Source organism: Meriones unguiculatus, chromosome 2, assembly GCF_030254825.1.
Source record: "Meriones unguiculatus strain TT.TT164.6M chromosome 2, Bangor_MerUng_6.1, whole genome shotgun sequence".
NCBI lineage: Eukaryota > Metazoa > Chordata > Mammalia > Rodentia > Muridae > Meriones > Meriones unguiculatus.
Genome location: NC_083350.1, coordinates 27,257,617 through 27,390,764, shown reverse-complemented (window position 1 = coordinate 27,390,764; position 133,148 = coordinate 27,257,617). Strand labels below are relative to the sequence as shown.

The window sequence follows — 133,148 nt, the reverse complement described above, 5'->3', positions numbered from 1 at the left end:
ACTTTCTAAGTTCCTAATGTACTAAAATGTGAAGAGATACCAAAACAGAGGGATAAACACGGTGGAATATTTTAGCACCAAAAATACAGTGCTGTGCACGCCTCTGATGAGAATTATGGTATGTAGAAAGTGTATTGCTACAGCTCAGCCAAAAGATTTAGTTTTAAATTATAGGTGTCAACTTTCTTTCTTTCTTTCTTTCTTTCTTTCTTTCTTTCTTTCTTTCTCTCTCTCTCTCTCTCTCTTTCCCTTCCTTCCTTCCTTCCTTCCTTCCTTCCTTCCTTCCTTCCTTCCTTCCTTCCTTCCTTCCTTATTTTTCTTTTTTAATTACTGTTAGGGTATGGCTGTGGGCCGTATCAAAGGCCTGAATTTGAGTAAGTGCCGTTCAAGCCCAATGCTTAGACACACTTCCCAGTTGTGAGCCTTGCCCTGATTTCCGAAGTTTGTAATACTTCCATAAAGGCACGGGGTCAAGAATGACCCTCTCCTATTTTCTTCAACTCCAACTATTTCCTCGTCGTTGTTTTTACCTGCAGGTTGAAATTAACATTACCTTTGCAAAATGACCTCAATAGTTTGCTTAGTACATTTGCATGTAGCATTCTCAGAGTGAACATGGTGTGATTAAAAAGAAATTAAAATGTGTTCTGAGTTTTTTCTATCCTTTCCATGCAGTAGGTACTGCATGTAATGTCCCAATCTAAAGACCTGCCTGCTCATCTTTGCTGCAAGAGACCTCTTACTGACCTCACAGAGCTGTTGGCAGGGCAAATGAAATGATGATACAGACCCACTTTACAAACCATAAATAGCTATGAAAATGTGAGCCACTGTTAGTTTCCAAGTTCCTCTTTGTTCCTGCCCACTTTTCCAATTTGAAAAGGTCATTTTCAATTCTAAATTGGCTAACCAACAATTGCAAGTGGATTTAACTTCCTAAGTCCACTGCTTGAACTCTGGAACTTGGAAGCCATCAGCACATTCTAAGTTCCCAGGCTAGCTTACTAATTCAACATTTTACCCAGAATATTTTGCAGCATTGGCATTGAATTCAGGGTCTTCCTCATGCAAGTCAAGCACTTTACTACAGAACATCACTCCAAGTTTTTTTCTCCTTCCTTCCTTCCTTCCTTCCTTCCTTCCTTCCCTTTCTTTTTGAGACAGGTTTCTTCCTAAGTAGTTTTTTTTTTTTAAAGATTTATTTATTTATTACTTATGCAATGTGTGTTAGCATGTACACCTGCACTCCAGAAGAGGGAACCAGATTTCATGTTTAGATGGTTGTGAGCCACCATGTGATTGCTGGGAATTGAACTCAGGACCTTTGGGAAGAGCAATCAGTGCTCTTATCCTCTGAGCCATCTCTCCAGCCCCCCTTCCTAAGTAGTTTGTAGAGGAATTTAAATTCAGAACATGGCAGTTTTGGCAAGAGATCACATCCAAAGACTTTTTAGGTCTGTGTGATTGGGGTGGAATACAAACACACTAATCCAGGAGACAAAGGCATGAAGATCTGAGTTCAAGGCCAGCCTGGTTTAGAGCAAGTTTCAGGCAAAGAAAAGCTTAGGTCCTGGTGTAGTATTACACACCTTCAGTTCCAAACAATGAAGGTAGAGCTAGTTTATAGAAGGAAGCACCCATGTTTGAAAACAATGTCTAATTGAGTGACAGAAAAAGTGACAAATCAGAAAGATTTGACAGAATACTATACGCCCAACTTTCATGAGAACACGGAGGAAAGGGAAGCTACTTAAGGGGGCAACACAGAGAAAGAGAGAGAGAGAGAGAGAGAGAGAGAGAGAGAGAGAGAGAGAGAGAGAAGGCAGTTTCACCAGGAGATTTTATAGAAAGAAAGAGGTTGAATGAGAGAACAAGCTAGACACAAGGGAAGGCAAGATGAGCCAGAGAATGAGAAGGAACCAGATTGGAAAAGATTGCTGGAGTTAGTTTGAGGCCAAGCTGAGCAATTCAGAGGCCAAGAGAAAAGCCAGATTGAATAAGTTAGCTGGGAGAGGAGGTTGAGCCAGAACAGCTGAGTTGAACCAGCCAGCCCAGAGCTCAGTAACAAGAAAGGGCGAGCTTACTAAGGCCTAAGTCTCAGAGGCTGAAAACATTCCAGGCCTAGGTTAGATTGTGTGGAGGCTAGAAGCTTCCAGAACTAGGCCCAGGTTAGCAGGTAGAGGCAGTAATCCTCTGAGACAACAGTTGAAAAAGGCTAATAAAAGTTCCTTTTACAATTGCTCAGGCTGGCCTCCAATGCTGGCCTCCAATTCACTTGCCTCTTGTCTCATGCTCCAGAGGCTGGGAGTGCAGTGGCAAGCTACCATGTTCTCTGATAAAATAAATTTCAAATGACAGTATAAAATATTTCCATTGCCAAACATATGGAGGCTTTTGTAGATATTTTTTAAAAATAGAATTTTCCAAAAATGTAAAGGATCTTGAAGTTTTCATTCACATCATTGGAGCAAAGCTCTGACGAGAATTTGCATATTTATATGGGGTGACTGGTGCAGTAGTATTAACTGAATAGCAGCCTAGGAAATGTATAAAAATGAGAGTGAACATAATCTACACACAGCACTGAGGACTAATAAAGTTTGTGGCTCTGGCTTAGCCAGCAACTTCCAGCAGGTAGAAATGTTGGCCAAGTTGACTATAGCTTGGTGGCTATCAGGGAGACAGCAATGAGATCTGTGTGCTAATACAAAAGAATCATCATATGTTTTTTATGCTTTTCCTTTAAGAAGGAATCATAAACCGATCTCCACTGTCCATCAGTTCCCTTAGGCAACATTGATTGGGATCTGTGAAAGTTGGTGTTGAGAGGACAGATGCTAAGTAGGAGTGATGATAATCACTCCTACCATCATCAAGGAATGAAGGAATGAACACTCCTCTGCAGTCTAGAAGAGGAGGTAATTTTAACACAGATTATTATGTAAAAACTACATAAGAGAGATCAAGTGCTTTGGAGTCCATGAAGACAAAGCAATGGTTTCTTATTGACCATGGAGGCACTACTGGAGGACAAGCACTTGTTCAGGAGCCAGTTGATCTGAATGTGTAATGAGGAGTTAGCATAACAGGCAAAGAAAACAGTGAGAGCCAAGACCCTGAGATAGAACACGGCAGGACTGTCTGCAAAGCGGTTTGGATTGGCCAGATCACGGGGTATCAGGTGCTAGGTATGAGGACAAGGATGGGAAGTGGACTGTTGATAGCTAGTTTTTAATTCCCTTTTCTGTTTCTCCATATGTAACTCTGACAAAGATAATGAAGACTTGCCCCAGATCTTCTTGCTCACTGCTGAGTTTTCCAGGTTTGCCTGCTGCTTGCCTAGAGAACTCCACACAGAGAGGTCCAACTCTGTAAAAAGATATCAAATTTGGTCCCAGGGAACAATACCAGGAAGAAAACTTTCAGCTCTGTCCTGCTTCTGGTCTTGTGAAAACAAATGATAGTCCCAGACTCCCTCTTAGCTTATCAGGTAGAACCAGGAAACCCTGGGAAAGAAAAAGCTGGAGTCTGAAGGGCTCTTGTCTCAGGGAGAGAAAAACTGTCACCTTCTATCCTGTCACCTTCAACCAGGGTCAGCTTGGCCTATGGTTGTCGGAGTGACCTTTTCATGACCCTAATGAGACTATGTAACTCCCACCTTAAATATATTCCACCGTCTCCTTTGCCCCCGGTGGAGTGTTTGATTTCTTTTTTTTTTTTTTTTTTTAAGTTTCTTTATTTACTGCATTGACATTTTGCCTGCATGTATGTCTGTGAGGGTATCAGATCTTGGAGTTACAGACAGTTGTGAATTACCATGTGGATGCTGGGAATTGAACCTAGGTCCTCTGGAAGAGCAGACAGGTGCTCCAGACCACTGAGCCGTCTCTCCAGCCCTTCAACCTCTTTATTATGGCATGTAGATGCTTTCTTTGCTGACCTTGTAGCACCGCAGGAGTTTCCAGGAAGTATATGGAAATGAAGCAGGATCAGATCTGGGGCCTTGAGGTGAGACTGCTGCTGTGTGAATCTCAGTTTTTCCGCACAGTTTTCTACCTTAGTTACCTTTTCTTGGCTCTGGGTCATCCATGGACAGTTTTCTACTCACTGACCATTTCTCGGCTCCAGATCACTGTTCAGGTGGGTGCTATGCCTCACATCCCTACATCCCAGCTCAACATCCTGCATCTAGTAAGCCGTAAGAAAGATTCATGACACGTGTCAGTCAGTAAACTCACAGGACCCGCAAGGCCCACCATTACTGGCCTTGCAGGCCTGTTATTCCTCTGGGAATATCTTCTTGGTATCTATTTTCAGAAGGAGACAAAGTGTTGTGTAGACATGCTCTGCGCTCTCCAGGCTCCTGTGTGCACCGGCTTCTCGTTGGTCCAGGGTCCTCTCCCATGTTCTTTGTTCAGGGTGAGCCCCGAGCCCTTTGCTCAAGTGTCTGCTTGATGCTGGCTGCTGGATGAAAACCTCTCTTGTTCCACACAGTACAATGTTGGCATTATAGCCCGGGTCCAGGGAAGTGACACATGCTGCTGGTCCACCCTGGGCCCCAGCAAGCAGACAGCAATCTGGTGACAGCTGCTGGGAGGAGAGAGGGTGAGCAAAATCGAGCACTCCTCTCTCCTGAGACACTTGGCATTTCTGCTTCAGGGTTTGTGGTCTGTGTGCAGCCTGGCTAGGGGGCTCCTGCTGAACTCAGGGCTCAGGCTCACACAGGCGCATGCTGTGAGGCCAGGGGAAATGTTTGAAGGAGCTTTTGTCACCATGGCCAAGTCCCTCATGTAGCCTGGCCCTGCACTAGGTTCTGCCCCAAGGCCAGAGCACCAAGGCTCCTCAAGAGCGAGCATACACTGAAGTCTCTGGGGGGTGGGGGGTGGGCAGAAAGGGTGTTTGCAGTGCTGGAGGCTGTGGTAAAGCAGAGTTCTTCTGTTCCCTTTTGGGGTGGTGGAGCCAGTCAGCTCAGACCTGGAGTGGCTAGACTTGCAATTAAATTTCTTTTTATAACTTTTCTTTTATTCAGCCAGGTGCAGTGGCACATGCCTATAATCCCAGCACTCAGGGAGGCAGAGGCATGCGGATCTCTGTGAGTTTGAAGCCAGCCTGGTTGACAAAGCAAGCCCAGGACAGCCAAGGCTACACAGAGAAACCCTGTCTTGGGGAAAAAAAAATTAATTCTTCTGACATATATTACATCCTGACCATAGTTTCGCCTTCCTCCCCCTCCTCTCAGCCTCTTTTCCACTTCCCTTCTTCTCCAGTCTGTGTCCCTTCAGAAAAGAGCAGGTCTCCCAGGGACGTCAATCAAACATGGCTTAACAAGCTACAATAAGACCATGTGTATATCGTCACATCAAGGATGGACAAGTAGGAGGAAAAGGGTCCCACAGGTAGGCAAAAAAGTCAGGGACATTCACTGTTAGGATTCCCATAAGAACCCCAAGCTGCTCAGCCATAACAGATATGCAGAAGACTTAAATCAGACCCCTGCAGGCTCCCTGATCTCAGTGAGCCTCCGGGAGTCCTAGGTCAGTTGATTCTGTGGGTGGATTCTTGTGCTGTCCGGGTCCGCTCTGGCTCCTCAAATCCTTACTCCCCCTCCTCTGAACTCTGAGCTCTGCTTAATGTTTGGCTGTGGGACCCTGCATCAGCTGGATGGAGTCTCTCGGTTCTCTTTGATGACGATTCTGCTCGGCTCAGGTCCCACACTCTGCAGGGAGGACGAACCGCATGTAGATCAAAGGTTTTGTGGCTGGGTTGGTGTCCCAATCCCTCCACTTGAGGAGGCTTTGCCTGGTTACAGAAGGTTACAGGAGGTTCACGTTCCGTGCTCCCCATCGCTAGGGGTCTTTGCTAGTGTTACTCTTAGAGGTTCCGTGGAGTTTCCATTGTGCCAGGTTTCCACCTTGCCCTCAAAATTCGGGCCCCTCCATTCCAGACATTCCTTCAGATTTTCACATCACCATAAAAACAAAACAAGATATTGCGCATGCGTGAACTTATGTGTGCCTCAGGCATGTGTGGTGGTCAGAGAACAACTTAAGGAAATGGGTTCTCTTCTTCATCAGATTCAGGTCATTTGGCTTGGTGGCAAGCACCTTCCCCTACTGAATCAATTCAATAGCCCATGAGATCTATTTTTGACATAAGAACACTGGTCACAGCCTGGGGATATTGCTCAACGTGTGCCTAGCGCGCATGAGAGCCACATAAACCGAGTGTGGAGGACCATGAGTATAATTATAGCACTAGAGATGTGGAGGAGGGAGAATGAATATTTCATCGTCACTCTTGAATGTATAACAAGTTTGAGATCAGCCTGAGATACATAGAGACCCTGTCTCAAAAAAAAAAAATCAATTAAATTCTCTTGTTTTAGAACAGTGGTTCTCAACCTTTCTAATGCTGGGACCCTTTAAGACAGCTCCTCATGTTGTGATGGCCCTCATAAATTATCTTCATTGCTACTTTATAACTGTAATTTTGCTACTGTTATGCATTGCAATGTAAGTATCTGTGTTTTCTGATGGTCTTGGGCGACCACTGTGAGAGGGTTGTTAGACAGCACCAGAGGGATTGCAACCCACAGGATGAGAACCGCTGTTCTTGAGAACCAGCTAGGCTGTGCCTATGGGGTATGTCTGGCAATGGACCCTTCCCTATGGAGACTTCTAGAGCTCCTGTCCGCCTGGAAGCCACCTCCCAGAATGCTGCAGCAGAAGCTAGCTCCTCTGAGAAGCTCACCATTTTATTTTGAGGCTCAAGGCAAATCCCGGGCTTTGACATCCAGAGTGGGTGAACCTGGAGTTAGAAAAATCCCAGAGCTGAGAGGAGCCTAAGACACCGGCCAGTTTGGTCCTGTCCTTTGTCACATGGAAAACTGGAGGCCAAGGGCAGGTAAAAACTTTCAGTGAAACTACACAGGGCTTTAGCAGCAGAATGGGGGGCAGTGGGCATAGGGATCCAACAACCAAATGGCTGTGTAATTTCAACAGAAGGACGAGTTTCTTGGGTTGTGTAGAGTTTGTTCTGATCCAGGTGGCCCAGTGTGTTACAGATTGGGAGGAAGGCACACTTATGTTACAAGCAACTGTGGCACTGGGATCCAGAGATTCCAGAAGGCTCCAGAAGGCCTTTTCCAAAGCTGAAAAGGCAAACTCCTAGTCCTTCACTGTGGAGGAATTTTAATTCAGAATATGGCTTCTCTGGCAAGAGAGCACATCAAAGACCTTTTAGGTCTGTGATCTGGCTGGAATTACAAACATGCCTTTAATCCAGGAGACAGAAGCAAGCAGATCTGAGTTCAGAGCCAGCTCGATATAGAGAAAATATCAGGTAAAGAAAAGCTTAGGTCCAGGCATGGTGGAAGCACTCATGCGTGAAAGTTATGTGTAATTGAGTGGCAGAAAAGGTGACAAATCAGAAATGATTTGACAGAATAGGATATGCCCTAAACCTAACCCTAACCCTAGACCTAACCCTAACCACAACCCTAACCATAACCCTAATCCTTAAAGAAAGGAAAGCTACTTAAGGGGCAATGCAGAGAGAGACAGGAGGCAGTTTTACCAGGACAGTAACAGAGAGATAGGTTGCAGAGAGAGAGAGAACTCAAGAGAAGACTGAATGAGCCAGAGAATGAGAAGGAGCCAGGATATTAGAGCAGATTAATTGACTTAGTTTGAGGCCAAACAGAGTAATTCAGAGGCCAAGAGAAAAGCCAGGCTGAGTAAGTCAGCTGAGAGTGGAGTTTGAGCCAGAACAGCTGAGTTGATCAGACCAGCTGAGAGCTCAGTAAGAACAAGAAAGGGTGACTTATTAAGCTATAAGTCTCAGAAAACGTTCTAGGCCTAGGTTAGATCGTACAGCGGTTAGAAGCTTCCAGAACCAGGCGGAGGTTAACAGATGGAGGCAGTAATCCTCTGAGACAATTCAAACAGGCGAATAAAGGTTCCTTTTACACTCACACAGCTTTTCCATTTCCCTAGTGATTCCCACGTCCTGCCACCTCCCCCACAGCGCCTGGCCTGTCACTCCACCCTATGGAGCACAGTGGTGAAGAGCTAACCTCTGGAAGGAGGCAGACCTGAGCCAGATACCTCGACCTGTCCCTGCAGTCCAGGGCATGAGCTGCAACCTTTCTGAACCTCAGCTTCCTCATCAGGCTATTCAGACTTCCTAGCACAGTGGCAGGAAGGTTTAAGCACAGCTATGTGCCAGGCAGTGGTGGCCCATGACTTTAATCGCAGCACTTGAGATCAGATAGATCTCTGAGTTCAAGGACAGCCTGGTCTACAAAAAAGTGAGTTCCAGGATAGCCAGGACTACACAGAAAAACCCTGTTATATATATATAAACCCAAAACAAAACTCAAAAGTATGACTATGACTATGTTGAATTCTTGGTGTTTATGGGACATGTGACATATAGCAAGGATTCTTTCAATGCCGCTTGCCACTCTATTTAGGGAGGTGTTATTTAGTGGTTAAGTACATGAACATGAGGCAAGAGAGCCTCAAGTTCAAGTCCAGACTTTGCCATGTAGAGCTGTGAAAAACTGGATGGATTACTTACCAAAGGCTTAATATGTTCATCTGCAAACTGAGGATAAAAGCTGTACAGATGAGCCCAGAGCTCTGAAAACACATCTCATCTGCTGTTGGAAGCCTTGTCCTCTTGTCGTCAGTGTGGGTCCCTTTGAAGAAGTTGCCAGAAGTTTATGGAAATAGTAAGGAAATCTTGACTGCATATACCCAGGCTGCCCCCTGCAGGGAGTTTCATATGTCACAGCACTGACTGTGGAACCAATCTGACCAGGCTCTTAATCACCCTGCAGGAGCATTGGGATGGGAGGAATGCCAGGCTTCCAGCACTTGCTGCCACAGAGGCTGATGAGGAGTGGCATTTTGTACAGACATAAAAAACAAAAACAAACAAACAAAAAAACAAAAAACAAAAACAAATGGTGGGCTGATGGTGATGACACACACCTTTACTCCCAGCACTGGGGAGACAGAGGCAGGTGCATCTCTGAGTTCAAGGCCAGCTTGGTTTACAGAGCTAGTTTCAGGACAGCCAGGTTTACACAGAGAAACCATCTCAGTAAAAGAAACCAAATGGCTATGTTATTTCATCAGAAAGACAAGCTCCTTGGGTCTTGTGACATTTGTTCTGCTCCAGGTGGCCTAGTGTGTTAGGGATTGAAAGGAAGGCACACACTCCTGTGCCACAATCGGGGGTGGCACTGGGAACCAGAGCTTGCATAAGGCTCTCGAAGTCTTTTTTCAGGGTTGAAAAGGACTCCTAGTCCTTCACTTGACTTTTCCATTTCCCTAGCAATTCCATATCCTGTCATGAGCAGGGACAGAGATATGCACCATTAAGTTGTGGCCACCCCTCACATGGATGGCTCCTGAGACCTCACTGCCAGCATTAATTCAGTGTATTTGCCATAACTCCTTTGGTGGAACTCAAAGCAGCTTAAACCCAAAGGCAGATAGACGTAGGAAAAAGCTGCCTTTAAAGTGAGCACAGATCTAGTTATGCAAACAGAGCAGTCTCTGCTTTCTCATTCCTCCCCTGGCTCTTTCTTGTTTTCATAGTCTCCAGTTTCGGGTGATTTCTCTCTCTCTGTCTCTCTCTTACTTGTTAAGATGTTTATTATTATTATTGTTATTATTATTTCATATCCCGATCATAGCCCCCTTCCTTCTCTCCTCCCAGTCCCACTCTCCCTCCACCTTCCCCCTATTCCCCTCCCCTCTCCTCTTCAGAAAAGAGGAACTCCCCTCCCCCACTACATCCTACCCCAGTACATCAAGTAGCATCAGGACTGAGCAAATCTTCTTTCACTGAGGTGGGGCAAGGCAAAGGCAGCCCCACCAGAGGGAAGTGACTGAAAAGCAGGCAACAGAGTCCATGTTAGACAGCCCCTGCTCCCCTGCTCTCCAGTCCATGTATGGTCCTTGTTTGGTGCTTCAGTCTTTGTATGCCAGCCAGGTTAGTTGACTCTGTTGGTCTTCTTGTGGAGTTCTCGTCCCCTCTGGGTCCTTCTGCCCTTCCCCCTCACTCTTCTACAAGGCTCCCTGCTCTCTGCCTGATGTTTGGCTGTAAGTCTCAATAGCTGTTTTGATCCACTGCTGGGTAGAGCGTCTCAGAGGACGCTATGTTAGGCTCTCATCTGCAAGCACAGCAGAGTATTGTTAATAGTGTCAGGGGTTGGTTCTCTCCCAAGGAATGGGTCTTATCAATTCGGGGTGATCTCTCTAAAATCTGTGGCAAAAGAGGCTAGCAAGCTTCCCTCATAGCGGGACACACATGCATATCTCCCTGCAGTTCCAGAAGTGGCCAAGAGGGGGCACTCATAATCTGGATAAACAATGATTTGGCCTGCTAGAGATGCAGGAGATGATGAGCGCAATGTTTAGCTCATTTAAACTTAGGACAGCCATTGGTCACAGGTTTAGCTGACACCTTATTTTTTAACTTATGTGCACACTTGTCTCTCCTGGCCTTTGGTGTCTCTCAGGTATAGCGGCAGGAGGGGTCAGTACATGGCTATGCACTCTTGCATCCTCACAGATTGGCAACAGCTCATAATGGTGTACGTAAGTGGGTGTTTGTCATTGCGTAGTTAGAAGTTTTAGGGTTGTGAAATACTTAGATCCTCATTACACAAAGGGCTTTAATGGAGTGAGCATAGTTCTGGGATGTCAATTGCTATTAATTAAAAAAAAGATTTAAAAAAATGTATGTATATAGGTATTTTGTCTGCACATATCCACGTGTGCCTGATGCCCAGGGAGGCCTGAGGAAAGTATTGGCTCTCCTGGAACTTGAATGATAGCTGCTTGTGAGCTACCGTGTGAATGCTGGGAACTGAACATGGCTCAGCTGCAGGAGAAGCAAGCGCTCTCAACTGTTGAATCATTTCTCCAGCCCTCGACTGCTATTAATTTAAGCAATGCTTTGCTTTCCCATTAACTTTTCTAGCTGTGTGAATCGCAGCACTTCTAGCCCACGGGAAACCCTCGGAGGCCAGCCGCAGCCACTGACACCTTCCATAGCAGGTGTCTGTATCTCCGTGACTGGGTTCTGCCATGGGCAAACGCAGCTGACCAGGCTCCCTGTCTCAATGAATCTGGTCAAGACTCAGCTGGGCTATTAGTAGCTACAAAGTGGGGCCATTGCAATGGCTTTAATCATAACCGGTTAGGTTGGCAGCTCCTGGCATTATGTTATGTTATGTTCTGGCTTGTTATTGTGATGCTGCCTTCTAGTATTCAAAGAGGTTACCCCTCACCAAGAACCTCAGGAAGTCTGACAGAGAAGGCTGAGCCTGTCCACAGAAGGCGGATGGCTCAGAGCAGAGCGTCTCACCTTTACTGCTGTACATCCCTGGGGAGGCCAGGGCAGGGCCTGTGATTCTGCATTTCTCATCAACATTCCTGACTGGAGATGGCACTATCGGTGGGAATGATTAGAGAAATTCTTCCTCGAGATCTCTGTTAATGAGCACAGAGCAAGGCAGATTATCTGTACAAAGCGTGGAAGAAAAGGAGGTCACCTGCCAGGCCTTCTGCAGGTCTACCTTACCACCAAAGGCCCCTGCCTACCTGGCTACCTCTAATCTTGTTTTCCTTCCTTCCTTCCTTCCTTCCTTCCTTCCTTCCTTCCTTCCTTCCTTCCTTCCTTCCCTCCCTCCCTCCCTCCCTCCCTCCCTCCCTCCCTCCCTCCTTCCTTCCTTCTTTCATCCCACTCCATCCTCTCTTGCAATTCCTCAAGAAGACAAGCTCTTGCCCACCCGATTCCTTTGCACATGTTATTCTCCTGTGCCTAGAATGCTCCTTTTCTGCTTTCTCTGCCGACCTTTCCTGTGGCTCCCTGTCGATTGTTTCTGTAGCAGCTGTCTCCATGCACTCTCTCCGTCTGTTTACTTGTTTGGGGCCCATTTCTTTCCTAGACCTGCCTGCAGGAGGTACAGCTTCCATACTGTTTATCTGGCAGCAGATGCTCCTGAAGTATAAACATTTGTTGGGTGCATATGCAGGCAAGAACAAAGACATTCTTGGCATCATTTTGCGTACTGGAGCCACTTGTCTGGAAGGAAAAGGAAGAAAAGCAGGAGCCTGTTTCCTACTTTTTTATTTTTAAAATGAAATTTTAAAAATTTGTGTGTGTGTGTGAGTGTGTGTGAGTGTGTGTGAGTGCATGTGTGTGCATAGTGCATATGTGGAGACCAGAGGACAACTTATGAAAGTCAATTCTTTACTTCCACCATACGGTCCCAGACATCGAACTCAGGTTCTGGAAGCCAGAGGAGAATGTCAGGTGTCTCCCTCTATCACTCTCTGCCTGTTCTTTCAAGTCAAGGTCTCTTTCTGAATCAGAGCTTGTGTTTTCTTAGCTGGGCTGGAAGCCAGCAAGCTCCAGAGATGCTCCCGTCCGTGCACCTCCTGGAGTTGCAGATGTGTTTGGGATGCTCATCTTGTTACCTGGGGGCCTGGGACCTGAACTCTGGTCCTCGTGATTGCTCAGCAGCTTCTCTAACCCCAACATCTCTTTTCCAGAGATGTCAAAATTTGAGCACGAAGGGGGCAGCTTAAAACAGATGAAGTGCAGTAAGTCTCCATTTCTTAAAGCTTGTTTATGCTTGGTTATGAAATTATCAGAGGCCACCTCAGGGCTCTTGGCCTTAATGGCACAGCGTGATGAAGACTCCAATACTCCCTCATAGGTCACCTTCCAGTTCAGTAGGACCTGCCCCTCACTGTGGTGGCTAAAAAGGCAAACCTAAGTGTCCCTGCGTCCCCTGTCGTAAGCACGAGGATGTACTCACTAATTTCAACTGGCAAGGCATGAGCAGAAACAGATTCAGGGGCTCTGGGAAAGTTTTCCCTGTTAAACTAGACAGGCAAAGTGCGGTTACGTGAGGGGATGCCTGGGATCACAGGGGCCTCTTGTAAATGGGGGGGGGGCATGCTTGCAGAGGATAAAAGACAGCATATAAAGGACAATGGAGTTGAAGGGGCACACACACACAAAACCCCCGATTCTCGATGATGTCGCTGGGCTACCGAATTCAGAAGCCTTGGGCTTCTGGTTGCTCTTATGGTTCAAGCCACTTTCAACAGGGCAGTTTGGACTCGAAGGTAAAAGGGAGTGGCCTGCTGAGATCTGGGAGCTGGTCTTTCTGCTTAGACCAGCTGGAAGGACTCCTGGCCCTACAGTGGTCATGATGTATCTTCTTCAAAGTTGTTCCACCTGTGGGTTGGGGGTGGTAACCATGGATACCTGTTGGGTTGCTAAGAAGCCTCATTGAGATACTATGTCCAAAGTCCTCCCCAGAGAACTTGGCACATTGATGGTGTTTAATACAATTTTTGCTTGTAGAGTCTTATTTGTGATCAGGACAACCTCTACTATCTCGGGGTACACTGCTTTTGGCAGAGAGCAAGGTGGATGGGGTCAACCTGGTGTGTTTGTAACTCCCATGCAGGTACATGGAGGACAGGGGACAGACAGCCTTGGTGCTGTCCCTCAGAGGCTGCCTGCTTTGTTTTTTGAGGCAGAGTCTCTCACTAGAACTCAGGGCTTGCCACTTAGGCTAGGTTGGCTAGCACAAGAGCCACAGGTATCTACCTGTCCCCATCTTCCCAGCCCTGAGATGGAAAGTGCACTGCCATTCCCATTTTTTTTTTTCTGGCTAGAACTAAGGCAGTGGTTCTCAACCTAAGGGTCATGACCCCTTTTGGGGGAGTCGAATGACCCTTTCATGGGGGCTGCATATCAGATAGCCTGCATACCAGATATTTACATTCCAATTCATAACAGTAACAAAATTAAAGTTATGAAGTAGCAACAAAAAAATAATCTTACCATTGGGGGTCACCACAACAGGAGGAACTGTATTAAAGGGTAGCAGCATTAGGAAGGTTGAGAACCACTGAACTAATGTCTTTGTGCCTTAACAATTTTAGTGACCAAGCTATACCCCAGTCCTGGTCTTTAGTTGCTTTTGTGCCTGGTCAGTCTGTTCCGATATTAACTATCTCCTCCCCCCCCACCCCTACCTTCACACAAGAAACAAGAGGAGGACATGGGTTTGGGTTGAAATGATGTGCTTTTATGGGAAACAAAAATATCCAACAACAATAACAAAAGCCCTTCAATCTCACAAGTTGTTAACCAGTGACAATGAGGCAGTTTCAATGATTGCATCTGGCTGGGGACATTTCTAAATGGGTCAGGAAAGTTGAAAGACATTGGCCAAAAAAGAGAAGTTGCAGGGAGGTGACATTTTAAATGATTAGACTTCCCTTCTGATCCTTCCACCCCGTCGCCCTTCCAGCTTGCAGATTCCTCAGAGCCTTCCTGATTCCATTGCAGGCAACCTCTTCCAGAAGCTTCCTTGGTCTGCCCCAGCTGCACACGCCTTCAGCAACGTCTCGCACACTTTCTCAGGCCTCCGTCCATCACTTTCTGCCTTGCATCCGTTATGTCTGGTTCAGCGTCTTACCAGGTCTCCTGTTACTTGTTGTGACCCTAGGGCCCTCTTTGATTTATTCCCAGTGCCCCTCCCCCTCCCCCCCACTCAGTGCTCAGCATTCAGCAGGTGCTCAGGAAGGGTTTGCTGAAGTCAGTTCTACACTTGCCACGTCGCATCACCCGCCCCTTGAGCATCATAATTGTCCTTTTAAACTTCTCCATCTTTCCTCTGAGGGCCACCCCAACCCCCAATAGAGTGATACAGGCATCTCCAAGAAGGAAGAGCTGCCACCAACCAACAACTCAGAATTGTGGTTGGGGTGAGGGAAGGCTCTGTCTGTTTCACCTGTTGCAAGAAGCAGGACAGTCAGTCCCCGAGGCCACCGGGGCAGAGCGTGAGCAGTGTTGGTCAATGCCTCATTCTAGAATCCCCCCAACAGCCACGCTCCTGAAAGCTTCTGAGACCCAGCCAACGTTGTAGCAGGACCTGGGGGTGGGGGTGGGTCCAATCTGAATGCATTGTCATCTAGGGACCAGTGGCATAGACCAAAGAGCTTTCTTTGGGATGGGTTCTAGTCTCCCTGCACAGGGTGGTGAGTGTGTTTGGATGCTCGATGGAGCTACGATGGAAACGTTAGCCCTGTGGTGTGTAGAAGATCATCAGGCACATAGATTGTAATAAGGCTGAAGAGTACAGGCTGCAATAATGGCCTCTCATAGAAAGGGGGAAGGGTGTGGGGGGGTGCTAGGGCCACTGAGGTGTGGACAGGAGCCAGTTGGGGGTGGCAGAAGGGAAGGGAAGTGCCTTTTCCTTCTCCTACCAAGAATTCTAGATTTGCACGAGGGAGTGGTCAGGACTGAGGGTAGAAGAAGGGGTGCTGCGCCGAGGAGAGGCCAGGGCCCATCCACTCTGTACTAATGTAAGGAATGAGGCCCACACATCTAACTACATCACCCCAAAGAGCCCTTAGCTCCTATTTGGAAGTGTAGAGAAAATTCTTCACGTGGCCTCAAATCAGACCTCACTGATTTGGGTGGATCATTGTGGACCTTCCACCGGAGGGCCCATCTGTGACCACAGTGTGTGAAAACTGCATGGCCAGCATCAGCCCAGGAGACTGGGGAAAGGTCCTGAAACAGGGAGTAGAGGCTCCTCCAGGCACCTTTTAAAAGTAGAGTTAGACCTTGGGGACTCAAGGTGGGACAGATGTTTCAGTATAAAAAGGATCCCCAGTGAAAGGATGGAGTCCCTTCAAATCCCTTCCCAGATCCCACAGCACTTAGAAAAGAGAAGCAAGGAGCATAAAAATACCTCGATGATGTGGGCTCGCCTGACAGTACAGAAAAGCAAGTCTCATGGCAGGCAGCATGTTAGGTCCCATTATACAAGAGGATTATACTGCGTGTGGGGATAGAGATTTACATACATCTTTATATAAATGCATCTATATGTATAGAGCCTCCGCCTAGAACAGCCGGGCTTGCTTCTTCAGTTCGTTCCTCTTCCAGAGGGCTAGCCTCTCGAACTCTGAGATGGTCATGCCGAAGACTTGGTAGAACTCCTCCTGGGACAGGTGGCGCTGTGTGATGGGGAGGGGACACAGACAGCGTGAGGATGTGAGGTGTGGGGACAGCAGCGGTCGACGCACCTTCTCCTGGGGGGCCTCTGGGGGTGCTCTGGTTTCCTTTGCCTCCATCTCAGGTGGGTGTTGAGTTTGCCCAAGCACCGTTTGTGTACCCTGGCTGACCTCACCTTTACGAATCTGTGCTCCACGCATCTGCACCCGCTACATGTGTGCACGTCGTTAGTGCTACCCAATTCCCCTTGGGAAAGAGCGAGGTACACCTAAGGATTTGGGGTGTACTGCCTCTTATCGACGTTGTTACAAATGACCTAACAGAAGTGTGAACGACCAGTGCCGGCCAGGCATGGTGGTGCACGCCTGTAATCCTAGCATTCTGAGAGGCAGAGGCAGGTGGATTGCTGTCAGTTCAAGGCCAGCCTGGTCTACAACAAACTGAGACCAGGACAGCCAAGGCTACACAGAGAAACATTGTCTTCAACCCCCACCCCCACCAAAAAAAAAAAAAAAAAAAAAAAAAAAAAAAAAGAAAAAGAAAAAGAAAAGAAATCACTGCTGTTATTTTTCTGTCCACTGGAATGTCCTTTCTTTTCCTTCTTGAATGGAAACAAGTGTGTCATAGGATCAAAAATCATTCTGTATTTCATGGCAGGTTCCCCTCCTTCCCTTGTATTTCCCCTTCCTCTCTTTTCTCGGCATTCTTGAAGGTTCATGTCAAAAGCCTTTAGACTTAGAGGTGTATGACATTTAAAATAGAGCAAAATATTAGGAATTGATAGATTTAGGTGATGGGTAGGTGGGTGTTCATTTTACTATTCATACAGCATCAAGTTTAAAAAAAAAGAATTAAGTACATTCAAAGTGTGAAATCCAACAAGGATCTGTACAGCTTTGGAATGGCTGTTCTAACTGTACCGAAATCCATTGAGATGCACATACTCGATCTGATCAATTTCTGTGTACTTTTTATAACAAAGTTTATTTGAAAAGGAAATGTATGGCCTATCTTTTTCCTGCAAGCTTTCTGGATTCTCTGAGGATTTTGTATCTCTGGTTGGGTATTGAAGGACACTCAGTGAGAACTTTGCATACAGCTACATAACAATTAGCCAGCCTGTTGGCTTATTTACGCTGTGAGTGAATATTTTGACAGTTTTTAGAGTTAGCTAGGCAAGGATGTATGATTTTGGACAAATAAGTAATCCTTCGAAGCCTCAGTTTCCCCTTCCTGAAAAAAAAAAAAAGGACCTTCCTAGTACCTGCCTCATTGGTATGGCAAGAGTGAACCAAATCACAGGGTGCCTGGACATGCCTGATTTGTGTGGTCTCATCTCTCTGTGCGTGTGAGCTTTTTGAGGACTGGTCAAACAGATGATCTGATCCCCATTTCCTGTGATGTCCATCCTCCTCTTCCTCTCTGCTGTGCTCTTGTGGTCCCAGCCACACTTATCTCTTGATATCTTCCCTCACACAGGCTCACTTCTACACTCAAGCCTCACTTCTGCATGTTCCCTCTGCCCAGAAAGTACTTACAACAGCATGGCTAACTTGCTCAGATGTCATACGGTGGTTGAGACCTCATCCATTTATCTGCAACCACAGCTTGCTCCTCCTAACTCCCAGGCCCAGGCTCAGCCCCCCTGTGGCTCTTTACCCTTCCCTGTGTCACCTGCTAGCACAGTGTAGCACTTGTTTTTCATTTGTGTCCTTTAGTGTCTGTCTTCTCCGGTAAGAATGCAAACTCTGAGAGATCAGAGTCTCCATTTTGTTCACAGACATGGCTAAATGCAGAGAACAATACTTAGCACTTATAATGGATTTTTAAAGTAAAAGCTTAATTTGCTATTATTTTATGTACATGTGGATGATGATGATGATGATGATGTATGTGTGTTGCACATGTCACAGAGCATGTGTAGAGGGCAGGACAACTTTGTGAACTCCATTCTCTCCTTCCACCTTTTACATGGTTTCTAGGATTGAACTCAGGTTGTCTGGCTTGCATGGTCAGCAGTTTTACCTGCTAAGCTCTCCTGCCAGCCCTATAATAGAGTCGTGATAAATATTTGCTGGATAAATGAATGTCTGTACTCTGAACTTCCTGAGGATACATCAGGGTTCAGAGCTGGGGTAGAAGCTGGGCCAGTGTTTCTAACTCAGTGCTACAATGTAGACGTTCCTGGGTGACTTAACCTGGATGAAATGGATTGACCTGTGCTTTTTCCCCAGGTTGTGATTTAGCTGGTCGGCAATGAAAGTTCTCTGAAGTGGTTCTGATGCCTGGAAAACTGGAGCTCATCAGGCCCCAGTTTTGGGGACCTGGGAAGCTTACATGCCTTAGAGCCGTCTCTTTTGAGATGGCTGGGAGCTGTCCCCTTCAGCACCAGCAGACACCTGAAGCTTCTTGTTACGAAGATGAAAAATGTCCATGTTCTTTGAGCTGCTAACCCAGAACAGTAGACCTGGGGACACTTACAGAGCTGCTTTCCCACTTGCAGTCCCCACCCTTCGCCTCTACCCCTGGGTGGATTCCTCAGTGTCAGAGCAAGGCTTGTTCCTGCGCTCTTCCTGCATTCAAGTCTACCAGTGCGTTCTGACATCTCTCCTGAGCAGGTCCTATGGTGTCCGGAAGTTCAGGGTCAGCAGAGGAAATGGTATAAATGAGAGTGTGTGGGGCATGAACTGCAGTCGGATGCAGGCAAGGGGAGGTGGCAGGACCAGACATGTGACCCATACCAGGGGAGGACTTGAGAAGGATTTGGGTACTGTGATCCCTAGATCGGGGCCCTAAGAAAGGATACAGCCATAGCATGGGAAGGAGAGTTAAAGGCATAGAAGGCCAGGAAGGACACATCCTAGGACAGGGTAACACATGCTCCAGATCGGAGGTAACTCGGGGTGGGTACTCTATGCTAAATAAATGATACTACCCAGCGCCATGCCCGGAGCCCCTCTGCACGTCTATCTATACTGTTTCAGCTGCGCATGGTGCTTTTCTCTATGTGCATCCAAACCCGACCTACCTCTTCCTGTAAGTCTGTGTCAACCAAGCTGGTCTTAGTGACATTCTTTGGATAGCAGCCTATAACATTGAGCCAGTACTTAACCCATGGCTCACTGCCAAACTCTGCCTAGAGCTTGATGTATATCCTCATCCACCTGTCGTGGACCCTTGAGGGACGCACTAGAGGGAAGGGCTCATCAAGGAAGTTAACAGCTTCAGTGCGGTTATTGCTTGGCTGAAGCACCCACCCAGTGATGGCAGAAGCAGAATGGAGACTTGGGACTTGGGACTTATTGATGCTTTTGCCCTCCAAGCAGAGCCATCTGCCTCATTCCTCATACCCATCATAAGACCCTGATTTACTACAGCCCTGAGTACGCAGCGACCAAAGGCAGTTGTTGTTCTGCAGACAAAGCATCAGCCCCAGATGAGGAAACAGGCAGCTGTGCATCCCAGACACCGACTAGGCTGAAGATGGGAGAGCTCGGAAGCAGCACAGCCATTGGGTTGTGCAAACTTACTCACGTCTCTGCTTTCGCATCAAGCTTCAACGGATACTTAAATTATTCATTCGGCCCTGAGCCGAGTCGGCTCTGACAAATGTGTGATCTCTTTAATACCAAAGGTCTTAGTAATGTACAGCATCAGCCATGTCCTATGTGTGCCCTGAAATGGCGACGAATGCAGCCTGATGCAAAACCATAAATTTACTTAAATCACTGGGAGATTATCTTGTGGTTTTTAAAAAGAGGTTCTTGAGCGTGAACTTTAGAGATGACAATGTCAAGTTGCGATGCCAAGAAGTTGGACATGCCTGTACATACCTCTAAGCGGGTCCGGTCCACGTCCTTTGGCAGTCGGTTTCTCCCTCTTGTGGTCACCAGCAGCAGCTCATATGGGTAGATCTAAGGAAAAAGGGGTGGGGCATGTCTAGCTTGGGTTAGGGGGGTGAGTTTGTCATTTCTAGCTGCAGTTTGAGCCTGGGATGCTGCTTCTATCCACCAAGGCCAGACATTTAGTCAGGAGGAAAGACTGGGTCCGCCCCCCTTGGGTGGGCATGGTCCCCAGAGTGCCGTATCATTGCTAAAAATAAGCTTGGTGGTGGCAATTGACATGAATGTGGGCCCAAGGATTTATGTATCTAAGTATCTAATAGTTGGTGGCTGTTAACCTGCCCAATTGGCACCTGTGGTGTCCCAGAATTCTTAGGGACAGGAAAAGGGTTAAAAGAGACTCAGGGAGGACTTGGGGATGAAGGGCCAAGGAGAGACAATGTTAGCCCTGAAAGGTTCTTCATCTATGCTTCTTCTCTGCATAGATGATGCTGCCATCCTCTTGCTGCTCCCCAAGGTAGTGGTTCCCAGAATCTGGAGACCCCCAGGGTCTACGTGTTCTTTACCTTGTACTCTGCAAAAAGAAAAGAGACACGCACCAACTAGGACCCACCTCTGGGCTAGACGTCACTACACTGGCCTCTGCCTCAGGTTCCCAGGGGTCTAGTCTCCACACAGTGGTTGCGCTAAGCTATGGGAATCCCTGTCTTCCCGGGTTTCACCATGGATGGGCATCCAGGCTTGTGTGAGCACGAGGTGGGGGCTGGCTGCCCTGAGATGGCTTTATGAGAAAAGTAGCTTTTGAGCTACGTACAATAGGGAGAAAAAGAATCCGAGACAATGGATGGAGCCTGGGGACATGATCTCCAGCATCTAGGGGTTCCTTAGAGGCTGTGGTATGATCACACAAGCCAGGCTCCAGCCAGCCAGTGGATCCTGGCAGGGGAGCTTTCCTGACAGAGAGCATGGATCTCATGGAGACTTTTCTGGGAACAATGTGCAGTTGGCTCTGATTGTCTCCCTCCACCATGTCTGACTGGAAGCTTTAGCTCATCAGTTCAGGGTAATCAGCACTCTCAGAAAGCTCTGAGAGCCCGGATGGGACAGATGGTCTGGAAGGCACCCAAGGCTGGGGACGAGAGAGGATGAGGGAAGAGGAGAGAAAGGGGAGAGTGGAAGCATCAGGGAGGGGAAACTTGGGGTTTGGACAGAGCCCATCCTGGAGAAAGAACCGGTAGCAGTGGTTCACAGGTCAAGCAGCAGTTCTGAGCACTCCATCCGGAGTCTCCAGGAAGTCTCAGGAGGGCCCGCCCCTGCAGCTCCAGCCTGCCGTGCTCACCTCGCATGCCCCAGTTGACTGCGTTCATGCTGTCATAGTGGAAGAGGTCTGCGCTGGGTGTCTGTAGGGAACATAGAGTCAGGCTGGCCTGAGAAGCTCACATCTGCTTCCCAGAAGCACTCGCCTACCTCCAGAATGCGGAGCAGGGCAGAGGCAGGGGATTGTCAATAGCATCAGTCTCAACTCAGGAAAACATGTTCTTCCTGCAATTTAGTCCCAGCACTCAGCAGGCAACCAGTATGGATCCACTCATTCAGTGGAATGGTCAATTCAGTGGAAGATCTTCTACAAGAGCTCCCCTGACAGGTAGTCCTATTGATAACAGCAAGGCACCCCTTCATAAACTCTTAATTTTCTTTATCCTGATCAACCTTTTTCATAACACTGTCTTCCAACATTGTATATATATATACACAATATATGTATATTGGTGGCTGTTAACCTGCCCAATTGGCACCTGTGGTGTCATATATGTATATATGTATATATATATATATATGAATGAATGAATCTAAACTCCAAAGAGAAGAAATTTAAAGAAATGTGTACAAGTATTTGGCCTATATGTATGTATGTGCACCATATGTGTGTGGACCTGGTGCCTTTGCATGCTAGAAGGTGTCATTGGATGCCCTAGAACTGGAGTTATAGACAGTTGTGAGCTACCATGTAGGTGCCGGGAACCAAACTTGGGTCCTTTGCAAGAGCAGCCAATGCTCTTAACCACTGAGCCATCTCTCCAAACCCTGGACAGGGATCTTTTATTTTGGGCACTTGCAGGTTCTAAGCGCTCGGAGCAGAACCCGGCATGTGGAGGAGGCTCTCAGCAAATCTGCTGAGTGAATGAGAGGATGGACGGGTGGCCTGAATGCCCTGAACGCAGGCTTCTCCACAGGCCAGGGCCACAAATACCAAACATTCTCTCTAGCGGTGCCTCACTGCTTGTGTGTCCCACACTTAGATCTTCCAATAGAGCTATGGCTTCCACTCCTGGCCCACTTGCAGTGTGTACTCTATACAACAGACAGAAGGATCCCACCAAAAATCCAAGTTGGGTTCACAGGGCACATCTATGGGCACCCTCTGAAGTTCCTTCCTGGGGTGTATGGCTTCTAATGATATTCCCATCTGGCTTCACGCCCCCACTCTTTCCATTCTGGCCACGTGCCTTGGCGCTTCTGGCCACCTGGCCATTCCATTTTCTTACTTATTGTTCATCTTCTAACTGGGACTGTGAATGCCGCAGGAAAGCTGACTTCATTCACTGTAAGATCCTCAAAACCTGGAACAGTGCCCGGCACTTAGTAGGTGCTCAAAACCCAATACTTGTCACAGGGTCCCTGCCCTCATCATTCGTTCAGGTTCACAGCAATATTTTTCCTCCCTTTCCAGCCACTAGACCAGATCACTGATTCTACGGAGGTTGTGTGAGCTGCTCAAGAGCTCAGGAGGCTTGAATCCCAGCTCCCCCTCCATGACAGCCTGGGCACGCACTTCCCGTCATTTTGCCCTCATTCGCTCCACCCACAAACAGGTTTCCTGTTGGCGACCACCTTGTCTGAGGTGTGAAGTTAGTTGGTGCTGGTAAAGCCCAGTGGGTGCCATAGAATTCTTTCCTAGCTGCTCCCTGGGGTCTCTTCCTACCCAGCAACCAAAGGGGAGGAGGAAGTTGCCACCATCTTCAGCAGCCCCACCTCTACTCCAAGGCCTTTCTTCAGTTCTACCCAGGTCGTCTCTAGGGTTAGAGTGTTAGCATCTGGGGGAAGAGCCCAGCACAGCCCCCTTACCCTGTGCAGCCCATTTCTTCTGTAGGCAGGCAGGGAGGCAGATTTGGAGATGAGGGGATCTGAAAAAGAACCAGAACGACTGTCGGGATCCCTGAGCCAAGGTTCTTCTCTCTGGGTTCATCTGGCCAATACTACCCTCAACCTAGTGGGAAGTGGGATGGGATCCAGGGGATAGCAAGTTCTCCTGAAGTTTTCCAGACCACCTTGGGGAACCCTGCTCCAGCAGAATTCTAGGCCCACCAGAAGCAGCTACTTACACACTCTGGCCTTGATTTATACACAACCATTCTCTTAGGACAGATTCCCGTGTTTTGGCCACAGGCCTTGGAACTGGAGTTAAGCTCAGAACCAGGCAGGCAGGCTCTCAGGTGGGTGCAAGAGGCATGTTCTTATTCCTTCTCTTTGAAGAGAACCCCAAGTGGAGACCCACAGTCCAGCTATGACGATGGTGGACTAACTTATGCTCAGACTCTGTCAGTCAAGCCATGGGGGGCTGTGTGTTATCGCCTTGACTCTGTCCTTACAAGACACAGGGGCTTATGGTGGGGCAGGCAGAACATACCACTGTCGGCCAGGTAGTGTGAACGAGGGGCTGCAAGAGAGAAAAGTCCAGATCAGTGCTCACGGGTATAGATGGGCATGGTGGAGACATTCATCTCTTACAAAGAAACATGGCTGCATGCTCAAGGACTCTGGCTGACAGGAAGGTGGGGCCTCAATCATCATTAGTTCCAATTAGTCAGTTTCTTTCTATTGAATCTAAATACCGCCTTCCCTCTCCCTCCCGGTTCTTTGCACCTGGCAGGGAACACATGCTCTGGGATATTTGTCGCATTGATGTAGCTGGGACATAAATGTATGCATGTATGCGTATATGCCTTTCTATATGAATTTATGTATTGTGCTGTTGATGGAGGACAGGGCCTTACACATGCTAGGCACATTCTTTCTCAGTTACACCCCTAGTCAACAGGTGAATTTGGAGCAGTCTCGGGTGCCCTGCGGAGATCCAGAGCCAGAGATGGAAAACAGTGCCCCAAATGGTTAGACAGGGAAACAGTCTCATCAGTTCATCCAGCATCTCTGCTCTTGGTATATTCTGATGTCAGACAAAATTACCTCATCACCGTTCAGTTTTATCGTTTGTGGAATGGGAGTAACAGAGTCTCCTTTGTAGGAGTAGTATGATGAACACGTATGTGCTGGATAGTTTTATTTCAATTGGACACAAGCTAGAGTCATCTGAGAGAAGGGAAGCTCAGCTGAGAAAATGCCTCCATGAGAGAGGGCTGTAGGCACACCTATAGGGCAGTGGTTCTCAATCTGTGCATCATCACCCCTTTCACATCAAAGGACCCTTTCACAAGGGCTTTTTGGCCTGGTGTTTCATGACAGCAATAGTAACCTGAACTAAGACAGTATGACATAATACAGTAGGATTCTTGGCACAGTGGCAAGAGAGGTGTCTCCGTGGCTAAGAGTATGTACTGCTGCTATTGTAGAGGACCCAGGTTCAGGTCCCGGCACCCACATCAGGGGTCTCATAAGAAGTAACTTTAATTGCAGATCCAGGGCATCCAATGCCTCGGGCCTCCACAAGCACCTGCACTCATGTGCACGTGTGTACACACACACAGACACACAGAAAAATAAATCTTTAAAAGGATATTTAGGACTGGTGGTGGTGCACACCTTTAATCTCAGCACTTGGGAGGCAGAGGCAGACGGATCTCTGTGAGTTCGAGGCCAGCCTGGTCTACAGAGTGAATTCCAGGACAGCCAAGGCTATCACAGAGAAACCCTGTCTCAAAAAACCAACATATGTATATTTCACATATATAGATATCTATATCTTTATATCTATATCTCATAGTCCCTAACCCATACATGATACTCCATAAGACTGGCTTTATCACCATCCCACTCCATCATCAGTCTCACCAAAATCGGGATTTAGCAAGGTGAAGAGGGGAAAGCCTACAGCCTTAGGTTCCCTCCAACTCAGATCTGACCCTAGTTTAGTCACTGACTTGGCTTTCTGGTCATGGGCAAGTGGCTTAACATTCCTCTTCTCATCTGTAAAGTGAGGGATAATAACTTTTCTACATTGTGTGGGTTGTAAGGACCAGTAGTGATGTCTGCAAAGGCCTGGGGCAGAGGAGTATGATCAGCAATGCCTTCTATCACCCAGAAAGCAGGGACTGGAGGTAAGATTTCCTAGCAGCACTGAACTCCACAGGGGTGAGAAAGGAAGGAGGCAGAGGGAGCAGGTGTGCCTCTCCGGGAACAGGAAGGAGCTCCACGAGAGCCTCAAGTTGGAGCGCTTAACACTCTGCTTCCTTACTTCTAAATGATGAGAGGCTCAGCACTTCAGAAAAGGGACCCTGTATTTTTAAGCCACTCAGATGACAACATTATATATATATATATATATATATATATATATACATATATATTTAGATATACATATATATGGATATGTATGTATATATGTATGTGTATGTATGTATATATATATGCATATATATATTGAATTTAATTAGAAGTCACGGCTCCAGAGAGCTCCCAAGAGGTGGTGTGACTACTCAGTAAAGCATGGTGGTTCCATTTTGGTACTCCATCTGACCTTCTGCCCTGTCTATGTTCCACACCCACGGGAGGCCCAGAAGGATGGCCAGAGAGTCAGAAAATGGGAGAGCCTGGGGCTGCCTTCACAGCCAGTGCTTCCTGATCCTTTCATTAGCTCAAAAGGTTGGATCTGGAAGCTGGCTGAGCTCCAACACAGTTCTAGCGAGAGGCCCAAGAGGGAGATCCATTTCTATGAGTTCAGGGTCTTTGGGCATCTGTACCTCAGTTCCCTATGTGTAAGATGTGAGGCTCCTACTGCTTTGGGCAAGAAAAGGCTGTGATTGTGTCTCACAGGGTGCCTGGCCCAAAGCAAGCAGCCAAGAGACCCAGGACAGGGCAGTGCTTACAGCCATTGAGGGACATGTCGTAGCCGGCGGTGTGTAGGGCCTCCCGGCTGCTGGTGGAGCTCCGTGGAGGGGTCCAGGGATCCGCATAGGAGCTTGATCGTGCCTTCATCTCTTCCTTCAGAATCAGCCGGCCAATCCCACTCTGGAGCTGGGGGGTGGGGGAGGGAGGAGCATGAAGTTAGGAGGAGGCACTGGGGCAGGATCAGGAATGACCGAACCACTGTACTTGACAGGAGCCTCTGCTGACCCTTCTAGAGCTCTCCCTCCCGACAGCCGCCATGTTCTTCTCTGTGAGTACCTCTCTGTTCCCCAGGTAGTCCTGAGGGCTGGGCGAAGTTCTGAAGTGGGTCCCCGAAAAGGTCTAACTAGTGACAGAATCACATTGCCTTGCCTACGGTCACTGGTTCAATGATGAACAGCCATCCCTCTATTTTACTTGAAATGAAAAATCATACAATCCAGAAATTAATGATTCTGAAGCCGGGTCATCACCTAGTAGCCATAGGGCATTGCATTTGTTTTAGGAACCCTCCCTGACTCGGGGTCTATGAAGATCCTTAGACCCTTTGCTCGTCTCTTAAAAAGGCAGTGTGGCACTTGTACATAACCTATGCAATTGTTCACACAAACTTACGTAGGCTTTCACGCCTTATTTCTTTCATCATGCTTTCAAGGCTCACTCATGCAGAGGTGTTCATGACTTCATTTCTTTTTGTCCGTGTGAATACATGCTCATGCATGTGTGCACATGAGCACCTATGTGTGTGTGTGTGTGTGTGCATGTGTGCATGTGTAGAGGTCAGAGTTCAACATTGGGTTTCTTCCTCAGTCCCTCTCTACCTTATCTATTTTTTTATTTCTTGAAACAGGGTCTTTCACTGAAAATTACTGGTTCAGCTCAACTGGATGGCCAGAGGACTCCAGGGACCTGCCTGTTTTTGTCCCCTCTGTCACCAGCACTGGAGTTATAGATGTGTACTTTTATGTTGGCTTTTGTATGAGTCCTGGGATCTGAACTTGGGTCCTCATGATAAACTTTAGCAGCTGAGAATTCTCTTTCATGCCTCCTTTCCCTTTAATGCCTAATTAATAGTGGATAGTATAGATACACCACTTTGTATTCATCCATTTGTGGACTGATGGTCATTGTGTTGTTCTTACTGTAGGCTATTGTGAAAATCACTGCTATGAACACATATTTGCTTGGCTGCTTGTTTCTGTATTTTTATATTTAGAAATGGGACTGCTGCGTGGGTCCTATGATAATTTTTATGTTTAGCTCTTTAAGGAACCATTAATCTGTTTTCTACAGGGCCTGGGCCACTTTGTGTTCTCACTAGCAAACAACCATTTTGAACATGAAGCCAATGCAGAGAGGCAAACATCTTAAATCAAAAGAGGCTTTCTTTTTGAGCAGCTGGAGGGTAGTCACTGAAGCTAGTCTTGCTATCTGACTCTTCTGTTAGGTACAATTACGCATTTCTTCTGAGATGATGAGTTTGAAGTTGGTTTCTGTCACTTGCCAATGAAAAAAGAAAGAATCTAAGTATTTTATTCAGGGAGGTAGCCCTCTCACCTTGTGCATGCTTCGGTCAAAATCTTCTTCCTCTCCTCCAGATGAGAACCTTCTGGCGCGGGGCACTGTGGGAGGGCAGGTGAGATTAACTTCAGTGTGTGCTTTCTGCTCAGCCTCCTCCCTCCCTCCCTCCCTCCCTCCCTCCCTCCCTCCCTCCCTCCCTCCCTCCCTCCCTCCCTCCCTCCCTCCCTCCCTTTCCCAGTTTCTAGTGGGCGTCCCCACTGCTGCTCTCCCAGCCACTGATCCCTGTTTATTTAGGTTACGGTTGCTTCTGTGTCATACTCTTTCTATAAATGTAGGCTTCTTAGAAGGTAATGAAGTCACCCCTGAGCTTCTGTAAAGCCTTGTTTAGAAAGGAGGTTCTATTAATAAAGCCAAATGTTGAAGTAAAGTGGACACTGATGGAAACTTCTCCACACGATAGGAAGAAACAGCTTGGGCTGTGCGATGAGTGTCATGGTATCTGGAGGACTTTGCCTCCCATCTTTTTTTAATTTAGTGATTTATTTTTATTTTATTATTTTATGTGCATTGGTGTCTTGCATATCTATATGTCTACATATCTGTGTGAAGGTGTCAGAGCCCCTGGAACTGGAGTTACAGACAGCTGTGAGCTGCCATGTGGGTGCTGGGAATTGAACCCGTGTCCTCTGAAAGAGCAAGCAGTGTTCTTAACTGCTGGGCCATCTCTCCAGCCCCTCCACCTTCCATCTTTAAACCCTTGGTCTGCTTCCCGAGAGCAGGAGCCTGGTATTTTGCTCCCCAGTGTTTCCTTAGAGTATGGGGCTGGCAGCTAACACGTGAGGTGGAAGGAGTAAGGCTCTCAGTTACATCAGGGAAATGATTCTGTGAAGGAGAGGGTGACTGTCCCTGATACAGACGGCAAGCCTCTGGCCTTGGACTCTATAGTTAATACTACCTTTAGGGGACCCGTGGTAGGTCCAATACTCGGACTCTGAAGCATAGTAGGGGTCTGGCGAGTAGGCGGGGCTATACTTGGAGGCCTGGCTGATGTCTTCACTTGTTTTGCTCTTGGTTGCCGTGGACAAATCACCTGCAGAGGACCCAAGGACAGCACTTCAAGAGAGCGGAGTGTTTCAGCTCGGAATATGCATTCTGTGTCTGTCACACTCCAGCTTAAGACTACTTAAGGTTAGAGGTGTCTGGTGGGAGAGCCTGGGACATGAAACACCAGAGCCGCAGAAGCCCTGGGTTAACCCTCCATTTTACATTTGAGGCAAGAGAAGGGAAACAGCTTGATCAAGACCACCCAACTCATTGGTACCAGAACGGACTAGACTAGGGCTTTTTCCAGCACATTTCATGGACTCTCACAGTATACATGAAAAACAAACAAGCAAACATATTATCCCCAACCCCTGAATTTTCTGGGTGGGTCTAGCCCTTTCCTTCCTGACATCCTTGAACCTGCTTTGTCATGGCTTGGAACCACATCAAGGAAGGAATTGCCAGGCAGGGCCAAGATGTTTGCTGATTTAGGTCAGCTGTCTCTATGTCCTATTTGAGGAGGCTGCATGTCTTGAAGGAAGGGGCCCTGGACAGGGAGTAAGGAGTGCGGGGCTCTGGTTGCAGCTCTGCCGCCTGACTTGAGCTCAATTCTAGGCAAATCCTACCTTTGCCTGCCTCAGTTTCCTCATCTTTAAGTACTAGGATTGTGCGATAGCTCAGGTTCTACCTGGCTTCATGCTTCCACCTGAAGGAATCCTCTCACAGAGGTGAAATACTCACTACAGACACAAACGTTTACAGGACAATGACTTTACAGTGGCATAGCCTGGTGATATGCTGACAGGACAGAGGCAGGGCTGGAGAACCCAGCATGGCTCCCCAACCACTTCTGAGGGAGAACGAGAGGGAGGCTGTAGGGACAGAATCTATGTTCCAAGGACCAGAGCAGAAGGTTCTAGCATCATGGGCTTTCATTCTGCCCAGGACTGTGCGTCACTCACTTCCTTGCTGCTGCATCTGCTCCCTTGACTTGAGCCCTGGATGCTTTTCTCTTGGCTGATGGCTACCTTCTCCCTGGACTTCCCCTGAACCTGCTCTGTTGCTATCTCCTGCAACCCTCTTGGAAAACCTGATGAGCCCTAAGAAACATGGCTCTCAGGGGCAAATTATCTTTGTGGGGGGGCAGCACCTTTTTTACCTGGCCACCTGCACAGATACAACAGGCTTACAACTCACTGTGGGGCCCTTGCTCCACCACCTCTGAAAACCAAAGATGTCTGTTTAATGTAGGATCTCAGCCAGGGGTGGTGGTGCACATCTGTCAAGAGGCTTAGAGGGAACAACCAGGAGTTCAAGGCTGTACAGAGTTTAAGGCAAGCCTTTTTTTTTTTTTCCTCTTCTCTGAGACAGGGTTTCTCTGTGTAGCCTTAGATGTCCTTCTACTCTGTAGATCAGGCTGGCCTTAAATTCACAGAGATCTACCTGTTTCTGCTGGGATTAAAGGTATGCACCACCACTGTCCAGCCTAAGGCAAGCCTCTTAGTAAGACTATGGTCACCCCCAACCCTAAAAAAGTATTCAGGGTCTTTGTGCCCAGAGCCATTACTTGCACAGCCCCTTTCATCATCTGATTAGCTGGGTCCACAGTACAGGATTGCTTCTGCTATCTCCAAGCTCGAATATGAGCCTGTGCTTTCCTCTGTTATCTAACTAGAACAGTGAGCAAATGAGGGCAGCCAGGGTAGCAGCTGCCATCTGCCTCCTCAAAGGGAAAGGTGTGCTTATTCACCTGAGGCTTAACGAGAGCATTTTGTAGTAAGGAACAGGAGGTCCCAGCATGTACCACTTTGGTACTGGAATGCAGGCAGAAATCTCTGGTAAAACAGCTAAGAGAAGATTTCTGGGCTGTGAACTCGGCATTTCCACATTTCTAATTTTAAGGGGTCTGGGTCATGGAGGAAGCCATCGAATCTGCCCTTTGAAAATTAGTTTCCAAGGGATGGATGTTCCACAGACTATTGTTTAAGAAATGCCAAATAAATGAATTAAGGAGGGGCCAGGGAAGAAGGGTGCTTGTGTAGCATGCGCAAGGTCTCTGGGTTTGATCTCCAGCACCAGGGAAACAAAATATGAAAGGAGGAAATGGTTTCCTGCTCCTTTCTCATCTATGAGCAGCCACCTGCACTCAGAAAAGCAGGAAAAAAAAAAAAAAAAACCCTTAAGGCAGAGGTTTAAGTTGAATCCCGATCCCCGAATTCAGTACAGGGATCTAATGCGTCTCACACAGCTCTAATGAACAACTTGGATTATCGGCATTCTGAGTGCAGCTCTCATAGGGGGTTCAGGCATTTTCCAGGATTGCTCTGATCATGGTATTTAGAGCAGCAAAGAGCAGGCGAGGTAGGTTGGGGAGGTGGCAAGGAAGGATTTCCGGGGCGTGGATAATTTCTTGCTCTTCCAAAATGACCTTGACACCCAAAGTCACCACGAGTGATGGGGGGTTAGCAAGAAGGACGATGCCGTGGCCTTGCATCGCCTTGTTCCTGGGCACCAGTGCAGGGCCATCTGCATTGTTGGTTAGTACCCCCCTCTTGTTTGGCCAAGCTCTAGCTGCCTCTGACCATACCATGCCGTTTGTAGATCGGGGGTTTTCGGTAGATGTTACTTTCTCCAGCTGCCAGAGACCAGGAAGGGACAGTGGGGAGGAGGGAGAGAAAGAGAAGGGGTGAGGGGGGGGTGAGAGGAGACAGCACTTGGTCAGTTGATCTGAGAAGAGAGAGCCGGTCAGCAACTTTTCCCAAGGGGCCACCATCTTTCTCCTGGCAGGCTTCCTATTCCAGAGTTGAGCCTCTGCTCTCACCCAACAGGTTCCAGATAAAGCGGGGAAGAGGGCAGATGCATATAGATGGTACCAGGGAAGGGGGTGCAGACTAAGTGATAGGCGTGCAGGAGGTGGGGGGTGCTAAGCAGGGCCTGGTGCAGGAAGTGTTCGCTGCTTTTGCCCGTCGTGGCCACACCTCACTCCATGCAAAAGTCCTCAGGAATATGCAGGGTTTCAGCCTTGCCCATAAAGCCCTTTCCCCAGAGACATGCTGGGCTCCTCAAGAGCCATGGGGAATGGTGTAGGTGAAGCAGCCGGATCAGCAATTGAGGGTTGAGTGAGTGGGGGTTGCAAAGTTGGGAGGCAGGGTCTAGACCCAGCCCAGTAACCCAGTGTGCTGGTTAGTTTTATGTCAACTTGATGCAAGATATTATCATCTGGGAAGAGGGGAACTCGGTTGACACTGTTTCGGTCAGCCTGGCAATAATGATTGATGTTGGAGGACCCAGTCCACCCCTGGGAAAGTGATACTGTGGTATATATATATATATATATATATATATATATATATATATATATATATATATATATATACCAAGTTCAAAGCTTGGTGAGCTATCAGAGCAGGCTCGTAAGGAGCATTCTTCCGTGGTCTCTGCTTCAGAAACCTCTAAGTTTCTGCCCTGAATTCCTGCCTGGTTTTCCTCAATGACTGACTATAACATGTAAGTCAAATTAACCTTTTCTCTCCCTAGTTCTGGTTGTGGTCTTTATCACAGCAATAGAAAGCAAATTAGAACATCCATGGTGGGGTCTCCTACAAGGCCACGCCTATAAGGCCATGCAGCCTCTGGTTTCCTCTCACCTTCTCTAGACACAATGACTTTATCCTTGATGCTCCCACTGCCTGGCATGTTTTTTCTAGGACTGTCACAGCACTAACTTTAATGTCACCTCCTCTAAGAAGTCGTTTCCTGCCCAGCTCCCGCAGCACAACCTCCCCTACGGTAGTCACTCTTGCACGATGCTTTGAACGCCCTCCCTTGTTTGTAGTATCTATTATCGCCTTTAATTACCCCTTTACTTTTTAAAAATTCATGTACCATCTCTATACACACGTTATGAGTATCACATTAACAGCTAAACTAACTGGGCAGATGGTTCTCTCCACACATTTAAGTGTACTCACTGTAAAGGTGAGATCTGGGCTGGAGGGAGCCCAATGGCAGCTTTAGCATCCTGAATACTACCTGGCTTCCTGGAGAAGCCACGAGATGGGCCCCAGACCACCAGCTTACAGGCAGTGGGCTCAGAGTTCACGCCAAAATATCCCGTGACAAGTGCCCTTCACCATTTTGCCTTTACTCTGTCCATCAGCGATATAAAAGGTCAACACTTGGGCATTTCATGTGAGTTCCCTGACCCTTCTCTTCCCTGGCCTTTCCTTATGGTCCTGATCAAGGTTGGCTATATGGAGAGGGCAGACCAAAGCCCACAGGCATGTTGGGGCTGGAAGGTGTGGGTGATTGGTTAGGGAGGGGTCCCTCAGGAACAGACTTCTCCTCAATGCCTGTGCAGCATCAAGCAAGTGGCTCAGGCATCTGGCACCCCCACGGAGCATGCACTCATGCTGGGAATGGTGGGCTGGCAGTGCCTACCTGGGATGTGAAAGTGCTTGGGAGCCTGGTAAGAGGTTGGAGTGGAGGACCTCACATCTAACTGGCTATGGTATGGAGAGCTCCGGCCACTCTCAGGCCCTGGAGCATGCAGGCAGTGGTTCCCAGAGAGAACAGAAGCACAGAGAAAACAGGCATTAAACACGGTGGCACTCAGGGAAGCAGTGAGGTGATGGCAGCAGCGGTGGGTGGACATCGCTGTGTGCTCAGCTCCAGAGTGTCAGCAGCTTGTGCTGTCATGCACCGGGTCGGCCGAAACAAGCTTGACCCTTGCCCTCGTTTGACCCCCAAGTCTGATTCTGCCAAGAAGATATCTTTACCTGCTAATCCTCCCACCCCGCTCTGCTTAGGTTCCTCCCTCGGTTTCCCCTTTTCTCCAGCCAAACGCTTGCTACTCCCCTCAGCACAGGGTGACTGGAGATACTTCAGCTGAGTGGCTCTGGGACTCTCAGCTGAAACCAGAACCCAACTTCGATGCTATGTGTTTCTTCCTGTGGATGCACAGGCCTGAAGGATGAGATAGAGGGGAATTCCTCTTCCCAGGGTCAGCGGGCTACCTGACAGCCCTCCTCCTGGCAGTTCTCTACCCACATCCCTGCTGCTTCTCATCTTAGGGACTGAGTCAGGTCCACCAGTCACCCGAGTGGCCACAGGCTTCTAGAAAGCCATGCTGCTATGGAAGTGTATGGGGGACACTAAGCGACCACATTGTCCTGACTCTTCATCTCTCTTTGGGACTCCCCTTGCCTTACCTGAGCGGTAGTAGTGATGAGGTGAGCGGGAGAAGGTGGGGGACATGCCTTGCCGACTGTAGGTGGGAGAATCTATGTATCCTGGACTGGAGGCCCGTCTCTGCCGGAGGTCCAGGTTCTCATAGATGTCCTGTTAGGAAGGATGCAGGACTGTGAGCAAGGCCCATGGTGCAAGGGCTTTTTTAGTGGTCATATGGGGCATGCATGGAGTCTGGAACTCTAGGGGTTCAGGCATGCATCACATATATACCCTGAAGAGGATGAGAGAGAGAGTTCTCAGGCCTCAGGCTAGAACCCATGGGCAATTTCTGGAGTCTGACTACGGATTCCTGAGACACAGATAAGTCTTATTGACAGACACATGGGGCTCTCCCCAACTGTTTCCATTCTTCATGCCATTGCTTGGTTGGAAGACACATTTTGGGTTGGGATCAGGTCCCCTTGGTTCAGGGGAGGGGTGACCAGAGAGCCCTTCTTGGTCATTATAAAGTAACACCACTTTTAATTTTTATTTTTTTATATATCAGATTAATTACCTGGGAGTAAGGAGATAATGTTCCCAGTGACTTTAGAAGCGAAGAGTTTGAAGGCAGGCATGGAGGGAGCAAAGGGAAGAGAGAGGAGGGCAGGAGGAAGGGACAGAACACGGTTAAATGGTGATAAGAAGAGGGCCTGAGGCTGCCCCTCGGGAGGGACCCTTGTCTACAGCCATGCCACCCTGAACATTCCCGATCCCGTCGGAGCTTGGAGGGTACCCTCTCCAGACAGCACCTCACTTAGAATTCTAGAATATCAGAACTGCTGGAGAGTGGTAATAAGTTTTGTGACTATGACCCCCCGCCCTTTCGAAATGTGAGGGCTCAGGGCCAGGCTAGGCTTCTGAGGAGATGGCTAGTCTCATGAGCTCAACACTATTTTCTCAACCCTCCCCTATCTCTCTCCTGGTTCACATCTCCTTTGTGATTTATGAACACAAAAACCCAGGGGAATGTTATCCAAATTTAGGCCGAAGCCAGGACCAGGCCATGGCTGTAAATGGGAAGCCTGGCCTGGTGAGGGGCATCGCAAGCTGGAGACTCAGCAGCAGGACTGCTGCTTTCAGCTGTGACCAGAGTCATGCTGGAATGCCTGCCCAATGCCGACCAGATTCTTCATTTCCAAGACAAGTAAGAAATGCAGATTCTTAGGCGAAATCTCCTAACATTTACATGGCAACAGCTAATTTACATTACTGAATGACACCCTGTGAGTGAACCAAAACCATCTGGGAGTTGGCTCTTACCCAAGGGTCCTGGTCTAGAGAGTTTCAGAATTGGAGCAGATACTGGACCTTCTTTTCCAGGCCCATCTTAGGAGACAGAACTCAGACTCTCAGCACTGGACTCTTCAAACCCTGTTGGGCTCCCTCTTGCTGCCCAAGGACTCAAGCTAGTGAGTGGTGGAGCTGGGACAGGTACCTGGAAGCCTGCTCCCCAGGCTGGGACTGTGTTGCACATTGTAATAGCTCAGGGCCTTAACATGGGGTGAAGAGCCTCTAAGAACAAGGCTGGTCAGGACCTGCTCTGCCTTCTCCAGAGGATCCTCCCTTATCTAGTAGTCATATAATGGTTTTCTAAATCCACCTGAGGCTGCATTATATAGATATGTCCTGTTCTGAGCACGAGGTTGTACATAAGGTTTAATATGGAGGGAACACGCCTAACCAGGGTTTAGGAACTTCACGGTCTTTTGAGCCTGGTATGGTATCAGAGACATGGGTTTGAGTATCAGCAAGATCTCTCTGCTGTAAGAAAAGCAACAGCTCGAGTAATGAATAGCCCCAGGCTTCCAGCTTGCATGCTGGTTCAGCATGGTTTGGTAGGGACTGGGGAGAATGGAGAGCCTACTCCTGTCAACAGGGCATGCTGCCACTCACCTCTAGATGATGGACACACACATTTAAGGCCTTATTTAAAGGCAGCCAGGTTTTTGGATGAAAGCTCTTGGTTTTTACAAGTTGGCTATACATTCCAAGTTAGAAGGGTCTGGGGGCCGATACTGTTGTGGCCAAGCTGTCTATAATGAAGTTGACTGGGGACCACAGCAGGACTGTGGCTCTTTCAAGAGCCCCAGAGAGGGTAAGACGTGATACCTCGCCATAACCGCATCTCTCCAGCATCTCGTCGGACGTGTATCTGGAATGAGGCTCGTAGGAAATGAGGTCGGGGCGTTGCACCTCGTAGATGGACTTAACCTTGGGAAGAGCTGCCAGGTCTTTGTAATTAAGGATCTCATTATCCACTTTAGCCTGGGGAAGGGGAAGAGGGAAATGGACAGGAACGAAGAAGAAAGGTAAGAGGGAAAGAGGAAAGAGAAAGGAAACAAAAGCAAGAGGATAAAGCTTCTCTAGCTTCTACTAAGACCAAGGATCAGGCACGAAGGGAAGAGCTGTGGATGTCAGAGTCAGAATGGTCCCAGAGGTGGTCTATTGAACAGTGATGTTTGTGAGGCCCCAGACTTTGCAAGAATGATCTCCTCTAAAGGCCACAACACCAGTTTGCGGGAAGCATTGACGTTATCTTCCAGATGTAAGAACAGGTGCAAACATCTTGTAACTGGTGTCAGAGACCACAGTCTGAACTCCATCCCTGGATGTAGACTGCTGCCAGCCCCACAACGGGAGGACATCTGTAGTTGCAGCCATCCTGATATCCCACTTCTGGGGACTAACTTATGCTTGCCAATAACTTTCTAAACTAAGTCCAATGGTCCTGCTGGGACTGGTGTCGTTCTCCATGCTAGAGGCCCACTTCCTCTCGTGTTCTGGATAGGAATCTGCAACGAGTACAGCCTGTGGTTACGGTAACTTGTCTTATCCTGGGGACACAGCTCAATAGCTTACAGGCTCAACAGTTGTTCCTGGCATGTACAAAGCCAGGAAGTTAATCCCAGCACCATAAAACAGAAGAAGAAAACAGCAACTTGCATTCAGAGACAGTCCCATGGTAGTATTGACCAATATTGAAGCCGCAGCAATGACTCTTATTTTCACTTGTCCAGGGGAAGAAAGGACAGGAAATAGTGCCACAGATGGGCATTACCTGGGGTCAATGAAGAAGCTAGATGTGAGTCTGAATGATCTTGCCAAGGTGTCAAAACCCTCCTGGGTCTGGCAGGTTTGAAGACTGTGTGTGGAGCCTCTGTCCTTGGTGGACTCTTTGTCATCCAACACCCCCACATTCTCAGTCTTGGCTCCTTTGCCCTGTGGTCAGCCATGCTGCTCATCTCACTGCTCCCTGGCTCTGCCAATCACTGCCCTTGACCTCCTTCTGTTATTCCCTCCCCTCTGTTATTTAATATTTCTCCTCTGGGACGCCTTTTCTCAACTGGCTCTGGATGGTCAGGTTTCTTCCTTCATTGGTAGTGTCGGGAAGGTGCACGGTGAATGCCTCTTCTTCCTGCTACTTGTCATAGTTTTAGCTGGTTATCCATGACACTGTATGTCCAGTATCATGAGGGTACCAGATCTGCCCATCACTGTCTCCCCAGCAGAGAGCACAGAGAGGGAAGCTCAGCATACCCTGAACCAATGCATACATTACATAGCCACGGGACCCCTGAGGTCATCTAGCTTAACTCTTGGTCACTTCTTCCTGTGTGAATGGCTCTGAAGATGGGAGCTTAGACACCTGTTTCTGAGCTTCTTACATGTTTAGAAAGGAGCCCTTTAGCTTTGCAGCTCCTTTTTGTTTCGTTTTGTTTTGTTTTGTTTTTGAGACAGGGTTTCTTTGTGTAGCCTTGGCTGTCCTGGACACACTTTGTAGACCAGGCTGGCCTCGAACTCACAGAGACCCGTCTGCCTCTGCCTCCCTGAGTAGTGAGTGGGATTACAGTCATGAGCCACTGCGCCTGGCTGTAACTCCTTTTTTGTTCCATTTTGACATTTCTTCTCCCTTCTGCCTTTTTATCGCACAGCACTCCCTGCATACCAACATTATCCTACCTCCCCGTGCCCTTCGGTAACCTCAAGGTCTGGCATGCCACTTAGAACGAGACTGGCACAGCCCAAACCAAAAACTTCTTGGGTGCAAGGTCAGGGGTAAGCCAAACCCTGCCGCTGCTAAGAAGTGATACATACGCAGATGACTCTGTTAGGTGACCCAATGCTGGATCCGGGAGGTGAGATGGAGGTTTCAGATGTCCGTCTATGCTGTGGGGAAGATGTGAAGCAGAAGTTCAGGCCCAGTGGGGAGAAGGAAGGTACATAACAGCAGACTTAGGGCACCTTAGCAACACTGTTAAAATACTCTGGCTTCCTCTGCCCTCTGTTCTCTGACCCTTTAATCAATATCTCTGTGCGAATGAGAGCCAGCATGCCCAGAACTTCGGGATGCTAGAAAAGACTACGAGTTTATTTTCTAGTTATCTGTAACCAGCATTTTAAACAGAGAGTCGTTCATTAAAGTCCATTTTGGGTTATTTCAGCCAATAACGTATTTAGTTTAAATGAGTGAAACTGCTCAGTATTCATTTCTTGGTCGCTTCATGAACAATTCAGAAGCAAATGGAAGCTCACATACTTGCGCATTATGCTGATTCTCTGCAGCGGACCCTTGGCAAACTGACATCAACTTAAATGAAAACCTTAAAACATCTGCCTCTGCACGGCGGCCATGATGGATTCCCAGCAGGCACTCCCCCACCCCCGCCCCATTAGTGTGATGCCCTCCCTGGGCATCTCAGAGCGTGGCAGCGTGTGGTGATGGGACATTTGAGATTGAATGATTAGGAATGACTGGGAAATACGTGTGAGATTGGGGCTCTCAGATGTGCAAAAGGAAATGGTTGTGCCTCGGGACTGTTCAGCTTCCTACCAATTCCATCTCCAAGTGTTCTGAGTGGCTCTACAGAACGGCTTTTACCAAACCGCGAATGAGAACTAGGGGGTGGATCTGGATAAGTGAATGAAGGTGGGACTCCTGATGACACCACATCAGATGGAATGAAGGGGAATGTTTTATTTTGAGCCCCCTGATTAGCTGGAGGAGGGCTCTTGATTTGGTGCTAACACATTTCTGCAGCTATCCCAACAACACTTAATTTCCCCTTTGAATTGAAGAGCGTGTCAGCAACACCAGCTAGCATTTTAAGATTTGTTTTTAATAACTACTCCATTATCATGGAATTTATTTTGTTTAGAGCCAGCATTACTAATCCTTTCTATGTGGCAACCTCAAGTGTATTTTTTTTTTTTCAAATAAATTTAGTTAAATGGAAAATAGTTGAGTTGCTTTAAAGGAAGAAAAGCAAAAAAAAAGGAGTGGGTACTGATACAAAGAGATGGGACACAGACACAGCAAAAAGCATTGGGGTTTTAAAGAAGAACTCAAATTTGGGAAATTCTCCAGAGAGGAGACTGAGAAAAAAATGACAGCTAGGTCTTTCTGTACTTTAAGTGGGGCAGGCCTTAGGAAGAAAAGGGCAGGGGAATTCACATATGGATCAAAAGAAACCACACATCAATAGGACTGGTTCTTTCACCAAACTCTCACATTAGATGAATAAAATGGCAAAGGAGAAGGGGTAATTAGCTGATCAGAAGTTGTGCTGTGTATTTTCAGTTGCGAAGATTCTAGCAAGTGGTGTTAGAGACCACTTAAGGGGTCAAGTTGACAGCAGGGATGAGAATATAAAGGTATGTTATAGCTCAAGTGTTCCTCCTCCAGCCCTAACACGCATCTCAGGAGCCTCTCTGCAGCGAGAAGAGGCCAGAAACTCAGCCTCTCCCTGTATAAGCCCATGTGAACTCACCCCTCCCTTCAGTGCCAGGGACTCATATTCACAGGTCTCCCTGGCATTTGCCAGAGCAATTCAGAGGCACCAGGGCCTCAGCTGCCCTGCTGTGTGCCTGGGGACAGCAGTCTGCTTCGGCTTGGCTGCATCAGGGCTGTCAAATCTCTCTGTTCAGGTTTTGTTTTCTCACAGGCAAGGTGGAGATACAATTTCTTGCCTCATCTACCTCAGGAGGTTAAAGGAATCCAGCCAGAGAGGCGCTATGAAGACATCCTGCAAACTGTCAGTTACTCAGATGATAGTAACTATAGGATATTAATAAACGACCTTAGGCTAGGGAAAAGCCATGGCTCTTTAGATTGGCTCCTAGCTTGGCTGGCATTGGTGGGCTCATAATCTCACTTGCCCTAGACATACTTGAAAATCTCCCATGCATAAAGTCTTTTTATTGTTTTCAAGGTTCTTTGCTTCCGTTTTTCTTTCTTTTTTAAAGATTAATTTATTTATTTAATGTATAAGAGTACTCTATCATCATGTGTGCCTGCACGCCAGAAGAAGACATCAGATTCCAGTATAGACGGCTGTGAGCCACCAAGTGCTTGCTGGGAATTGAACTCAGGACCTCTGGAAAGCAGACAGTGTTCTTAACTGCTGAGCCATCTCTCCAGCCTCTAACGTTCTTCCATATACAAGATCTTAATCTACCCCAAGTCCCGTGAAGCAACTCTTCCCACTAAAGAGCACACAGAAATGCACACACATTTGGGAACTGGCATGCTCTGTACTAAAGCACCCCTTTCCCAACCTGTGGCAAAAGGTGGCATGGAGGACGATGCCTCTTACCTTGAGCTTCTTCTCTGCCCTGGCTGCCTGCTTGCAGATCGGGTGCCAAACCTCAGAACCTAAGGTGCCAGGAAAATAACAAAAGACTCAGACCTACCAATGACCAGAAGCCCCACCTCACCTCACTTTACTCCTTTGACAGCAGGTGTACCCTACACACGCATATCAGTTGGGAGAAGTCCTCTCTGTTTCCCGGCTTTCCTAGCTCCCCAGTGTTTCAGAGAGCCACTGGGATGCCAATCTGACTCCACACATACCTTTTCGAGGTGTCTAAATCCTGACTCATTCTTCACAGGCCACATGGCATCCCTGTGAATGTTCTTACCTGTCAACTCGAGGTGACTTTTTCCTCCTCTGGGCTCCATAGTTCTCTGAGGTCTCTCCACACATACAGGCTTAAGTCATATTAGCTTGTGAGTCTGACACCCTAAGAACATTAGCAGCACCTTCTAGGCAAGAACTGAGCTTTAGCCATGGGTCTGGCTCTCACAGCATCTGCACAGAGTTTGCCTTTAGGGGAAGACCCTGGGTTTGCAGGGCAAAATAGATGAACAGGCAAATGGCAGTGAGTGACACATAGCAGGTGGCCAAGAAATATTTGTTGAATGGATGAACGGCGGGGGGGATGGTGTGAAAGAAAATGACAAACCGTGGCTAACCTCAGCTTTCCTTTCTCTTCCAAGACTTAAGATGGGATTAGGACTTACTGGAGCTATTGCGTTTAAGGGGAGGAGGTGTCATGGTGTATATTCTGTTTGGGAGCATTGTCTTGACCTGATAATTCCTCAGAAACTCCAGACACTTCAAGATTAGTACACTAGTGTTGCTAATACCCACATTTTATAATGGGTGTGGGGTCCAGTGGGCTGGCTCCAAACCCGAGGCCGATTTGGAAAGGCATGAACAACAGGTGGTTGGTCACATGCTGTGAAGCCTCAACTACTGCACATTCCCCAAGGAAGGGACAGGTGTCCTGGATTAGAAGGGGAAAAAATAGGAACATATTATCCTTCTGGAACCATTCCTCGGGTAACCAGCCCTAAAAGGAAAGGTGCCAACAAATGGCTCCATTCCTGAGCACCCAGATGGCATTTGTTTGTCTGACTTTGTTTCTAGGTTATGCTTTCCATGATGGTGGTTGCTTGGAGATGCTAGGACTAGAATATTGGTTAGGGCACAGGAGTTTGGTGTGAGGTCAAGTAACCAGACCTGAAGGAGAGGAGAGAGGACCAAACCGAAGTTTGGTGTCCAAAGTTTTTTGTTTTTTTCCTCTACTCAGCCATTAAAAGATCCTCTCTCTCTCTCTCTCTCTCTCTCTCTCTCTCTCTCTCTCTCTCTCTCTCTCTCCATTTCTTCACTTGAGTAAATATTAAGGTAGTGCCTCGGTAGTCTTGGATTATTTTCATCTCCAAAATTCTTATTCTGGGGCTGGTTTTGTCTTTTGTGGGATAAGAGTCCACACTTCTTATCTGCTGGTATTGGAGGTTTTTAACTACTCAAGAGGAGTTTGATTCTGTCTGGAGTGAAATGCAATGGTTATCAGAGCCCAGTAGAGGGACTCTGTGTTTGAGGCTTGAGCCAGTGTTCACAGGGTGTGTCTGCTATCGAGCAAGCTGTGGGTCGTGATCTTTCCTTTTGGGAGTTTAAATTACAGAGAGCATTTCCGGTTCCTCTCTGAGTTGCTCCTGAGTCCACCGGGGTTGTTTACCACTGTGGCTGTGGCAGGAAACACATGTGCCAGGTCACTGTAGGAAATGCTTGAGGTGGACATGGGGGTCTGATGAGGTCATGAAATTGAGTGAAAGACAAATAGGAAAGGTGAAGCAGAAGTCCAGGCTGAGGGAAATGATAGACGTGTGTGGGTCCAGACTGAATTGTCTCTCTAGCTTTGATTCTGTAACGAGACATATCTGATCTGAAATAAAACTGAGCCACAAATGGCTATCAGCTTTACTCTGCATACAAGAAAGCACGTTTACAAATGAACTGAGAGAGGAGAGGAAGAATCCAAAGACCGGAGGAAGATGTAATTAGAAATGAAAGAGGAGGGTTAGTTTAGGAGTTGCCAGAATATCATAAATTGTTGGTAGTTAGCAAAAACTTAAATAAAGGCAAGAAAAAGTGAATTTTTTTTCATGAATAGTTGTATGAAATTATGGTTTCTTGAGCATTTATGCCCTTGGTCACCAGATCAGTAGCACTGCCTCAACCGAAAAAAAAAAAACAAAAAACAAAACAAAAAACACTTAGCATGCCTTCTAGTTTTGTGTCAACTTGACACAGGCTGGAGTCATCCGAAAAGAAGGCACCTCAATTGAGAGAATGACTCCATGGGATCAGACTGGGCCAGCCTATGGGTTATTTTCTTGACTGGTGATCAGCGGAGGAGGGCCCAGCCCATTGTGCATGGTGACATCCCTGGGCTGCTGGTCCTGGGTTCTATAAGAAAACAGGCTGAGCAAGCCACAAGGAGCAAGCCAGTAAGCAGCACCTCTGTCCCCAGTGTCTTCTGCATCAGCTCCTGCCTCCAGGTTCCTGCCCTGCTTGAGCTTCTGCCCTCATGCTTTTGCTGATGAACTGTTTTATGGAAATGTGAGTGAGATAAACCCTTTCCTCCCCACGTTGCTTTTGGTCACGGTGTTTCACCACAGCAATAGTAATTCTAACTCATATACCCTGGGAAGAAGGTAATTTTTTTTCCCCATTTAAATTTCCATCACAGTGCCTTGTCTATGTAAACAACTGGCTGGATCTTACCTTGGTAGTTTTATAGTTACAATGTGAAAGGCACCCAGAGGAAGGTGGTAACCAGAATGGGGAGGGGCACTCAAAATTAGTCCCTAAGGCAGCATCTTCATCCTGGGAAGAGAAGACTGAACCATGTCTGTGTGCATTTTGGTGCTCTCTGAGGCTTTCATTGGATGGATTTGCAACAAGAATGGAGGGCAAAAATTCCAGGGAAGAAAAACTAACTTTTATGAATTGAGTGTATTTGCTCCGTTGATAATGACATCCCTTCCTCCACAAGTTTTCAAAAATATGCTGGATGGGAAAAAGCCCAGTCTCAGTATTGTGGATGGGATTCAGAACCTGTCAATCACACTGACAGATTTTAGACAGCCAGCTCAAGCCTCGGAGCTCTTTTTTCTACATTAACAGGTCTCTCCCCAGGACCTACAGGTAGAAGGAGAAAATCCTCACAAGTTGTCCTGCAGGTGCACCATGGCAAATCTACACACACACACACACACACACACACACACACACACACACACACAACCATCATCACCAACAATAATGAAGCTTAAAAAAAAAAAGAAGCAAGATATTCGGCATTAGGCCAGCTGGATTCTCTAAGCTGGGTTTGGGGATTTGGGCAAACAGAACAAGCTAGCCTCTCCTTTTGACAGCTACACTCCTAGACTGAGTGTACAAAGAGCATTCACTAGATTGGGATTGCTCAAGGTGGGACCTGCGTGGGGTGCTTGTCTGATAACCTGGTGCAGAGTTCTGAGCCCCCATGCTGCGCCTGATACCAATTTCTTGGAAGTAGAGCTGAGAGTCGGAGATCCAACAGCAATCCGGTGACTTTATGACTCTGAAGATGAGGACCAGATGGTTAAATGCCACACAGCACCCCAAGTTAATTTTTAAAGAATGCTATGGGAGATAGAAACCCATGGTCCAAGACAGAACTCTAACATCCTGCAAGAATGGGGCATGTTTTGTTTGGACTCCCGGTTCCACAAGTCACCCTCTCTTATTCTCTGAGACTGTCACCCAGGCCTCCATGCTCTGTGGTTGAAACCTACTGTGAAGGTAACTGGACCATCAGCTGATAGAGACCCAATTCAAGCACAGTCCTGAGGTCCACTTTGGTGCTCAGCAGAATCAGCAAGACTGTTACGGTATGCGGCAGACCTGCAGTGTCTGGGCCTGACAGGATGCTAGGATCCCACCCACCTCTCTGCCGGGCCTTGCCGTTCGGGTCACCAATGTCTCTTTTAAAAGGTCAGAGCTGGATCCGGGTGTGGTTGTCTTACAGAATGCCCAGTGAGGGTTTATGAATACAAAGGTGACTGGGAGCAGTCTGTCTGAAGTGGCCAGTCTGAAGTTCTGGGTCAGGATTGTGTAAACACTTTAGAATCTGAATGTTTTTAGACACTGTGGGTTGCCATGGTCCTCCCAATACCTAACATACAGCCCTCCACACTTGGTGATGAAGGTGGTTGAGTTTCAGGTTTCTGATTCTGCAGAGGATTCTGCCCCAACAGGTTCCTTCTTCAGATTGCTCACAGCAGGGTGAGGTTGCTCTGCATTCTGCCTCCACCGCAGCAGTGCTGCCTCTGTGACATGACCCAGCAATGACCTTAGAACTCTGTCCAGGGCCAGAGAGATGGCTCTGTGTTAAGTTTTGTTCTTAGAACCTACCACACCAGGCAGTTCATAGCTGTAACTTCAGTTTTTTTTGGGGGGGGGAATCAGATGCTTTTGACCTTCTCAGACATCTGTGCTCAGACATGCAGACATTGCACTGGCTGGTTTTGTATCAACTTGACACAAGTTTGAGAGTCACCAGAAAAGAAGGAGCTTCAGTTGAGAAAAATACCTCCACGAAATCCAGCTGTAAGGCATTTTTTTTTTTTTCTATTTCAATTAATGGTCTATGAGTGAGGGCCCAGCCACTGTGGGTGGCTCTACCCTTGGGTTGGTGGTCCTGGGTTCTATAAGAAAACAGGCCGGGCAAGCCATGGGCAGCAAGCCAGGAAGCAGCGCCCCTCCATGGCTTCTGCATCAGCTCCTGCTTCCAGGTGCCTGCTTCGCTTGAGTTCCTGTCCTGACTTCCTTCTGTTGGTGATAAACAGCAATGTGGAAATGTAAGTCAAATAAACCCTTTCCTCCCCAACTTGTTTTTTTGGCCACAGTGCTTTGTCACATCAATAGAAATCCTAACTAAGACAGACAAACTGTCTGTCAGAAGGTGAAGTCTGTAGACACAAAGCACATTAGTGGATATCAGAAGCTTATAGGCAGGTTTGAGCCAGTAGACAGCACTAGTTAAAGGGGATGAGGTTTCTTTTGGGGTCAGCTAGAGATAGGCAAGATGATGGTTGTACAAAGTTGTGAATGGACTGAAAGCTATTTAAGTATATATTTAAAAATGGTTAATTTGATGTTATGTGAGTTTTTATCTCAAAAAAACAAAAACAAAAACAAAAACAAAAAACCAAATACCTCCCTGCCTCCTAACCCCAGAGGAAATGGATTGCTTCTTCAGACCACAGAGGACTTCATTCCTCCTCTGCCACTGAGGGTGCACAGTCTATGGGAGGCGGAGAGCAAGCTCTTCCCTTGACTCTGCTGTGTATAGCAATATCACCATTGCCATCATCTTGGGTGTCAGGGGTCTTCCCCAGGTATCAGGCATTTGATGTATTATTTAATGCAATATCCTTTGAGGCTTGCATTCTGGTTTTGCTGCTTGCTGGGTCACTGGCTGCATTGTCCAGAGGGACTCAGTTCTGCTTGTACCTTTTTCCCCATCTACAAAGGGGGGGTTGATAATATCTGCCTTGTAGGTTTATTGTAAGGACACACACACACACAGCATTAGAATACTATCTGCTTATAGTAGGTGTTACGTATACATTTTTGTTGTTAATATTATCTCTTTGCTTCCATCCAAAAATATGTGCTAGGGGCTAACTAGTTTGGGTAGGCTGAAAGGACTCATAGAGAGATTGGAGGTTTATTCATTGACTTCCAGAAGCAGGGCCTGGTGGAGCCAGGCACAGCAGCTGAGGGGCTGCAGGGTATGGTGAAAACATTACATTTTGAAGGGACGTTCTTAATGACAGGGAGTAAACACCTCAATAGCTCCAGGAAGTCTCTAAAACTGATCAGATCTAACAGGTTTCTGTCCCCAAGCTTATATAAGTAGTAAGGACTGCTGAAAGACAGTTATAGACAAGCCAAGAGGCCTGGGAGAGGCTCAGGCCAACAAAGCCACCAGGAAGACACTCTTCAACCTACTGAACTGCCTGTAGGTCGTGAAGTTCATTTAAGGTCTCCAGCTTTTGAGAGCCTTCATGCCTGCCGGGGCGGCTTTGGTGATGCAGCTGTCTTTGAGCCACTTCTGCCACTGTAAGCAACCCCTCACTCACACTTCTGTATGTAGCCTCAATAAGACTTGTTAGTTCACCAAATTATACTTTTGTGGAGGCAGAGAGAAGACTGGCCTGGGGATGCTCAAGAGCCTCTCGATGGAGCTGCTTCTAGATGCGTCAACCCATCAACCATCCCCCTTCTGCCCTAGTGGTTGGAGTTGAGTTTCTGCCACCTGAAAAGTCCAGATAAATAAAAACCTCTCCTCGAACTCAGACTTGAGGACCTGACATATTCCTGACTTGCCCTGAAGGCAATTTAGTTTCTTAGAAAATAGAGGAAGCAAGCGGGAAAAGTGCTGCTCTGGACCTAATTTTGACCAACATGAGCAAATCGCCTGTGAAGTGGATGTGACATGCAGCTGGTGAGGAAATGGCCACATCACTTTGCGTTTGCAGTGACCTGATCTGAACAAGATGGAAACAGGCTTTAGAAATACAACACTGTCATATTTTCAGTGATTGAAGATGCCAGGTAACCCTTAAAATCTTGAAGGGGGGAAAAAAAGGCAGCTCATCAAAAATTAAAATGTACTCCATTTAAAATGAAATGTACAGGCAGACTAGAGGAAATATCAGTTTAGTAAAAGAGTAAGATATGTTTGAAGGATCTAAAATTATATAGCAGGATTGAGGAAACATACGTTTTGAAGTTTTTAAGCATAACTCCTACAACCTAAACTGTCACTAGAGAGGCCCAGCTGAAAGTCGTAAGCCTGAAGTGTGGAATGATAGCAACCCGTTTGGCAAGTGGCTCAGCAAGTGAGGTTGGAGGAGTTTCAGACATCAAGAATGCGGGCTGGCACGCCATGAAGTGAGACAACTTGCACATCCTCAGTAGGGGCGTGCCCTGGCCTGGTGCACCTGTCGGAGCGACCTGTCAGGAAAAGGAGGCCTTTGCTGAACGTCAGCTGCACCCCCCTGCTGTGCCGGGACATGCCTCCCACTACCAGGTCCTTGTATTATCTGAGCTAAAAAGAATGTGGTCTGAAATAGCCTCCTCTCTACAGAGAAGGCTTGGTGTGGCCCTCAAAGGCAGCTCCGGGATCTGTGGGGTTTGCACGAACACAGAGCTGAGGCTCTCCGCTTTATTTTTGGGTCACGCGCACTGCTCACGATCGGATGAAAGCTGCAGGCCTTCTTTCTAGGGGAGCATCTATATGTGGAACTTGGCGAGTGGTTTCAGGAGAGTCACGGAATTCAGGCGGCCAGCTGTGAAACTCACCGTAAGAGTTTGGAAACAGAGGGTCTGGAGAGATGAGCAGTTGACAAAACGCTTGCTGAGCAGCCAGGAGGACCTGAGTTTGAGCCTTAGAACTCCTGTGACAAAGTCAGGTGTCGGGGTTGGCACTTGTAATCTAGTGCTGGAAAGGGGAAAAAGGCAGATCCCCGGAACTCGATGGCCTGTCACCTTCCCTTACTTGGCCAGTTTCAGGCCTATGAGAGACCCTGACTCAAAAGTCAGAGTGAAGGCCAGTGAGATGGTCTAGCCAGTAAAAGTGCTCAAAAGCCCAAAAGCCTGATTTTATTACCTGGAATTAATAATAATAATAATGATAATGATAATAATAATGATAATAATAAGTTGGCTGTACCTAGAGACACACATTGGCAATCCCAACACTCCTAAGGTGAAATGGAAAGTGGAGACAGGAGAATCACCTAGCAAAGCACTGGAGACTCAGTACTGTCTTTGACAGCAGTAGATGCTGCAACAGTGAAAAGACTCACGATACTATGTTTCTCACCTTTAACAACCCAGGGACTCATACTTCACTACAGCACTTTCATTAGTGGTGTAGGCTCTGTCCCAGGATTTCAAAGAGAATTCATTGACTATGCAAAGCTGACCTTGTGCATTCCAGTGTCAGCGGTCTCAGATCCTTGCAGCAGGGAGAGGAGTGGCGTATGGGGCAGCTAAAAGGCTGGCTGAAGACTGCACCCTGCTCCGTTGATGAGGCAGATTTGGGAGGAGAGCATTTACACCATGTTCAGAGCCCAGCACAGTGCCCACTTCTGCAGCGACTGTGGACTTTGTGGCTTCGGTGTGAATACTGCCCTGACCCTGAAGTATTTCAGTTCTATTCTGCTCCAGTAAAACCAGTGACCTAATTTCCTGGGGAAGCCCAAATGAAGGGTTTGGATAACAGATTAGAAGTCTGGCCCCTTTACAGAAACAGCTGAAAGACAGAATGCGCAACAGAACTTGAAACAAAGAAAAGGAAACTTGCTCTAGTCTCCAGGGGCCCCACAAGTCTCCCAGATAGACGTCAGACATCTCCCAAGTGGAACCTATCAGAATACCATCACACAGCAATTAAAACACAAACTAATGAACCGATGATTCTCCGGGGATCATGCCAGACCCAGCCTGTCCTGCTCCAGACCCCCCAACTCCAGACTCCATGTACAAGCTTCGGGGGCTCTGACACTTAGTGTCTCTGGTCCTTCCACCTCTATACCCTGCTCTAAGAGCACTTAGCACCGTCGCATTCGGCCTGTCCTCTAGTGTCTCTGTGGTGTGTGTCTGCTGTCTCTGCCTATATATGAATGGTCTCAGTTTTCCCACCATTCAATGCTTCTTTCTACCAGGGGACTTCGTGCCTGCTCTCCTCGTTGCTTCCATAGCTTCTCTGTCCTCCTCTCCTCACTGCCCCTTCCCCACGACTTGTGCTCAGGATCCTGTCTTGCAATGTCCCTTCTACAGAAGAGCCTCCCCTGGCTTCTTGGTCTTCTGACACATGCCCCAGATTTAATCCTCAGAGCCTTCTCTCCACTCTGTTATTGATCTTGTTGCCTCTATTTGATGAATGCCGGTCTCTCCTTTCTCACAAACTCCACCAGGGTGAACCGGCATGCCTGCCTTGCTCTCTCCAAGCAGAGTACTCGGCATGCAATAGAGAGCCTGGAGCGGTGTGACCTGCACTGCAGTGGATCAGCGATATTGAAGGAAGAGGGCCAGGGGAGGGAGTCGCACATCAAGATCCCAGCCCATTAATGGAAGTGCCGACACCCGAACTCAGGACTACTAGCCCTCAGCTGGCTCCTTCCACTCCGGGACTGCCATGACTTGAGTCCCGGTGCTGTTTCTCTGGAGGGTATTCTAGGCTCAGCCCCCAGTGGTAACTGAAACTCCTGGGGGCTGCCACCCACACATGACACCCATAGGCAGAATCATTATGACTCTAGCACCCATGGCCCAAGCCCCCCTATTCCAGATCACTCAGCACCCCTTGAGGCAGGTTCTCCAGTACTCTGCAATTACTCCCACTCTCCCAGGAGCCAGAAGGGTAGGAATGGGGATAATTAGTGAGAGGGTGACAGCTCTTCCTCACTACCAAGAATTTCTCCCACCTCCTGGAGGCATTTCGGCCTTAAGTTCTTTCTACCGTGCATTCTGTTTCACTATCACAGAGCTGTTGGTTTGACTCCATTGCTTAACTCCTTCAGCCTCTGTGGGAAGTTGGGTCAGCAAAGTTCCTAACTCACGGCTTTTAATTAAGCCCAGAGAGTTAAGAGATTTGTCTAAAGTGAAAAACCAAACCAAACCAAACCAACAACAAAAAAACTTAGTAAGCAGTAGTGCCAAGACCAGAGGAGAACGACGAAGATTTGGAGTTGAAGAAGAAAGGCAAAGAGGTTGATTGCTTGGTGATGCACAAGTGGAAATGTGAGTGTGAGGGCAGGTTCAACACCAGGAGGCTGAGAAGGTGAAAGGAACACTGCACAGCAGATTTCCAACCCAAGTGCCAACTTTAAATCCTGGTGGTGGTTGCTTTGCTGAGAGCCCTGAAGCAGGAATCACTCTGGATCAATGGAGGGCATCAGGGCTCGTGGGTGGTCACAAGGACCAGACCTGAATATCAGCCAGGGTTTGAGTCCTATGGGGGAAGGTGGAGAGAGCCTGGAGGGGAATCTCTGGCCAGATTCCTCTTTGCCTTGCACACTTTAGCTCACAAAGACCTTTGTATTTCTCTAGGAGCATCCCATCTCTCAGCTATACAATGTGGTCTGTGGCTCTAATACAGTTCAAAGCAACACCCTTCTCCCTCCAACAATTCCCCTGAATGATCATGATATTTAAGGATTCATTTGGAATTGTCTCTTCCATTTACTCTCACCCAGGAACCCCTACCCGGCACGCCTAATGGATGGCACAGGTTTCTGTTGAATAGCTATGGGGCAACAGGTTTTGCTGAGAATGATTTTGTCCTATTCCCTATACCTAGGATATTATTAGGTAATATCTGAGACAGTTTTGGAAAAGGCATATTACTGGTACCTTGTGGGTGAAGACCAGGGATTCTACCAAATAATCTACAGTGTGCAAAACAATCCTTATACCAAAGAATTGTCTCGCTCCAGATATCAACAGTGTTGAGGTTCAGAAACTTTGCCATAGGCACAGAAGGCAAAGTACAGCTTGAGGGACTTCATGGGCTGTGGTGAGGACAAAGTGCTAAGAAGATCTACTCCCTGTAACTGGCCCCTGGACTCAGGGCTCTGTTCTGGGGAAACCTTGAAGGACTCTCAAGAATGCTCTTTAATTGAGCATTCTTGGCAGGACCAATCATAGCGAACACCCTAATGTTTTCAGTATCATTCGGAACTTAACCTTCTCCTTTCTGAGCCCCCACAGCATCCTTTCCTTTGTTTATACTCGTTTCCCTCTGGTTTGTCTGAGGGTTGTTGGTCTCCTTGCCTCTCAGCCCTAACATTGGCCCCACGGTACTCACTTCTACCATTAACGATTATTAGGAGGAGGGGCGTTTGGGGGAAGTGATTGGATCATGAGAGTAGAATTTCCATGACTGAGATCAATACTCTTAGGAGGCAGGCCTCAGGAGACCACTCTTCCCCTTCTGCCATGACAGGAGATAGCAAAGAAGCTGGCACTGGTGTGAAAGCAGGCCATCAGCAGACCCTGGATCTGCAGGCACTTTGATCTCGGACTTGCCAGCCTCCAGAACTCCGAGCAATTCGTTTCTATCACTTATGAACCATCAATCCATGTTAGTTTCTTTTGCAGCTTGAACAGATCAAGGTATCAGCTGTTAGTGTTTTGAATTTCAGATTCAATGTCCACCATAGGCTCACACTGGGAATGCTTGTTTCTCAGCTGGGTGCTGTAGGAGACTGTGGTATCTTTAGGACGTGAGGCCTGGCTGGCAGAAGAAGGTCACTACAGGCGGGCCTTTGAACATTACAGCCTGAACCAGGGTATATAAATATATGACATATGCTATAAAGAGGAATGAACACACTGGTTATCAGCCACTCACTAGGAATTCTGCTCTCAGCCTGTCTGTAGGGGGCCTTCCCTGGCACACCTCCCACTGGACCCTCCCCCTGACAACACTTGCCATGGCTGACAATCTTTCACGTGATTATTGAGTAACACCTAGCGCCTGCCTTGGGCTGTAGGGTTGCGTGAGGCAGATATTTCACATGTGAGGGGCCCCCGGAAGTAAAACGGCTCAAGTGAAGTTGGTTTGGCAGCTTAGCTTTGGTGCCTTGGTGAGAACCAGACCAGTGGGGGCCTGGGAGGGCCTCTCAGAAGAGCAGAGCCAAGAGCATTGTGATGTACTAGGATTGAGGGGCTGGACAAAGGACAGAGGGATGAATGGGACCTGCAGACCAACTGGGCTACCGTGGGGATCCTGGGATAGAGGGCTAGCTAGCCCTGGAGGGGAAGCCACTGTGCCTTTCACCCCCGGATCCCTGAGCGGCAGCCTGCTGTGATGCTCTGAGACACTGAGAGTTGCAATGGGATGGAACAGGGCAGGCAGAAGCTGTGTCCACTCAGTAGCCTGGGCACTCCCCCTGAGGTTGTCTGACCCCTTGGCCTTGTACAGCTCAACCTCCCACCCTCAGGTGGAGCCAGAGGAATTTGTTCAGAGTATTGCCAGGGAAGCAGGCCAGTGGAGCAGCCGGTGGAGGCACACGGGGATGGAAGGCAGATTACATGTCACTTCCTATTAGCCACTCCGGCAACTTTCCTCATCCACCGAGAGAGGAGAGAATTAATTTTAATCTTGAGGTCAAGCCAACGGCAATGATAACACTGAACCAGAAGGAGGTTACGTGTCTCTTCCAGCCGCGAGCCTCTCAGAATGCCTTAGGGAGGGTCAGATTTGTTTACCTGTGAGATACATCTCCTCCCCTTCCGTGAACATCTGGTGGCAGCGTACACATCTGGCACAGGTGGGGTGGTAGTGTTTCCCTCCTGCCTGTGGAGATCAGGATATGAAGCAGAACATCAGAACCAAGGCTGCCGTCTGGTAGGGGCTGGTGAGGCAACACTTCCTGGATATATTGGTGGTGTTGGTGTCTCTCCATGGCCCCGGGGTTGGTTGGGAGGCCACCCAGGGGTATCCACACACATATGAGAGTCTACCCAGTGAGCTTGGTGATTCTTTCATGGATCTTGATGAATAGTCAGGGGATTTCCCTGGACATGTACAGGGAATCAGAGGCTGCTACTCCCCACCCACATCCTCATTGTTCACAAGGAAATGCCGCCTTGAGGGCATGTTCCCAAGTGTGGCCCCCCCAACACCAATGATGACAAAGCTTACTGCGAGTACTACTGTATGAACTTGAGATTTCATAACACTGGATAATGAAAGAGGAGAGAAAGGGAGCGGCAGAGAGAGGACAGAGATCCTTTTAACCCTGTTTGAATTCTGACTTCATCAAGGAAATTGTGCGCTTTAGAGTCCATGAATTTTTAGCATTATCTAAAGCACACTCATCTGTTTTTCTAAGAATGAGAACAAGTACGAGGCTTGGAGTCTCCAGAAACAAGAAAATTTGGCCAGAACTATATTCATTTTGGGTTGTCTTCAATTTGGCAAATGACTTGGTTTTTTTTGTTTTTTGTTTTTTTTTCTGTTCTGTTGTACCATGTCTGTTAAGTGAGTCAACTTAAAGATGGATTAAAGTATTAGGTAAGGCTGAGTGTATGAAGTTTACAAACATGGCAAACATTTACGAGAATAGCTTATGAAGGACAGGCTTGTCTTTTTTTTTAAATTGGCTCAGTGTATAAATTATATCAGGTGAGAAGCAGGAGCCAATGCGGAGCTCCTCACGCCTAGGCTAACCTGCCACACCTGGTTCTCTCACACTGACCCGTGGCCTCTTTAGCCTGGCGATGGTAAAATCCATTCCTTTTTCTCACATATCTTCTCTGTATTTCATTTAAAAAATGGAAATGAGTGCAGTTGTCAAATCTCTTTTTTGGGGTAGGGATGGCTTTGAGAAGGCTGTGTTTGAAGGTCTCCCTGGAAACTGGCAGCAGTGTCAGGCCACTATCTCACCTCTGCATTAGATGCTAGAATCTTATCCCAGAAGACCTGATGTACAAGGACCCTTTGGTGACAGGTCTAGGATTTGCATGAGGAGGGTAGCACAGAGGCTGGGAAGGAAGGTGAAGCATGTTTTGATGGATATTTTTCCTATCAGGATAGGTATTTGGGGGAAGGATGAGGTAAATGGATGACTATTGGGGGTTGTGAAATCCCCTAGCTCTACGTTATTACTTGGCCTGATGTTAGTTCCAAAATTACAATTGTGTAAAGAACTCTTATTGCCAAACAGTCTTAGGGGTGGGGTTTTTGGGATCAGCTTGTCCATTTTGGAGAGACTCTCTTACCTCAAAACTCAGCAAGAATATGAAAAGGGCAGGTTCTTACAAAATAAAAATAATCTTCAATGCCCTCAGTCTCCATTCTTTCTTGATTGTTTATGTGGCTTCCACCAATGAGAAAACATCCTTGTTGTCAACCAAGTAAGCTGTGTTCAAACTTTAGAAGGAGCCTGCTATTTTCCCAAACAAGGAAGTCGTGGGACTGATTCTCTATTACCATGACAAGGATAATCAGCTTAATTAGCAGCCTCTTCCTAGTGTACCTCCTTATCTTTTCAATTATAGGCCATTTTTGGCCCTGATTTTCCCCGTCGTGGCAACAGTGCCTCGGCAATACCGAAGCGCACATCATTTTAAATGTCACATTCCACCACCCTGCCCCAGATGAAAGAAACTTCATGCCTCTCTCAGCAACCTTGGTCCTGGATGGCTTAGAAAACAGCGGGGGAGCAGCAAGGCTGCCAGGGCAGCCTGCACCTAGCAAGGGAACAAAGGCAGAGTGATGAGATGAACCAGTTCACCCACTAAGAAACTGGAGTCAAGAAAGCAGTGAAGAAAAGTAGCAAAGAGTTGGTACTACCAAATGAGGCCATAGAGAATGGCAGCCAACATCTGAAGTGGAGCAAGAGCAGGTTGTGGTTCTTCTTGCTGAGGACATAGGAAGGAAGGACGGGGCCAACACTCAGCACACTGAGTTCTGTGCCCGGAGAAGGAGTCATGAGATGGCCTCAGAAGGGAGCGGGAAGGTTGGGAAGACGAGAAACAGTTTTAAGTGTCTGCAGTATGCTGGAAATGGGCTGGCAGTGTACTGGATAACTGCCTAGCCAGCATCCTTTCCCATCTTCCAGAAATAGCACTGAGCTTTGTTCAGTTGGACCTCCTGCCTTCAGGCCATATGCTTATGTTGGGTTAACCCTACCAATAAGCTGATTCCAACACTTTGGGCACAGTGGGTTCAGGGATGGGCCTGAGGTTATCTAGAGAGGCCCCAGATGTTTGCTGAAGCATCAGAAAAGAACATTTTGCAACTGGTGGTCCAAGACCCCAACACAAAGCAGAGCTTTTTAAGAATAAAGAAATGCAGACAAATGTGGAGCCAGGATAGCCAAAGATTCAAGTGATTTCAATCAGCCACATTCTCTAGCAGTGCCTAAAGCCAGAAGGATGCCCACACTCTTATTATGAGAATGGATACATTTCCTTTTCAGCCCCCATGATTTGAATGAAGCTTCTGCCTTCCAACTAAACAAGGCTCTGCTTAACATATCCATTAGGAATGAAATGACAGTCTTCATTATTGACAAAGGCTGACTTGAAAGTAACTTGCTTAAGATTTCTTGGCTAGACGTGATGAAATTAGAATTCAAATCCATGATTATTTGTCTCCTGACCCCTGAGTGGCTGAGAGCTTTAGGCACCAGGGTGGGATCCGGAAGGCTGGGCGTTCCATACTTCATCTCTGTCTCTGACCTTGCAAAGGCGCCACTTGTCTTGGATCTCCTTTTTTTTTCCAGCTGTGAAACAAGAAGGCTGGAATAGTTGGTTGCTAAATGTCTTTCCCACTCAAAGGAAAAAAAAAAAAAGTAAGTCCAACATGCTGAAAGAGCTAGTACAAAACAGGGTCAACTGAAACCCAGTCACAGCTGCCTTGAAGGGAGAGACTGCCACACTGGTAAACATTAGCACAGCTTGAGGAAAAGAGGCCACTAGATAGTCTTTCCAGCTGCAGCGCGCATCAAGATTCTCCTCTTGGAAGAAACTCCAGCCTTTGTGGCCTCCATCCCACTGACTCTACAACTTGCTGGCTGCTTCTTCCTCACAGCCAGGCAGAAGCAGCCAGCAATTACTATTTAAGGAAAACTTTCACCACACGTACCGGCCTTTCCTCGGGCCCCTCATTCCTTTACTTCTCTGCATTTTGACCAACACTCCAACTGGCCTGCCATGCTTCCTGGCGCTCCATCCTTTCACAGCATTCTCAGTTTTCCTCTCACTTCTCCGTGCGCATCATCTATGTGTGCAGGTTCATGTGTGTGTGCACAAGCTTGTGAAGGCCGGAGAATAGTCTTAGCTACCATTCCTCAGGAGCTGCCCACATTTAAAAATAGTTTTATTATATGTGTATGACTGCGTTGTCTTCCTTTATAACTGTGAATCATTTTCATGCCTGGTGCCCACAGAGGCCAGAAGAAGGCATTGGATCCCCTGGAACTGGAGCTGTAGATGGTTATGAGCTGCCACAGAGGTGCTGGGAATCGAACCTGGATCCTTCGTAAGAGCAGCCAGAGCTCTTAACCTGAGCTATCTCTCCAGCCCCTTCACCTTGTTTTCGGAGAGAGGGTCTCTCACTGTTTGAAACTCACCAAGTAGGTTTGGCTGGTGCTCACCTGGCTGCCCCGTGAACCCCAGGAATCTGCCTGTTTTTGCTTCTCCAGCACTGGCCTGCAAATATGAGCCATTGCACCTGGCTTCCTAACATGTGTTCCGGGGCTCAAACCCAGGTCCTTGTGCTTCCAAGGCAAACACGTTACCAGCTGAGTCATCTCCCCAATCCTCCTCCTTTAGCCTTGATTATCTCTCTTCTTGTAACAATTCCCGCTCTTTGTGCCACCATTTCCCAAGGCTGGTGCTGGCCCTTTTCCACTCTGTCAATATCTCGTCTGCCTTGGAAATCCTGACTGCTCTCCCTTGTACTGTTATTCACTTCCGAGTGCTTTGACGTTGGCCTCTCCAGGTCTAGGCTTTGTTGCTGGGTTTTGATCTATGTTCCTGTCTGTCTTCTCGCAGACTTCCTGGGATTTCAATCACAACCCATCTGAAATGCTCTCCACACTTCTGCCTGGATCACCTGGCATCTCTTCCATTTCCGGTGCTGCAGATGCCGTGCTCAGCTTCTTGCCACCCAGACCCAACACTTTGCTGCAACTTTCGTGTCTTCTCCCTCAGTCCCCAAACTATCAAGTTGCCCCCACAGTGGCTGAGCTATTGAATTTCTGCTTCTGTGAAGCTGGAGACAAAGGTGTTTGCCCTTGGTATGCAGTGGCTCCTGGATGGCCCTTCTTCACGTTTCCTCCAGTGAACACCATGCTCTCTCCTCTGAGGTGCAGCTCTATTCAGGTCGCTCCTGCACAGTCTTTCCACCACACCCCAGGGCCCAGTGAATCATACATAGACTCTTTATTCTTGTATCCCACCCCCTTGGAGATCTGGGCCCAGCAACCTTTCCTGTATACATTCCTTTTGCTCGGCTTGGTACTCTTCACTGGTCCTCAGAGATGCTTAATCATTTAGCAACTCACTGCATTTGTACATCTGATTCTCTCTGACTTCCCTACAGTTAATTTTCCACATCACATCCAGTGCAAACATGCAATTTTATCTTGCTGCTCCTTTGTAAAGTTTTCCAAAGGCCTTTCCCCCTTATACTTACTATAAAACCCATACTCCTAAACATGATGTGCAAAGTCCTACGAAACAGATCCTCTGGGGCATATTCTATTCCTAGCCTCAATTTTCTTTCTTTTTTGTTTTTCAAGACAGGGTTTCCCTGTGTAGCCTGGCTGTCCTGGGACTCACTCTATAGAGCAGGCTGGTCTTGAATTCAGAGATCCACCTGCTTCAGTCTCCCAAGTTCTGAGATTAAAGGCATATACTACCACTGCCTGGCTATCCACCCTCACTTTTGCCATGTTGGACTTCCTGTTCTTTCCTTTCTTCTTTCCTTTCCTTCTTTCTTTCTCTATCTCTATCTCTACCTCACCACCTCCTCCTCTCTATTTTTTTTTTTTTAAGTTTTTCTGAGTCAGTTTTTCTCTGTGTAATCCTGGCTGTCCTGGAACTCATTCTGTAGGCCAAGCTGGCTTTGAACTCAGAGATCCTCCTGCCTCTGCCTCCTGACTGCTGGGATTAAAGGCCCGAGCCACCACTGCCTGGCTCTCAGCCTTTCATACACTGACCTCCTCATCCCCAGGGCTCTTCTCCAGTGCATCTCCTCACACAGCCCTTCCCTGATTGCTATGCTCTCCTGCTGAGCCCATGTGTGGCTGTAGAATCTTTCTCAATGTAGCCTTCATGGTAACCACAGGCAGCAGCAGCATTGATAATTCTGTCTACAGTAGTGGAACCAGCCTGCAATTCCTTAATCACTGTGAGAAGCAAAACTGAGGCCTATGGATACAAAGATCCTCACCCCAAATAGGATTATGAATTAGCAGTAGAGACATGCCACAACTCAATCGTCCCTCTCCGTAGGCTATTATTTTTCCTTTGCACTGAGCTCTTCAAGGTAGGTGGCCTCAAGGTAAGGAAAGGCAGCCTCCAGCCCCCAAGGGTGTGGAAAGAAAGCCTAGGAAGGCCAAGGACTCGGCAAGGGGTTGTAGGCTGTCTGTCACTGGCAGAGAGAGCTGCATATCAGAGACTAGGGAGAGCTGTTGCCATGGTGATGGACCAGCCAAAGAAGGGTTTAGAGAGCAGGCTGCTAGACAAGCTGGTTCTTAAATCAGCACATTACCAAACAGTTAACACATAAAAAGGGCTTCCATCCTGAGGCAGAGCCGGGAGGAAAATCCTAATTGTTACTCCTTAGAAATCTGTCTGAGTCTGAATCCAAAGAAGCAACTGATTTTTTTCCAGCACAGCAGTTTTTGAACCAAGAATTATTTTGTCCACATTCTATTTTTGGGGTGCTCAGATCTTGGCAAGGTTATCTGGTCAGGGCCATTGCAGTAAGCAAGCTCTGGGAGGCTAAAGCAATAGATAAAAAGAGCGTGGGTGACTTTCTCTTCTTGGCGATGAGTTTTTGGAGTCACAGGCTATCCTGCTCCATGCTATACAGGCTATACAGTTCCATGGTTTCCCAGCCTCACTTACCTCCAAGACCCTGCCACTGATGTACCGGTCACAAGTCTCACATTTAATGCCAAACTGGGAGTGGTAGTCAGACTCGCAGTACGGAACACCATCCCTGCAAGAGAAAGGTCATACAGGCGGAGGAAGTCAGTAGAGGGGGAGCACGTCCTCGTCTAGGACTCAGTCTGTGGTGGATGGCCAAGACTGGGAGCTTGGGAGTGCTCTTCAAATTCAAACTGCCCCTCAGATTGACAGCTAAGGAGAGTCTGTGGAAACCTGCGCTTAATGAGATTCCTAGGCACTGATGGGACTACCGCTCGGGGCTGTCATTTTGGGCATCTTTTCTTTTTTTCCTTTCCCACCCCCAGGAGTTATCCAGACCCATCTGATTCCCTTTGCCCCAAAAGACTCTTCTGGAGAATTATTTGAGACACATTTGGTTTTCTGTGGAAGATGTAGTGCTCGCACGTGGTGCAGCTTTCTCAAGGCATAAGGGAGATGTCTCCCTCTTCCTTCCAGTCCTTCCTTGTTTCTCTTCCGGGATGTGATAACAGGATCAGTTTCTGAAAGACCCTCAAGAGTCAACCAGAATTTTTCTCCATAACTGAGAGACCCACTTGGCTGAGCTGATGGACCAGCACATAAGAAGTTTCCCATGAGCACAGTTTATACACTGTGTCTACCCACTGCTTGGACTCAGTGAACAGAGGTCAGATTTCTTTTGAATGTGTTTATTTATTACTATTATCGTATGTGTGAGTGTGTGTGTGTGTGTGTGTGTGTGTGTGTGTGTGGTCCCACAGCAGGCATGTGGAGGTCAGAGGACAACTGTGGAGTTGTATTTTTTTTTCTTTCTGCTTTTGCATGAACTCCAAAGATCAAACTTGGGCTTGAACTCAGGTGCCAGTCTTGTGTGGTGTCTTTACCCTCTGAGTTATCTCAACAGCCCTGCTATGGCTTATTTGCTTTTCCCTACAGCTAACGGAGGGTGGGCATTTCTTGCTTTGATAGTGATTCACACGGATCACTTCATTTACTCATTACGGCAGCCCAGGGAGGTCAGCACTATTAATTTCCCAGTGTGAGAATGAGAAAGCCCAAACATGGACTAACTAGCTAAGTTACTTTCCCAGTTCACTCAGGACTGCTTATTGCTGAGGCTCAGGCTCGGGTGGCCTGGCTTCTCCCCACATTTTCATGAGGAGTGAAGAAAATGGGCTCGGTATGTGCTAGTGTTTAGTCACTGCCTGGCCCACTGCCTCCTCAGGGAACACAGTAATCACCATGGTGGCCAGGAGAGTCCCCAAGGAGACTGTTCTCCCACTTTTGGGGAGAGGATAACGCAGCTCAGACTCAGATAGATCTAAAGGGCAGGAGTGCAATTTCTCTGTCTTTAGCTCGAGCCCTACCTGGGAGTAAAATAGCATTACCTGATTAGTTCTTGTCAGGGGCCTAAGAAACCTCTCCGACTTTTTTAACTTCCCTGACCTCTAACTAGGTTCTTTTTTTTTTTCTAATTAAAAATTTTAATTTATTACAATTTATTCACTTTGTATCCCAGATGTAGCCCTCTCCCTCAGTCTCTCCCAACCCCTCTCTTCTCCTTCTTTTCCTTCCATGCCCCTTCCCCAGTCCACTGATAGGGGATGTCCTTCTACCCTTCCATCTAACCCTAACCTATCAGGTCTCATCAGGACTGTCTGCATTTCTAACTAGGTTCTTATTCTGTGGGTGCAAGTGTGAGTAACTGCAAAGAAAAACTGCCATCTGGGTAAAAATGCCAACACAAAATTCCCTTGAATCCCTGGGTTGGGGACACCTTAGGGAATTGGAAATATACATAATTATAAACAGAGGCAGATGGGAAAGGGCGCATTTACTATGTCCTTATTAGATATGGAACATAGACCTCTGGAGTCATCTTATTAACAAATGAGCAAACTAAGACTCAGAGCTGTTGAGTCCTTGGCCAAGGTCACTCAGGCAGGAGGACTTCTGCTTTGAGCATCTGTAATAGCTTTCTGACTCCTGCCACTTTGCTGCAGCAGGCGAGGAGCCCAGAGACAGGGTGCAGAGACCCAGGGAGGTGGATACTCTAGGCTGGGGCTTCAGAGCTCGGTGCGAGTCCCTATTGTCCCTGAGACCTAGGTAGGGCCAATTCTTGGCTGCTGACTTCCCACAGACATTCCTTACTTGGCATGCTAAGAGGGGAATTCCCAACACCTATTTACCTGGCATCTAGGGCTGCCACTGACTGGACCTCAGCTCACCCCTGCAGCCTGGCATTCTGCTTCACCTGTGTACACACTTGAGCTCCCAAATAGGGTGGAAGTGTTTAACCCTCGTGCCCTTGATGGGCTAGGATTCTGCCTTCAAGCTTGTCTTTGTATTTTGAATCTTATCCAGTCTTTCGAGGCCCAGCTCAAACCTTCCACGAAGCTTTCACAGACTCCAGATGCCATCTGCAACTAGTTAGAAGGGACCCTTCCTTCCTCTGACTACTCATAGCCCCCCTTTGCACCTTGGATACAGGCGGGTATGTTTGGCCGGCAACTATTTCCCCTTCTTCAGGCAGCAGTACCCGGACATTCCTTTGGAGGCCACCCTTTCCTACTCCAGCTATCTAAGTGTCACAAGGGTCACCTTAGTGTTGGGCTGCCCTGGGTTAGTGTTTGAGAAGGAAATGGGCAGGAGAAGCAAGGTAGCTAAATCAGAGGCAGCCACAGGACTTCTGCTGCAGTTTCTGGAACAAGGCCCCTCTTTTTACTAGGCTTGCTAAACTGATGATCTAAACCCAGATACCATTGGTGGTTTCCTTCACTACTTCATCTGCCTGAGCATAAACCTAATAGAGAGAAAAAGCAGAGGAGGGAGGGAAGGATGGAGAGAGAAAAAGGAAGGAAAGAGATTCTGTAGTGCTGAAGACATCTTTAAGAAGCTAGGATACCTTTGACCTTCCCATGTCTGAGTCAAAGAACTCCGATTGTTGCGTTTAAGTGTGTTGCATTGGGCTTTCAGTCACTCATGACTGATATTTATAACTCACGGGCTCTTTCCACACACCCCTGGTGTCCTAATTCTTCCTGTCCATAGCTTGTCTCCCTTCTTGATGTGTCTACCACAGACACCATGTGCTCTGTAGCTTTACAGGCTCACCACCTCCTGGCTTTGGGCCAGGCTGGGGCAGAAAGTGTCAGAGTCCAGAGGATCTTGTTCACAGTTGCCCTTGGGTATTTGAATATACGTGTGTGGTCACTAGTGATGAGGCCTGAAGAGAACACGTCTAAAGCTGCTGTGTGTGAGATTCCGAGGTTGAATCCTCTCTCCAAATCGAAGCCCCTGCCCTGGGAGGGGCAGAGAGTAGCGCTGTTACTGTGCAAGTTGCTTACTCCTTGGAGCTTCTTTCCAATGAGAGTTTTATTTTTGTTTTGTTTTATTTTGGTTCGGTTTTTGTTTTGAGATAGGGTCTCTCTCTATAGCTCTGTATATCTTGGAACTTACTTTGTAGACTAGGCTGGTCTTGAACTCACAGAGATCCACCTGCCTCTGCCCGTGAGTGCTGGGATCAAAGGCCTGTGTCATGCATGGCCATGAGATATTTAATGTCATGTCTGTCTAAAGCTGTATGTTAGTTCATTGTCCATAGTGAAAGCTCAGTAAATGGTAGGTAGTATTGTCGTTATTACAAATTAAGACATACACATTGCTATATATAGTTATAAATGCAGGTTCCCTGTGTTTGAAACACAGAGGTCTGAGGGTAGTAATGGGGGAATGGAGGTGGGGCGTGATGGTGTGGAGCCACCTTTGAGTTGGAGGCATATGGAAGGAAGGAAAGGAGCCACAGGGGAAGACCACCAGTGTATCATGGGAGATGAAACAACACGGGAAGGCCTAAAGATAGAAAGAAGCCGGAGGGTGGCCACTGTGGTCTTTGTGGCTTCCAAAGGGTCTGATGGAGGGTGATGCTGGGGTTTCAGGAGAGGACAGTGGGACATGCACTGTAGGACACAAAAGCCCGGGAAGCCTAGATTGGGAGAGGGAGAGACACTTACTTGCTAATATACTCCCCGGTGAGGATGACGCTACAGGTCTGGCATTTGAAACAGCTGACGTGCCACTGCTTGTCCAGTGCCAGGAGGGACTGCCCATGTTTAATCTCCTCTTTGCACCCAGCACAGTCTGGAAAAACAAGAGTAAGTAGAAGACCTTGGGTCCCTTTGACTTACTGCCATCATTTCATGCCAAGGAAACCCATCCTTGAATGCCTGTGTTTTGTTTTTTGTTTTTGTTTTTACAGCTGGCCACCTTAGTGCTGCAGGACCCAGAGACCTAGGAGGAAAGAGGAAAGGTTGCTGGAGCTCTGGCCTGTGGACCATGGAGTGAGGGGGAAGAAAATGGCTGCCCTGCTGCTCACTATTTATTCAAGCTGACACTCCCTTTCATCACCCCAGTGCCTGACATACTTGCATCGCCCAGGAGCTTGAGCATGCACCATCTCAGCCCCCATTTAGACAATGGGGTTTCACCACAATTCCTGCATGGTAAACTTTGAAGAGCCCTGTTTCTGGAGACAGGCAATGCATATTCTTATTCCTCTTTAGGCAAGGGCCATGTGGTGGTTAATCTTCTGGTCAACTTGACTACATTTAAACTTTTACAGGAGGGACACATTTAGACATGAGGGTAATTCTATACAGTTTGAATGAAGAGGGGAAGATGCCCTGAGTGTGTCTGGAAACACCCTATGGGCTGGAATCCTGGACTAAATAAAAAACAGATGAGGAGAGAGCCAGCTGGCCCAGGACCTGCATACTCTTTCTCTGCGGAGATGTGAGCATGCGCCCCTGCCAGCAGCTGTGACACGATTCTGCTGCCATGTTGCCTTTGCCATGATGGACTATATGCATTCTGAGCCATGAGCCAAAAGACATCTTTCTTTATTAAATGGCTACTTACCAAGTATTTGACTGCAACAAGGAGAAAAATAAGTAGAGAAAGGCCGTACTTGTGTGTGTGTATGTGTGTTTGCCTAGCCTGGTGTTAGGTACAGAGTGGGAACTCAAGGGATATTAGCTGAAGAAAGTATGAATGAATGGGTGTCATAATGCTCAGGCAAAGGAATGAATGTACTATGCCCATCTTTCCTCAGCATGTAATGGTTAGAGCCCCAAACCAAAAATGTGCTTTTACTCCCCGCTACTCTCACCCTTGAGACAGAGTTGGGACAGAAAGTAGGTTGGAGCCCAGTGGTCTGGTCTATTGTTCAGTGAATGTAGAGAGGGATGGGAGGGGCAGGAAATGCAGCCAGCATCCAAAGTACTGGGGAAATCCTGGGATTTCAGGCCTTGCTGATCATCAGATGGTCCACTGTGGAGGAGGAAAATGCTCGCTGGACAAAGTTTATCAGAGGTCAGACCTCCTTACTGGCATCACCATACTCTCTCTCTCTCTCTCTCTCCCTCTCTCTCTCTCTCTATCTCTCACAGGCACATGTACACATGCATGCACTCACAACTTTGGAACATATGAGGAGAAGTCACATATAAACATGTGAACTTGGGGGAGCCTGGCTGGACAGGTCCTGGAAGGGAAGATGGTGTTTTGGAGAAGGTGGTGTATTTGGAAGGCTGTAGGGGAGCATCTGGGACCTGATGACTCACTTGCAGAGTCAATTCCTACAGAACCGAACTCTTGGCTGCCGAGCACCTTAGCATGAGCTGGGGCAGGAAGCTCTCCAACTGCAAAATGCTTTAAGCCTTCAGATAGGCTAGAGAACAAAGAGTTCAGAGATTTATCCCTTTCATTTTATTTTCTGGAATCAGTGAACAAGTCTCCCTGTAACCATGCCCACCTCCCTGCCTCCTAAACATAACAAAAACAAAAAAATCATAGGTTTTAAAATTCAATGGCTTTGGTAGATCAGGGGCCTCCTTTCTTTTTAGACAGACAGAGTCTGGTCACACGTGAATAGGATAGTTCCCGAGGCTCCTTAAGAGGGTTTAACAATTACAGAGGGGCTCCAAGTTCACAGAGCGCTTGGCCAACCATTCCAATCAGGGCAAGAATCTACCAAATTGTTGACAGGTGGTTCCTGTTTCACGCTTTATCACACACAAAGGCTTAGCCCTTCTCAAGTCAGTTTGTGCCGAGTTCGTGCCGAGACTGTCAAGGATGTTGTCCTTCTGTGGAACTAGGGCCTGACCCTGTCGCTTCCCCTATTCTTACACATCAAAGAACCGCCTTCTTGTTTCTTCCAGGATGGTCCATCCAATGACTTAAGGCAACCTTGGGTTGTTTTTTATCCATCATGCCTTACGTTTTATTTGCTGTGATCCAGATTCACAAGGGGACTCCATGGAGGCAGCCATTGTACTAGCCATGAACAAAACACTCTTCAGCGAGGCTTCCTTGGTAGCTGGCTGTTTGCAGAAATGGCCACAGTCCAGTAAAGGGACCATTTCTGTAAGCTACAGGGGCACACCTGAGATGAACTGAGCATCCTGAGCTACATGTAATCAGGAGCCAGTGGGTGTAGCGGCTGGAGGCTGGGCTGAGAGGGTAGAGTGAATAGAGAGAAGCTGGCCTGCACAAGAGTCGCCTAGCCCCAGTTCCTCTTCTAAATGTCTTTCCTACAGCCAGTTCAGTATAACTGACACAGGCTTCACGTAAGTGACTGTTCTATTTCACATTCTTGTGTTTTCCACCCACACCCTGTGTGTTGCCAAGTTTTTGATCTGAAGCCAGAGGAATTTTCCTTTGTAGGGAAGCCCTGCTTAGTCCTTTTGAGAATTCGGGGATGCCCTTCACCTGTGGTTTTTCTTTCCACCTTACTCTGCTGGTCCTCCATTGTACTGGTTTCCTGAGACTTTCCTCTCCTTCTTCCTTCTCCTTTCACTCTTGTCCACTTGTGCACACACCTCTCTGAGGGCCGGAAGGTTTGGGGTCATACAGGATTGGGAGAGTCACTCCCTATCCTTGGTGTTATTTGCTGAGCCAGCTGGTGTGCCTCTCCATTCCAGAATTACAGTCTTCAGCTGGCAGGAAGCACGAAGCCCCCACCTGTTCCTCTCAGATCTCTCATTTTACTATCAAAGCCTCTAGAGATCCCATGAAGCCATTTTTAGTCTGGTTGACTACATCATCCGTTTTATTTAGGTCAGCAAAAGCAAGTGAGTTTTGGGAGGCACAGCAAGTTACTCACCTTCCTAGGCAAGCAGCCTAGGAAGAGAAAGCTCTTTCTAATTAGAAGGACATCCTCCTGGTAGAGGGTGTTAAGGGAATAGTCTCAGAGCCAGGTCTCATGCCTTAACATTTGTGTTCCTTTGGGAAAGCCATTTATGGTCTTTGAGTGATGGTTTTCTTACTTATAAAGCAATTACTCTTATTGTAAGCCTTCATATTCTTGTAATGATTAAATGAGATATCTGTTCACCTATTGCAACAGAATAAATGCTGGAAGTGGTTATGGTAATACACATGATGGTGGATTGGTAGTGATGAAGGAGGTAGTGATGGTACCCGTGCTAGTGGTAACGACTGTGATGGTGATGACTGTGGTGGTGATGGGGATGACTGTGGTGGTGATACTTATGACTATGGTGGTGATGGTAATGACTGTGATGGTGATGGTGATGCCTGTGGTGGTGATGACCATGACTGTGGTGGTCATAATGTCACTGCAGAAGGTTCTCGAGCTATTGCTCTTTCTTTATGAGATCTATAAGGAGGCATTTCTTTTTACATATGATAACATGATTTTTTTTCTTTCTTGAAAGTTCATGACTATTTTCCTTTGAGTAAACCTTATTCTGGCTTTTCCAGAATATATTCGCCCTACATGGATAAAACTTCACACACTTATAGCTTAAGGAAAAAACTAACTTATTCATCCGTTTCCCTTCCACTGCTATAATTTTCTCCATCTTTCACATCAGGCTTTGGATCTCTCTACTTCTTGGGAGCTCAGGAAACATCTGCTATGCCCTCTAGTTCAAGCTCCCTTTCATTTGCAGCACAGCCTGTGATCATCTCTGGAGAAAACACTTCAAAGAAATATGCTCTGTGGATCCATGGGTGGATGGCTTTATTTCTGAGATAAGCCAAAGGCCTTGGTTCCCCTGAAAACTGCTCACATGCTCATTTGTTCTTCTTCTTCTTTTTTTTCTCCTAACCTTCCCTCATCTTTCTCAACATCCCGATCTATAAAATTATGGTAGAGACATTTTAGAATCTCTCTTCTAGAAGTCTTTTCAAGAACTTGTTCCCCAGGACAGGAGCCTACCACAGAGGGCCTCTGAATGACTCTACCCAGCATGGTATCAAAGAAGATGCTGAGACTCATAGCCAGACTTTGGGCAGAGTGCGGGGAATCTTATGAAAGAAGAGAAAGAAAGACCTGGAGGGGACAGGAGCTCCATAAGGAGAGCAACAGAACCAAAATATCTGGGCACAGAGGTCTTTTCTGAAACTGATACTCCAACCAAGGATCATGCATAGAGATAACCTAGAACCCCTGCTCAGACGTAGCCCATGGCAGCTCAGTGTCCAAGTGTGTTCCCTAGTAAGGGGAACAAAGACTGTCTCTGACATGAACTCAGTGGCTGGCTTTTTGATCACCTCCCCCTGAGGGAAGAGCAGCCTTACCAGGACACAGAGGAAGATAATGCAGCCAGTCCTGATGAGACCTGATAGGCTAGGGTCAGAGGGAAGGGGAGGAGGACCTCCCCTATCAGTGGACTTGGAGAGGAATATTGGAAGACATAAGGGACATAAGGTGGGATTGGGTGGGCATGAGGGAAGGGGCTACAGCTGGGATACAAAGTGAATAAACTATTATTAATAAAAAAATAAAAAAGAACTTGTTCCCACATCAGCCTTTTACTCAGCTGAGAAAGCCTGCCCTTTGTCTGAGACCCCAGTGTACACAGAAACACACAGTACATCTGAGGGAATTAACAGTGAACTCAGAAATCTTATTCTCAAGGCTCTTTTGCTGTGCTTTCTACAGTAAACCTTGGAGTCAGCCAGCCTTTCTCATTGCTGTACCCAATACTAGAGAGAAACAATTTAAGGGAGAAAAGATTCATTTTGGCTCATGGTTTTGAATGTTCCAGCCCATTATGATGAACCATTTGCCTCGCCAGCCTGAGGGGCGATGGTGCCCACATTCAAGGTGAATCTTCCCCATTAATCTGCTGCTTTGCATTCATCCTAAGCTATACCTAAACCAGTCATGTTAACTTGATCCCTGTACAGGAACACGGTTGCTTTTTACAACACCCCTGCAGAGATGATAAGGCTCCCCATTATTTTTTTTTAATAGTGGTGTAAATTAAGTCTCAGGGAGGCTACCAGATCACTTTGTCTCATGCAGAAGGTTGGCAGCTCCCCAACTCAAGTTTGCTTCCCGATGTTCTTCACTCAGGGGACCACTGGTCTCAGAGCTCCCAGGAAGCATAAGCCACAGGGCCACAGCCCTTATCCTGGTATCCAGTCTTTTTGTGACGGGGATGTGATTTCAAGGAGTCATGAAGGATAGCAGTGTGCACACTCAGCCACCTTGAGATGAAACCTGGCTGCAGCAATAGATTGTTCTTGAGTACCATCAAGGACACTAGAGGTAGAGCCCTGAACATCACACCCCGGGAACAGATCTGACTCCACTGAAAGGAAGGGCAGGCAAGGGAGGGGGGCCCTCTCATTGCCTCTCCCCTCATCAGCTCACTACAGCCAGGCAGCCTGTAATGGAGCCCCTGGGAGCTAAGGGCTGCTGACGTAGTCTTCTTGGCTCATCCTCCTTGGAGTGATGCAGCTCCAACACGCTGCTGGTGCCATGGCTGCCTGCCTCTGTGCCCACACAATAATGCAGCACAGGAGGCTAATGGGCTTTCATTGATTCTCTTGATGAGGCCAGCCAGGGTATCATATAACATGAAAGATCACTCAGTGTGGTTTAGGAGACCCAGGGGGCTGGGTCTGTGTGTGTGGGTGCATGTAGTCCACAGCTCTACAACGGCATCTAGGAACAGTGACTTAGACATTTTGTCACTACACGCACTGAGTGGCCTGACTTCTGCAGGTTAGCACCACCCTAAGGCACACACGCTCTCAACCCTGTACTTCCCCTCAGAGCCATGGCTTGAAAAAACATGGCATAGCTAATGTTCTCATGACTGGATATTATTCTCAGCCTTAGGAACAGCTGATGAATCACCCACAAAGCTCATGAAGAATGATGGCACATGGATTCCATTCCCGGAGGTTCAAGATGAGCCCAGAAATGTCTTTTCACAACTTGACGATCCACAAGGCTGACACAGTGGTCCTGGAAACACTCTGTATGGTACCAGCACAGCCCTCAGGGTTTATTACTAGGGCACTCCTGACTTCTTGAGGAAGATTCGAGGGCTGGAGAGATGGCTCTGCAGTTAAGAGTGCTGTCTGCTCTTCTAGAGGTCCCGAGTTCAATTCCCAGCAACCACATGGTGGCTCACAATCACCTATAATGAGAGCTGTTTCCTCTCTTCTGGCGTGTAGGTATACATGTAGACTGAGCATTTATATACATGAATTAAATAAATATTAAAAAAAGATTTGACTGCAAATCCTTAGTGCAGCTTCTAGAAACTGAGACCTACTAGTAAGAAAACACTTGATCAGCCATGTTGCAGTGCCCTTGGCACATAGCACTAGGAACCCAGCTGGACCTGGAAAGGATGTACTCAAGTGGCTCTGGCTATCATTCCTTACAGCTAGGTAACCTGTCTTCCCCACATTGTTCTGTGCAGCCTGTGTCCGGGCTGTATGCCAACTGGGTCATGCTTCAGGATCCCTCCAGGGTGGGAACCTCCCCTGCTTCCCTCCAGGGCGGGGTACTTGGGAGGACCGTGTTCATGGACAGACAGCTCCCTAGGGAAGGACTCACGGCTCGGTCCACGGATCTTGATTGGCTTACTGCTGGTCATGGACTGGGAGCATGTCTGGCATACACATTCTTTACCACTGAAGGTCACCTTGTCTCCAATAGGGAAAGGCTTCCTGCAAGGGAATGAGGAAGAGTCAGTGCCTCCTGTGCTGAATACTCTGTGGCTGCTGGTGACTGACAGGGCATGTGCTTGGGTATTCTTTAAGACGTGTGGCTTGCTTCTAGAACACCAGACAAGTCAAGTGCTATTCAGAATAACAGCCTGGATAAAACGCTCAGCATCCAGGGGCCAGAACGTGGGCTATTTATATCACCTGAGAGTGACAAGTTATACTGTGGCTATGAGCTCATGCTCCCCCGATATAACAGGGAGAGGGAACCCACTCCTCACAGAACTGTTCTGCCATCATGGTTTGTCCTATCCCCATATACCAAGAGATCATTCTCAAGTCCCAAACTTGCCATTATTTTTCTTTTCACTATCTAGACATTTTTTTTAAACGCTCTTTCCAATGAGAATATTATCAGTCCCCAAACAACATTTCTCATCCTCCTCAGTGTTTGCTCTATTTCTCCAGCGGAGGGGTCCCAAGCTTATATATCTTCCTGCCCAGCAAAATAATAAACTACACACAGATTTCCAGCACTGCCAACAACTGTTAAGTGGCCTTTGCTCAAGCATTGTGAGGTACCTGTGGGACAACAGAGAGAATTCTGGGAAGGGAATCTGGGTAGCTATATCCTCACTGTCCTGATTTGTTATTATTTTTTACGAAGTCATTAGTCATAAATTCTAACTGGTTACTCTATTTGGCAACTAACCAGTGGTTATTTGACATGAAGGATAATTAATCAATGCTTTCTCTTCCCAAACAAAAATACACATGTACTCAAATCATATTTTGCTCATGACTTAATCAGAGCTGGCCATTAAGTTTTAACACGTTTGTGGGCAAGGCTGAGGTTTTCTCCATTTTGTTTGCATCTCCTTAATGTGTTGCTTGGCATGCAGCAGAGCCTTGGTGCACATTGTTAAATTAACACATGACTGAGCTGTCTGGCAGGGAAGTGGGCAGAAAGGAGCTGTCCTGAGAAGGACTACCACAGTGGAAAGAGCAGGCACACTGCTGGCCAGTCACTGGGTGCGGGTCTCTGCGTTCACCCTATCACCCATCTTCATGAAAGCTAGTGAGGTTTCAGTGGGTTTGACCTCCATTACCAAGGCTTTCACAGATGAGGCCACTTGCTAGGGGTCATTCTACCAGCAAGAGACAGTGTGGGGATGACAGAGGAAGGCTATCAATAGACATCCTTATACTACCTTGAGGATGAGGGTGTGGATGCCTGGGCCAGATAGACACTTGGTTTCCAGACTGACTTCTGAGGAACAAGGTGCTCTGGTTTTCTTGGGGGTTTTTTGAGGGGAAACGAAATGCTGAGCATGGGGGTTTGCTATACCCTGCTCTCATCATAGGACCAACTAGTGCTTTACATCAGACTGCCTGATGAGACAGGATCTGGATGCGAGGTATTTTGAAAACCACTGTTCCATCAGAGCAGTCCACCCACCCTCAAGTTTCCAGAAACCCAGGGCTCATTGTAAAGCCTCCATGCTCCTGAGCTGCCTGGGAAAAGCCTCTTCCTTGGGGCTTACCCAGAAGGCCCTGGTTCCCTGGGACGCTCACCTGCACAAGCTGCACACGAAGCACTTAGGGTGGTAGGTGCGGCCCAGAGCGGAGATGACCTCACCCGTGATGAAGTCCCGGCAGCTGTCACAGCGGGTGCCATAGAGCTGCTGGTAGTCCTGGGTGCAGATGTACTCCTGGTTCTTGAAGAAGAAGCCCGACTGGGCCAGGCCGCAGCCACACACTTGGAGAAACATGGAAGGAAATGGAGCAGGTTGAGTCCAGGGAGAGTTTGCAAGCAGAAGATCCTTCCTAGGGGAAAGGCTGGTGCCTGACTTTGTTATTAGAAGCCTGGGATGGTGGCATGCCAGAGTTCATGGGCCTTTGGATCACCTGTGTTAGAGTCATGGGGCTTCTTCAGAGGTAGATGCCCAAGCTTGGTTTGGACTCCCAGGTGCCAGGGATGGCTTTGCACACTGCCCAGTTGATTCTAATGTATATTCCCTGGGGATCATGGCTATTGTACAGACCTCTCAGTCCACAGAATTTCAAGGTCCTGGAACCCATGGCATGCCACACAACTGGTGGCATCATGCATCTTAGAACGAACCACTCATTGAAAAAAAAATCTCCCGTGAACTTGCTATGTGCCTGACTCCACCAGGTCAAGAGCAGGCTTCAAATCCTCAACAAACGATAATTTAGGTTGGCAATGGGATGGGAAATGTGAGGTTTCTTGTTGGTTATTGTTGCAGTCAGGGGGTTGGTCTGTTTTCAGGCATGGATGCAAAACACACATTCCTGGAACTGCAAAGGGCTAGATGTGCCTGCAGAGAGGAGGTTCCATGCATTATGGCTAATGGGCTATGGGATAGTAGGAAAAAGAGGCCCTTTCAATGCGGAAGGAGGGAGCAAAGCATTGACAACACAGACTGCAACAAATCACAGACACAGGAAGTTGCCAGCCAGAGTTGTATGGGGTGGGACTGGGACACAGTGGAGTCTGCAGAGAATGAAGCAAAGTCACAGGAAAAGATGGCTCCAGCCCAGTAGGAGGAAGGCCATAGTCCAGTTTAAGAAGTTCAGGTTTTGCATGTGTGGGATAGCTCCCAAGCCATTGGTTGGTGTTGGGGGTGGGGTGAGGTAAGAGATCCCACAGGCTATAAAACAATGCAGGCTTTTGCTCTTGGCTGTCCACCAGAACTTGATGGCAACACCCTATTGCTGAAAAGAACACACAGTTTGGTCAGAGGACTCAGAGAAAACAAGCTGATAGTGATTGGGATGCTTACTCCAGGCTGACACTTTCTAGAAATAAACAGGTTCAGTAAGAGAAAAACAGGTGGATTTGCAGGTATCTGAACAACTGAACTTATGGGGTGGGGGGGAGCAAGCCCCACCAAAGGAATCTGCTGTTGTGGGAATAACATTTCCCAATAGGAAGTTAACTTATGAAATGAACACATAAAGCTATGGAAGGAGGCTGTTTCTTCCACAAAAGGAAAGGAGTCCCAGTGACAATGAAACCACAGTAAACAGATGAGCGTACCAGTTCGGCTAAAACTAAAATGGGCCGATCAGGAATCAAAAGAAGGTAACGGGAAAGCCTCTTGGGTCTTGTGTCTATCCCCTTTCACCCCCTTGTGTGCCCCTATCTGGAGACTGTCTGGTAGCTTGGTTTCCACATAGGCTGTCCTTGGGTAGAAAGGGCTGGAAAGATAACCCAGTAGTCTAAAGAGTTACGGCTCCCATTGCACAGTACTCAAAGGGTACTCTGATCTTTGGCATGGGTTCTCCCAGGACTTTGGTAAATACAAGCTTACTCTCTCAAGTCTGGTCAGTGGTGGGGAAACCAACAGAATAGTCTGCAAGCTTGTCGATCTGTGGAGCCAGTTTGTAATGGGTGACATCACCTCAGTAAATACTATTTCATTATAGAGAGTTTTGCCAAAGAAGCCACGCTTACAAACAGGAGAGCTTTCCAGATGCAGACAGACCTATCTCGAAAGCGTTGGCTCACACCTGTAGGCTGGCCACAGGGTTAAAGGGCAGTAGGGGCTGGGGAGGACTGGGAATCATATCACTGGGCCTCATCCCTGCCACTAAGTCTCTGGATGACCACCAACTTGGCCCTCTCCTTCCTGGGGCCTCAGTTGACTTCTGTGCAAAGTGAAGAGGCTGAACTTTTCTCATGACCTCCTGTGGGCCCAGGAGAAGAACTTGGGGCTTGCCAGGTGTCTGAGCATTTTGAGTTCAGCAAGAAGTCTTGCTGAGATAGGGGAAGGCAAGGTGGATGGTGAAGACAGTAGTGACAGGAGGCCCCGGGAAGGCTCAGCTTTCAGGCACCGTGGAGATTCATCCTCTCAAACAATACCTGGCCTTATGAGCAGGCAGGGGCAGAGCACAGGCTGTTCTGGGCATGCAGGTGGTGGATCAATTGCTTCATGGAATTAGTTGGGTCATGGCCTACTACCTCATTGGAAACACCTCCTGTTTTTTCCCTTCTTTCTTTTTTTTTTTTTTTTCCTTCCTCCTTTGTTTTCTCTGCCAACTCCACCTCCAGAGTCGCCTCTCCCAGTGGAGAAAACCAGGAGGCCATGAGAAAACCTGGAACAATCAGTTCCTTTATTTCCTCCAAGGAGCGAGAGGAGGAAGTTTCTGGTCGGAAGGATGTAAAAGTTGACAAGAATCCAAGGGACTCTTGAAAATACAGTAGGGAGCAGGGTATAGGGGGCAAGGGGCAAACAGGAGCAGTGTAGCAGATGCCTGGAGGCCAAGCACAGCCTCACACACAGGGCACATGCTACGTGAGGGAACTGGGGAGAATGAAGACAGACACCTGGGTAGCCAGTTTGCACACACACACACACACACACACACACACACACACACACACACATGTGCACATGTAAAAGTCTAATGATTAAGAAATCGAGAACTCAGGGTTGGAGAGACGGATGGCTCAGTGGGTAAAGTGACAGCTACATAGGCGTAAGGAACTGAGTTCAGATACCCAGAATCCATGTAAAGCCAGACCAGTGATGCATACTTATAATCCCAGCATCCCTATGGAAAGATCGGAGGTGTAGACAGAAGACCTGGACTATGAGCACGTAGTAATGAACAAGGGACCCCTTCATGAACAAGGTAGAAAGTGAGGTTGTCCTCTGACCTCTTCTTGTGGAAGGCTAGATTACACAGACTTAGAACTGCTTGTTGAAAATGCAGATGAATGTTATCTGTGACCACACTGAGTAGAAGGAAGCCTCACACACAGCCGTAGCCTGTGCCAAAGAGAAATGTACCGTAACGCAGGTTGCTGGGCTTTTGTCTGCGGTCTACATCTCAGGTGTTGCCTAAGTTTCAAAAGTTCCCTCGCTTCCTCTGAAGCTCCTTTGTAGAAGAGGGGGCTAGCTTGTTACTAAAAAGATAGCAGGTGTGCGAGTCTCGGATTCTGCCAGAGAAATCAAGATGTTCAAGATTAGATTCTATAAAATTTCAGGATTCTATTTAGAAGGGCCTAGAGGGCAATCCAATTCAACCTTTAAAATATTTTACTTGTGAAATATATAACACACAGAAAAATATATCTATACAGCTTAAAGAATAACAAAAATATGTGCCCACATGTCCATACCAGGTTTCTGAACTAGGACAGTCCCAGAAACTGAGGACCCTGTCTGGGGGCTCTCGCATAGCATCCCCTTCCCACAAGGTCCCTCCTGACTGGGTGTCTGCTATCCTTTTGTTTTTCTTTGATAGTCCTAACATTTATGGTATATCCAAGCATAATAGACCAGTGAGTACAGCCTGTGTCTGTGCTTGCTCAGTTTCTGGGGGCTGTGAGACTCGCCTGGGGTGGATACAGCTGCAGGGGCTCTCCCGCTGCTGAGAACCTAGGCTCCAGCAAGGGCTGCTCTTGTGAAAACGCTGCTAAGGGCATCACTACCCACCTTCCGGTTTCTTTTTCTTAATTGATGTTCTCAACAGCAGACTCCCATAGATCCACATTACCACCAATGCTTGAGGAGATCTGACTTGAAATGATACCACAGCGGGACTTTAAATTTCATTTTCCTGATGAGTAGTGGAAATATTTGAGAATATTTTCATATGTTTATGGCCCGTTTGTATGTCTTGCATGGTGAAATGCCAAAATCTTTTACCCATGGAAACTTTTAGTGGTGTTATTATTATTATTTTTTAACCTCTTAGGAATGAATCCTTTTCGCTTGTCCCTGCTAACACCTGTGGTTCCAGTCTTTTTCCCTTTGTGTTTTCTGATGAATTCATGTCCTCGGTTTTCATGTTGTTTAACTTATTATTGTTCTCTCTATGACTTGAATGCTCTGTGCCACATTTAAGAAATGATTCTCTCCTGTGGAATTCTTGATGTTATTTTCTGGAAGTCCAATTGCGTGGCTGTTCATATGGCTGCAGTCCACCCATCTGGAATCAGCGTTAGTGAGGGGTGTGCAGTAGGGAATCAATTTCCCCCACATGGAGAGTTAATCATGAAGCAGCCCAATTGTTCTCTACCGATCAGCAACAAACCAGTTTCCTTATGTGTTTTTCCTCCTGGTCCTATATTCAGTTCTGTTGGCGTATTTACCTACCCTTGTTCCAATACCTTAATAACTTGCACACTACAATAAGCAGTGATAGCTGGTAGGACGGGCCCTTGGCTTTGCTGTTGTTATCCAAGGACATAGACAATCATGGACTTTTTGCTAAGAATTAAATTTTAACAGACTCCTAAATTTCCATGGCAAACTTTATGAAATGTACTAGAATTTCTTTGCACCTATAGCTCTACTAGTATAACACTGCCATCTTAAATTTATTTTTTAATATTTATTATTTTATTTTCTGTGTATGAGCGTTTTTGCCCCTGTGTATGTCTGTGTACTCTGTACATGCCTGGTATCCTCAGAGATCAGAAGAGACTATCAGATCCCCTGGAACTGGAGTTACATGTGGTTGTGAGCACGCCCATGAAGGTGCTAGGAACCAATCCTGGTCTTCTGCAAGAGCAACAAGTGCTCTTTACCCCCCGAGCCATCTCTCCAGCCCCACATCATCTTTTTAATGCTTATGTCTTTAATTGAGATGAAGATGAATTTTGGAATTTTAGAATTTTTTGTAATTTTTGACATAAAATCTTATGCAAGTTTGTAAGATTGATATTTTCTCCATGCCCACTCCCTCTCAGGGACCTTGTGTGGTGTAGGTAAGCACTCCATCACTGAGTTATATTCCTGGCCTGCTTTTGCTCTTTATTTTTCCTTCCTTCCTTCTTTCTTTCTTTCTTTCTTTCTTTCTTTCTTTCTTTCTTTCTTTCTTTCTTTCTTTCTTTCCTTCCTTCCTCCCTCCCTCCCTCCCTCCTTCCCTCCCTCCTTCCTTCTTTCCTTTTTTCCTTTCCTTTCCTTTCCTTTCTCTCTTCTTGTGAGACTGGGTCTTGCTAGGTTGCTCCAGGCTTGCCTTAAGCTTGCTCAGTAGATGAGGGAGGTCTCAGATGCTGGATCCTTCTGCTTCCACCCCCAAGTACAGCATGGGAAGGGGTGGTGCCAGCATATCTGGCTCATTGTTTGGTATTCGTATCTAAAAATGCATCTCTAAAGTATTAGGACTCTTTAGAAGCATAGCCACAATAATCTATTTACTGAAAGTCATAACTATTAAGGCAGAATCTAAGAGCTACGTGTTCAAGCTGTCCCAATTACTACATCATCTTTCTCTATCTTTGTGATTGGCTGTTGGAATCAATGTCTCTCACGGTCCACATAGCACAATGGTTGACGTGCCTCCTGAAGGTCTTGTCATCTTTATACTCGTCTTTTCTCCTCTTCTTCTCTTTGCAACCTATTTCCTGAAGAAACTGGGTCACCCACCCTCTGAAATTCCCATCAGCTTGGGTTCTGCTGGATGTATCTGAGGTGCTGATTAACCTGCTCCCCTTCTTAGAGTTCTGTGGTTTGATAGTTAAGTCTAGAAGTGCCTAGGGATGCTTGGTTCACTGTGCTTTTGTGGTTTGGGGTGGGAATGTGGGTAGAAGTGGCCACTGATGACCACTGTCTGGGTACTTCACTTCATTAAAGGTTTGCAAACCTAAGGTCGTCTACCTACCCAGTTCTTTGCTGCTGAAGGCCCTTGTCTTTTGTAGAAGAGTTTTAACTGCAGATCCAGTGGTTCAGTATCTTGGGGAGCTACAGGACCACTCAGCTTTTAACCTTTTTTTTTTTTTTTTTGAGTAAGTTTTGGTCAGTTTCACTTTGACAGGATCAACTTTTTTAAACCCAAGTTTAAAAATCTATTATTCTGAAATTGTTGATAACATGTTATGTTTTCATTATAACAGCACCTATAGTATCTTTCTATTTTAACTTTTACACTGTCCATTTGTATATTCTCTTTACTTAAATGATTTTTTTCAATTGCTTTGTCTATTTCACTTATATCTTTGTCTTTGTCCATTTGCCTTCTGTGGTTTTTGATGGTGTCTACCATTTTCTTCCTCCTGTTTTTCTCAGATTTCATTTTGCTTTTCAAACTTTTAAAATTGAGTGGACATTTGGTTCACTAATGTTCAAACTTATTTTCTGTTGTGATTGTTTAAGGCTATTACAGTTTTTTTTTTTCCTGAGTACCACTTAACATGTTCTAACATAAGTATTTTATACATCATATCTTCATCTTTCATCACTGCTAAGCATTTTCTATTTTCCATTAAAATTTTGCTAATTATTGCATCTTACATCTCATCTCTTCCATCTTGAGGTCACTTTCCTTCTGCCTACAGAACATACTCCGAAATTCCATTTAATGAGGGTCTGTTGAAACAAAATTCAGCTTTTTTTTCCCTAAAAATGCTCTTTAACCAGTTTTAACAACACACAATTCACATAACATAAAATTCAGCTACTTAAAATGTATAACTCAGCCATTTTTAGTATACTTAGCATATCTGGTATTTTCATCACATCCAAAATACACTATAAACCCATTAAAAGAAGTACTTACATTTCTTTACCCTCTTCAAGCTATAGGTAACCACAAATCTTGCTTATTCTGAGTAGTTCATCTATGTGGACTCAAATACATACTTGTGATGTATTTCCCATGAGTTTCAAAGGTTCATCTACATGGGAGAATGTATTTCATTCCTTTTTATTGGTGAACAATATTCTCTTGTACAGACAGAATGTTATCTTATTTATCAGTTCATCAGCTGATGGATATTTGCTATCCCCCCCTTTAACCACTGTGAGTAGTACTGCTATGAATGCTCATGTATAATATTTTGTATGAAAATATTTTCGTTACTCTTTTTTGTATGTGTACCTGTGTATCCATTTGTGAATGTGGAGGATGTAGGAATCTGCGCACATGGCACAGATATGGAGGTCAAAGGACAACGTTGGCTGTTGGTCCTCAGGTGCCTTCTAACCTTTGTTTGGCATGCAGATTTTCCACAAGGCCGGAGTATCTGGTTCGTGAGCTCCCATCTGCCTGTCCCTGCTTCCTGTCTCACCATCACTTGGACTAACTCTGCATTTTACATGGGTTTTGGGAATCCAGTCTTTACTCTTCTCAACCATCTCCTCAGACTCTGTTTTCATTCCTCTTGAAATGTAAACCACCTACACGTGGCATTTGGAGTACTGTATTTAACCTCTGAGAAACTGCCAGGCAGGCTCTAAAATAGCACAATTGTTTATAGTCCCACCAGTACACAAAGGTGCCAATGTATCCACATCCTCCTCAACACTTGTATTAGGCTTTCCTGATTTTAGCCATCCTTATGTATGGGAATGTGTATGCATTGTGGTTTGACTGGGTGTTTCTGAATTCTAATGATATTTATATGTTACAGGACATTTGCAAACTTCTTTGGAGAAATTGCACGTCCTCTGCCCATTTTTAAATTGGGTTATTTTATTGTTTTGCAAGAATTCCTAACGTACTTTGGACATAGTATTTGGTTAGATATCTGATGAGTGAATATTTTCTTCCACTTGGGTTGTTATCTGTTCTCTTTCTTAAGGTTGTATTTAAGCCAGACATGGTAGCCTACTCCTTTAATCCTTGTTCTTGAGAGAAAGAGGCAGGTGGATCTCTGTGAATTTGAGGTCATCCTGGTCAAGATAGAGAATTATAGGCTAGCTATAATTAACATAACATACAGAGAATTTGTCTCAAAAAATTAAAGTATGTATTTTGAAGCATAAAATTATTAAGCTTTGATGATTTTAAATTTGCCTATTCTTTTTCTTTGCTGAGTGTTCTTTTCATATTATCTGAGAAACCTGTGCCATGCTCAAGGTCACAGAGATTTCTTCATCTATTTCCTCTTTAAAATCTTACAGTTTAGCTCATATGTTTGTCCTGGAACCATTTTGAGTTAATTTTTGTGTGTTTGTAAGAAACGATCTATTTTCAGTCTTTTTTTTTTTGCCTGTGAATATTTAGTTTTCCCAGAACCACTTATAGAAAAGACTGTTTTTTTTTTTTTCTTCCCAATTGAATTATCTTGGCACCCTTGTTGAAAATCAGCTGGCCACATATATAAGGATTTATTTCTGGACACTGGCTTCTATTCTATTGATTGTATGTCAATCCCTGTGCTAATTTCTTAGCTTCACAGCAAGTCTTCAAAGTGAGCAGCGTTGGGTACTCAGTGTTATTTTTCATTGCTTGCTCTTGTAACTTGATATGAAGTTTATGGACTGATTTATGGTGTCTTGAAATCCATATATTGAAGCCTTCCCTCACCCTGATGCTATTTGGGGATGTGGCTCTCATAAGATAATTAGTTTTAGATGAGGTCTTGAGAGTAGAGCCCGTTAGGGGTAGCAATAGCTCCTTATAAGGAGTTCTCTATCCCCTCCCCTTCTCTTTACCATATAGACACTGTTGATTTCATGGGTATCTGGAAGCCAGGAGGAGACCTCACTAGGACCCAACACGTTGGCATCCTGAATTTTATTACATTATTTTTTTTTTCTTCAGAAATGACAGAAAATAAATTTCTGGTTTTAAGCCCACCAGTCTTTGGTTTTGTTATGTTAACTTGAGGTTAATAAACCATATGTTATGTTGACCCAGTTGAATTCTAGCTACTTTATCAGCATCACAGTTTTCCTCCTTCGTGAAGATGGGATAGTTTTCTGTTTGCTTCTGTAGTATTTTCTACTTACCATTATAAATCTTCTTGTTTTTGTGTTTTGTTTTTTTCAGACAGGGTTTCTCTGTGTAACAGAGCCCTTGCTGTCCTGGAACTCACTCTGTAGACCAGGCTGGCCTCGAACTCACAAAGATCTGCCTGCCTCTGTTTCCAGGATGCTGGGATCAAAGTCTTACACCACCATGCCTGGCATCATTATAATTTTTATGTTTTGTTATATTTATTTGTTTATAAATAAACTATTTTCTTGTTTGTTGCTACTGAAGTGTCAACTGTCATAGTATGTCCATCCGTAGGCAGATGATCTGTCTCTTATTATAAGTAAAACTTTTCAAACTTTATCTATTCATCTATTTATTTACTGTGTGTGTATGTGTGGGGGTGTGCATGATGTGGTGCACTGATGTGTGAAAAAGTCAGAGGTCAGTTTGTGGGAATCAGTTTCCTCTTTCTATCGTGTGGGTTCGCAGTAGTGAACTCAAGACTGGCGAGTGTGTCAGCAAAGTGCCTTTACTGATCCATCTCAGCAGCCCCTGGAAGAAACATCTTCAGTTTTATTTTATGTTTAGCAGTGCTGGGAATTGAACCCAGGACCTTGTATGTGCTAGGCAAGCACTCTACCTCTAAGCTGCTACCTCTCTAGCGCTTTCAAATTTATTTTCAGGTTGTTCATTGCCAGTGTATAAACACATAAATGGTTTCAGAATATTTATCTTGTGTTCTGAAGCATTTTATTCATCCGTTCGAGTAGTTTTTTTCATGCATTCCATAGGTTTTGCTATACATGAGATCATGTTATGTGCAATGGGAACCGTTTTCATCTCTTCTTCTCAACCTGTATACTTTTTATTTAATTTGTCTTGCCTAACCTAGTATATCATTGAGGAGAAGTGGTGAGATCAGATATTCCCATCTTGTAGGGAAATATTAAGTCTTTCACCAATAAATATGGCATTACATGTGGGGTTGCCTTTGTTCTAGAAAAATGGTTTTGCTGATTACCTAATCCTACTTTGACAAGTTTTTCCACCTCTAGTACAGGAAAGAACAGACTACTGTTTTCTTGTTTGTTGCTATTAAAGTGTCAACTGTCAGCCTATTTGCCATTCACATGCAGATGATCTGTCTTTTATTTCTGGTTACTTTTGAGATTATCTCTTTATCTTTGATGATCTGAGGTTTCACTCTGACGTATGTAGGCTGCTTCTTTTATATTTTCCTGCAGGGTTTTACTATACAGTTATTAGATAGCATATATTCTAACATGTATTCTATGCTCCAATATTTGTCACTTCCTCAATGGTTTGCATGTTTGTCTCTGAGTTACTTATGTTTCTATGTTAACTCTTTGATGTCTGGAATAAAAATGAGTTCCTTCCAAAAGGATTATTATTTGCTTTCACTATTGGTCAAGTGCGAAACTTTGTTTTAAATCTCTGACTCTGGAAAACACTTGAACTGATTTGAACTGAGCTTCAGTCAAGACAGAAGCGCCAGGGCATTCCCCACTCTTCTGTATACCGAGTCATTAATACCACCTGGGAGCAGCACCAGGGGCTGAAGAAACTCTTCAAAGTGGACCCCTACCCTGACCAGGAAGCTTGCAAAACTCTAACCACTGGACTCAACCTGGAGGAGCAAGTTGCGACTGAGCATGTGCCCTGTCTTACCCTGTCCAGCCCTGCCCTACTGGACAATGTGCACGCTTGAGCCCTCATCCTACCAGGCTCAGCCTCTGGCTCTGCCATAACTATGCATTTTACCGCCAGTGCCTCCAACAAGAGAACCAGGAAGAACCTGGTTCCTGGAGAACCAGGAACCTCTCTATCCACCCCGAGAAGACAAGACCTTCTCTCTGGTCAGTGAGCACAGTTGCTTTTCCTGGGGCTGAAGGGTGGGGCCAGGTATGAGGCTTTCTTGGACAACGACACCCCCTGGCTCCCTGAAGTTCTGGGTATCAAGGCAGAAACGGCATGCTCCAAAAGGAACCAATCTCCAAGGATCCCTACATCCGCGCCCTGTAGCCCCGGCAGTGCCACATCTGGTTCCTAATCGGGAAGTGCTTGGTGGCAGCGTTCATTGCTCTTTTTTGAGAAGGCTCACATACCCGAGGCTAGCTCCAGGTTTAGCGCAGCTGAGGAAGACCTCCAGCTCCTAGTCTCTCTGCCTCTGCCCTCCCATTTTGGAAATTTATTTTTTCTTATTTTATAGTTATTTTGTTTTTGACCTGGAATTTGAAGTCTTTACCTCCCAGATAACAGGCTGCTCAACAACTGTTTGTGAGATTTTTTCTTTTTTTTTTGGTTGTTTGATTTTTTTTCCATTATGAGATTTTTTTTTTCCATTTAACATTAATTTTATTTTTGGTCTACCCTCTCCCCCATGCAGCTTGCTCTAGAGTTAATTGTTTTGCTGTTTCTTTGCGTGCGTTTATTAATACTTTTCAACTTGCTTTTAAAGGACCTGTTGGGTTTTCATTTCTATCAATGGCATATTGATAATAGAATTATTCGTTGACACTAAAAATACACTTTGACTCTTATAAAATGTATACCGGATACATAGTATGAGTATCGCCCTTGAATCACATAAAGGATGCGTTCTCAACATTTGCATGTAAGTTTTAGTCCCCTGGACCCGGTAGGCAAGCCTCCTTGCTATCCTCTTTGCTTTTGTCCCAGAGCCATTTCTTTCCCCCATCATGCACTGCGAATCGGCACTCCGCAGGGGCTGCTGTGTGGTCTCCTATTACATCCCAGCTTCAGTGGCTCTAGCGTGGTCTGTTTTTCTCCATGATCCACTTAGGCATGAAGGCAAAAGCTTTTGTCTCCGGGCTTTGCACAAACCATCAGAATAAAATCTATCGCTGGCTGTTCCGCCACCAGCTCCCCTGACTGTTTCTGACCTCTGCAGATCCCTTCCTTTCATCCCGACACAGTACAGCCTCTCGAAAGAGCTGTGACCCAACATGTAGCCATTTCAGAATTTTAAACGAGGCCCCTATTCCTTCCTTGTTAGTGAAGGAAACTCAAATCCTGTCATTTGTTTTACCTCTAAGCATCTGACCTAGAAAAAAAAAAAGGTCTGCTTTTTCCCTTAATATTCCTCATCAAAGGTTGGCGATTGGCTTGTTTTGTCAATAGCAGGTCATTAACAAGTGTGGCCCAAGCTAGGGTGCTAAAGGTCTTACACTGGAGAACATCCTCCTGTGCTTGGAGATCTGACACCATCACATGAAGGAGGCCAGGCGGGGCCAGGGAATGAGAAGCTATGTGCAGGCATGGGTGTAGGGTCTATGGTTACATTTTGTTGTGAGCAAAAGGTAGCTGTTAACACTCTCTTCAGAAAATCAATTACAGAGACACATGGCACATCCCTGCCTTGCGACAACCTCATTGTTTGTATTTCCTGTCCTGCCCCAATATCTGAGATGTAAAAATATTCACTTACCAAAGCACTCGTGAAGCTCAGCTGTACTAAAGGGTTTGCCAATTCTGAATATAAATATAAAATGTAAACCATACAGATGGAGATACATCCTAATACGCTTATGTAAACAAATTGGAGAACATGAAATACATATTGCTCAATGAAAAGCCCAGTTGGAACTTAAGAAAGGAATTTAGGATTTTTTTTCTCCATAGCAAGGGAAGCCAATATCAGAGACATGAGACTGAGGTAATTATTGAAGAGATCCGGAAGTTTTCATTGACCATGAATTCAATAGAAGTTAGTGGTCAGAACTGGGTCCTTAGGAAATCAAGTCAGCATGAGTCTCACTGGCGGAGACATAGCACTTGCTGAATCTGTCTGCCTCTTGAGAACTGTGATATATTCTGGGAATCATGACTTAAGAACAATATTGACAAACTAGAATGGATCAAAGAGGAAGCGTCAAGAGAATGACACAGGTGGGAGTCATTTCAGATGAAGTTCAATTTGAGGACCTGTGATCTAATTTGTCATGGGAAGACCTGGTGAACAGAAAGCACACATCAAGCCTTGAGTTCACACACCTAGGATCAGTAAGTGCAAGTCACAGGTGTTTAGGCCAAATTCACGTGCAGTCCACCACTGGAATGGCTGCTTCATGAATTTGGAAGCCTGGAGACAGGCAGCAGGAGAGGTGTTTGTCAGGACCCTGGAGTGAAGTGTGGCTTGTGGGCGACGGGACTCTCAGCTGAGCCCCTCTCCCTGCCTGCTGTGCTGATCCTTTCTGTTTGGGAACGATGAGCTAGGCTGGGCGTAGGATGTAGGACACTGTGAGTCAGCTCTGTGTGGGTAAGCTGTAGCAACAGAACATCTGTTTTCAAATGACAAACCTCACAAAAATCGAGGCAAATCTTTTCTTTTGCTAAACTCAACCTTTGAGGACTTCCATACTGTCACAGGATGGCTGCACATCTCAAAGCCAGACTGGGTTTACCCATGACATCTCACACTATCATTACCAATTGACTGATAGACACAAGCAGCAGTCTTTTCAGATGTAGACGTTAGCCTTAGGATTGTCCCTTTCTCCTGGACAGTCCCTGTTTCTTTGAGGTGGCCAGGACCCCTCTTTCCCCCACATCCTCCTTCCCATCCATCCATCCATCCATCCATCCATCCATCCATCCATCTCTCCCAATGGCTTGTTCTTCTTGTCTCCAGGCATGTGCTGGCAGGGGACAGCCAAGAACCTGAGAACAGTACCTGAGAAATGGCCTCCTACCTTGACAAGTGAAACATCTGATGTGGAAGTGGTTGTTGTGGACACGGACCACCTCCCCCTTGCAGGTGTCTCCGCAGCGGTAGCACTGGATGACATTGGAGCTGCCCCTGGGACTGTACGGACTCTGCTGGTAAGGAACTGTAAGAAGAAACAAGAGATCGCTGTCTAGGAGACTCTAATTTTCTGAAAAGTCACCCACGAGTTATCATAATTTTAACTAGAAGAATAAAAAGTAGGAAGGGTAGAAATTATCACCCCCACCAAAAGGAAGTCTTCAGCACATTGCGTATGCCAAGCTTGGCACTGAGTGGCTGAGACTAGCCTCCTCCAACAGGCAAAGACTCAGGCGTGCAGTAGACTGGCAACAATAGAAGCCAAGTTGCTGAATGAAGAGAAATGAAAGAGGAAACACTGCACAGTCATGTGCTGCACAAGGTCTGGGCCAAGGTCAAACACATGACAGGGACCCTTGGCATCAGCTGGAAAGGCACGACTGCCTGATGCTGCTGTTGTTACAGTGATGTTTCAGAGCTTGTAAACAAACCCACTGCACTGCCAGTCTTCAAAAGCGCATACTACCATATACAGTGCAGTGGGTTTGTAGCTGAGTCAGGGGGGGTTGCAAAAAAGAAAAAAAAAAGTCTGGCAACAGTAAAAGATTTCTGAACATGCAGAAAAAAAAATTAATTCAAAATCAAATGTGTCGTGAATCTAGGTGTTCCTGGCATTGCTCAACTGTAACAATATTTAGAAGTTTTATACAACATATTTATGAAACTGTCAGCACTGGGCAGTACTGGAGAGATCTATTCACTATTTTTTATTTTATTTTATTTTTTTATTTTCAAGACAGGGTTTCTCTGTGTAGCCTTGGCTGTCCTGGCCTTGCTTTGTAAACCAATCTGCCTTCGAACTCACAGAGATCAGCTTGCCTCTGCCTCTCTGAGTGCTGAGATTACAGGCGTGTGGTACCATGCCTGGCTGATCTATTCACCATCAATCTCCTGCTTAGACCTGATCGTGGATACTTTAGAGATGGACTTTCCCTGAGATGTAGTCGGTTAAACCACCTTAAAATCTGGTAAGTTGGAATTAAATAATAGATAACCTGTCTACACCATGAGACTAGGATTGAAGTGATATTAATAGCTATCGGATCTATCCCGATGGAGTAACTTTGCCTTTGAGGAATCCAAGCTCTCTTGTAGTTAGCTTTATCGGTCTTTGATGAAACATTATTCAGTTCCTTAATTTCTACTCAGAGTTGGAGATATAGTTAAAAACCATCTGTTCATACTCTGTTAGAAGACTCATCCTGAAAATACCACTAACACATGTGGCCTTCATGGATGACTGGATTATAAGTTCTCTTTAACGCTTAGCAACTTTGAACTATGGAGGGACCTAGAGAGCGCATCTTTTAGCGGCTCTTGACCCAGTGTAGTTACAGTCTGTTCACTGGCATTTGAATGCCTTCTAGGCACATGAGGGAGGGCACATGGTGACTTATTTGGCAATGGAACGTGAATGGAAACTGTGTGTGTCCCCTTCCTTCAAGGAGCCAGCATCCGATGTGCATATTGTCTTTCTCTTCACCTCGCTATGAGTGAAGGAGGTCCTGAAGGTGCTAAGGATGCTGGAGCCTGGATTCATGCATAAGCATCCAACGGGAGCAAGAACAAGTCTTTGTTGTCATGTCCCCCAAGACCAACACTATGCTATCTGGCCCATCTGGAACCTGGTATTCTCTCTAACTAAATTTGATGTTACCCCCCCCCCATCATCCTCTTGGCAGCTTCACCCTTAGGTCCATGACTTGTCTTCTCCTTTTTAAAGACAAGAGAATAAGATTTCTGATTCTTTCCTACTTATGAGTATCCGAAAGCACAATTGTGCTATAGAGCAATGATCTGGCTGCTTCGCCCTGAAACTGGACTTTGAGAATGTTGGTAACTAGGGTGGGAGGGGAAAAAAAAAAGACAATTTCACTGGTTTTGAACTCATAATTCTCTTGACTCTGGCTCTCAACTGCTAAGATTGTAGGCATCACTAAGATGGCTGGCTCAATTTCATAATCTCTCTCTCTCCATTACTATTCCTTTTCTGTCTTAAAGGCAGAAAAGATAAATCAAAGAAATTCATTCATTAGCTAGGTAAAGAAATTATTAACTCATCTGAATGAGTTAACATGGAAAAGTGCATTAACTGCCCTGCAAAAGGCTGAGTGATGACTCAGTGGTTAGGAGTACTTGCTTGAATGCTCACAACCTCCTGTAACTACAGCTGTGGAGGATCTGATATCCTCTTCTGGCCTCTGCATGCACTCATGCATGTGCCCAGGTGCGCCTGTATGTGTGTCCCTGGAAATGCTGACTGGAATTATGACCACCATGCCCCCACAGCTCAAAACAATTCTCACCTAGAATGTTTCATGAAACATTCTCTTTAGTCCAATCCATTTTTCTCCTTTTTTTTTTCCTAATTTCTGCTCAGAGTCCCCTGGAAAATATTACACTCCCTTCTCTTCTCTGGTTTGTGAGAAAATATAAATCCTGCTCATATGAGCAGCCTGGTGATATAGCACTGCCAAGGGAAGCAAAGCTGTGAGCCTGAAAATGAAATAAGAACAAATAGTACAGCCATACCCAACAGTGAAGAGGGCTTGGAAGGCTCTCAAATTCCCACCAGACCCACAGCACACGTGTTCTATGACTTTTATCCACTCTATCTTATGAGTCAAGAAGCACCATTTAAGGTCAATTTATTATTTTTTTCTAATTTAGGGAAGTGGAATTGTGGGCCTGAATCCATCAGAATTCAGCCTTTGAGCCTGATAGAAGAAAGAGATAAGATTAGAGGGGGTAGCTGAGGGAAATAGGTCTTTGTGGGCCAAAACATTAACTCTTTCCCTCCATCTCTGACCCCTAGAACGAGCATGCTGTACAGGGTCAGAGCTGCAGGGCTGTGTGCTGATTGTTCGTAGATCATCAGCAGAAAGTCATGCAACCCTGGGAGAGCTCATCCAGGTTGCTGATGGAGGCTGATTATAAAAGGATTGTGTGTTTTGATGTTACAGGAATTCCAAGACCATTTGTTTCTGTTGTTGGTTTTGTGTGTGTGTATGTGTTTGGTTTTTGGAGTCTGGGTTTCTCTGTGTTATCAGTGTTTTCTGCCCTGGAACTCGCTTTGTAGATCAGTCTGGCCTTGAATTTACAGAGATCCTGCCTGCCTCCGTTTCCCATGTCCTGAGATTAAAGGTGTGTGCCACCATGCCTGGCTCCAAGACCTTTTTATAAGCAGGCAGTGTCAGCAAGACCTCTGGGGTCAGGGAGGCTGGGCTGAGGCAGGCGGCATACACCCCTGCCCTGGCAGCTATCCTGTTTCCAATGAGATTTTGTACTTTTGGTTTAATTAGATTAGGAAATTAACCTTGTTTTATTGTAGGTGTATATGGGGTCATGTGGGAAGCATGTGACCTCTCTCTCCACTAGACTGCTGTGGAATGCTGACCTATTTGGATTTTGGTTTTGGTTGTGATGCAGCAGACAGAACCCAGGGCTTGGCATATGCCCAGCCAGCTCTGTCACTGAACTATCCCACACTCTAGCTACTGAGCTTTGACAGTTGATCTTTCTCTTGACTATTCCCAGCGCCACCTCTTTAAGCCTAAAAAGTAGTGAGGTTCAGTCACTACTTACCACATTTATCTTATGAGTAAGGGTCTTTTAGGTTCCAAGTTGATTTACAAACCTATTTCCAAATGACCTCATGTGTAACGAACCTGTCCTTGATAGCGCCATTTTATGGTGGTGACAAGCCTCATGGGACAACATAGCTCGGTTTACTTGTGATGTAACTTGCCGTTGTCAGGTTTAGGCATAGATTAGAAAGTGCTATCTAGTGATGCAAGCCCAGGTGGCAGAAACAGCTTTTATCTGCACTGTCTAGTATGCGAGCCACCATCCATATGTAGCTGCTGGAGATCTGAAATGTAGCGAGCATTGCTGAAAAACTGAGTTTTGAGTTAAAATTAATGTTAACTAGCATAAGCTTACAGATAAGTAGCCATGTGTGACTAGTTATAGTGGAAGTTTGGTTTCTTTAAAAACTCGGTTCTGTTATATAACTATGTTTTTGTTTTAATCCCAAGTGTGGGATATTGGGCTGCCTTAGTTTATTCATAGCTGATATTTGCCTCATGCGGCTTGGAGAGGGACACGGTTGTTGCCAGCAACAGTAAGTGGAATTCTAAGAGAGGGTATAAATACCAGAGCCAGGAGAAAGCGGAAAAACTCTCATAAAGAAGGCTCCTGCTCCCCATGCTGTTGCTGGTGCATTCTTCTGCTCTGATTGCTGTTGTTGGCTTGCTGGACTGCTAGATAACCTGACGACTAAGACTGGCATTGCCCCAAAGAACCCGATGGCTCTAACCAGCTGAAAGTAGTAAAGAGACCTACACCCCTTCTCCCCAGTAACCTTCATTCTCTCCTTCCTAGTGTTGGGATGTTGGAAAGCTATTAGGAGTGTTGGAAGCTATTAGGATAAGGAGTGGAGAAGGGAGGTAGAGGCATACGAAGCCAATAAAGTAGATAAAAAGTAGGCCAACAACTAGTGCCTGCCATACTGGGCAATGCAAGCAACAGCTTCAGAAATACAACATCAGGTAGACAAAAATAAATTAAGCCTGGTTGAGTTCTGGCAATACAAAGCAGCATGTGTAAATTATCTCACAGGTATGTACTGAGGGACACACACACATACATACAAATATTTTATGCCTGAAAAGCCCTTCCTTTTGTGTATATCTGCCACATTTTCTTTACACATTCATCTGCTGATGGGCACCCACGCTGATTCTTTAACTAGGCTCTAGTGAATGGTCATTTCGTGAACAATGGTGTGCAGATATCTGTCATGTGCCTGCTTAGATCCCTCCAGGCACAGGCTGGTGAGAGGCATGGCTGGCTGGATCACATGGTAGCTCTCACTTTAGCTCTTGAGGAACCGCCATGCTGATCTGTATAGTGGTGGCACTCATTTACACCCCACCAGCCGTGTGTGAGGGCCTCCATCCTCACCGGCATTTGTTTCGGATGAGCCCAACTCAGCACCCTATTCTGCACCTGTGTTTCCTCCCTGGCTATCTTTCTTCGACTTCACGTGCCTTTCTCCGAGAGGGCTGGTGGCGACCTGGGTTTTGTTTTCCTCTCTGCCAGCACCTGGCTTTCCAGTTTTGGATAAATCGTACTACTTCTTCAGCCTCAGCTCTGTTCTTTTTTTTTTTTTTTCCAATGCAGTTTATTCAGGAACCTTGAACAATCCTCGGACCCTGGGGAAAGCCAGCCCACAGCTTAAATAGCCTCTGGGTAGCCAACCCAGGCGTGCCACGTGGGCAATGCAGATAGGTCCACATACATGGAAGCAAGCCAGATCCTCAGCCTTAGCCACTGAAGCAGGACATTCTCCCCAAGCATGGTTGGATACCATAAAAAGCTAAAATGTTACGCTCAGGATGCGAGGCTAAGCACTGCACTCAGGGTCAGCCGCTTTGGACCCAGAGAAGAGCAAGTCTGGTTGCATGCGGGTTGATGCCCCAGGTCCCGCCTCTGAGAAAAAGGTATCAGACGGGTCTGATGCTCTTTGGGTGGATGACACCTAAACGAACATCGGTACAAAGTCCCAATTTATTTCTAATATCAGAGATCAGACCTCTACTCTTGCCTGATGCGTCTAAAACAAAAAGGGGGAACTGTAGAGAGCTGCGGAATGCTATGCCTTAAAGATGGAGCTGGTTTCCGCCTTCCACCTTCCCGATGGTGAGTGCTCTCTGTCACGAACAATTCTCAGCTCTGTTCTTAAGACAGTCTCTGCATCTTAGACAACATGACTTATAAGGCTCACTCTAAATTTAAAAAAAAAAATGAACTTCTGAAGTTCTCTTCTTCCACATTCCATCCTCTCTACTAAATGGTCCTGCATTTAAACTAGACTCTGTTTTATGCTACCAGATTTATTAGTCTCTTTAAAAGCAGATAATGGCACAGTTTCCCCCATAAGGATTACAGCTGAGAAAGTTATGTTCTATCTACCCATGGGCCACCTGTGCAATCTTTTCTTCCTTCTCCCCAAGGGTCACTTGACCTTGGAGATAAAAATGTTCCCATGTTTTAATAGAGTGTCTTTTTAAAAAGTAGAGGGTATGCTATGCTGGAGTATAATTAAAAGAGCAACAAAACTGACTTGGAGACAGTCTAACAGCTTGAATAATTGGCTAGAAGTGTAATAAAAACAGCAGCGTTTCTGGTTGCAAGGTGAAACATCAAGCAGAGAAGCCACTGCTTCAGCAATGAGCTGCTGATGGCCTGGGGCCCAAAGAAGTGCACACCAAGGCGGGGTGCGGGGTTCAGCAGCCACCACTCTATAGCTTGCTGACTTCAATCGAATCCAAAGTGCCCCCAGTGTGTCCTCAAGTGCTGGCTAAGAGACCCAAGTGTGGATCCCCACACTTTGTAGGTGCAGAGCGGCTGCGTGGAAGGTCAAGGAGGTTTTTGCATAGGAGTGGATCTGGGAACTCACAAAGGGAGGTTGGGTTTGATTTCAGAGTTGAAGTAGATGAAGCTTCTCAAGGTGAGAAGACTTCCCACTAGTCTCTGTACCAGAAGAGGGAAAGCGTGTGGCACATCTGGTTGCTGGTATTGGGGGTGGGGTGGGCTTTGGATTGGAGACTTGAAACTTGATGGCTGTGTGACTCAGCAAAACCGAGCCTTCAATTTCCCTGTCTTTAGAATGGGAGAAACTCGGCACAGTTTTTAAGTAACTTAAATTATGCTCAAGGTACTCTTTGACAAATAACTCAGGCTCAAAAAGCAATAACTCATTTTAAAGGCCTTCTGAAGTCATGTATCCTTACTTTCAACCCACTGTAAAAACTTTTCTGAAATTACCCTTACCAGCTAGCCTCTGAACCTGGCTCAGACAGTTCTCAAACCCACTGCTGGACAAATCCAGAAAAGGTTCCATTCTTTCCCTTTCTGGTGGCTGTCAAAATAATTCTGTTGGTTCCAGACCGCTTGCCATCTTGAACAAACTCTTACTTCTTGGGAGTTCTCTGTTTCTGGCTTACTGTGGGCTGTAGAGGAACGCATGAGTTGGGCATTTCCTGCTGAGGGCATAAGACAAGGTCTGTCTGTGATAGCCTTCTGTATTTTGAGCATATGTGCTGTTTCCAGGAGAGTTTGGGTGTTCGCAGTGTGTTCTTATCTAGAATAAGTGAGTAATGGGCTGCTTTTGGTAACCTGGGAGAGTCCTGTCCCTGTCATGACAACAATGCTCATTGAAATAAGACCTTTGGAGCAGGAAGGGGCTGGGAGGTCATACCTATGTACTGGCTTGGGAGCCCCATGAGGGCAAGGACCATGCTCTTGTTTACCAATTTACTCTCTGCAGCAAGTATGCAGTATGTGCTCACCTCGCCATGTCGCCCTTTCCTTCTCATTTGATGAATAAAAAGAATGACTGAACTGGCTCATGAAACCATTGAACAAATGAGTAAACTGAGGCTTAGAGGAGAGGGGTTTTCCAAACTTGCACAAACCACAGAGGTTTGCCTCAGAGCACAAGGGTGTCTGTTTTAGAACAACTTGACCAGAGTAGGCAAACCCAGAGGTCAACTGGGCTGGGCATAGAGGCCAGGTCATAGAAAGGTGGTCAGAGAGCATATAGAGGTGAAGTTATTCTAAGCCTAACGGACATGCTGAACTCTAGTATTATATAGGTAGTCAGGTCAGCTTCCAAGATTCAGGAGTCCAGGTAGAATCAGAAGGTGTAAACACAGAAGGAAAGCTTGCAAGGATAATAGATAAAACTCAGAGGAGTTTCTCTCTGTCAGGAAGTGTGCTCAGACATGCTGTGTGCATCTTTCCAGTGAGTTTCCTTCATGCAGGGAGCACACCACTCTCCTTATTTTATGGATGAGGAAACTGAGGCAAAGAGAAGGCTTCTTGCTCAAGGTCACAGTAGTTGATAGAGGGCAGAGTTGCACTCTGAAGCTGGCCCATGCTCTCACCATGGCAGTGGTCTGCTGGCAGAGGCTTTTCTGGAGGAGCACGGGGGCTGGATAGCTAAAAGAGGCTAAAAGAGGCTCTCACATTCTCTAACAGTGGCCATTTATTTTCCAAAAAGCCATTTAGAAATGATCCGGAAACAATGACTGGAGAATCCTAGGGCACAGTGTAGGACTCACGCAATTCAGCACCCTTAGCAGCGGACGAAGAGGCTTCTCATAATGGCTGTTCTCAGGCCAGAGCACTTCATCCCTGAGCAGTTTCCCTGGCATGGGCAGAGCGAGCGAGAGCGAGAGAGAGAGAGAGAGAGAGAGAGAGAGAGAGAGAGAGAGAGAGAGCTTGGCAGGTGCACATACTGGTCCTCAAGAGAGGCAAAATCTGTAGGTTCTGGCAGCTATAGAAGAATGGAGTCTTCTCATTTCCCAGGTCTCACCACAGATGGGCCTGGTCTGACCATAGTTTCCCATGTCAGCAGATTGAGAGCACAGGCTGATACACACGTGGCTACTAGGCAATGGAACGTCCTCCCCAGCCCTGATGCCAGCCTCACCAGCACACTTCACAGTCACAGCTGTCTTCTTCCAGAGAATGTTGTCGGGACATATGTCAGAGCAGCAAGCTCTTGGCCAGACAGCCTGCCACAAGACAGCTACAGCAGAAATGGGCTGTTTGACCTGAAATAGGTTTCATGGCAGGGAGCATCATGAGGGAGGAGGAGGCACAAGTGGCTGCCACACCCTCAGGGACACACTGATTTCTAATGATTTCCCTTGGCTCTACTTGAATTAGGTCTATTTCTATGTATACCCATTTCTCTTTTACCATAGTGGAAGCCCTGTTTGAATCCCTTTGCCCCTTCCTGCCTCCTCTCCCACCCTGTCTGCTTCTGACTGTGCCTGTGTCCGTGGGCTTTGTCCAGAGGGTTGTCACTGGGCCTCTTTCTAAGGACTCAGTTTAGATGTGCCTTTTCCTTTCTTGCCTAGGGAGCCTCCTCCCTTCCCCTAGGCAGAGGAATAATCCTGCTAGCTCTGTAATAGGAGTCCCTTCTGTCCTCCCTAATTTATGCTTTGTGCTGAACATCTGAATTTGTGGTAAGCACCCCCTGTTCTTCTGAAGGCACACGCCTTGGCAATTCCAAAGCCAGGAAACTGCTCTTTCAGTCCTGCTTTCTGCAGCCCTTCCTGACCCCGAGGCCTTGTTCACTGAATAGAGGGAAGGCGCCGAGTGGGGTGGTGATGGAAGGATTCCTTCAATGCTCCAGAAGTACTGTTTGGCCGTCTCTGTTATGGGGTTTTTATCAACCCACTATCTAAGGCTGTGTAAGATGGCTAGGGCCAGGCAAGGCTAGGTGGAGAAGCAGAGACTATACTAGGTCCTCTGCTAGCCTTGGGATTTTTTTTTCTTCCCATTTTGGAGTAGGTTCCCATTAATCAACACCAGCCCTCTATCCCTCACCACCTTCACAGACACCCGGTTAGCAATACAGAGAAGGATGGGAAAAGGATAAAGGCGGCTAACATTAACTCCACAACTGCCATGTGTGTTAAGTGCTTTATGGTCATCACTTCACTTAATTCTCACAACAATCTCATGAGACAGACACCACAGGGAACTCCAAGGCCCAGAGGGGATGATTAATGTGACTGAAGTCACCAACCAGATAAAGGCTGGAGCTGAGTGTGCCCAGGCATCAGGGTGTCCAGGAGAGCCCATTCTTTTTCTCTTTTGCTCTCTCTCTCTTTGGTTGGGTGTTCTCCTGCCCAGAGCATCCCGGAAAGAAAGGAAACCTGCTCTTCTCCCTGCTGAGTCATGGGACTTATGGCTTGCCTGAGCATTCTCAACAAGGGGAGCGTAGCTGCCTTACTCCAGCCTGGTGCCCCTTTTCAGGATTGCTTCACAGCTTATCTGAGAAATAGAATAGATGTCCCTGGGAACCATATTGGAAAATGGAGGCCCTCAGGAATTGGCAGTTGTCTTCCTGCTCTGAGTGACTCAGTCACCTGGCCCCTGAGCCAGAGGCTTCAGTATTTATACAATGTTTGCTCCCCAAGATCCTGGCAGGCCATCAAGCTCCCAGTACAAAGCAGAGAAATCCTAGGAATATAAGCTAGCAAACTGGTTTCCCGAGACTCAAAGGTTTTCTCATTAGAGTAGAGGGACTACGGAAAACATGTCATTTTCTAGAACTACCTAGAGGTTTCTAAGCTCTCCTCCTCCCCTTACCCCCCACATAGAATGCAAATATATTCTGTCCCGGTTTTTGTTCAGGGAATTTCTCTGGACCAGCTGTTGTGCGGTTTGGACATGTCTCCCACACATGCTTTATTTGGGTGGCCTAGTGTTTGCGTTTAAGGTCTTACAGTCACTAGTGTGGACGCCCTATCCCACCCCTGCTTCCTCTTTTCTTAGCCATGATCAGCTTCTCTCTGGAACTGTAGGCACTCGAAGGCTCCGGGTTGAGATCCTAGCTGAGAGCACAGGCAGATGGACTAAGAGCCATGGCAGTCGAAACAGATCACTGTTCACCCCAATCTGATCTTCAGGGAACCTCCTGTCGCATTCATTCTATCTCTGTCTTTACAGAAACAAACTTGAGTCTCTGGGACTGGAAGAAGTCACCCATGGTCCTTATCATGCTGGCTATATCAGAATTGAGGGGAACACTGGGTTCCAGGCCAGGGATGTTTCATCTGAGGACAAGGCACCATTATGGACTTATCGAAGCTACTTTAAGCACTCTTCCTTCTGAGATGGTTGGGGTTCCTTGAGGCTGGCCCAATTGCTGAGTCCTGCGCTGCTCCCTCCAAGACCTTCATCATATTCACTAGAAGCTCATCCCCTACTCCACCAAAGCTTGACCTAGCTGTAGGTCCCCTCTTCCAGGCTATGAGGGTATTGGTTATCTTTTTAACTCCTCTTCCAGCCTCTCTTTTCTCATCTCCCCCTTTCCCCTTCCATTGTCTCTCCCTCCATCATTCCTCTGTCTTCCCTGTGAGAGAACCTGTTCTTTCAGTGCTATCAATTTTTTGGGAAGTCTTAGTATTTCGCTTCCCATTTCTGGGCTCTTGTTTTCCTACCTATAAAGTTAGTATCTGCATTCTGGGACCTCTGTTTTCTTTCAGGGTCTATATAATTGAATGTATGGCAAGTACAGGTTACAACATACAGTGCCTTCAGGGGTAAGTGATGGGGGTGGCAAAATCGAACCAAGGGGCCCAAACTGAAGAGACTAGCTACCCAAAGAGAAACAAAACAACAGCAAAAAACCTTACTGGGCCCCAGGGATTGTGGTCATAAAAAGCCATATGCCAATCCCAAAGAAGACCTGTCCGTACAAACTAGATTCTGCCTGTGGGCCATCATTTTGGGCAGCTGCATCCATACAGGCAGACAAAGTCACTTTCAATTACTATCTGAGACAAGCAACATGCTGTCCACATGCCTGTAGGAGCTGGAGGGGCAGAAATCTTCCTGCAATGAGGTCTTGCAGCGCTCCAGGCTGGTAAAGGAAGCACCATATAAGCTTGCCACTCTCAAGGGTTCAGTGACATTCCTCAGGGACAGGCAGTGGTTTTCAAACATGGTTTTGGGCCATGACCCACTGGAAAAATTTTTCTTTTACACAAAGATCCAGGATATAAATCTGTGAAACCAAGGTGTCACTATAAAAACCTAGCATATATAACATATACTCACATTCTCTTTTTCTTCTATGCTCCATTCCATACCATTACTTTATTCCATTTATTTAAAATGCTTCCTGCTACCAAATGAATTGATTTCAAGATCTGCTAGTGGGTTGTAGGAAGGTTGGAGGTTGAAAGAGAGACAAAGATGATTCTGGTTATATGCTGTCTGCTTTTGGTAGGCAGCCATTGGTCTTGCCACTATTTGAATTAAGATTTATTAAGATTCAACATTCAGTTCTGAGCTGTACTGGGCAATTTAAGTACTTAGTAGCTATATGGACTACTAAGCTGCTGTCCTGTGTAACACAGAGGTGGAGTGTTTTCTTCACTCTAGATCGTCCTATTTGACACTTGGTTTAGATCTGGCTTTATAATTTTGCCAACAAAGAATCTGAAATCCAAGGTCCTTCAGAGAGGGTTGTGAGACTGGAGACAGGTGGAGTTGGAGGTAATGGAAGCCTCAAAGGTGTCTGGCAGTGGTTGGGTTGACACAGAAGGGGGCCTTAAAGATTTATCCTCCTTAAAACAGTCATAGCTTCCAAGTCTGAAGCCTATGTTTTGTATGCGAGGTAGTGGATCCAAACCTTCATCTTTACAGGAAAACAGAAGCCAGTTTCCTTTTCTTACTGGGCAAGCATGGAGACCCTAGGCTATAGAACCTGTCAGACCACGGTTCATATCTAGGCTTTTTCTTTCACAGTCTGTGAGTGTCTAGGGGATTCATGCCACTAAACCTCAGTTTCTCTTTCTGTGAGGATGGAATTAATAGGACTTACTCCTCATGATTTTTAAAACAATAAGGAAGCAGTATGTCCATGGCAACAACAGATTGCCATAATGATAACGATGATGCTACTATTATAAGGTCAATATCAAAAAAATGTAAAGATGAGCATACTTTTCACCCAAAAGGAAGTTCCAGGCTACAGTAAGGCATATGATAATAATGGCAGTGGTGGTGATGATGGTGATAATGAAGGTGGTGGTGGTAATGGTGATATTGATGGTGATGGTGATGAAGATAGCGGTGGCGGTGGCGACGCTGATGTTGATTATGGTGGTGGTGATGTGTTTTTCCTGATGTTTCATCTGGTACCTGGTATAGTAGGGCACTCACTTTTTATTTGTCATGTGAATGACTGAATAAAACACATCACTTAGGTACCACTAAGGTAGAACTTTGTACTTATGTGGGGGGTGAGAAGATTATTAATTATTTCTAACTGTAAAGGGAAGGAGAGAGAAGGAGAAAAACTGGAGAGAGTGTTATGGAGAGATGGTATTAAAATATTTAAGTAACCTCTCTCTCTCTCTCTCTCTCTCTCTCTCTCTCTCTGTGTGTGTGTGTGTGTGTGGGGGGTGTACCAAGGCACAGGTGTCATAGAGAGCATGTGCAAGCCAGAGGACAACCTTGAAGAGTTGTTTCTCTCCTTCTACGTTTACATGGGTGGTAAGGATTGATCTCAGGTCACTAAGCTTAAAGGGTAAATTCCTTTACCTACTGAGCCATCTTGCTGGCCCTCAGAGAGAGATGGTATTTCTATAGTAATTAATAGGCTGGTGGCCCTTGATTTGTGGGACCAAAAAGTCAAGACATGATAAGTATCCAGGAAAGAAGGAAGAAAAACAATCACAATCAAAAGACAATAGAGAAAAGATATAGAGAACTTTTAGATATCACTTATGGGTGGGGGGATGGAAAGATTTTTACCGCACCAGTGGAAAAAAATCCCCACCCTCCTTTTTGGAGGATAAATGGGGATTTCTCTGTGTAGTTCTGGATTCCTGGAACTTACTCTGAAGGCCAGGCTGGCCTTGAACTCAGAGGTCCACCTGCCTGTGCCTCCTGAGTGCTGGGATTAAAGGGACATGCCATCACTACCTGGCCCCAAAATTTCCATTTTCACTGTAAAACAAGTGATCATTTCAAATTTCAAATTTAACTGTTACAGCATGAAGGAGCAGGAGGAAATGTTCATTCTCTGTGTGTATGAGCGAAAGGCTCTTGATGGTGGCTGAGCCTATGCATAATGCCCTGCAAACAGCTCTTTCACCCGTAAATGTGGTGGACATCTGTTGTTTTGCCTGTTCAGCATCTGTTCTCGGCAGCTTCTTCTGGCGATGGAATCTCTTTCCTGTGAGAAGCCATTCTATGGAATATGAGTAGGCTCAACACTGTCCCAGGTCATAGCGGCCAAGTAGTCTGGACCAGGCCCATCCAGAGGATGCTTCCTCTTTTCTAGGCTAATGGCAGCCACATGACCTAACCCTGATGATACTTTATTTCTGTAAGAGCTCTTGGGGAAGGCACCTACCTACTTAGCCAGTAAGGGACAATTGTGAGGGATTTGATGCCATCTTGGGGTTGGTCTCCACTTGGAGATGGCCTTATTGTTGAGTGTGAATAGACTTCTGAGTGCCTTATTTGAGTCTGTGGATCATCATGGGCCTATCGTTCATCTGAACTTTCTCATTACACAGACCAATATGGTACTTCTACCTGTACTGGCTGGTTTTGTGTCAACTTGACACAAGCTACAGTCATCAGGGAGGAAGGAGCCTCAGTTGAGGAAATACATCCATGAGGTCCAGCTATATGGCATTTTTTTTTCAATTTGTGACCAATGGGGGAGGGCCCAGCCCATGATTTGTTGGTCCAGGGTTCTAGAAGAAAGCAGGCTGAGCAAGTAAGGGTAAGCAAGCCAGTAAGCAGCACCCCTCCATGGTCTCTGCATCAGCTTCTGCTTCCAGATTCCTGCCCTGTTTGAGTTCCTGTCCCAGCTTCCTTTGATGATGAACAGCAATATGGACTTATAAGCTGAATAAACTCTTTCCTCCCCACCTTGATTTTTGGTCCTTTTTTTTGTTGTTGTTGTTAGAGCACGGAGACCCTGATTAAGACATTACCCTCCCTTTTATTAAAAAAAAAAATGTGAGTTTGAGTTGGGGTTTTATCCCTTGGAGATAGCTAAGCTATGTCCTAATACCTAGTTTTCCACACAAACTATACCTTGCCACCAATTTAAGTTGAACAGGTATATTAGGGCTACTTCATATATGTAACAAGTAGGAGTCTATGTATGTAACAAGACTCATAGCTTAACTGAGGTCATGGGGATGATTCAAGTAGACCTAACTCCTGCCTGCCTATGACTCTGGCTCTAGTGTGGGGGAAGGATGGAGAAGGGTGCTGTAAGAAAGGAAGGAGAGTCAGCAGCTGCCTTCCCAGCAGCCATTGCTCCCCTTTGCTTCCTGAGCATCTTTCTTAGTGGACCCTCCTCAGAGAAGCCATGACTTTCAAAGAAGGTGGTAACCTTTTGTGTCTTGTGTGAGGGGACCTCTGACTGGTGAACACAGATCCTAGTAATTTCCTTCCTTTGCCATTGGATTGATTGAGACAAAAACATGTGATGGACTCCTGGCTAATGAGACCAGGCCAGAGAAATCTTTTGGAGGTTGGGTGGGTAGAACTGGGTGTTAGGAACATTTTCTCCAGTAGATATTGTTATCCATACGCAGTGGTGGTGGAGCTGTGTGCTCATGTTGGTTTCCAAGCCACTTCAGACAGAAAACCATCTGGGGCCCTGACTGCACTGGTGGACCTGACTGCATTGGCCCTCTTTTTGTTTTCTGTAATAGAAATGTTGTAGACAAACATGTCTAGATTGTGAAGGCCAGTCCAGCTAGGGCCCAGTATCTGTTGCCACAAGCACTGTACAGAACCCAAGAGACTAATCTGGGAGCATCTAAATGGTTGGGGGAAAGCTTGTCAGAACAGCTCTGGGTAGAAACAGGTGAGTTGGGCAAGATAAACAGGTCCCAGAGCAGAGGGCAATGATGGGTGAGAACCACAACCCTTTCCTCCAAGGCACTTTCCATGGCAAGACATGTCTCTGGACATCCCTTTGCTCACCCAAGGATGAGAGCTCTTGGGTTAGTAACTGGAAAGAAAAAGCTAAGCTTTCCTCAGTGCTAAGGCGAGAACACAAATAGCATTATCAGACAGTGTGCCAGCCTCCTCCTGGGTATTACAAAGTATATTTCTGCAGTGTGTTTGCCAACTTTCATGAATGTTTGAAAAAAATCAACTGGCATTGAAATACTGTCCCACTGCTGCTAGATTAAACACACTCTTCATTCTCTCAGCCACGGCAGATGGCTTTCCTTCTCTAAAGTTACCATTTCTTTTCTGTTTTAAATTATTTCTATTAATTCATTGAGAACTTCATACATTGTATTTTGAGCTTACTTACTCCCTCCTCCAACTCCTCCAAGATCCATTTCTTCATTCCATACCTACCCAACTTTATCTCCTCCCCCAAACCCAGTGAGACAAGAAACCGGTTGAGTCTGGTTTGTGCCACCCATACGCTCTCGAATGTGTGCCTTCCATGGAGTGTGGTTGACCTACCTCCCTAAAGAAAACTAACTCTCCCTCTCCCAGGAGGTATCAATTACCCACAGATCTCCAGCGAGGGAAGAAACCTCTTGCCTGCCTTCTCTCTCTTGTCTGGTTTGAGCTTTTGCTTGTCTTGTGCCTGCTGTCACAACTGCTGTGAGTCCGTATGTTGCGTCTGATAAGAACAGTGTTTCCTTACAGTCATCTACTGCCTCTGGCTCTTACAGCCTTTTCTTCACCTCTTCTGCAATGATCTTTGAGTCCTGGAAGGAGGGAGGTGTGATGTAGCTATAGCTGTAGCTGTAGATGCCCCATTTAAGGATGAGAACTCCTCGCTCTCTTATTCTTTGTACTCTGACCGGTTGTGGGACTCTGTGCTAATCTCTCTCTACTGCTGGAAACCTCTCTGATGAGGTCTGAGAGATGCACTAAGAACTTGTGTCTAGACATGTTGTAGGTCCAAAGGGAGAACCTACAGCTTTTGCTTTATTAAAGGGACTTAGTATTAAACCGACTCTTAATGACTCATCCTTATACTCATAAAGCTGTTATTTCTTTAGGAAGAGTATTTTGGGTGCAAGATTGTAGCCCTCTCTTACCAGGCAAAGATGCTAGCCACCCAGGTGGCTATGCTGGCAGAGAGAAGGGCAAAGGTATCTCCCCTCACTGTCATGCATTAGAAGCCCTGGGCCTTGAGGTCTCACAGCCAGCTTGTGTTGGTGTCATTTATGCAGACAAACATTATCCCTTGCCACCTCGTAGTCTACCCCATTATCTATCTTTTATCAAGCTGCCTACAGATAGATGGATCTCCACATCTCTCCAGGTCAGCCTCTTCTCCATTGCCGCCTGCTCCATTTCAGCCACGAGCATCACTCACCATAGCGGGCTTCCTCTCATAGCCATCTTCCAGATTACTAGTTCTCAACTGGGAACAACTTAACTTCCAGCTAGGGATATTTGACAATATCTGGAGACATATTTTGTTATCAGAACTGCAGGAATTGACTAGCAACCATCCTATAATATACGGGGCAAACTTTCCTCCTCTCCACACAAAATTATCTGGTCTAAGATGTCTGTAAGTGTCAAGGCTAAGAAATCCTGTTTTGGATAGAATTCACCATCCATCCCACAATTCTCAGGATAAATGTTGTCCACCAACTCCCCTCAGCAATGTAAACTCTGTGTCATTGGTTCTCACAGGAACTCTCTTTTATTCTCAGCAGGCACTCTCATAATTATTTGTCTCCCCAAAATACTCCAAGCTTAACAAAGGCAGAGGGCATTTTGGAGCTCAGCTCTGTAGTCTTAATGCCAAGCATTATACCTGGCATGGGGTGACGTGCAATACAGATTTTAAAAAATAAAGCAAGCCTGCTTAGTGCACAACCATGTGCAACCATGAAGCACAGTGATCAGCATAGCTCTTGTCTATTGGAAAGTGAGATGCTTGTTGAGGCCACGCCATAGCCTCACTGAGCAGAGTTTTGCAGGCTAGGGAAGGTGTAGTCAGAATCCTACAATGTCAGCAGTTTTGGAAAGTGTTGGTCCCTGGACTCCTCTATACCCTTAAATTTTCTTATGAATGCTAAGGAGCTTTTGTACATATCAGTTATATCTTACAAAATACTTATCATATGAGCAATCATGCTCTAGGAATTAAAAAAAAAAAAAAAAAAGCCAGAAGCGCAGAAGCACAGATTCCATTAGCTGTCAGAATGGGGACGTACCACCTGTTGCCCCTGGAAACCTCCACGGCCTACTCATGAGAGAATGGGAAGAAAATAACTTAAGGTCAGTATACAAATCATGCTGCTTCTCTGAGCTTCTCTGAAGGTCTCAGGGACTCTCAGAGATCCTGGAATGTGTTTGAAAGGGTTGTACTATATGAGTCTTGACGTTAGAGGGATGGACTCTCACAAAGGAATCATGGTAAGCTACTTGGAAATGGTTCTATATAAGCTAATCCATAAAAGCTGGATTGCATGGGGGTGCCACCCCAAACCCATATTTTGTGGGTCCGTCCTACTGCCTGATTCCCTAGCATGAAGTCAACACCTGCCTGCCTTTGTGAACAGTTTCCTGGAACAGTCACTTTAGTTAGACCATTCATTGCTCATGACAAAACACTGCCCAAAAATACCTTAAAGAAGGAAAGGCTTGTTTGGGGCTTATGACTTCAGAGGTTTGGCTCCATGGGTCACTCAGTCCATTGTTAAGTGAGCTTAGAGTGAGGCAGACATTATGATGGCAGAAGCTTGTGGTGGAAGAGGCTGATTGCTTCATGGTAATCTAGGAAGCAACACATGTCTGGGCTTCCGCAACCCATCTATTGGATGGTGTGACCCACATTCAGGGTGGACCTTTCACTCTTACTTAACTCCTCTGGAAATCTTCTTACGGACACACCCAGAGGTGTGTTTTTATTAATCTAGGCCTCTTTAAGTCCAATAAGGATTAAACATCACAAGAACCATGTCCATTCAGTGAGGCATTGTTGATGGTGGCTTTCATATTACAACAGCAGCAGAGACCATGTAACCCCCAAAGCCCAAAGGATTTATCATACAGAAAAAGTGTGCTCATTCTTATTCTTTAGAATGCAAAAGAAAGTTAGCTGGGTGCAATGTTGCACACCTTTAGTCCCAGCATTTGAGAGGCAGAGGCAGGCAGAGCTCTATGAGTTCAAGGCCAGTTGAACATGGCAAGTTCAAGGACGTCTAGAGCTACATGGTAAGACCCTGTCTCAAAAAAGAAAATTAACTAAAAATAAAATTGAATGTGGAAGTTGAGGTTTCCGCCAACACTAAACTTGATGTCAAAAACTTTTAAGACGTAGTCCATCTTAAGTCAAGTTGGGGGTTCGTGAGTCAAGAAGGAAGGTGGGGAAAACATCCTCCCATCAGGTGGGATTAAATAGACCAGACGTCTTGAGTGCTTTGTGCCTAAGTCTCTGATATTGGAGAGAATCGTGGGAAATCTCTTAGCCATTTTGGCATTCTAAGTAGGTTGGTCACACAGAGAAAACTGTCTCCACATCAGAGGTGCCCACAACGGTGGCCTCCCAGGGTAGTGTGCTTCCTACAGGTGGTTGAGGCTGTGAGATGATAAGGTTCACAGCACGACAAACCAGATCTTTGGGCATCTGATGCATAATCACATCAACTCAAGAAGCACAAACACATAAGTGATGTGGTTGGGACAAGATAAAGGGAGCAGCAGGCATTTGTCCCAAAGGCATGCCCCTCTGTGGCTTCAACTGATTCCTGTCCTGTCGGGATGTAGACTCAGTGAAACTGGAAACTTGGATTTTAAAGTAAAACTCCAAGGTTTTTTTTTTTTATATATATATATATATATATTGGCTCAAATACCAAACAAACAAAAATAAAAAAGAATATGATATGAGCCAACTAAAACACATTTACGGATTTTTTTTTCTTCACTCAGAGTATGGGGATAAGAGACACTTTAGTCTTCTTGCCAGCTTAAATATGTTTTGATTGTAAGAGGATACAAGCAACCTTTTTATATTCATTTAGAAGTTTGCTTTGTTTTGTTTTTGATTCTCCCAGTACCCTGTCATCTCATATTTTTGCTATTTAATAGCAAAGGCGGGACTTTTGACTTCAAGTCTAGTGTTCGTGTGACAGCTGCAGAGACACCTGCAGTCCGCAGAGGGAACTGGGTGGAGCAGAAAGGACACGGGTGGGGAAGCCTTAAGGGACAAGGGAGAACACTCACAGTAGGAAGTATAGACAGGACCCAGCAGTTGTCACACAGAATCTCAGCAGCAGCTATTTATACTGGCCTTCTGTAGCCTTTAAAGATAGGGACCAATGGACACTTGAAGTGGCTGGAACTGGGTTTTAGTCACTTGGAGAGAGTTAAGAGCTTGCATTGTTACAGGGCAATACAGCCACAGCCAACATATCATTGAGCAGGCATGGCTGTATTCCAAGGAAACAGTACAGGAGCTGGATCAGATCTGGTCCTCAGGCCATAGCTGTCCACTGTTCCACAGCGTCGTTCAACGGTCTGGCAAATTAGCTGTGTGTGTCTGTACAATATCCTGATGCCACTCAACCTCTAAGGCCAACTCAGAGGTGGTTTAGTTGGGTTAAACGACTAGATAGCATTGACAGTTCCTTCCCAATGTGAGATTCAAAGATGCTTTGAACTGTTTTTGTCGAGGCTCTGGGGATAGGACCCCCACGTCTGGTTCAAGCTGGTGGGGGTGGCAAGCCTCTTGTACAGTGCCCCCAACTGCAGTTGCCAGTTCTGTGACTGAGCATATGCTGGCGGAAGCGTCAATTCAGAATGAGCCAGTTAAAATGCAAGGAAGGGACAGCTAGCAGATCTTCCCAGTTAGAGTCCAGGCTGCTAATTACTTTTGTAAAGAGAAATACATAAACATGCAGATGGCAACTGTAGTAAATATGATCTTCTACATATAAATATAAAAATCCTACCCACTCTTCAAGGCCTTTCTCACATGCACCACATTTCTAGAAATAGTTTCTGGTTCTCCTTTCATCCCCGCTCTGCCTGTGAGCTATTTTCCTTTGAAATCTCATGGTCTGAGCTTCTTAGGAATAAGCTATGCCATCAAATGGATGAGACATCTAAAATCTTGGATGTCTTGTCAAAACTCAGATTGCCAGGCTCCACCCTTATGGTTTCTGGTTTAGCTACTTTAGGATGAGGGCTGAAAACCTGCCTTTCTCCAGGCAGTTCCCACCTGATGGTAATGTTTCAACTGAAGATTACACTTTGAAAACCTCTGACCTCCAGCACGGTTCACATATGTTTCACACTTGTTTCATCTTGCCCTCAGGTTATAAGTCATTGGATTGTGTGTAGACCTGGATTGTTCTTGTGGACATACAATGAACATTTGGAAACACCCGAAGATGAGATGAGGGGGAGGGAGTTTCTTTCCTCAAGATGAACTTGACAGCTGTTTCCTATAACAGGTGTTCCCTGAGGCCACAGAGAAAGTAAAATGCAACAGATTTGTTCCCAAGAAGTAACCAGCACAGGAAATTCCTGTGGTTATACTAACAGTCACACCACCATTCAGGTGGAAGACCAAAACCCAAATGAAATCCATCAAGGCCTCATACAACCTTCACTGTACATGGTGTGGTTACCGGGGGTGGGGCGGGGAGGAGAAGACAGAATACAAACAGTGAAGGTTGTCCGCATAAGAGGGACTGCCAGTGGGCCGAACTGTGATTCCCCTCCTTGTTCAAAGACGGAAACCACTAGCATCTCAGAGCAGATTAAAGCATCTCAGGAGAAGACTAAAGTGAAAAGGAAGTCATGATATAGGCTCTAAGGATGACTGGTGTCCTTACAAGAGAGACGAGGACACGCTACACAAAGGGCAGATGTCATGCACAGCTGTGTGAGAGTGGTCAGCGTGGACTTGGGAGGAAGGAAACTTCCATTGTTTGTGCCAACCAGCGTACATCAGTGCTTTATGGCACCTCTCATGAGCTACTCAATAGGGTCCAAGTCATTACTTTAAGTGGTGTGAGTGGTACAAATGCTACTAAGATGGGCTGGAGGGGTGGTTCTGGTAGAGAATTTGGGTTCAGTTGCCAGCACCCACATGGCAGCTTATGACCATCTGTAACAGTTTTAGGGAATCTGATGCTCTCTTCTGTGTTTTGTAAGCAACAGGCGCGCGCGCACACACACACACACACACTCACACACACACATATTGGCAAAATACTCAAACACATAAAAAAAGTAACATCCTAAAAAATACCTATCAGAGAATCAAGGCCATACAATGGCCCTGGAATACGAGGCATTTACCCTGTCTACGCCTCAGCCCCAGCCCCAGCCCCAGCCTGGAGGATCTCAAGTCTGAACTGGCTTCTCCCAACTCATTTTCTGCATAGCAGCCAAAGTGCTTCTTTTAAAATGCAAATCCAATGATAGTCAACTCTGACTCCCATCAACTCCAGGTATATCAAATACTACCCAGTAGCTTTACTCTACCCTGATATACAGCTAGACACCTTCCGTAGCCTTAAGGCCATCTTGATCCAGCCCCTGGCTTTTGATGGCCGCCTTAGCCTCATCTCAGACCTGCGTGCATTTGGCATCCACCCTGGACTTCTTTCTTTCCATTGCATCTGGTTTCCTCTGCACACTGGCAGATCCTCTCCCTTGAAGAGGTGTGTCTGAGGTGCTTCTGGGTTACCTGACTCTACATTTAGGAAAACACAATTGTCTGACAGCTTTCAGCAGGGAGACATCATATCTAGCCCACTCTACTGCCTGTGACAGGTAAGCCGTCAGTAGACAATGGTTTCAGGAACAGCTGCCACGAGCTGAGTATAAGCAAGAGGAGGCGTAAAGCTCAAACTTGAGCCCTCCCGAGAGGTTCACAGCATGTTCAAATATTAGAGGATCCTGGTGACGGCATCCTTCACCTGAGAGCTGTAAAAGGAGCTGAAGGGTGATATTTTGAGCCTGTCAGCCAAGACAAGTCACCTGCTCTGACGGACATGATGAAAGGGCTCTTTCTTTCTGGCCTGGCTTGCTCACTGCCCTTCCAGACACAAAGAGACGCAGCTAAGCCGCGAGCCTATGGATACCAACCAGAGACCTTTTTATTATCATTTAGTTAGAGACACCACACTTTTCGAACGAGACACTAGGATGTGCCAGCAGGGACACGGCCCAGCAACACTATAAAAGTACTAGAAACGAGGGCAGTGGTATATAATTACATTAGACCCACAGTCAACTGACTCTTTCCCTACTTGGTCCATTCACCTGTAACCCAAATAAAGTTGGGCTTGCTTTGTGCTCAGTTTTTGGGCAGACTTGTTTTTAGAGCTTGCTGGGTAAGGGAAGCCAATAACCAGAACTAATAAAAAAAATCAATTTGGGTCTTTGCTGACTTCTCTTTCTTTCAAGTAGCCAAGGGAAGAAGATACCTGCTTAATATCTAGCAGACAGAGGCTAATATAAGGCTTTATGCGTGTGCCCTGTGATCCTCTCTGGCCCAGTGAAGCAGGTAAGGAGATCACCGCACTTATTCCATGGCTGAGCAGACTGAGATGTAGGGTACAGAAGCCACGTGCCTGATGCCAGCCCAGCCCTTGTAAATTTCACCAGCTACCTTCCTGCGTAAAATGTACACTTAGGGAGACCCCTTCCTGCTCCATAAAATATTGGAGAATTTTCCAGATACCATTGGTAGCAAAGCCGATTATTGACAATATTAAGGTCAAGAAACCTCAAGAAATTCATTACCCCTTGGTTCTCAAACCCCAAGCTAAGTAGGTTGTTAAGACAAGAGGGGGAAAAACATCCTTAAAGCATACAAATATGTTCACTTGCTCAGCCTCTCTATGATAGGTTAGTGGGGAAAACAAAAGCCCAGCAGAATACTTCTCTTCTATCCAAAGAGGTATCCTGTCCCCAGCCGATTCCAGGAATTCTGGTACAATAATTAACACATAGGACAGAGGCCCAAACTCACTGGCACAGGACAGCCTCTCAGATGTGTAACCAAGAAGCCCCAGGTCACAGTCACATAAAGGGCTCATTGACTACATGTGTTGAAAAGCATATGCACTTCAAGAGAGACAGAGAGTGGAACTATGGTTTCGGGGCAAGCGGGGAGGATGACACTAAGTTTCTCCTCTAGTTCAAAGCCCTTGGAGGCTCTCCAAAGCATTCTTTATGTCTAGACTCAGCAATGGACTTTGCTACCAGCTAAGGAATATTTTCCCCATAGTGCTGATGTCACAGACGCTGGAATAATCTAAATCAGCAGGCTCGCTCTGGTTACAGGACTGAGGGCATCTGAGGGCTTCCTGGGAAGGTTAGTTATGGGTAGTGCCCAGCTGCTCTGGGTTTGGAGGTAATCTCTGGAGCTGGATTTAGCTCAAGGGGAGAGATGGCCTCGGGGAAGGCAGTGGCATCAGACAACCGAAGAAAAAAAGTCTGATGATGAGATACAGAGCGTGAAGAGATTAGGGTGGTGAAGTGGTCCTCGATAAAAGGATGAAGATGAACACGGAGTCCTTCCCCTTACTCCTGGCCCTTTGCTAGGCTCAGGATGAGGAGGGACTGGAGATGAGGACAACTCCTGGGTCACACAGGGTCATTCTTTTTGTGCTTCAGAGTCTTCTCCACCTGTGGACACATGTAGGGCTCCCAGGCTGTAGGCCACAGGGACGTCACACAGCACAGTAATACACGGAAAGTGTCTTCAGCCTTTCTAAGGTCAAGGTGTCCTAAAGGTGTCTCTTAGTCCCTTGACATAAAAGGCTTTTCTCAAGTGAGACTTATTCTGGTGTCACTTTCCTGGCATTCACAAAACCCCAGTGAGGACTTGGCCCCAAGCAGGAAGTTCTGAGCACAACTAGATTACAAAGTTTACACATTAAAGCTTGGGCACATTGGCAAAAGTCATTATTTATCAATATTTACTGGGTAATCTCTCTGTGCTGGGGACTGGGGAAAAGCTGTATTTCCTGGGCATTGGTAGTTAATAATTACATGGGAAAGAGCTACAATAAGTAATTAAACAGACATTTACAAAATGGGATGAATAGAATGAAGAATGGGGGAGGAGATGTATTCCTGCCAGACTACAAAGACGGGAGGGAGTCACAGCTGCAAATGGTGGTGGTGGTGGGGGGTGCTTGGAACAAGCCTCCTGGAGGAAATGTACGTGAAAGGAACCCGAGGCTAGCGAGGAGAGGACAGGGTCACTTCCAGGAGGCCAGTGTGGCTAGGATATCAGGGCCATGGAGAGCAGTACAAATAAATATGGCGGAGAGGCAACTCTTGAAATACACAATGCTCAATGGTTTGCCTAGCAAATACTTGTACAGGTGTTGTATTGAACTAGCCCTTTAAGACAAGCAGACTGACAGGATGGGCCTGATGAAAACACTAGCCTTAGAGACTACAGACTCATCAGGACAGCTTGCATTGGAAGTCAGTGCTGTTCTTAAGATCTGATTCTAAAGACTGGATAGTCATGTACCATGCTGAGACTGTGTACAATTTATTATTACTAAACACAGATTTTTTTTTTTTTGGTAAACACAGAGTTTTGATAAGTCCACAAACAAGGTCATAATCAAGATAAGGGACATTTCCATCTCTCAGGATAATTTCCTGTGACTTTTTGCAATTAGTCGCTTTTTCTTGGTCAAAAGGAAACTGTTGTGATTTCTTGAAGTGTGTGTTGTTATGTGTGCCTGTACTTTCTATGTGTATATTGAGATAGATAAACATACGTGTGTGGGTACACATGAGTATAGAGGCCAATGTTCCTGTCTGTCTCTGCTGCTGTTCATCTTAGCTTTTGTTTGGACAGGCTCTCTCAGTGAACCTGGAGCTCACCAATTTTGTTAGAGGAGCTCTTCACCGGGCCCCAGGGATCCTCCTGTCTATGCCTCCCCAACACCTTCCTTCCTTCCTTCCTTCCTTCAAACACATGAGCTGATAGCTAAACTCGACTCTTCAGGCTTTCATGGCAAGCATTTTACTGACGTTGACATCTTTGTTATGATTTCTGCTCACCATGATTACTTTTTTCTGCTCTTGGGCTTCATATAAGTGGAATCAGACGGTTTATGCTTTTATGCCCGACTTCCCTAGTCACCAGCCTCTACCAGTAATTTCTGTTGTGTCCTGTATCACCAAGTTGTGACTTTTTCTTAGCAAGTGAAAATCCTCTGTATAAATGGATCCCAATCTGCTTACCTAGCTGTGTGCAAACAAACATTTGGATTGCTCTTAGCTCTGGGCTATTATGATGCCAGGAACATTCTTGCATAAATCTTCCTGCAGATATATGTTTTCATCTTCCACGAGTCCACAGCTAAGAAAGGTGCTGCTGGATCACAGGTAGGCGTATTCTGAATTTTTTATGACACTCTCAGGTTCTTTTCTAAAGTTGTGCCCTTTGCATTTCCACCAACAATATACGAGAAATGCTAGCCACCTGGGTGGGTGTACACAGGCATTTTGAAATGTATTTTACTGAAACGAATGATGTTGAGTTCCTTTTTAAGAGTCTATTGGCCACTCACCTTCATTCTTTTAGGATGTGTTGGCTTGGGTTGTTACCGGTTTTTACTGAGTTTAGAGATCAAGGAAGTCAGTGTCATATTGTAGAAATCTTATTATTTTTTAGCTTTTATTTTCTTTAGGCCTGTGACATATTTTGAATCAATTTTTACATATTGATTAGCAGAGGTCTTGTAATAGGAGCAGGGATGGATCAATTTGTCAACTGTAAGAACTCCTTTAATTTAAATTTTCCTTTTTATTTATTCTTCTCTCCTATATTACATCCTGACTTCAGTTTCACCTCACTCTCCTTCCTCCAGTCTCTGGTCCTCCCCCAAACACCTTCCCTTTTCCCCAGATCCACCCCTTCACCTTTCCTCAGAAAAGAGCAGGGCTTCCACAGAGATCAACCAAATATAGCATAACAAGCTATAATAAGACCAGACACATGGCAGATGGAGTGGTGTATCTCTAATTCCAGTACTCGGGGAAGTAGAGACAAGCAGATCTCTGTGAGTTCGAGGATAGCCTGGTCTTGCAAAGTGAGTCCAGGACAGCCAAGGCTGCACAGGGAAACCCTGTCTCAAAACCAACAAACTGATTTAATGTGTCTGGTTTTATGCTGAGGTCTTTGATCCGCTTGGACTTTAGTTTTGTGCAGGGTGATAAGTATGGATCTATTTGCATTTTTCTACATGTAGATATCCAGTTAGACCAGCACCATTTTTTAAAGATGCTATCTTTTTTTCCATTGTATTGTTTTGGCCTCTTTGTCAAAGATCAGGTGTCCATAAGTGTTTGGGTTTATTTCTGGGTCTTCTGTTTGATCCATCATTCTGTTTCTATGCCAGTACCATACTGTTGCTCTATAGTACAGCTTAAGATCAGGGATGGAGATACCTCCAGAAGATCTGTTAAGCTTATCTCATTGCTGGAATTTTGGATTGTTGCTATTGCAAGTCCACAAACTACTAACTTAAGAATGTTTTTTTTTTTTTTTTTTTTTTTTAGTGAGGCATGATGGCACATGCCTGTAATCTCAGCACTCTGGGAGGCAGAGACAGGTGGAAAAGAAAAAAGAAAAAAGAAATCAACCTGAGTGAGGTAACCTGAACCCCAAAAGACAAATATAGTATGCACTTGCTTATACATGGATGTTAGCTGTTAAGTCTTTGATAAGCAGGCTACAAATCCATATAACTATAGAGGTTAGGCATAGAGTAAAAGACTGGGGAAGGTAGGTGTGTGTGTGTTGGAGCTCCCTAGGATGGGGAATTCGAATAGATAATTAAAGATGGATGGAGGTTGGAGGATTAGGATGGAGGTTGGAGGATTAGAATGGGAAGGATCAAACAGAGAAGGAGGAAGAAGAGAAGCATGAGGGAGAGGCTCTGAGGAGGGACAGCTAAAACTAAGAACCATTTGAGAGGTCATATGGAAATAATACAGTAGAAGCTTCTTAAAATATATATGTATATGAAGGTGATCTAATGGAATTGCCAGATAAGAAAAGAGACTGAGCATCAACTGGACATCTCTCAGCACCAAACAAAGCCTTCAATTCTGGGAATGGGCTACATATAATAGAGTTGTTGGCCAAAGTGGCTCCATGGTAACCTCGAAACAACTCAGGCCATGAAAGCCATTGGTGCTTTCCAGAAACTGATGGTAGACCTGTTAGTAATTTAAAAATGATGCCACATGCACACAACATATCTTATATGAAAGTTTATTTGGGGGAAGGGAAGCAGAACAGAGTTAGGGCCTGAGCAAGCCAGGAAGGCAGAGACAGAGACAGAGGGACAGAGATTGGGGAAGGGGAGCACCCTGACAGAGAAAGGGAGAGAGCAGAGAGCAAGAGAGGAAGAAAGGTAAGAGGCAGGGGTCTGTTTATTTTAGGTTCCCATTTGGCGGAGACCAATGATGACATCACAGGTGCCTAAGCAACCTGGGAGTGGGCTACTATATCAAGATTTATGAACTAACAAATCCCTGTTGGAGGAGGTCCTCCCCTATCAGTGGACTTGGAAAAGGGCAAGGAGGAGATGAGGGAGGGAGGGTAGGATTGGGAGAGAATGAGGGAGGGGGATACAGATGGGATACAGAGTTAATAAACTGTAACTAATATTAAAAAAATAAAAAACAAACAAACAAACAAGACCAGGGACATATTCTCACATCAAGGCTGGATGAGGCAACCCAGTAGGAGGAAAAGGGTCCCAAAAGCAGGCAAAAAGAGTCAGACAACCCCTGCTTCCACTCTTAGGAATCACACAAGAACACTGAGCTAATATTAGGCAGAGCTTGGTGAGTAATGTGGGGGAGGAGGAAGAATTGGAGGAGCCAGAGGGATCAAGGACACTACAAGAACACAAGAATATGACCTACAGAATTGACTGACCAGGACTCAGATGGGTTCACAGAGATCAAAGAGCCTGTATGGGTCTGACCTAGGTCCTCCATATATATGCTGATTTTTATTTTTAACATTTATTTTGTTAAATAAAGGGTATGGTGGTTTGAAAAAGAATGCTCCCACAACCCCATTGGCTCATATATTTGGGCGCTTAGTCACCACTGAGTGTACGAATGGAACTTTTTCATAGGATTAGAAGGTTTAGGAAGTGTGCCTTTGTGAGAGTAGGTGTGGCCTATTGGAGGAAGTGTGTCATTGGGGGTGGACTTTGAGCTTTCAAAAGCCTATGCTGTGCCCAGATCTCTTCTCTCCTCTCTCTCTCTCTCCCTCTCTCTCTCTTTACCTCTCTCTCTGTCTATGGATCATGATATAGCTCTCAACTACTGCTCTAGTACCTCTCTGCATGTCACCATGCTCCCTGGCATCATGATAAAAGACTAAACGTCTGAAACTGTAAGAGAGCCCCCAATTAAATGTTTTCCCTTATAATAGTTGCCTTGGTCACGGTGTCCCTTCACAGCAAAAGAACAATGACTAAGACATAGGGTCTTACCCTGTAGCTCTGGCTGTCGTGGAACTCATTCTGTAGACCAGGCTGGTTTCTAACTAACAAAGATCCACCTGCCTCTACCTCCCAAGTAGTAGGGTTAAAGGTATGTGCCACCACACCCAGTTTCTTTTTTTTTTTTAACTTTTTATTGTGGATATGCTGTACAGAAGTTTCAAATCTCAAGAATTTAAAGTTGAAGAGCCTCCTCTCCAGCTGAACATGCATCTACGCTGCCATATTTGGGAAGGATATTCAGGTTGCCCGAGGACTCCTTTCTAATGTCAAAACCATTTGTGAACCTCTCCACATTAGTACTCCATCTATGTAGTGTCTTCTGGTCGCTTCTTGTCAAGTTGAATTCCCCCGACACCTACGCAAACAGGTGCCATGTGTGTGAAGTTCAGCTGCACGGGCATTCTCTCAAGCTCAGGAGGATATTCTCTGGTCCCTCTGTGGTCTGGGGATGCAGATGCGTGACTCCTGTCCTCCGGAGCTTGAGAGGGATGCTAAGGAATGCACTAGCAAACCCCTCTCACCCACAGAGAATGAGTTATAGCCAGAAAAACGTTTGAGTCAAAATATTCAATGGCCTTTAGCAGAGGGCATAAAACCACTTCAGAAGGGGACGAGGGGTGTCTTTATGAAAGAATACTGTATCCTAAAGATGGCTAGGAGTGTGATGAATGGGATTAGTTATAGGAGTGAAAGACATGTCTCATAATCCCTTTTTCTTGTTGGGAATCTGCTCAGGTGTAGTTTACAGGAACACAGCTGAAAGTACTTGAAGCAAAAATAAGAATTTTGATGGTTCTTACAGAGGTCTGGAGGGAGGGAGCTTTGCTTTCAGGTATGAATGGACTCATGAATTTTTCTATATGGCCACAGCTACGATTTTATTTTTCACACTTTTGTTAGATAAAATGGCCACTGGCATCTCCATATCACCATCTCAATTTGGTAATCCCAATGAAGAAAAGAATTCACCTTAATTCATGGCTGCAATTAAAAAAAAAACTATTTATGGGGAGTGTTCAGAATAGGATCTAACTTGTCATAAGGTTCTTAGTTTATTAGCTAACAATTAAGTCCTTTGTTATCTGTACACTCTAGGAAATGAATAATAAGGCATGACAGTGTCAAACAGTATAGTGTGATGATTACTTTACGTATTTAAAGGAAGCTCTCCAAACACATTCAACTGCATTTCATCACTTTCTCACAGTCCATCTTCTTGAGTGTTTCCCATGTGCTGGGCACTACGGTAAGCAATTCATATCCAATCTTTCACTTTCCTCTCACCTCTATCTAAAGAGGAAACCGAAGTGTGAGTGACAAGAGATAAAGTAAGTCACCGCAGGTGAGTTCCCATCTGGAATCTGAACCCAGGCTGCCTGTGTGACCCGGTAGCTCAAGCACTTAGCACTATCTAGGTTTCTTGACTGGGCCAGTGACCTCGTTTTTTTAAAGTTTTTCAGATTGCATAGTGTCAGAGAGGAGAGCTAGGTAACAGACCTACCAGTGGGCACAAGAACCCTGACGCAGAGTAATGGTGCCATGACCTCCCTGCAGCCCCTGCTCTCCCTCTCGTAAGCCACATGTGCTGCTGCAGGTTGCCAAGCCTCTGTCCCTGCAGTGTATCAGTTAGGTGTTGCCACGAGTTCTTCCTAAATAATGCACAGCCCCTGTCAGGTCACCACTCAGCTCAAAACCTCTCGCGTCTCCTCATCAACTTTAGACTGTAACACATCCTCCTTAGCTGGCACTGAAACTTTCAAAGACCTGATGCTCACCAGCCCTCTTTCAGCCTTAGTTCACTCCGTCCATCGGTTCACGTTTCTTATACCGCATCCACGCAGCAGCTGGTGTCCTGACCCTTCCCTAAATTCTCAGGCCCCTTTATGTTGTTCTACATCCCAGGTCCCAGCCAAAGGCCCAGGTCTCAGGAGCTGTACAACAAGGAGCTGTGGGATGCTGGCCAGTCAGAACAACTGAATAAGTCATGCTATCCCTTCTCCTTGACCTAACAAATTTCTTCATTCCTGGGGGTCTAGACTGAATGGCTCATTTCTGAGCCTTTTGAAGGACTTTGGCTTGCCTTCATCATACTTCTCCTTCTCTCTCCTCCCCTGAAGGCTTCCCTCACAGTTACAGTGCCTAGTGCCTAGGCCTTGGCAACTCTGGATGGAAACGATCTTTGGTTGGGATCTCTGTCCTCTGTATCTCAGGTGCCTGGAACACCACTGCTGTATAGATTGGAAGTTTGTTTATTGTCTGAGTGAATGAGCAAAAAGTACGGGGACATCCAGCTGTAAGACCAACATGCAAACCATGTGTTTCCTGGGGCTCCCGTCCCAGAAAACAGGGAAGGATGGCGCAAAGGAGGAGCAGGAAAGCAGAACAGATGGTCTCAGCCACACAGACATGGCTCAGCACCTGCACAGCTGCTTCCCAGCTTGCAGGACCTGGTCCAGGTGATTTACTTGGGGACTTCAGCTTCTTTTTATGCAAATGAAGGGCATCAGGTGCCTCTTTTCATGTATTTACTCTAGTCTCCGTCACCTGTTTCAAACCTGAGACTGGGAGCCGACTGTTTCTTCTCTGAGCCAGCATATTTTTGTATGATTTGAGTATATTATGTGGTGTGTACCATGCAGGATTCTCGTAGGACTCAGTGGGTCAGTGCACCCGAAGCCACGAACCTCTGCTCTATGTATGTGGGCACAGACGACACTTATCTAACACTGACTTAGGAGCAGAACGAAACAGGCAGGGTCTGTCACAGCCATCACGGGAGTTTTCAAAGGGCACAAGAGCTAGAAAGGAAGTCAGCGGGCTAATGAACGGGATCGTTACGGGTTGTGCCAGGCCTGTCTGTGAGGAACGGTGAGAATGCAACATTATGTGGGGGCCCTTCTTAGGTACAGGACTCAGGGGAGTGTTGTATGGGTTCAATAAAGCAATATGAGTAAAACACTCAGGCTGCAGTTAGGAAAGAATGTCTCTTCCCTGGGAGGAGGGGGTGGGAGGCAGCCCTGACGGAGGCTGGGCTTCTCATTGTTCCATAAATGGTGCCTCCTAGGTCTCCTCTTCTTATGTGTGTGACAGTCCCGGCTCTGTGTGTGCCCTTTGAAAGGAGGATTTATGGTCACCTGAGGTCACATAATCCTGACATCAGAAGCAACGCATCCATGCTGACTGTGAAAATAACAATTCAGTGGATGCCTTAGTCTACCTTTGGACAGCAGGGCCAGGATTCCTGGGCGGTTTCCCGGATCTTAAAATGCAGGCGCAGACCTCAGGCAGTCCCTGTTCCTGCATGCTGAGAGTAGCTCGCAGCAGGAAGATTGGCACTTGGTGGAGTACGCTTCAGGTGCTTAAAATAGATCAACGGTGTCATTAGACTACTCAAAGCAATCGTCTCATTGGCTCTGTCGCTGAGGGCAAGTGATGGCCACCCATGGAGAAAGACCTGTGCTTTGCACAAAATTAAGCAGATGCAAGGAAGCAGCTCTGGAAAAGTCTACCAGTGTGGAGGAGTGGGAGACCGCCAGGAGGGGGTGGGGCTGGTCACCAGTGCAGATGCAGTGGGGAGCCTGCCTGTATGTGCCCCTTGTCTGGCTCTGTGCTCCACTCAAATTTCTGAGGGGTTCACTGCACTCTGAGGCAGACTGCTATGTGATGCTGAGCCTGGGTTCTTCCTGCTCCCTAGCAGGTTTTGCATCCTTCACTGTTCTGGCCCCTTCTTTCTGAGCACACAGCGGATCACTGTCCTTTCTGAACACGATGCTTCTACAGTCAGAGCCTAACCCGGGTTCTGCAGAGCAGTGCTCTGATCTCGTGAAGTCCACATAACCTGAATCACATATGCCAGCAGATCACGGTGCCCAGGGCCTCCTCCTGAGCCTGAGATGAGGCTCGATGGCCTCTTCTTCCTTGATGGGGGAATTATGGTGTTTGAGGATGGGACACAATCCAATCCTCTGTCTTTATCAAAGAGCTTAGCAGAGAGCATGGCCTTTTCATTAACCAAGTCATTCTTGAGATGTCTTTTGAACATGTAACCATGTAACCAGCCTTCTGCGAACTTCCCCGAGGGAAGAAGTTCTCTTCTAGAAAGACCCCAAGTAGCTATATGAGATCCCTGTTGTGGCTTCCCAGGACATACTCCTGGCAGTTATCTTCCTGAGCTGACACAGAGCTCACACTGTGACTGGATGTCCTCAGCTGGACCGGGAGTGTTTTCTATGTCACAACAAAAATGGAACAACCATCAAAGGAAGACCCAAAGATGCCTTGTTTCAGGCATTGGGTACCACTGATCTAAAATAGTCTCCTTTGCTCTTGGCCCTCCTTTCTACTACTAGGTTCTCTGGAAGCAAAAGCTGACCTCCAGGAGATACAGCGCATCCTGCCTTCTGGGAGTAGGCCAGCTAAGGAAGTAGGACCCACTGTGGGGCTTGCTCCCTTTAAGGGGTCTTTAATACGTGGTAGTGGGAGGTAGGTTGATCACCTACCAACTCCAGGCAGGACATTTTCCCATCAGGAATCAGCTGCCATTTCTCCATCGGAAGATGCACTTCTACACATTTTATCTTACCTGGATCATCTGTCTACTAGACTGGGCTATAAAATTCAAGGGTCATAGTGGCAAAGAAACATGGAAATATTTGTTAAGTATTAGGAAGTGGGGGCAGGGTGGCTAAACAGACTTGTGTACACATAGTATACCTAAAGCATAAATCCTACTGACTGTGATCATGTTGCCAGAAGGGAGAAACAGTGCTTTGGGATTTTCTAGGTTTTGGGCTTTTTATTTTGTTTTGTTTTGTTTTTGAGACGGGATTTCTCTGTGTAGCCCTGGCTGTCCTAAAACTCACTATGTAGACCAAAACTGGCCTCCAACTTGGAGATCCACCTGCCTCGCCTCCCGAGCGCTGGGATTAGAGGCCTGTGTTGCTGCTGCTGCCGCCGTCACCACCCGGCTCCAGTTTTATTTTTATGATAAGCTATAAATCCCAATTTTGAGTTGAGTAATAATTCAGATTTGTTAATAATTCGGTACAGGGCAAGCACAGTGTACGTGCCTGATTGTGCTTACTTGCATGGTCCATCAACGTGGTCCACAATGCTTACATTTATTGTCTGTTACCAGAACCATGCTTAGTGCAGACCTAGGTTTTAGCAAATAATTTTTGAGTGAATACATTATCCAGTTTTGATTCCCACTTTGGATAGTAGCAGGAGCTAGGCAAACTGGACATCAAGACCATGCCTGTTAATTTTCTTACACTACTTAATACCATATTTGCATAATTTCCTGAGCGGGCGTGTGATGTGCTCTCAGCAAACTGAGTGCAAACATGCTGAGCCACCTCTGCTCTTCCCCTGTATGAGATTCTCCACACTTCTTTCTCCCCTTCTCTCTCCCTTCTTTCCTCCCATTTCTCTTTTCTTCCCCTCCCTCTATCCCTCCCTTCCCCCCAAGACAAAAATCACAGGTAGCCTAGGCTGGCCTTGGCCTATGTAGCTGAGGATGACCTTGAACCTTTGATCCTCCCTCCTGTACCTCTTGAGCGCTGTGACTACAGGCGTTTGCCCCCTCTCCAGTTTGTGCAGAAGATCCAACCCAGAGCCTGTTGCTTATAGCCAAGCACTCTGCTAACTGAGCTCTACTTTTCACAAAAGGCAAAGTGACTATTTAAACATCCACACTGGATAGAGAACTTAGGCGACACTAGTATTTCCTATTACTTGTCAGCATCCTACACCAGCTCCTGGGGCTGGTTGATATTCAGAGAAACCTACCTTTAGGGAGTGATTCCTTAGGAGGAGGGCTTTCTCCTAACAGATACGCCATTGGGAATGAACTTGTGGCCTCTCTCCTGATTCACACCTGGAGATCTCAAGACCTGGCTTGTCAGAACCTGACCTTATTTGCAGATAGATAATCAAGTTGAAATGAGGTCATGAGGATGGTCTTAATCCAGCATGACTGGTGTCCTTACCACCAGGAGCAATCTGGACAAAGCCACATAGAGTATTGGAAGAGCTGAAATGAAATAAGATGGTGGCTAGGTATAGGCCTATAGCTACCCGGCCTATCCCTTTAAAGGTGTGGTAAAACCTTGACTTTGAGCTGAGGCGTGGTGGTGCATGCCTTTTAATTCCAGCACTTGAGAGGCAAACCTCTGAGTTCAAGGTCGGCCAGGGCTAAGAAGAGAAACCCTGTTTTGAAAAACAAAAACAAACAAAAAACAGAACAAAACAAAACAAAAAAAACCTCTCCTTGACTTCGGACTTGTACCCTCAAGGGCTGTAAAGCAACATATCTCTGTTGTTCTAAACACTCAGCAGGTAATACTTAGCTATGAAAATCCAAGCGAAATGATACGTTCTTTTCTCAGCTACAGACTTACTCATTAAAAAAAAAAGATCTGTTTTATTTTATGTATGTGAGTATTTTGCCTGTGTGTATTTCCGTGCACAGTGTGAGTGCCTGTGCCCTCAGAGGTCAGAAGAAAGCATCAGATCCTCTGGAACTGGAGTTACAGATCTAAACCACCACGTGGTTGCTGGGAACTGAACCCAGGTCCTCCATGAGAGCAACAAGGGCTTTTAATCACTGAGCCGTCTTTTTAGCCCCCAGACCTATTTATTCTCAACAGCTCTATTAAGTATTACGTGCTATTAATACTCCAGTCCCCCTTGAATTATCGTCAAAGAAGGGGAGTTGGTGTAGAAAGCAGACTTAAGACACACAGCAAGTAAGGGGCAGGGATGGATGGAAACTCAACAATTTCAGTCCAGCATTCCCTTAAGAAGTACAGGATGACAGTTTAATCAGCTAACTACCCAGCATTGGAGGTGCTGCATACCCACTTCTGGTTGTTTTCTCTTCATTTACAATGGAATCTGGTGAATGCTGGGTGAGAGCCAGGGGTTGACCATTCACGACAGCAGATGCTATCTCAGCAAGATGAAGCATTTGCCAGACAGGGAAGTCGGGATTCGGAGCTGATATCACTTCCTTTCCACAGTCCAAGTGCTCTTGAGATCACACTGTGATTTTCAGAGATGTGTGCCACTCAGTTTGGATGATTTAAAAACAGTTATTCACATTATTCTTGTAGGCCCTCAGGTAATCATGAACAGGGACTGCTTCATTATTTGGGAAGCACTGTTTTCTTTTTGTTTTCAAGTTTGGAGTTTCTTGAGTGTCATACTGCTACATTTGTATCGGAGATGGCTCTTTCTTTTGAGGGGGTCTTAGGACCTTCCCAGGCAGTGGCATCAGGGAAGGAAGGCTACCTTCCTCCCTGTCCTGGTGTCTACACTGACTTCCTTTGTGTCCTGCCTCTCTTCCTATTCTGTGTAGAGCCAGGTGAGGCTGTGGGAGAGTGGCTGTTACAGGACTGTCAACTGCCTTTCCTGTCCTATGGCTTCTGGTGGGACTGGGGCACTGGGGTGAACCAGAGAAAGGACAGGACGATGCTTCTTCCCCTGGCTACTTTTCTAGAACTGGGGCGGTTGCTCTTTTGGAGCCAAGAGAGGCAGGCTCTGATAAGTAGTTCCCAGCCAGCACCTAGATGAACCTTCTGGCTCCTTCCTTCTACCTTTAAGGCCAAGGGCCATGATGATGGGATTTTGGAGTGGGTGCTGTAACTCAGCCTTCTGGTCCTGGGTCACTGCAAATTCTTATTTTTCTGCATGTTTCCCACACATTTGTGAAGAAACTTTCTCTTGAACCCTCTACACATTGCCCCTCTGTCCCCTGCTAGAAGCCCAACTGGGAGAGTCCTCCTGTTTTTTTTTTTTTTTTCTCCATACAGGTCACATGGTATATTTTCTAACGGATCTTTCATTTTACTTCTATCTTATAATTACCATAAGCCCTAGCCTTACACCTTTTCTGAACCAGGACAATGCGTGTCAACCACATGAGATTCTCACTTCCTATCTGACCTTTATGGCTTAAGCCAAATACAATGCAAGGTTAAAAATCTTCCTAAATGTTATGGCTCACTTACATACAAAACCCCATACTGGCTATTGTAATGATGAAACAGTATGACTGTCAATCTGAGAGCTTGGCTTCTATGACAGCGTCCATGTGGAACCTTGCTTTACTCCGTGGCCAACTTCAGACCCACCCCTGTTCACTGACAGCCAACACCCACACGTGTTACATTTGGTTCTCTCAGGTACCCTGTCCTCTTGCATCTTACTGATCCTACTCTAGATATGATCTGTCATGTCTGAGATCACAGAGTACATGGAAATCTTGAATTTGAACCTAGGAATCCATATTTCAAAGCTCAATTTCTTCCTGCAAGTAACACTCTTATGGGGTTAAATAACTCCGGAATACCCTTCCCAACAAGAGAAAAAGTAATTCTGTTAGCATGCCAGGCCATGAGAAAGAGCATGGAGGGCATTGTCCGTAGTGTGCAAGGTGCTCATCCCACCTTGAGTATGGCCCAACCCGAAGTTTTCACCTAGGAAAGCACGACATTCCAGAGCTCTGGGGGCACTGATCCAATGAGTAATATGGCATTTTATAGGACATGGAATAGACTCTGGTGATCAGGTCCTCAAGCACACCGGTGTCAATTCAGTCTCTTCCAGTTTTGGAACTCCTGGTATCAACACGAGAAACTTGAACAGACAAGAGAAGAGTATTGTTGCCTGAACATTCACAGTTAATGGATGGTACCCACGACTCCAGACTGTGACAGCAACTGGTCTGAGTTCATGAAAATTCCAGAGTGTGTCATTGCCACAGGCTGCATGCCACAGCCCATGTGGAGTTGGGTATTTGCAGAGATGGGCCTCATGCAGGGACCACATGCATGAGTATTGGATGACAGAGAACGGCTCTGAGCCTGTGAAGGTCTTCTGTGGAGATGTCAGCTGGAATGGGGACTTGGGGAGAGCCTAGCACCTTTGGAGGGTGGAGAGGTCAGGGGTGAAGCCTGGGAGTGGGCAGAGGGGCTGGTGTGACATGGAGAGGATACTGGATGGTGATGGTTATAGGAACAAGCTCTCGGCAGGATGAAAGAGCAAACATAAGGACACAGAATGGTGTGGTTGAGAAGGGGTGTGGCTGGATCACACAAAATGCTGCTGAAGGTGATGCAGGAAGTGAATATGAGGGGAATGACTTACGGGACGGGACAGACTAGTTAGGAGACGCCTCAGTGGGGCAGGAGACAAATGATCCCTGGAATTAGACTGGCCATGTGCAGGAGAAAAGAAAGCTAGATGAGGGAGCCAGCCACAGAAGCCAGGGTGACTCTTGGCCTTCAAGCCCTGACAACTTTTAAACTGTGGGTTACAACTTATACAGGGCTGTATAGCAATGCAGGGGTTATGATAAATTTGGCAACGGTGAAAGGTTTAGACTCAAAATCAAATAGGTAATGAACTTGGTGTTTCTGGAAGGTCTAAGCTGTGCTGTGTCACATGACCTCACTGTACCTTGTCCCTGCACTGAGAACACTGTCACGCCACATGGTGCCAACAAAACTGCCCGAAACATCTGGGCTCGAATTTGAAACTACTGTATGTTAAGAAAAGTAGTGCTTTCACTGTACTTACAAACTTTTTGCTCTAATAGAAACATAATAGTTTAATCATGGAAAACAAAGGCTTTTCTGTTCAGCTATCACTGCTTAGAATGTAAATACTAAATTAGTATATATACATATATACTTTAGTATATACTTTAGCATATATGTATATATATCTATAATATATATACATATATATACACTATTAGTATATATTAGATATGTTAATATTATATATTAGTATATACATATATACTAATTATATATATATTGGATTACATTTTTAGAACATTTGCTTTTAAAAACTGCTGTTTGAGTCATTGACCTTACTTTAACTCTAAAATGCTTTTAGATATTCTGTGCCCCGCTGTATCAAACAATCAAGATTAAATTAATTATGTCTAAATAAATAATCATATAATAGCAGTATGTAAATTTACTGAACTCAATAGGTAGTAAATTTATAGTATTTATATATCAAAAAACCATTTCAGAATAATTTCTTTATAATTTATTATCAGCAAATAATTTGATTTCTTTTGAAAATGATTTTTAGATTATTTATTTCACTATGTATTTATTATGTGTATGAGTATTTTATCTCACTACATGTGTGACTAGTGACCCAGAGGCTGGAAAAGGACATCAGATTCTCTGGAACAGAAATTACAGACAGCTGTGAGCTGCCATGTGGGTGCTGGGAACCAAAATCTGCAAGAACTGCTGAGCCATCTCTTCAGCCCCAAATATTTGATTCTATATCCATTTTATATACCTACACACCTGGAGCTGTGTAAATATTTATTGGGTGAAAAGGGATTGCAAGTGGAAAAGTTTATGAAATCCTGCACTAGGTGGCCCCTTCCACTTCCCTCATTGGTTCGAGGGTGGAGCCCACCTGTTGCATCCTGCCAGCCCCAGAATCACTCTTCTTTCCAATGCCTTGCTAACGCTCACCACTGTCAGAGCAAGGATCCAGACGATGCTGAAATCCACACTGAGCAACAACTGGCCGAGCATCGCCCTGTTGTGTCATGTGAGCAATGACTCTCTTATTAATAAACATCATTTGTACATGCTTATAAAGCATTTCCTTGTCAGTCTGCTTCATCCTCCAAATTTACCCTTCAGGTATGCTTCTCAATTCATAGCAAAGGTGTGACGCTTGGGAGGCCAAGTGAACTGCTTGCTAATGTCCCAAAATTAATTTAGGGGCAACAATGATCCCAGTGACCGCCAGAGTAAAGATGACAGGACAATCATGTTGCTGACGTGACAGCTGTGCCCGCAGATAAGTATTTCACTAAGTATTTTACACAAAAATTTAACATGCAGTTTCCATTCCATTCTAATTCTTTTGCAGATGAAACATGATGAACACCACAAAGTTACTAAGAGAAGAAAGGTGAACTGAACTGAGCGAGTTCAACCAAGCCTCTCTCTTTTTTCTTCCCTTCCCTTTCTCCCTCCTTCCCTTCCTTCCTTCCTTCTTGACAAAGTCTCTGGCCTGGAAATTACCAGGTATCCCAGGCTGGCTTTGAACTCATAGAAGTCCTCCTGCCTCAGCCATCAGAAATCTAGATGACCGGCCAAGCGCCACAATGCATGGCTCCAGCTGCTTTACAGCTGCCTCCAAACCACAGCCCTATGTCCTCCAGATGAACTGTTAGGAGTTGAACAGTGAGTTATGGTTTGCTCAGACTTCCATGTTGGCACCTGAACCACTGATTAGGAATAGAACCTACTGTTAAATACAGTCCACATTTCAGAATCTCTTGCAATCCACAATCAAATAAATGGTTGATGCGACCAAATATAAACAGTAAGGTCTCATCTAATGAAGTTGGAGCAATCGCACCACTTCAGTGAGAGATTTTTGTGTGAAGTCAGCAGGGGAAGTGAAGCCAGCCCAGCTCAGTAGCTGGGGTGAGGACCCCTTAACTGGAAGTCCAATAAACACTAAGCGAGAAGTGTATCAATTGGGCTATTTCACATCTCAAAGGGGAACATTTTGATCACATCAGACTAGCCAAGGGCCTCCTGCCAACCCTCTGCTTCTGTGGCCCTATGGCCTTGTTACTCCTGTAAGGTGTGATTTATGCTCTCTCCATCTGTAGGTTTCCTTGTTGGGATGAAGCTCAGTGATGAAGCCTGGTTCTCAGGCCCTGAGTCCTCCCCACAGGGTCCTCCAGCTACAGAATCTTCCTCCCTACAGGATGCTTGGGGGTTTCCACAGCTCTGCCCTGATCATTGTATTGCCTATTTCCCAGCAATCCTGCAAACTTACCCCCTAATTAGAAAAATGGCCCTTTTTAAAAGTCTGTGTCATCCACAACATTAATTAAAATTTAACTGCATTAATCATTGTTTTGAAGGAAGGAAGGGCAGACAGAATGAAGAGAAATCTGTTTTTTTTTTTTTTTTCTCAGTCTGAAGTACTAGTGCTGCTAACAGCGTAAGCATTTCTTACGATTCTGGACAGTGAAAAGGCAGAGTCAGTTGCTTATCGCCTTTCTTAGTTCCTTGGAAAACAGATGATCCATCCTTCTTGTCTATCTGTTCCTGGGACAGACTCCCATAAATAAAATTTCTCCCTAGATAGATTAAGGAGTGGCAGGCAGTCCACACCTTAATTTTTCCGGAAGCACACAGACTCAAACATATGACCCCCCCCCCCCCAGTGACAGGGTTGACAGGAGTTGCCCCCAACCCCCTCCCCAAGTCTGGTTCGAAGCCAAAGCATCATTTCAGACTGTCAGCTAAGAGGAGAAATCCTTTGGCTCTAAGAGGGAAAGGGAGTCCATCCTCACTCACTCGCTTAGCATAGCTATGTAATACACAAAGGAAGAAGGCAGCGACGTGAGTCACACAGAGACGTAGTAAATAAATACATCTCGTTTCCATCCCAGCAGCTCTGCTGTTTCCCTCTTCTCCGTGCCAAGGCCTTGAAATGCAGGGAGGGTCAGGAAACAGTGGGTTGAAGCTGGACGTAGTCTCACTCAGGTGCTGCTGCCCCCTCCCCCCACCCTTACTGCCAAGCTCCAGCTTTTTGTAGGAAGAACTTGTCAGTTCTTAGATCAGGAGGGTCTCTGATTCATCCCTCCTGGCCTCACAGCTGAGCAATCTGAGATGCAGAGTTGGGACTAATCCCAAAAGTCGGAGCCCCCAACTGGGAATGCTTGCAACAGTCCCCTGGCTCAACAGTCCTATTCGGTGCTGGGAAGACCCAAGCAATCAAGTTGACAAGAGAGTCGGACAGTGACATTGGAACTCAGTTATGTCCTCCTAGGGTATTGTCCGGGTCACAGTAACCCAACCAAGGCCTTCCTGGGTTGCTTGGGTGCATTTCATGGTAGCTAGGGCCCAAAATGTCTGGTCCAGGCTCTGCAGGGCAGTTATTGCTTCTGCCATGCCAGAGCTGTTGCTCTAAGGGTTTGTCACGGCCGCTCCTTCTCCTGTGGGCTAAGCAGCCTCCAGGTGGGGGGAGGAGGGAAGGAACCAGCCGGGACCACTGGGTACAGAAGCTGCATCTTTCTTCCAGACCCGAAGGTGGCTTCATGAGGATTTGTTTATCAAATTGTTCTTTGCTATCCCGGGTCTGCCTGGGCCCGCCCACGGTCTCCCTGCTCTTCCCGGGACAATCCAGAGCCTCCATGGATTTCCAGATGTGGGCATGGAGGTCTCCTGGGAGGCCCCCACAGTCAGACAATGGCCACACTACTGCTTCTTAGGCCTTTCCAGGCGTAGCAAGGAGACAGCAGTTTTCCCGACAGAGGCAACTGGCGCCGCTGATTAAACATTAGCAAAATCATTAGGAAAAGGCAGACTCCAAAGCTCTCCCTGTGCCAGGGAGCTCCGAAAGCACCCGAAGGAGGGAGTCCGGGGTCAGGTGTTCCCCTGATACCGGCTTCCTTCCTCTTTCCAGGCAGCCCGGCGCAGGCTCCTGAACCTCCCGCCCCCACCCCTGTTCCCATGGCAAAGGAGAGGAGGATCCACTTACTGCTCGTGTTCATGGTGATGCCTTTGCTCTGGGTCGTTCATTCAAAACGGAGGCCCCGGTTGCTTTTTAAATCTTGCGTTCTCCTGGTCTCACTCATCACCTGGGGGTGAAAAGGCAGAGCAGGGTATCCTGTGTATCCTCAGGTGCGCTCTCCCCCTGCTGGCCCCTCTCCGTCTGGGCTGGAGCCGCTGGCCTTGAAGGCGAGTGGATGAGCAGGGCAGGTGAACAGGGAGGAGGGGCAAGCAAGGAGGACTCAGGTGCCCCGTCCCCGCACCTGGGACCCGAACCCCGGGCAGTAGCGAGGCCGGTAGCGCCGGCTCGCGCGTACCCCGCGTTATCCCAGCCAGCAGGCTGCGGAGCCCGAAGGGGGTGTGGACCACAGGGAGGCAGGGCGGAGGCAGCTCGTCCCCGCCCGGCCTCGGGAGCAGCGACCCGCCCCGGGACCCACCTCTTGGCCAGCTTTGGGAGCCAGAGGCCCCTGCCCCGGCCCCTGCAAGCGACTCATGAATCCCGCTGGTCGTCTGGGGTCTGGGATGCCAGGGCGAGCCAGGCGAAACCCGAGAGCTCGCCATCCATGATGTGGGCTCGCGGCTTGGCAGCGCGGGGGGCGAGGCCGCTCGCTGCTGCCACCTGCTGGACGCACTGGCGCGTGTCCGAGGCTCCGCCCTGCAGGGTTTCTGCCTGAGTGCTGGGGGTGGTGGGCAAAAAAAGGGAACTCTGCTGACTTGGGGTGTACGGGATGGTGGCCCTGGGGGGAGGGTCTAAGGGGTGAACTGATGTAGGGAAGGAAAGTTATCATGGGAGGGACTTAGGAGAAGAGATTGGCTTTGCGGGAGAAGAGCACCCACCTCAACCCAGGGCTGACAAGCTGGGTGCAGTTTTGCTTTGGACAGGTCCTGTCTGAACTGGTGCTGGCGGCAGCTGGACCAGTGAATGGGATGCTCCAGATGCCTTTAGATCCTTTCAGCTCGTGCCCCGACTCCCCTCCTTACTCTCTTGAGTCCAGAGATCACTGGATTAATTTGTTATAATTGCCTACCTCCTCTGTCTCACCAGAAAGGTTCACTCCATGAAAAAAAAAAATGGCTCTAAGATAACACAAGCCTAGTTGGGGAAGGTCTGGGCACCTTCACCCTGATGCTGCCTCCCATTTGGGGCAGGCAGCAGGTACACAGCCTCATGATGCGAGGTCGCCTCAAGTTTTGTACAGTTGGCTAGCTCTTGCCTCCAGTCATTATGCTGTAGCTATTAGTTCTTATGGCTATTTTCTGAGTTTTTTTTTTTTTTTTTATTCTGACAACTGACCAGAATCAGGAGGGACTCTTTACATTCCTGCTACTGCTAAATCTGTCACCGTCTAAGCCTAACTTATGCCTATCAGAGTGTAACAACAACAAAACCAGACTAGAAGAATGTATATATCATCCCAGTCCATAGAGTGACTCTGGTCAGGGCATGTATGGGCTCCAAAAACTGAATGTTCATACCTAGAACTGAGTTCTCAGTTCTAGGACACTGGATCTTCTTGGCAGAACCGGACTCTTTTAGGTTAACCAGAAGTTCTCTGTGAGAATAACTGCACGCGCTTCAGCCTGGGGTCTCTGGTTGAGGGGAGGTCACCACCTTCTTTTTATTTTTTTAAACTTTTCCAGACAGGTTTTTATTTTTAATTTTAATTTTTTTTTTTTATTTTTATTTTTCTGTGTAGCCTTGGCAGTTCTGGGCTCACCTTGTAGGCCAGGCTGGCCTCGAACTCAAAGAGATCCTGTTGCCTCTGCCTCTGGGGTTAAAGGCCACGCCCCGCTGGCTACCACCTTCCTACCACTGGAGAAGAGTTACCTTATAAGAAATACAATGTTTGTACCTGATACAGTTGAGACTGTTGATTTGCCCTGAACCCAAGCATGATAGTGGCTGAAGAACCTCAGATAAATCTAGGTATTAGTTCCAAATGCACTTTGGTAGTGTGCCGTGGTTATATCTTCTCTGTGGAGGTGAGGGCTGAATGTAGTTGCAGCCTTCTCGCAGGCTCTTAGAATTGTGCCCGTGTGACAAGTTTTGAGATACTTGCAGAAGTATGTATGTCTAGGATCTGGGTTGTTTCCCTCATCAGGTACACCAAGGGAGTTTTGGATACATCAGCGTGTGGAAAAGGACAGAGGCCTAGAATAGCTTCGAAAACATAGTAAGTGATTAATAAACTATTAAGCCCTTCTCAAAGGTCTCCCTGGAGACCTCTACAGATTTAGAGCAGGATTCTTTATTCAAACCCAAATCTGTGGGGAATGTTGGGGTAAGCCTTTTGGAGGCCCACGGGGAATGGCGAGTGAAGCATCAGCGACTCCTCAAAAGTCCTGATCCACTGCCCACATTGCTCTGCTAGGGACTCCCAGCACACTAGTGAGGTCTCAAATGGATCCCAGGTTAGGGCAGTGACTGCTTCTCGCTTCTTTATGGAAGTCTCCTAAGCTGACCTTGCTTCCCCCCCTCCCCCGTTATTGACAACAGATCCTCATAGTTGTGCCAACCTGATTGGTTGTTACTGGAGCTTGGAGTTAGCATGGGATGGTCTGATTGGCCTTTCAATCATTTAAAGGCTGTTACACTGGACCATAAAGTTAGATCTGCGACTCTGAGTCTGGTCTCCGGGGTCTGATTCCCAGGGTTCTGCGAGGACTCCCTCGATACTCACCGTCATTCCCTTTGGTTCCACGTACTTCGTTTATTAGGTGCTAATTCTTAGAGAAGAGTTATATTTTTTTCCCCTGGGAGAAAGTTCTGATAAACAAAGTTGCGTAGGAATAACCAAACTAGTTCCATTTCTTGCCGCTCAAAACTTCAATCAGAAAGCTCAGATTATAGAGCAAAGCCATCCAGCCACTCAACGATAGCCGTGAGGAATGTTTGTTCTGTGCCAGCCTTCTACCCAGTCCTGGAGGGATACAGTATTCAGGAGTTGGGAAAGTCCTCTACACCCACAGAGTATCAGCCCAGCTTGGGGACAAGAGAGGAGACAGCAGTTAACTATTCAAAGCATAAATTAGGTCAGCCTGATTGCTGGCGGCCTGGTTAGGGGCCCAGGGACAGGTTTTTTTTTTTTTTTTGTTGTTGTTGTTGTTTTAGCCCGGATGATTGACTCTCCCAGCTCCTATCTGTGTGACTTCAGACAAGACAGTCAGCCTCTTAGAGTGTCAACTTCTTCATCTGTAAAATGGGTACAATGAGTAGCTTTTTTAAAATTGCCATATAAAATAGTGGAATGCATGATGGTGCATGCAGACTAATCATTAATGACATTCTTCACTCCCACCTGTGCTCAATGACAATCCCGTCATTTCCTAGACACCCTCTCTTTAACCTTTTCATGCCTCAGAACTTGTCAATGACAGAGCTTAGCAAACCGGTTAGTCTGCTCTAGGATTCTTTCAACAACACATCCTGCTGGAGGCTCATGAATTCAGTCCTTAGGAGAGAACTGGGCTGTGGACCCCTATAAAAGACCCAAGAGGCTTCATCGGGGGGGGGGGGGAACAATATTATTTTCTCTTCATGGTTTTTAAAGCTAGGAAGAGTTTGATAAAGGAAAGAAAGAACGAGAGTCCCCTAAGGCTGTCCCCATGAGGCTATGAGGATGTCCACAACAATCAGGGGTAGCAGGAAAGACACAAGAGGAAGCGGGGGTGGCCATCTGTGGAAGTCATCAGAGGAGCAGAGCCATGGCCCCCTCTGGTGACAGCCATAGAGCAGGGAGCCCTTTGTTTGGAAACTTGTTTTGAACTCTGAGGCTCCAGAGGGACACAAACAAGTCCAACTCGGAAACAGGTTCCCACTTGTTGGAAAGCCCCATGACAAAATCGCTGGGAGACAACTTTTCTGCCTTTGTTGCAAGGAGGAGGATGCCCAGTTGGGGCAGGCTTTGCCCCCAGCCATTGCCTCCGCCTCTGAGGTCGTTGTAGGGCTGCCCATGATGTGGTTCGTCTCCATAGAGGCTCATCCTTCCTCACCTCTTGGGCCTAACTGGAGTCATGTCAATCTCTCCTCTTCACCTTCTGCCCACGTGTTGCTGTTACTATATAACCCAGTCCTGACCCCTGACTTTTCTTTGTATCTATGTTTCCTCCTCTCCCCAAACCTGTGGTATTCCACACTTCTCTCTGCCCTATCTGCCTGCTTCTCACCTCCCATCCTGGTGCCATTCCTGTTCACCGACGAATGTGTAACTCATTCACCCTCACCTTGATGCAAGTAGAGGGACAAGGGAGGAATGTTCATGACCTAACAGCTGCCGCCTTTCCATATGGGAGTACCTCACTAAGAACGATAAATTCTCCTCTTACTTTTGAAAAATAATGTGTAGTAACACATAAAGCAAAGGGGCCTTGGTTTGGGAGGATGGGATTAAATGAGAAAAGAAAATTACAAAACAATGTATCTGGGATAGTCTTTGCAGTAACACATATATGTGGACATATATTGTTTGTATGTACCATGTAATAAGATATAGAGCACACATAATATATCACATGAAGTGATTAAACTGTGTCTTAGTCGGGGTTTAATTGCTGTGAAAAGACACTGTAACAATTGCAACTCTTACAAAGGAAAACATTTAACTGGGGCTGGCTTACAGAGTCAGAGGGTTAGTGCATGGCAGTCATGGTGGGAAGCATGGCTGTTTTCGGCAGACGTGGTGCTGGAGAAGGAGCTGAGAGTTCTACATCTTGATCTGCAGGCAGCAGAGGGAGACTGTGCACCACACCGGGTATAGTGTGGGCATGTAAGATCTCCAAGTCCATTCCCAGCGTGACCCACTTCCTCCAGCAAAGCCACACCTCCTAACAGTGCCACTTCCCATGGCCGT

The 133,148-nt window shown here is 46.3% G+C and overlaps 1 protein-coding gene and 1 long non-coding RNA gene across 5 annotated transcripts; one reads left to right on the top strand and one right to left on the bottom strand.

Annotated features, from left to right (window-relative positions):
• Nucleotides 1-14,109: 14,109 nt before the first annotated feature.
• Ablim3 (actin binding LIM protein family member 3) lies at nt 14,110-128,915 on the bottom strand. Of its 4 annotated transcripts, XM_021633692.2 has the most exons (24): nt 128,736-128,915; nt 128,288-128,387; nt 85,537-85,674; nt 71,699-71,882; nt 70,014-70,126; nt 63,142-63,268; nt 59,108-59,201; nt 52,730-52,817; nt 40,424-40,482; nt 37,926-37,997; nt 35,940-36,095; nt 34,345-34,374; nt 33,809-33,938; nt 33,039-33,137; nt 31,186-31,233; nt 28,510-28,644; nt 27,591-27,655; nt 26,015-26,162; nt 23,602-23,631; nt 23,040-23,098; nt 21,253-21,313; nt 20,480-20,487; nt 19,905-19,985; nt 14,110-16,073 (listed from the first exon to the last, which is right to left on the bottom strand). In XM_021633692.2, the coding sequence occupies exons 2-24, from the start codon at nt 128,298-128,300 to the stop codon at nt 15,960-15,962; spliced, it is 2,052 nt and encodes a 683-aa protein (XP_021489367.1). In that variant the 5' UTR covers nt 128,301-128,387; nt 128,736-128,915; the 3' UTR covers nt 14,110-15,959. The 4 variants fall into 4 exon arrangements, 1 of the variants encoding a protein (XP_021489367.1); XR_009589779.1 differs by lacking the exon at nt 31,186-31,233 and having other exon boundaries at nt 19,905-20,487; XR_009589778.1 differs by lacking the exon at nt 34,345-34,374 and having other exon boundaries at nt 19,905-20,487.
• Nucleotides 111,471-126,954, top strand: LOC132652292 (uncharacterized). Its single transcript, XR_009589781.1, has 4 exons — nt 111,471-111,587; nt 112,764-112,856; nt 125,651-125,692; nt 126,405-126,954. It is a non-coding gene; the product is annotated as an uncharacterized LOC132652292 (long non-coding RNA).
• Nucleotides 128,916-133,148: the final 4,233 nt, after the last annotated feature.

Excerpts from the sequence above, each read along its gene's own strand:
- Ablim3 (XM_021633692.2), bottom strand. Across the intron at positions 40,483-52,729 it reads GGAGGAGATGTATCTCACAG|GTTCTGAGGTTTGGCACCCG; the intron begins GTAAACAAATCT and ends CTGGCACCTTAG. Across the intron at positions 34,375-35,939 it reads AGAGATGCGGTTATGGCGAG|TCACTGGGAACATTATCTCC; the intron begins GTATCACGTCTT and ends TCGCTTCTAAAG.